Here is a 144179-nt window from a genome sequence, read left to right as displayed (position 1 = left end):
CACCAAAGCAGAGGAGGCACGCTGCCCCGCTGAAACCTCGACCGCGTCGACATCCCTGATACCCGCCGGTGACGGCCGCGTTCGCACCGAAGCAGCGCAGGCACGCTGCCCCGTGGAAATCCCGACCGCGTCGGAGTCGGCTCGACGGAAGAGATGCGCCATCCTTTCTTGTCGCCGAAAGACCTACCCGGGGAACCGTAAATGTCCGGTACGCTACCGACATTTCGAATCCCGATAATCCAGACCCGGGTAGAATGATGCATCCTCACCGAAATCCTAGTCCTAGTCTGTAAGAATCCGCGTGCACCAGGTCCACGCGAGATACCGTGAATAGCTTCTCCGCGATCTCCGTTATTCCCGACACCGCGATCTCCGTTATTTCCGTCATCGCGATCTCCGTTATGCCCGACACCGCGATCTCCGATATTTCCGACACCGCGATTCACTAGCTCCGCGGAAGAAACACAGCGAGGTTTTATCCAAATACACCACGAGTCATTATTTCACTCCGTGCACCACGTCTTCCGATTCCGATCCCGTCCTCGTTCATAATTCGACCCTGGCACGACGAGCTACAACGGCCGAGGACGATACGTCGCCAATTACTCGCGATCTGAACGAGAACCGTTACAACTGTGAATTTCAATAAACAGTTTTCTGACAGCACGTGTTCATTTCAACCTTGTTCTCTGAAATAGTTGTTTATATTTACATTAGGGATGTTGAGTCGAGTGAAGTCGGACGGAATTGGGTGGTTACCGACACGTTTGGTCACTGCAAATTCCGCTACAGTTTAAATATAGACATTAATGTATGTTAGTCAGACAATAGTGACTGATGACTAAAGATTGATGACTGATCATTTAAACTAACTAATGACTAATCATAACTAATAAGAAATAACTAACTATTACTTAGAGTTGTGACTAACTAGTGCCATGTAGTTATGACTAACTAATCAAAAAGTTTTAACTAACTCTTTTTAAGTTTTGACTAACAATCAATCAGACTATTAATCATTTTCAATTATTAGTTGGTTTTTGCCCAACTCTGCTATTAATCAGTTTTCATTGACCAAATTATTAAATGATAATTTTAACTATTTAGTTTTTCGCAAACGATACAATTCATCGTTAGACCGGTTTGCACTATTGATCTTTGTTTTTTTCGATACTGCTAATTCAAATTGTCCCAAAATATATAAACCGCGCTCAATTTTGAAACTCTGCTCAGTGCTACATACAAAATTTGTAAAGTTCGTCTTTCTGATTTTTTAAAATCCAAACATACTTTCTCGTATGTTTGTCCCTGACTTTTATGAATCGTAATCGCTTCAGCAGGAACCACTGGAAATTGACTACGTGTGATTTGATATTTTTCCTCACTCGACATATTTACTTGATTCGATATTTTTATTATTGGTGTTAAATTTTGATCAATATTTTCAGTTTTCATATAATCACGATAACGAGTTCTTACTTTCACTCCTACTCTAGGCAATTGAAAATCTAACCACAATATAGACAGAATTTTAGTATTTTCTTGAAAAGTAATAAATTTTAATATTCCGCATGCTCCATTAATCAATCCGTCTTCAACATCATTGTTATTAATTATCATATATTTTATATTAATTTTCAATTTAATCTGAGTTAATAATTCGTTTTGAACTGAGTGTTTTTATAAAGATTGTAATATCAATTTTTTGTACTTTCATCGATATTCTTTGAAAATGTATTCTCGTGAGTAGAGATGATTCTCACTCTTACATTGGGATAATTTTCGATTATTGTAAGCGGCAACATTAGCATTAGTTGCGTAATTAAAAAAAAATTTTTTTAATTAAAAAAAATTAAAAAGAAAAATAAAAAAATTTTTTTAAATAAAAATAAAATATATATGATTACGTTTGTTTCTTCGGTGGAAAATTTCCGTCCTCTCGTATAAATTGCATTGTTGAATCAACTTCTTTCGAAAAAACTAAAAAACTACTGGACCAAAATGGACCAAAATCTAATCATCTCTAAGTTACAGCGGGACACATCGATTGCATCATTCATCATTCTGACCGCGTTGTTACTTTTTCAGAAAACGTTAACGAAAAATTTGATAACACACACACACACACACACACACTCATACGAACATTTTGCTGAAAATAGTCTAAAATGACTGCAATGTCCATGAAACGTGAAGATCTGCTAAAAAATCGATTTTCGATTTTCGGGTCATTACAATAACTTCCCCATAAAATCGGGAAGTTAAAAATATGGTTATATTCCTTGAAGTTTCCCCTTTAAAATGAGCCCTTGAACAAGATGGTATCTTTAAAATTGGCGTCACAATGAGCTGGTAAAGGACGCCGTGTACCTCCGTTTCAGGTAGAGGCGAGTCGAGCGCGCCGCTATTATGGTCCGTTGTCTATACCGCTGATCTCGAGAAAATACCAGCGGACTCTAGACGACTAAATAACCCTATTTATACCTCGAGAACGATATTAGTAAAGATTATCCTTTTATTACATAGCGGAAAAAGGTCATTAGTACAAAAAACCCCTTCCTAAGCAAACCAGCTGACACTAAGCGTTCGTTTTGGTTGGCTTTTGAAGAAGCGAAGTTACTGTACTCTAAATGAAGGTAGCACAAGTTTTTTGGGGATGCGACCGTGGGGTCTTTTACGATATAGCGGGTTTTTCCTCCGGGCCCGCGAGGTTGCCTTGTGTTGGCCCATAGGACCTCGGTCGGGCCGACCCTTCGGAAGCTCGGGGTTTATGATTGAGCACTTGCTATTGAGGCCGGAATCAAGGATTCTAAGCAACGAGACATGAATTGTCTAAAACATCTAAATTGCACGCGCTAAAAACGACTTTCTGAAAAATGTCTTCATTGTCGCTTGCCTCGTAAACCGACCTAACCATTTGTACACCAAATGTTTTATTGTACGTGCCGATGGCCCCGCTACAGTTTTAAGTTTATTTTGTCGCCTATCCTTTTTCTACTGACCTCACGGAATCTGAACAGTAAATAGATGGTTTGAGGGGGTGGGGTTTCTTATATATTCGGGTAATCCTTTTCTCAATGTTCAGTGCACGTGAAATATTCGTGTAGTACACTTCGTACTATATAAGAGTGAGTGAAATATCGGAAATGGTGTAAAAGTGCTGTAATCCTTTTAAGCTACCGGGTCATGAACGTTTCGTGAAAGGACTTCGTAATGTCACATCGAGGATGCGTCAAGTAATTCTAGCCCTTCCCACTAAGGGATTGATTTGTACTTCTTGTCGTATTAAAATAAGTCTTGAAGAAAAAAAACAGCAAGCGGAAGTTTTATTAGCTGAACCAGGGCCATCTGGATTATCGCACGGAGAAGTACCTAATAGTAGCGACAGTTCCAGCAACGTGTTAACGTCAGTAGATCCGGCCATTATTGTAAGCTCTACAAATATTTTAACGTCATCCTTGGGTGACCCATTGAATCCCATTAGACCTGAAATTTTAAGGTCCAGTAAACGGACAACTGAAAAAATAAATAGGATTTCTAAAAGATTAAAGTCTCACTTAATAAATGTAGAAAGTAGCTCACCTGATACTGTCGAAGATAATGAAATAGTTAAACAGTTGAAAGATAAATTTAATTCAGAACATTGTTACGAGCCAGGGCCGCGAGCAGCACGAGTGGCCGGCGAAGGGTTGTTACCCCAGGAATATGATATAAATTTATTAGTTAATGAACGCGGACGAACCCAATGCGAAATTGGGGAGCCGCTAGGATTATAGACAGCGAGGACGAACCTGACGCGAAGTCAGGGAGCCTCTAGGAATGGAGTCAAACGCAGACGAACCCGATGCAAAACCGAGGAGCTGCTAGGAGGTTGTATAATAGCACAGACGAACCTGATGCGAAATCAGGGAGCTGTTAGGATGCGGACGAACCCAATGCAAAACTGGGGAGCCGCTAGGTTGGATAAATCTCTGTTTGGACAATTGGAATGTCGCGAAAGAACCTGATGGTTAATCAGGGAATTGCTAGGATAATTAGTAAGCCTCGTAACTAGTATAATTTAATTGATACAATCCGAGCGGTAAGATTGTATTATGTGGGGACGTTCAATTACTTGGTTAGGATATTGGACGATAATTATGGGTTTAATGAATTTGAGTTAATTATCAAAGAAGACAAATATATTCTTACTATAGAATTTCGTATTACAAGTGTGTTTGTGTCGCGAATGGACTGAATTTAGAATATAAAGAAATTGAAATGTGATATTACCTAAGCTAAGATGCACGGTGTTGACGCACTGGCAATGCGGGGGACTCGGAGAAACCTTGTCACTGCCTAACAGATTTTACACCGAACTCACGGAATCTGTATGGTCAAACTTTGATTCAAAAGGAACGAACGTCCGATCTCACTGGTAGTTGACTTCCGAGATGCAGCACGACGCGACACTATTTGTGATTATGACAGTACTAGCCTCCGAGAGTACAAATGCAAGGGCTTATATAGCCCTGCAATGACGGGTGAACATTGAGCGTCTAGCGAGTACCGATAGAGCCTTTGTGAGATTCAATAAACTGTTCATTTTTACTTTTGTTACTGTTATCCAAACAGAGTTTTGTTTTTACCCTTTTCCACGGCAACACGTGGGCTTTTAACAAATTAATCCTACAAATTGGGGGCTCGTCCGGGATCTTATGCGTGAAGTCCGTGGTAATACCTGTGACGAACAGTATCAGTGAGAGTCAGCGAGTTCAGCGAGTTCAGAGAGTCCAGTGAGAGTCAGCGAGTTCAGTGAGAGTCCGTGAGTCTGTGAGTCCGTGAGTCCAGTGAGTACAGCGAGAAGCGAGAACATTAAATATGAACGCGGGAGACTACAGTGTGCTTGGTGTGTACCAGCTGAAGGAAAAATTGAAAATGCTGGGGCTGAATACCACCGGTACCAAGGCAGAATTAGTGGCACGATTGCTGATTGCCGATCCGGAGGGCACGTGCTTAAAGAAAACGAGGGAATCAGACGATGATGATGATGATCCTCTGCCACCACCGAAAAAACAAGACGATGTTGGCCGACAGGAGGTAATACTGGCATAGAAGGAGGCGGAGCTCGCTCGGAAAGAGTTAGAGCTGGCCCGTCGCGAGATCGAACTTCTCAAGCGGATGCGGAACATGAATATGACTGCTGAATTACCCAAAAGCGATGAGGGCAATAATTCCTTCTTAGAACCGGTCGCCGCAACATCGGCTATGCGGCCAAGAACCAGTGTCGCGCTAGTGGCAGAGCTTGTTAGCTATTTTGATGGGGATGCCATATTGTTTGGGCAGTGGGAACGGCAATTGCGACTGATGAGAAAATCCTAACTGTTGACGGAAAACGAAGTGAGGATACTCCTTTGCTCCCGACTAAAGGGGAGGGCGTTAGAATGGTTTCATTCGAGACCAGAATACATTATTATGGCAGTGGATGCGTTATTGGAGGAGATGCGCCGTATGTTCGGAACCCAACCGAATAAAACACTACGGCGAAAAGAATTTGAGAAGCGGCGCTGGATAGGAATTGAGCGGTTCTGTGATTATTACCATGACAAACTGATACTAGCTAATCGAGTGCCGATGGACGAGGAAGAACTTCTGGAAGGCCTAATCGAGGGGATGGCGGATCCAGTCCTACAAAATCAGGCGCGGATACAGGGATTTTCATCAAAATTGGCCCTGTTTTCCGCATTCGAGAGGGTAACTCCCCAGCGAGGGATGGACACGGGTCACGCAGTGGGGAACGCGAACAGGTACGCGGAGAGACAGGTACCTGCCAGATATGGAACCTACCAGGAAACCGCGAAGAGAGGGGGCGGCATGGAGGCGAGGCCCATCAGGTGCTACAATTGCGGACGAAGGGAACACCGAGCAGCTGATTGCCCGAGCAAGGACAGGGGAACGAAATGTTTCAAATGCAGGGAATATGGACACGTTTCCCTGCATTGTCCAAAGAAGGAAGTAGCTGCCACGGAGGAGACACTGGAACCACGTGTCGAGAGAGAAAAATACGTCAAGTCGGTATTAATTAATAATAGAGATATAAGCGCGTTAATTGATACAGGTAGTGATGTTACCCTAATGCGTTCCGACGTTTATGCTCAATTAGGTGCGCCGTTTGTTGTACGGCCGAACCGGATTCGTTTTAGCGGCATCGGATCTTGCACGAATTCCACGTTGGGAGAATTTGATACGACAATCCACATCGATGACAACGCGTATCCAATAAAAATCCATTTAGTTGCGGATTCGCTCATGAAGTATAACCTTTTATTGGGAACAGACTTTCTAAATACAGTCGAATTAGTTATTAAACACGGGAATATTAATATTCGTAAAGTTGATCTCTCAGACAATGATCTCCCACATGTATTCCAGATAGAGAATTTTGACAGAGTAAATGAAATTGATGTTTCACACATAAACAATAAAGAAATGAAACAACATATATTGTGTCTCTCGTAGAAAACTATACTCCCAATAAGACTCGCGACATCGGAAGTGAAATGAACATCATTCTGAAAGATGAAGAACCGGTCTATCAGCGAGCGAGGCGTTTATCGTTGTCGGAACGGGAAGAAGTGAATGGACATTGTATACGTGAATGGTTGCGCGACGGCATAATTCAACCATCGCTTTCTGATTTTGCGAGCCCCGTGGTGCTAGTAAGAAAGAATAACGGTTCATCGAGACTTTGCATAGACTACCGCCAATTAAATAGAAAGATAGTTCGAGATCGTTACCCGCTCCCATTGATAGACGATCAAATAGATTATATGCAAGATGCGGCGGTATACAGTACATTAGATCTAAAAAACGGGTTCTTCCACGTCCCCATAAGAAAAGAGACTCAGAAATATACCGCGTTTATAGTTCCCGATGGTCACTTCGAGTTTTTAAAAGTACCGTTTGGCTTGTGTAACTCTCCGTCCGTGTTCCAGAAATACGTGAATGCAGTTTTCCGAGACTTAATAGATAGGAAGACGGTTTTAGTGTATCTGGACGATTTGATAGTCCCGTCCATGGATTACGAAACGGGAATCGTAAAGCTAGAGGAAGTCTTACGCACCGCCAGCGAGAGCGGTTTGATTATCAATTGGACAAAATGTCAGTTCTTGAAAACGAGGGTAGAATTTTTAGGATACATAATCGAAAATCGAACAATAAGACCCTCGGAGCGGAAGACTGAAGCCGTAGCTAAATTCTCTAAACCAACCACCATCAAGCAGGTACAAAGTTTTCTGGGGCTTACCGGTTATTTTAGGAAATTCGTGCCCAACTATTCCATTATAGCCAGACCCTTGACCGATCTGCTAAAGCAGTGGTCGGCACGGAGGAGACTCTGCAGGCCGCTCTCGGCTCGCGCCGCCTCCTTTTCCCACCGCACGTCTCGCTCTCCGTAACGGCCCTAGTCCTCAGGCCCGTACATATCCCAGACTGTATGAACTGCGCGTGGCGCATTAGGGCGACACCCGTATCAATAGGTTTCCACATTACTGTTGAGGTACTATTGTCAATGCGTTTTTTTTATGTGGTTTCCCCTGTAGGTCTATTCCACTCTGCTGCATGACAATTTCTGAAACTAACTTTGAACAATAAATGCGGAAGAGAGAGAGAGAGAGAGAGAGAACTACTTCTTAATTCCATTGCCAAAATTTTAAACAGTCATTCAGACAAACTTCTTCGTGGACGTTTAGATGTACTCGGAATATCAGATATATCAAATGAAAGATTAGATGTCGCGGCTCGCATCGCAGACAATAAAGAAGCGTCATTCAACCGGGTGCGCTTTTCCGATTTAATATTCCGCATTTTATGAAACGAACATACGCACAGATATGTCGATCCGAACATTGAAAAAATTCTCAGTGCGAAATGTCTGAGGAGAGGATATCTTGATTCATTTAATATTTTAAAAAATTCGACACTGTTTTCTTCCCTAGTCTTCAGAGGAACTTTTTGATGAAAATCGCGAAGTTCTTCTTGATACTCGGAAGCTTGTTCTTCGATTATGGCCGCGAGGGGGTTCTGAAATAGTCTGAAATCATTTTTAAGGGAATCGAAATCAGTGAAACGGTTATCGAAGTATTTGTCAAAGTTATATATATATATATCTCTCTCTTTTCCGTGTTTATTCGTTCAAAGTTAGTTTCAGAAATTGTCATGCAACAGAGTGGAATAGGCCTACAGGGGAAACCACATAAAAAAACGCATTTACAATAGTACCTCAATGGTAATGTGGAAACCTATTGATACGGGTGTCGCCCTAATGCGCCACACGCAGTTCATACGGTCTGGGATAGGTACGGGCCTGAGCTGACTCGAGGACTAGGGCCGTTACGGGGAACGGGACGTGCGGTCGGTGAAAAGAGGCGGCGCGATCCGAAAACGGCCTGCAGAGTCTCCTCCGTGCCGACCACTGTGCTAAAGACTGAGGAGAGGTTCCGTATCGAAGCAGAGCAGGTAACTGCTTTCCAGACGTTGAAAAAAGCGCTCATAAACAGACCTGTTTTGAGATTGTACAGAATAGGAGCAGACACGGAGTTATATACGGACGCGTCGAGTTACGGTTTCGGTAGCATTTTGCTTCAGCGGGACAGCAATGACGGTGGGTTACACCCTATACATTATGCGAGCGGCAAAACGAATCCGGCGGAAGCCAAATATGCTAGTTATGAACTGGAGGTACTAGCCGTAATTAAATCTTTAAGAAAATTCCGCGTTTATTTATTAGGTATCCCATTTAAAATTGTAACCGACTGTCGCGCTTTTGCGCTTACAATGAACAAAAAAGACTTGTGCGTGCGTGTTGCCCGTTGGGCACTCTTGTTAGAGGAATTCGAATACGTTATCGAACACCGACCGGGGAAAAGCATGTTACATGTGGATGCTTTAAGCCGTTATCCGTTCCCGGAAAGCATGCTACTTTGCGAGAGCGAGAATAGTTAAACAGCGCGTTTAAAGAATGCACAAAGGGAGGATGGAGATATCTAGGTGCACGGTAGTGCACCAGCCAAGTTCTTGCACTACCACCTTTTACACGAAACAATTTAGCCGTTTTTTAGAGGCTTATAACTCGGCACTGGAGGCAGATGGAGAGATGTAATTTCGTACAGTTGTTAAATGCTATCATGTCTCAATATTGACAAAACATTAATCTTCCAACATTAGTAGTTTCCGAGATATAGGACCTCAAAAATCGTTAAATTTGTCACTGACTGACTGACTGACAGATCATCAAAACCTTTTCGGTACTTCCCATTGACCTACAAGCTTGAAATTTGGCACACAGGTCTACCATAACAAACCATTGAAGGAATAATTGTCAAAGTTTGAAATTTTACACCTTAAAGGGGTGGTATTGAAAAAAAACATTACGAAATAGGTACGTAGGATAGAACATATAGAAAATGGCTGTATCTCGGGAACGGTGCGTCCTACCGCAAAAATAACGAAATTTTCAAAAGGCTTAACCTAAAGCATATATGTATGCCCAACCACATGACGTATGTAGCCCTTTGTTTTTTTTTTAAATTAAAAAATGGCTGCATCTCGGGAAGGGTGCATCCTATAGCAAAAATAACGAAATTTTCAAAAGACCATACGCGAGACATACAGGGTGTCCCAAGACCCCTTCGACTCCGGGAAATGGGAGGTTCCTTAGGTCATTTGAAGCAACATTTTCCTTTGCACCAATGTCAGCCGGGGCTTTGTTTAGGAGTTATTAACGAAAAACACGGACCAATCAGAGCGCGACCTAGACGCGCGATGGCACGTTCAGCCCGGCGCGCCGGGAGACGAGCGCGGTGTAACGCCGCGATGCCGCAACGAACAAGAGTTTCTCGAGATTATGTGAATCTTCCCCGATTTGGATGAGCTTTGGATATGTTGTCAAGGCCATGATTCTGAACAACATTTCCCTTTACAGTTTTTGTCGGCCGGCTTTAGTTTACGCGATAAATGTAAAAACTTGTAATTGTAAATCGATCGATTGTACTATCTTCTACCCGATTTGGATGAGCTTTGGATATGTTGTCAAGACCATGATTCTGAACAACATTTCCCTTTACAGTTTTTGTCGGCCGGCTTTAGTTTACGCGATAAGTAACTTGTAATTGTAAATCGATCGATGTACTATCTGAACTATCTCCTCTCCGATTTCGATGAGCTTTGGATATGTTGTCAAGACCATGATTCTGAACAACATTACCCTTTACAGTTTTTGTCGGTCGGAAGAACTTTACTTGTCAATTCATATGGGTGGATCTCTTTACCCGACTTACGGCAACTTTACCCGAACGAGGGAAAAAGCAGAAACTGATTGTATTAAAACCTCACTTATTCAGCCGTAAATCCATTTGCTGCTTCGAAATGTGTGTCACTGGGTCACTCGGTGACGAACTGGACAGATGTCTTCAGGTATACGACAGTACCGAAAGCTAAGGGACGTACGGTCAGGTCGACGAACTGCACAGCCGGTGGTAAAAGGCCTAAGGGATGCGCGGTCAAGTCGACGATCCAGAATTTCACTTTCACTTTCGAATCGATAAATAATTCGTATGTTTATTTCACACAGATGCCTTGAAATTTTTCCACACTCACAATCACTGTTCACATTTGTCAACACATAGTTATGCACTAATAATAATTGCCATATCCCTTGTCCTGCTGCACAAATCACAACAATCAGGTAATGCAATCACTAGACTGCGGATTTCATGCATTTGTAGCAAACATGAGTAGGTGCATTTTAAGACACTAGAGAGATTAAAGTAATTTCAGAACACCAATGTATTATTTTCAACTTCTTAAAATGATCACAGTAAGAATCAAATATCTGTCTGGCTCCTGTCCCTTGTAATAGCGGCAGCCAACTTTCATTTTACATAAAGATCCGCAGTCTAGTGATTAGATTAAATAATCGTTTAATTAGTTTAATAATTATTATTAGTGCATAACTATGTGTTGACAAATGTGAACAGTGATTGTGAGTGTGGAAAAATTTCAAGGCATCTGTGTGAAATAAACATACGAATTATTTATCGATTCGAAAGTGAAACTGAAATTCTGGATCGTCGACTTGACCGCGCATCCCTTAGGCCTTCTACCACCGGCTGTGCAGTTCGTCGACCTGGCCGTACGTCCCTTAGCTTTCGGTACTGTCGTATACCTGAAGACATCTGTACAGTTCGTCACCGAGTGACCCAGTGACACACATTTCGAAGCAGCAAATGGATTTACGGCTGAATAAGTGAGTTTTCAATACAATCAGTTTCTGCTTCTTCTCTCGTTCGGGTAACGTTGCCGTAAGTCGGGTAAAAAGATCCACCCATATGAATTGACAAGTAAAGTTCTTCCGCGACCGACAAAAAGTCTAAAGGAAATGTTGTTCAGAATCATGGTCTTGACAACATATCCAAAGCTCATCCAAATCGGGTAAAAGATAGTACAATCGATCGATTTGCAATTAAAAGTTTTTACATTTATCGCATAAACTAAAGCCGGCCGACAAAAACTGTAAAGGGAAATGTTGTTCAGAATCATGGTCTTGACAACATATCCAAAGCTCATCCAAATCGGGGAGGATTCACATAATCTCGAGAAACTCTTGTTCGTTACGGCATCGCGGCGTTACACCACGCTCGTCTCCCGGCGCGCCGGGCTGAACGTGCCATCGCGCGTCTAGGTCGCGCTCTGATTGGTCCGTGTTTTTCGTTAATAACTCCTAAACAAAGCCGCTGCTGACATTGGTGCAAAGGAAAATGTTGCTTCAAATGACCTAAGGAACCTCCCATTTCCCGGAGTCGAAGGTGTCTTGGGACACCCTGTATAGGGTATGCCCAACCACATGACGTATGTGGTCTTTCGATTTTTCGTAAAAAGAAAAAAAACATTAAAAAATGGCTGTATCTCGAAAACGGTGCGTCCTACCGCCAAAATAACGAAATTTTCAAAAGGCTTAACCTAAAGCATATCAGGGTTAAGAGTAAAAATAACCATAAACTTGATAATTGATGAAATTTCAACAAAAAGTGATGAAATCCCAACAAAAACATTCTGTATACAGGAGCCAAGTTCTTATGTGGCCGTAAAAAGTTGTGAGATCAAACAAAATACGGCCAAGTTCGTTAGCTTAGAAATACCTCTTGCAATACTGAAAAAAGCGTTTGTAAAAATTAGTTTAAAAGAACGCTATTCAATTTTTAATGAATTACATGGAGGGCGAAATTTTCAAACTTGGCCGCTACCTAACACCTTTTATGGTCATTGGTTTAAAAAGTAACGGCCAAGTTTGAATAATTTAGCCCACCATGTGACTCTATAAAAATTATATAATGTTCTTTTTAACTAATTTTGCAAACGCTTTTTTCAATATTGCAATATGTATTTCTAAGCTAACGAACTTGGCCGTTACTTTTTAAACCAATGACCATAAAAGGTCTTAGGTAGCGGCCAAGTTTGAATAATTTAGCCCTCCATGTAATTCATTAAAAATTGAATAGCGTTCTTTTAAACTAATTTTTACAAACGCTTTTTTCAGTATTGCAAAAGGTATTTCTAAGCTAAAGAACTTGGCCGTATTTTGTTTGATCTCACAACTTTTTACGGCCACATAAGAACTTGGCTCCTGTTTACAGAATGTTTCTGTTGGGATATTAAAGCTTCTGCAAGCGATAGAGAACAAACTTGTGTCAGGATATAGGTTAAGGGGCGACATTTTATTCAAAGACGTAGAGGACGACCTAAAAATTATTGTTCCGCGTGCGATGCAAACCGAGATAATAAAACGAGCACATGAGGTTGGGCATTTTGCAGCCGGTAAGACGGAATCTTTGATCAAACGAGATTATTGGTTTTCAAACATGAGGTCGGGGGTAGAAAGGGTCGTTCGAAATTGTGTCAGTTGCATTTTGGCCGAGCATAAAAGTGGGAAATCAGAGGGGTTCTTGCATTCCATAGAGAAAGGTGAGAAATGTTCGGGGTAGAAATGAAGCTGCAAAATGATGCCCAGCTAAAAGAACTCTTAGAGAATGAATGGGTCACTTTGTTTGATGAGAGTCGGAGAGAATTGCGAACCCAAGCCCGCGAGAGAATCGAACATATTCAGCAGGAAAATAGAAATACATTCAACAAAAGTCGCAAGAAAGCCAGGAATTATAAAGAAGAAGATCTCGTAGCAATTAAGCGAACACAACACGGGCCAGGTTTAAAATAGCGTTCAAATTTTTCGGCCCCTATAAAATCAACAGAATTTTGCGGAATGACCGTTACGTTGTACAAAAGGTTGGGGAATGCGAAGGCCCACAACAAACATGCGTTGCGTCAGAGAACTTGAAACCATGGTTTGATAAGGGCGACTTAGAATGTAGCGAGGAAGAAGAAATTGCTACGGATATCTGAGGTCAGATATCTGGTCAGGATGGCCGAGTCTGTAAGGTTTTTCCCAGACGAGTGAAAGAGCGGATGTTATAAATCACGGCATGGATGAGGACGGATGCCTGCGATACGGTTTAAGTAAACGTTCGGTGCAAATGAAGAGTGTTTGGGACAGAGTGGACGGTTTCAAGTGACCTGAGTTTATTGCTTAGGTTTCGGGGAACTCTGCGTGGCTGAAGGCAATGAATGAGTGAGTGACTGAGTGAGAAAGAAAAAAGGAAAACGCGTCACCGAGGGTGAAGATGAAGGAAAAAGTCAGTCTTGAGCTGACACTGCGAGCGTGAACATTGAGCGTCTAGCGAGTACCGATAGAGCCTTTGTGAGATTCAATAAACTGTTCATTTTTACTTCTGTTAGTGTTATCCAAACTGAGAGTTTTGTTTTTACCCTTTTCCACGGCAACACGTGGGATTTTAACAAATTAATCCTACAGTTGTTATACATATCTAATCGTTATGGCTCATCTCGTCGGATTGAGCGAAAACGAATTAGTTAAGAAACGAGCGGTCATAAAGCGAAATCTAACATCATTCCGTAAGTTTGTAACTGAAAGCGAGATCCAAAAATTATGCGTAAACCAGTGGAAAACGCGAATTGCGAAAATACACGACCATTTTAAGACGTTTGAGGCCGTGCAGGATTGGCTGGAAATGATCGCCGACGAAGATACGTTCGAGACGCGAGAGAGTTATTACGAAGTAGTAGGAAAGGCACAAACGATCATCGACAACGCGTCGCAGGCGGCAGAAAAACCTATAGCCGAACCGATAGCCAGAACCTCAATCGGAATCTCAGCCGAACCCGTAGCCGGAACATCAGCCGAACCCTCAGTCAATAGCGCAGAGAAACGGACATCCGATCTGTTGTCCCAATTATTCGATATTGATACAGTTAACGCTATAGAAGCAAATGTAAAATTACGTATGTTACACCTTCCGAAATTTCATGGTTCATATGCAGCATGGCCAACTTTTAGCGATGCCTTTAAAACATCGGTACACGACAACCCTCGATTTCGGGACGGGCAAAAATTATCGTACCTGCGTTTGTGCCTGACGGGAAAGGCAGCAGAAAAGATAGAATCATTAGAAACAACCGCAGCTTATTACTCGGTTGCGTGGAACGTCTTAGAAAGTCATTATAACAATCCCACCGCGATCGTGAATAACAGAATCTAGGCGTTATTTGAGCTAAATCAATGCGTGCGTTCGAATCCAAATTCTGTAGGCGATCTCATAGACGAAGCAACAAAACACTACCGAGCATTAGAAGCAATGAAGCTTCTTGGAAGCCTTCCCGGTGTACGCGATAACTTCCAAATTAGACGAACAGGCGAAACAAAGGTGGAAGGAACACACCCAAGGGAAAGCATTTCCGTCAGTCAACGAACTCTTAGAATTTTTGCAAAACAGGTTTAAGGTATTAGAAGATCCGCAACCCAATATACACAAAAAATCCCAACAGCCAATGCACAGAACGTTAGCACCGCAGAATTCATATAACCAACGACCAACACAGCATTGGTTCAATCAGCCGAAACCAACAATCGCGTACCCAAGTAAAGTATCAGCTGTATGCAATTTATGTCGGGGAGCTCATTATACACAGTATTGTTCAAAGCTTGTTGACACGGATGTAAGCCATCGAATTGAAATAGTACGAAAGGACTCTGCCACAATTGCCTTAGGTCAAATCATGTCACGAAAGATTGCAACACAACTACATGCAAAAAATGCAGTGGAAAACACCACACAATATTACACATAGACACGCAGAATTCGAATCACGCCATACAATCTCCAAAAACGTCATTAAACTCGATTAATAGTCCTTCGGAAGTATTGTTATCGACCGCATTGGTTAAGATTGCTGATAGTCAGGGCACATTATCACACAACGTTGTTTCAGTAAAAAGAATTGGATGTAGGGAGCATTTGCAAAAACGATTAGTGTTAGGAAATCTTAGAGAAATTTATACATTTTTTATGGAGAAGCATTCCACAGATGTAGGTTTTAGTACGTTTGCAGGTTTGGGACCGAAAGAGTGTGTTTTAGCTGGTGCCAGTGGAACACACTCTGTTTGCGTTTGTGTTATTCATCAGAACGTGAAATTAATGTTGCAAGCGATTAAAACAGCAGTGGCTGCACGTGGCACAGATTCAAACATTGTTACTATAACAGATTATAAATTCATTTTAAAATCTTTAATGTGTGAGCAACCGACTTCATCTTGCCATTTACGGAAATGTACTTCTTGTCCCGGTTTTAATAGTATCCGTTCTGAATTCGAAAATTTTTTTGATGATAATTACATCACAGATATCACTTTTAAATGTTGGACAAATACCGATAGATCTTCCTTGGAGACACTTACATGTTCTGCTGATGACTTCATAGATCGTCTCGCAGATAAAATTCCGATTTTGCAGATACATGATTATATCGCTGGAGCGCAGAGTTCGTACTTAGCACAAACAAAAGACTTACTAGATCACGGAGAATTTGTTGTCATAGGCGACTTTTCGGAGAACTACAGTTTTGTTATACAGGATGAAGTTCAAAATTACCATTGGAGTAACAAGCAAGTCACTCTTCATCATTTCGTTATACAGGGTGTCCCAAACTAAGTGTAAGTCCCGGAAATGGGAGGTTCCTGAGACCATTCTAAGAGACATTTTCCTTTGCACCAATGTCAGCTGCGGCTTTGTTTAGGAGTTATTAACGAAAAACACGGACCAATCAGAGCGCGTCCTGGGCCGCCGCGCCGCGCCACGCCGGCAAGCGAGTGTCGGTGGTACGCCGTGACATCGCAACGAACAAGAGTTTCTCGATTATGTGAATGCTCTCCGATTTCAATGAGCTTTGGATATGTGGTCAAGATCATTATTCTGAACAACATTTCTCTTTAGATTTTTTGGCGATCGGCTTTAGTTTACGAGATTATCGCGAGAAACTTTACTTGTAAATCCATGGGATCGATGTACTACTAGCTTCCATCCGATTTCTATGAGCTTTGGATATGTGGTCAAGACCATTATTCTGAACAACATTTCTGTTTACTCTATTTGGCGGTTGGCTTTGGTTTACGAGATAATCGTAAAAAAAGAGAAGAAACAGAAACTGATTGTATTAAAAACTCACGTATTCAGCCGTAAAACCATTTGCTGCTTCGAAATGTGTGTCACTGGGTCACTCGGTGACGAACTGCACAGATGTCTTCAGGTATACGGCAGTACCGAAAGCCAAGGGACGTACGCCCAGGTCGACGAACTGCACTGCCGGTGGTAGAAGGCCTAAGGGATGCGCGGTCAAGTCGACGATCCAGAATTTAACTTTCACTTTCGAATCGATAAATAATTCGTATGTTTATTTCACACAGATGCCTTGAAATTTCTCCACACTCACAATCACTGTTCACATTTGTCAACACATAGTTATGCACTAATAATAATTGCCATATCCCTTGTACTGCTGCACAAATCACAACAATCAGGTAATGCAATCACTAGACTGCGGATTTCATGCATTTGTAGCAAACATGAGTAGGTGCATTTTAATACAGTAGAGAGATTAAAATAATTTCAAAACACCATGGTATTATTTTCAACATCTTAAAATGATCACAGTGAGAATCAAATATCTGTCTGGCTCCTGTCCCTTGTAATAGCGGCAGCCAACATTAATTTTGCATAAAGATCCGCAGTCTAGTGATTAGTTTAAATATCAATATCAAAAACACAGCTAATAGAAACCGTTAGCTTTGAATTGACAAGTCTTTGGAGATGTGCTCTCTACCGCGGCTCGAACGACACTGATTTTCCGCAAGATTTTTCTAAAGAATTTTGGAAGGGCATTTAGAGTGTCGAAATTCGAAATGCACGCAGTAGCACGTTTACGAAAACGACGGGACGGTTAGACGAAAAACAGAACGCGAGGAGGACTGCTGTGAGATTTACGGCAATCACATGTTTATTTTTTCCTGCAGATTGGTACGCAGAGTCGATGGGTAACCGTTCGAAAACGTCGTCTGTCCTTCTTTTAGAAAGTTTCTTAAGGAAGGTATAGGACAATAGGAATGGTACGTTGACCTGACATTTTTACCCCTTGCTGGGTAAAAGGACGGATGACGTTTTCGAACGCGCGGTTACCCATCGACTCTGCGTACCAATCTGCAGGAAAAACTAAACATGTGTTTGCCGTAAATCTTACAGCGGTCCTTCTCGCGTTCTGTTTTTCGTCTAACTTTCCCGTCGTTTTCGTAAACGTGCTACTGCGTGCATTTCGAATGTCGACACTCTAAATGCCCTTCCTAAATTCTTTAGAAAAATCTTGCGGAAAATCAGTGTCGTTCGAGCCGCGGTAGAGAGAACATCTCCAAAGACTTGTCAATTCACAGCTAACGGTTGCTATTAGCTGTGTTTTTGATAGTGATATTTAAACTAATCACTAGACTGCGGATCATTATGCAAAATTAATGTTGGCTGCCGCTATTACAAGGGACAGGAGCCAGACAGATATTTGATTCTCACTGTGATCATTTTAAGATGTTGAAAATAATACTATGGTGTTTTGAAATTATTTTAATCTCTCTACTGTATTAAAATGCACCTACTCATGTTTGCTACAAATGCATGAAATCCGCAGTCTAGTGATTGCATTACCTGATTGTTGTGATTTGTGCAGCAGTACAAGGGATATGGCAATTATTATTAGTGCATAACTATGTGTTGACAAATGTGAACAGTGATTGTGAGTGTGGAGAAATTTCAAGACACACATTTCGAAGCAGCAAATGGATTTACGGCTGAATGCGTGAGTTTTTAATACAATCAGTTTCTGCTTCTTCTCTTTTTTTACGATAACCTCGTAAACTAAAGCCAACCGCCAAATAGTCTAAAGAGAAATGTTGTTCAGAATAATGATCTTGACCATGTATCCAAAGCTCATCGACATCGGATAGAAGCTAGTAGTACATCGATCCCATGGATTTACAAGTAAAGTTTCTCGCGATAATCTCGTAAACTAAAGCCGATCGCCAAAAAGTCTAAAGAGAAATGTTGTTCAGAATAATGATCTTGACCACATATCCAAAGCTCATTGAAATCGGAGAGCATTCACATAATCGAGAAACTCTTGTTCGTTGCGATGTCACGGCGTACCACCGACACTCGCTTGCCGGCAAGGCGCGACACGGCGCGGCGGCCCAGGGCGCGCTCTGATTGGTCCGTGTTTTTCGTTAATAACTTCTAAACAAAGCCGAAGTTGACATTGGTGCAAAGGAAAATGTCTCTTAGAATGGTCTCAGGAACCTCCCATTTCCGGGACTTACACTTAGTTTGGGACACCCTGTATATACAAAAGAACATAGCCATAATTTTGTTGTAATTTCTGAAAGTTTAGAACATAATACAGCTGCCGTTCATATTTAAAAAAAAAAGTTGATGGAATATCTAAAACATATTGTCACGTCGCTTTTCTAATTTTCGAGAAGATGTTAGTTCGAAGGTTTGCGACACCGGGATTTTATAAGCCGAAGGCCGGGCCACGCTCGACCGTACGATACGTGGTCCTCCCGGGACAAAACACGTCCGCAGGCTCACGAGATTTTCCGCAATTAACACGAATCATCGGGCGCCAGACACTCGGAAGTGTCACGCGAAATAATCCAGTACTTCGAATCCAAGATTACGTTCAACTCGCGAGCCTACGACGCGGACACAAATCCCAAATAGCTCACTAAAGGTACAGGGTTCTACGCCGGGAGAACACGAGGCATTCCCCACGGCGGGAAGGTCTCACACAAGGAATGAACAAAGTTTCGGCTAACAATTCGTTTATTGAACGAGGTTGGTGAGCTGCCGACGAGCTTGGCAGCGATTACAGAAGTAGCCGGCGCGTAATATCACGACAGATGGAAATCGCACGCGCAGTTTCTCTCGTACTTTATTATTTCGCGGAGAATTCGGTAGCGGTAAGAACTTCGCGACGCGGAAGACCTCGAAGGCCGTTTTCCGACCGAACTCAGATGGAATTCGCGATTCTTCTCGGACTTGCGTCGATCGAACAGATTTTACGACCGCGAATCGAACACGCGACGGCTTCACACCGTGGAACGAGTGCAGGTTAATAAGAATTAACGGCGGCAGCGATTTTTATCACGAATCCGCGACTTCGCGTTTAAACTGGCGTCGTACAACCGTCGCAATGCGGCCACGCGGCCCCCGCTATCCGACCGGATTCGTATCACCAAAACGATATCCCTCACAATACGAGGGATTCGTATCACCAAAACGATATCCTTCACCATACGAAGGATTCTTACTCTGACACAAATCGTGTCCACTAATATCGACAGCCTTTTCTGCCGTTAATTCTCGCGACGCGAATACATAAAATCGCCGCGCTACCCGAGCCAACACGAAGTTCACAAATAATTATTATCGAAAGCCTGATCGGCGCTTACCACTGGTAATTCGGCAGCAGATGACCGGCAGCAAACCTCTAACTATTTCCCTCGGTCTCAGCAGGCGCAAAATACAATAATGATTAGCAATACTTCGAAGGGATGACTTGTCGCTAATGATTCCAAAGACGCAGTGATCGTTCACGCGGTAGCTCGGGTACGCGGAAGCAGAGCGTCCCCCACTTTCTTATTCTACTTCCTTCGCACAACGTCTCGGCCTATCGCTAATACGGAATTTCGCGTTGACGAATACTAGGCGCCGGCGTTCGGCTTCCGGCGTCTCACGGCGTATCCGGCAGCGCTGTCTTTCGATTGGCCGCTTCCTGAGGAGACGATCGGCGTCTGCCAATCCGGTTGCGGTTCAGCTTCTTCCCGGACGAGGCGACGACAGGGTAGAGTGGTTAATCGTCTCTGCACCGGATGCCCTCGTCGGCGCCTCCAGGTTGACAGTCCTGGGCCTTGACGATCTCTCGTTGTCTTCTTTCGGGATCCTGCCTTTTGCCCTCCTCGAGATGCTTACTCTCGAGGGTTCGTTGCAATTGCGTGGAAAGTAGAATTCCGGATCCCGCCTCGGACCCGGATACGGTCCTGTAAACTTTCGTCGCGCAATTTGGCGCGACATTCAAAACATTAGAATACGCCTTTTTGGGTCTCACTCGTGCCCAGGGAGAGCGCTCGCAGCGGCCCTTATCGCGATGCTTGACCAGAGGGTGGCCCGGTCTTCCGTTAGGGAGGTTCGAGTGACGTAGGCAATCTTGCCACGTCACAATATAAATGCGGAAAAAATAAAAAAGATTATATACTTTTCAGTCGGGGCAGCTGCGCAATATAAAAACAAGAAAAATTTCATTAATTTAACGCATCATTTTAACGATTTTGGTGTTCCTGCAAAAAGGCATTTTTTTGCAACGGCTCATGGTAAGGGACCATGTGATGGTCTTGGAGGAACCATCAAAAGACTTGCAATGCGCACTAGCTTACAAAGACCATTAGATAATCAAATTCTCACCCCTAAAAATTTATTTGAATGGGCAGAAACATCTTTTCCAAATATAATATTTAATTACGTCACCCAAGATGAACATAATAAACATGCTGATTGTTTACAAGCTCGCTTTGCAACAGCATTACCAATTACAGGCACTAGAAGCTTTCATAGCTTTACCCCATTATCGAATAAAGAACTGTTATGCAAAACATGTTCGTGCGATAATGATGTGGCTCTGTTTTCGGTGTAATGAAATAATTTTTCTTATATTTTTTGCCACAATCCTTAAGTGCACCCTGCACAATAATTCTATCCATACTTCTTACCATAAACCCTGCTTATCACTTCCCGATGGGAGAAAACCACCACCTTCTCGTGATTTCCATTGAGCAACGACACCTTTTTTGTAGAACATATATACAATTCGTATAAAAACTAATCTCTAAATGAACTCATGATTAAAAAGGTGTCGTTGGCCAAGAGTGGTTACTAATATTGTTCTCAAGGTATAAATAGGGTTATTTAGTCGTGTAGAGTCTGCTGGTATTTTCTCGAGATCAGCGGTATAGACAACGGACCATAATAGCGGCGCGCTCGACTCGCCTCTACCTGAAACGGAGGTACACGGCGTCCTTTACCAGCTCATTGTGACGCCAATTTTAAAGATATCATCTTGTTCAAAGGCTCATTTTAAAGGGGAAACTTCAAGGAATATAACCATATTTTTTTCAAAATTTAAATCACTCCGCCCCATCATCGAAAAAAACGCAAAAGAAGAATTTGTTTAAATTTTTCGACATTATAAAGTTGATTGTCGAGGTTGAAAAACTTATTTTGTAATAGCCCAATCCTTTCCGAATAAAACAAAAAAAAATTTAGCTCAATCGGACAAACCGTTCTTGAGATAAAAATTCGTAAGTGAGGCCTATTTTCGCCGAAATGGGCAAAAATTGAAAACTTTGAAGGCCTGCCATTTCTAAAAAAAATTCGAAACCGACAAAATGATGACTTAAACCCCCCCCCTAATTTCGCATGGACTACAACATATTTCAGTTAGAACAAAATCGGCGGTGGTGCCTGCAAAAAGTGATCGATTCGGCATGGAATGACCCAATGTTAATTGTACATATATTCTCAGACCCTGTTTTCTAGATCCCGTGTCTAGACCCCGTTTTTTTCTGTCTCAATTGTATATATATATAATTTTATTTATTTATTTATTGTACATAGTTCTCAAATGCCCGGGCGTAGTAATGCCTAATAGGCGGTGTCCACCCGGACATTTGATAAGACCGTGAGTCATAGGAGGAGGGGTTTTTAGGGGGTATACAACATCTGAGCCCCTCACTACGTGCGTAATGCATTTTCCCCTCCTCGTTAAAAAAAAGCCCCTCGAAGAAGAAGTTGTACCCCTGCAACAAGAGGACTCTGACTCGCTAAACTCTTCCGAGAGTGACGACGACAAAATGGATTGGACATCGACAGGGCCGGTTCCAATGAAGCGGAAAAAATCTTTGAAAATTCGAAAGGAAGCAAGATCCTGGAGTACATTTTCAAGACTGCTGAGGAATGTCAATAAAAACATGGGAAGAGTATTCAGCCTTTTTAGACCATGTGGAAGGTCTTGTGGATTTGGGAATTTTGGGTCAACGTGACGCGAAAGCACGTTACGTCTTCGTCTTTTGTGGATACAGCATTAATGCTGAAAATAAGTGGAGGCAGCCACTAGCGTATTTCCTGTCAGGAACAGGAGGATTAAAAGCAGAAGACGTAATAAAACTTCTACATATATTTTTGCGACGGCTGAAAGAGTGTGGAGCACATGTAAAGATACTAACCTGTGATCAGTGCTCCACCAATCAGAAAGTATATAGTCAATTGGGAGTAACGGACTTCCGTTTCCGGTTGTGTGAGAGGCTGCGGTGAGTTACTAGCTGAGCGTGATTTTTGTGTGAAAGAGAGCAGGTAAATAAGTGAGAGGAGAAAGTGGTAGTGAGGGGTTAGTGGGGTGTAGGGATAGGAGTGGGATATAGGGCTAAGGGTGAGGGAGCGAGGGAAGGAGCAGTAGGGAAGGGCTAAGTAAGTGGAGGTTAGGTTAGCGTGGCGGTTGACAGGCGGGCGCGGGTAAAGGAAGGAGGGAGGTGGCGCTAACTAGTGGGAGAAAGAGTGACTGGGAGATAGATAGAGTAAGAAGCGGGAATTTTTGAAAAGGGTCTTATTAATTTTGGGAAGAAGAAGTATAGGGAAAATGAGCGAGAGAGTAGAGGCAGACAAGGGGATGGGAAAGGAGGAGGGGAAAGAAGGGAAGGGAAGATTGGAGTTGATTCTGAAGGATAGCACTATAGAGAGGTGGTTCAGCACTGAAAGTGTGGACAGTGTGGGGAGAAAAAGGGGAATAGGGGAAGTAGAGGGAGAGGTGGGAGTTGAAAATATAATCTTTAAGAAATGTGACACGACGAGAAGATCACCGCAAAAATCTAAAAGTGAGGGGGGAGGAGTATTTAAAGAAATGGAGGAAATGTTCAGAGGGTTAATGGGGGAAGTGAAGAGGATGAGGGAAGAGATTAGGGGGGAAAGGGAGGAAGGAAAAAAGATATTAGAGGAGTGGAGGCAGGAAAGGTAAAAGTGGAGGGAAGAGAGGAGGGAGGAAGAGTTAAATAGGGAAAGGATGAAGAAATGGATAGAAAGAGTAGAGGGAAGGGTAATAAATATAGAAGGGAGACTAGAGGAAATAGGGAGGGAGGAGAGAGACGAGGGTAGGTGGGAGAATACAGACAAGAGGATAGATAGAGTAGAGGGAAAATTGGGGAAGGTGGAGGACTGGATAGGAAAAAAGGGGGAGGGTAATGAAATAAGGAGAGAAGAGGCTTTAGATGAGAATAGGAGAAGACTTAGGATATTGGAAATTAGGCAGGACAAGCGAGAAAGAGAGGAAAAGAAGAACAACGTTATAATTAGGAGAATAAAGGTGGAGGGAAAAGATTTAAAAGTTGAGATTAGGCGTCTGTGGGAAAAGATGGAACTGAATGAAGAGGGAATTAAGGAGATTAGGAAAATAGGGAAGGTCGATAAAGGCGGAAGGGGTATGGTACTCGTGAAATTGACCGACAGAGAAAACAAAAGAAGGGTAATGGAGGGCAAGAAAAAGCTTAGGGGGCAAGAAGAATTGATAGCTGACGATCTTACAGAAGAGGAGAAGAGGGCAAGGTGGAAAATAGATAGAGAGGCAGAAAAAGAAAGGATGAATGGTAAAAATGTACAGGTAGGGTATATGAAAATATGGGTAAATGGAAAAATGAGAAAATGGGATGAAATAGAAGAAAAATGGGAGCAGGGAAACGAATAAGGGAGGAATCAGGGGGGGTACGTTGGGAAAATAGGAATAATTCAGGTTATAGGATAGGATTCTGGAATGTGGTAGGACTGACTAATAAGGGGGAGGATTTTTGGAGAGGGATAGAAGAGTGGGAGGTGATTATATTACTGGAGACGTGGCTAGAGGAAAAGGGATGGAATAGAATAAGATATAGGCTTCCAAAGAGGTACAAGTGGGAGGTGCAGTGGGCGAAGAGGGAGGAAAGTAAGGGAAGGGCTAAGGGGGGGATGCTAATGGGAGTGAGGAAGGAGTTGGAGAGGGAAAAAGGGGAAATAAGAATGAAGGAGGGAATGATAGGGACGAAAGTGAAGTTGGAGGGGGGATGGTGGTGGGTGGTTGGGGTATATGTAAATGGAGACCTAGATGCTAAGTTAGACGAATTAGGAGAGTGGACGGACCGGAGAGAAGAAGGGGTAAGGGTGTTAATAGGGGGGGATTTTAACGCGAGAACGGGAAGGGAAGGAGGAGAGATAGAAGAAGGGGAGGAGGAGGGGGGTAGGGGATACAGAAACTCAAAGGATACGAAGGTAAACGGGGATGGGAAGAAATTGTGTAGTTACCTGGGAGAGAAAGGATGGGGAATTATGAATGGGAACAAAAAGGGAGACGAAGAAAGGGAATGGACATATGTTGGGGCAAGAGGAAACTCGGTGATAGATTACATATTGGGGAACGAGGAAACGAGAGAAGGAGTAGAAAAGATGGAAATAGGGGACAAAATAGATTCTGATCATCTTCCCATAACAGTGTGGCTAAAAGGGGAAGCGGGGGAGAAAAGAGGGAGGGAGGGGAAAGGGAAAAAGAAGGGTAGGGGTTGCTGGTCGGAAGAGGGAATACAGGACTTTAGGGAAAAGTTTGGGAAAAGGGCAAACATAGGGGAGGGAAGTCAGACTGATTGGAAGGAATTGAAAGATAAAATAAAGGAAGTACTGGGGAAGGTAGGGATAAAGGATAAAGTAAAGAGGAAAGGATGGTGGGATGAAGAATGTAAAGTAGAGAAAAGGAAAGTGAGGGGGGAATTAAGAAATTGGAGAAGGAAGGGAGGGGAGGGATTAGAGTTTAAGAAGTTGAAAAGAGCATACCAGAGATTATGTGAGGAGAGAAAGAATAAGGAGAGGGAAAAATGGGAAAAGGAGGTGGGGGAAATAAAATCGGAAAGTCAGGTCTGGAAGCTTGTGAATAGGGAAAGAAAGAGGGGAACAAGGGTTGACGAAAACATAGGGATGGAAGAATGGGAGGAGCATTTTAGGAAGGTATTGGGAGGGGTGGGATGGAGAGTTAGAAGGGGAGAAATAACGGGAAGAAGAAAGAACGCGGAAAGGGATATAGAGATAGAGGAAATTAGAAGGGTAATTAAGGGACTGAAAGATGGGAAAGCCGTGGGAGGGGACGGAATCCCGAATGAAGTGTGGAAATATGGAGGTTGCGAGATAGAGGAGTGGTTAATGAGGGTGTGCAATAAGGTTTGGAGGGGGGAGGGATGGCCGGAGGATTGGTCAGAGGGGGTAGTGATACCAGTAGCAAAAAAAGGGGACAGTAGTGTTGTAGAGAATTACAGGAGGATAACTCTGACACAAACTGCTTACAAAATTTACGCGGCGGTGTTAGCGGAAAGGTTAAGACAAGAGGCGGAAGGAAAGAGTTTGTTGCCGGCAAGCCAAACCGGTTTTAGAAAACGATTAGGATGTATTGATAACATTTACGTGCTTAATTATTTAATAAATAGACAGGTGAAGAGAAAGGTAAGGAAGTTAGTTATATTGTTTGTGGACTTAATGGCGGCGTTTGACACTGTGGACAGGGAGGTACTAATAAGGGCAATGAGGATAAGAGGGGTGAGGGAAGGGTTGGAGGAGAGGTGTGAGGAGGTATTAAGGGAAACGAAAAGTAGGGTGAAAGTGGGGGAGGAAGAAGGTGACAATTTTTGGACTACAAGGGGGGTAAGGCAGGGGTGCCCGTTAAGCCCGCTACTATTTACCTTGCTACTAGCGGACTTGGATGAGGAGTTAGAGAAGGGGTGTTGGGGTGGGGTAAAGCTGGGTGATAGAAAAGTTTTCACACTGGCATACGCTGATGACGTGGCCATGTTAGCGGAAAGCGAAGATGATATGAGGGGCATGATCGGGGTATTAGAGAGATATCTGGAAGGGAAGAGACTAGAACTCAACACAGAGAAATCCAAGGTGATGAGATGCAGAAGAGGAGGGGGGAGGTGGAAAAAAATTTCTTGGAGGTGGAAAGGGAAAGTGTTAGAAGAGGTAAAAGAATACAGGTATCTGGGTTACACGATTACAAGAGATGGGGGTCAAAGAGCTCATGTAGAGGAGAGGTTAAGGAAAGGGGCGGCAGCTATGGGACAAATATGGGCGATAGGAAAAAGGAGATTTGCCAAAGATTGGGGTAGGAGATTATGGTTATTCGACAGATTAATATGGGCTGTAATAAGCTATGGGGTAGAAATATAGGGCTGGAAGGAGAGGGCAGGTCTAGAGAGACTTCAAGAAAGATATTTGCGATGGCTGCTAGGAGTGGGTAAATTTACGCCGGGGTACATGGTAAGGGAGGAATTACAAAGGGAACTACTTATAGGGAGGGCAGGCATAAGGGCATGGGGGTATGAGAGTAAATTGGGGCAAGGTAAGGGAGGGGAGTTAGCGCGCCTATGCTGGGAGGAATTGAGAAGAAGAGATAGAAAGGGAGGGCAGAGGGACGGATGGGAAAAAGAGAGATGGGATTTCTTTAGGGAGAGGGGGTGGACGGAAGAGGAGATTTCGAAACTGATAGAGGAAAGGCAAAAGTCCATAAGCGAAGAAATAATAAGAAGGGAAAAGATAAAACAGAGAGAAGAAAGATGGGAAAGAATTAGGAACGCGAATTTTAATAGTTGGTATGGGAGGGTAAAGGGTGAGGGGCTGCCGGGATATCTAAAGAAAGGGTGGGGGGAGAATAGATGGAAGAGAATGGCGAAATTTAGATTAGGCAATGGAATGAGGGGGGAGAAGTACTGGGAGGATGAAGAGGAGAAAAAATGTAGAATGTGTGGTTGGGAGAGGGAAACATGGGAACATGTATGGGAGGTCTGTATGAGAGTGGATGAAGACAAAGGCTGGCAGGAGTGGATAGGGAAAGTGTTAGAAGATGAAGGGGGTGGGGAAGAGTGGCTGAGGAAATTAGAGGAATGAAGAGAAAGAATGGATGGTATGAATGGTAAGAATGGAATGAATGATAAGCAACCGGAAGAGGAGGTCCGTTTTAGCATGTAAGATTAGTATATAAGATTTAAAGCATAAGTGATAGGTTAAGGTATGTAAATTATTGTAAATAGTGTACATAGCGCCTTTTGTATATAGTATGCTTCTCTCTCTCTCTCTCTCTCTCTCTCTCTATATATATATATATATATATATATAATTTAGCTATAAGCATAGATATAAGGTAGGATATAAGTTAGTTTAGGAAGACGGGAAACGGGAAAAGTAGGGAATATGGTTGAGGTGGAAATGTAAGAAAATTGTAACCCTAAGGGGAATCAATAAAGTACATACGTACATACAAAAAAAAATTGGGAGTAACGGAAGACAATCGGTCTTTCAATTATGAGGGAAGAACGTACCATGCAACGTTTGATTTCCCGCATTTAATTAAGCGGCTGGTGTCACAATTGAGGAAACATGGACGTACATACGTTGGAAAAGAAAGCATAATTTCATTTTCCGATATGTGCGAAACATGGAATTATGATAGGACCATGAACTCCTCGAGATTGCTGTTCCACATTACGGATACGCATATCAATCCAAATGCGTTCCAATCGATGAACGTGAAGCGGGCGTTTCAAATGTTTGGCTGAAGATTTGCGACAGCAGTACAACTTGCGGGCCAAGATGCAAGAGGCTTGAAAGAATGCAGTACAACGTGGAAGAATACGGCAGAATTTATCAAGAGGATCGACAAATTGATAGATTTTTGCAATTGTTACTATATTAACAGCAAATGCAAAAAGAAGCCTCTTTGCAAGCAGAATGACGTTGTGCATAAACACCTCCAATAAACAATGGATTGGACAAAAACATGGAGCCTGAGACCATATGAACAAGGATGTGAACATACAAGTATGAAGAGACCGGCCTGCATTATCGGTGTAACGCAGACTATACGACCGAGATTGGGTAGACTATAATCATCTAAATTTTAAAAAATACTGGTGGCTTTCATATAATTGTACACACCTTAAAGAACTATATAATCGCAGAATCTCTAATAGGCTGTAACAGACCTGTCATATGCAGGCCTGTTACTAGTCCGCGCACCGTATATAGCCGGGCGAGTCCGACCGAAGCCGAATCGCGTCGGCAACACACCGAGTAGCGAACCGCCGGCTCCCCGCTTCCGAATAGAGTCGCCCCTCACCGCGATACCCCGCGCCAACAATCCGCCGAGCCCAAACCGACACCTCCGCGCGTTCCCCCATCTAGAAACGACATTTGGCGGGAACCGGATACCGAATTACGGTAAATCTGGCGGGAAACGGAAACCGTACGTCACTCCGAACACCCTGCCGCACTTCACCTCCTCACCACCCACTTAGGCCTATAAAAGGCGCAACGTCCACGAGTCGGTCTCTCATTCCGTCCGCGACGATTGCTTGAGTACCACCTGCTGAAAGCTTATGACTTCGTAAGTATATCCAAGGTGAACACCGTCCTAATCCTTGGCCGACGACGACGAGTTTGTATCGCTGCGCGAACTCCTCCTTGTCGAGAGGCACTCCGTTTTCCGCCGGTGACGACTGCGTCAGCACCGAAGCAGAGGAGGCACGCTGCCCCGCTGAAACCTCGACCGCGTCGACATCCCTGATTCCCGCCGGTGACGGCCGCGTTCGCACCGAAGCAGCGGAGGCACGCTGCCCCGTGAAATCCCGACCGCGTCGGAGTCGGCTCGACGGAAGAGATGCGCCATCCTTCCTTGTCACCGAAAGACCTACCCGGGGAACCGTAAATGTCCGGTACGCTACCGACATTCCGAATCCCGATAATCCAGACCCGGGTAGAATGATGCATCCTTGCCAAGATCCTAGTCATAGCCTGTAAGAATCCGCGTGCACCAGGTCCACGCGAAACACCGCGAAACTAAGACGCGACTAATGTCACCGCGATCTATGATGTTCCTGACACCGCGATCACCGTGACGCTTGACACCGCGATCTCCGATATTCCCGACACCGCGATCTCCGTTATTTTCGTCCTCGCGATCTCCGATATGCCCAACACCGCGATCTCCATCATTTCCGACACCGCGATCTCCGTTATCTCCGACACCGCGATTCACTAGCTCCGCGGAACAAGTACAGCGAGGTTTTATCGTAATACACCACGAGTCATTATTTCACCCCGTGCACCACGTCTTCCGATTCCGATCCCGTCCTCGTTCATAATTCGACCCTGGCACGACGAGCTACAACGGCCGAGGACGATACGTCGCGAATTACTCGGGATCCGAACGAGAACCGTTACAAGGCTGCATTTGAAATAATTTATATACATTTAGCATTTAGTATTCTTTAATGAAAAATTGACGGATAAGCCCTTTGTATATATATTCTTTGTACATAATTCTAGTTTATAAGTTATTTATTTTCCTTTTTTTTTAGTAGTTATCAAAAATGTCTTTGAGGTTTTTCGCATTGCATTCAGAGAGCATGCTTTTTCCACAAAACTCATATACTATAGAACTAACCTAATCCTGCTATAAATATTCATTGATTAATCCAATACTTATGTAATAATATTGTTTATCTTGGAGTATTGTATGCGTACAATCAACTAGATACTAAACACAATAGCGAATGGTCTTTTTTCAGTATGTTTATTAAGGTACCAATTAATTATGTAATATAATGTACAATTATAAACCAATAAACATATTTCTAAAAAAAAACGCAGACTATACGCGCATTTTTACAAGTGTATGATTCCATAACGGAAAATGAAATCACATGTGACTTCCAGTTTGCTATAGGGCTTGCAAATCAGGATTCCGTGGAACACTTAGGGTGCGTTTATGCTTAGTTTCCCGCGGGCCGTTTACCGCGGGTTTAAGCACGCGGGCTCGAAATCGGGTCATAAATTTCGAGCGGGTTGACGGGCCCGCTGTGTGTGGCACAAAAAAAGGTCTCCGAAGATATCCTACCGCCTTAAAGGAAAGCTATCGGTAGTTTACCTAAACGAACCGTGAAGCCGTAGAGACCTTTTTTTTGTGCCACGCACAGCGGGCCCGTCAACCCGCTCGAAATTTATGACCCGATTTCGAGCCCGCGTGCTTAAACCCGCGGTAAACGGCCCGTGGGAAACTAAGCATAAACGCACCCTTATTATCCAAAATGCGACAACGAGGCGGATTCAATTTTAATCCAACGACGCGTATGGTACGACTGGGTATGCGGCAAATTATGTGTTCGAGAATGGTGAAAATTGGAGATCGAACCAAGACTCGCGATGAAGGCGAGGAATCACAACCGATGATTGCAGTTGAAAGGTCTCTTCCCGCGGAATGCAATTTCACGACAAGTGAGAATTGCTTGGAAGATGAAGAGGACGAAGGAGCGTTGGAATGAGCAATTGATTTTCATAACAACACGTAAGGGACTAGTGTTGATATGACAGAAGAAAGATCTCTGTACGAAGCATCGTCCATCACGTACTTCGTGGGCTACGTCGTGCATCATGTGATGAAGAAATTTAACTGCACTAAATGTCGCGATACTATGATGAAGACTCCGTTGAACTGCATGCGACCTGAAGAAGAATACGTTGCAAGCAGAGAATATTCAGACGACGATGACGATAAATATTCACCTGATGTAACGAAACTCTCACGCCCTACAGAGGCATTCGTGAACATCATAACAAAGCAATTGCAAATTTTCAATAACAAGTGGGAGATATTTTTATTTATTTATTTATTTATTTATTTATTTCTCATGGTTTATTTTAATGTGGTCGCATTAACAGCTAGGTCATTAGCGACCACATGGTTTACAATCAGATATGTCTTACATTTTACTTGTGGAGATAGTTACAGTTATTGTGTACATTGATGGTGGACAGCAAAATTTATAACAGTTTATATAAATCTATAGATTTAAAAAAGAGAAGTACGTTTACAATGTTATCCTCGCTTAGATTTGTCATGGGGTCATTTTTGATGGAAAATCTGGATCTTTGTACAGAGAATCTGGGACATTCGAGTAGAATATGTTGAATGCTATTGATCACGGTGCATATTGGGCACTCCGGTTGATTTTCTTTAGTTATCAGGAATTCATGGGTGTATCTCGTGTGTCCTGTTCGGATGCGGGTAATTGCGACCTGATCATTCCTAGATAATTGAGAGTCACTTAGGGTTTCGTAGACATTTGATTTTATTTTATGTAATTTGGTTTGTTTGTCGTTAGTCCAATTTGTATTCCAAAGATTTACGATGGCTTTTTTAACATATGATTTTGCATCAATTAAGCTGATTTTACAGTTTTCGTCCCAAGATGGAAGATTGCACGCTTCGTTTGCGGCTTTGCCAGCGGCTTCGTTACCAATGAGGCCAACATGTCCAGGGAGATCCATTCTAAGTTAATATATTTATTATCGTTTTGGATTTCTGTTATAACTTTTTGGATATTTTGAATAATAGGGTGTTGTGTTGGGTTACCAATGGCATCAAGAGCGGATTTAGAGTCAGTAAATAAGGAAAATCTACTATTATTTGAATTTTGAATGTATAATAGAGCATGTAGTATGGCATGGGTTTCACAAGACCAGGAGGAAAAACTGTTAGGGAGTTTTTTGGTGAAAACGTAATTTTCTGTGATAAAGGCTGTGACGTTGCAAATCGTGCGACGTCACTTTTCCGTAAATTACGGTTACAAAAGTAACATATAAACGGTACTGAGCCGCCCTCTCACGAGTCACGACACGGAATCACAGGATTCGAGAGCGTTCCTCGAGGAGATCCCGTACTTATCGATCACCGATGATTGACATCTGTCGTACGTGCCGAGAACGGCCAAGTTTACAGGGCCGTATTACGGGCACGAGAAAGGTGCCCCGACCGACCGAAGTTTTCCGAGGAACCGATACAGCACCAGACGAACCCACAGAAAAAGAACTGGCCAATATTGCGGAAGCCCCGTGCACGGGCAATAACGATTTGGACCGAGAGCACCCGGGGAATCAACCCGGAGGCGTCGAAGAGACAGGAGCTTACAACGAACAGCTGGTTATCAGGACCTTTCGTGATCCCGGCGTCGCCTCATCGCGCTGAAGCTCCGGCGTGGGTGGTGCGATCGCAGCCAAAAGGAGGAAAACCTCCGATACGATTATTCGCGTTAGGGTCTGGGGCCCAAGGACCTTAGTAGGGACGATCCTGGTCGCTAGGAGGTCGCGTACGCGTCACGCGCCAATCGGGAAAATTCGGCAACGAGTCGAGAGGGGGAAAAAGGATCGAGCCGCCGCGCGATCGAAAATCAATGCGACACTGTCGCGCTGGCTCACGTTGCATCCGCACGTTCGATTCACACCGTTTCCAATCACGCGCAATATAACGCCGCTAGTACATCTCCGCGATTCCGGTCACCTAAGATCAAAAGTGCTCGTGAGAGTTTCCCGCTGGGATTAACCGAGAAGTCGACGGAACCGACCTGCCCCGCAGCCGGCTAGGGCCGCTTCCCGGAAGCAATACCAGCAATAAAGAAAAAGGCGAAACGGTAAGTCAGCCAGTGATCAATCCGGTGTTTCTTTGCGAGGTGGTTCGACCTTAATCGCGCGAGGGCGAACGCTTCTCGTCTCGTCCTCGAATATTCGCGTGTGCCGAGGCGCAAAACGCCTCGTGCCAACGTCTCACGCCCGTTTCGGGGGCGTTTTGAGGTTAGGTTTCGGAGAGTTTTCCCCAGGTATTGCGAGTACGGAAGTTTCCTCGGAGGAGTCGCGTTTCGTGAGAATAATCTCTAAGTGTCTCGAATCCTGTGTCGCGCCGATGATCGAAACGCAGCTACGAGTACCGTGCGTGTAACATCGAACCGCGAGCGACGGCCGCCGCGACGGTCCCTTACTGCGCCGTTCACCTGCGCCACGCGCGATCTCGTCGACCGCGGTTTTCTCAACTCGCGGTCCTGTACGACAATTCCGACGTGCGTTAAAATCCGATACGACAACCGCGCAGCGAACCTACATCTGTCGCAATCTTGTAAAGGAGCGCGGGTTCTTGGGTCGCGGCCACGTGGCCGTAATTTTGTAACCACTAACGACCGATTAAACATCTCGAGCCTATATCGTCGTGAGTTATTTCGATATTCCTGTGAGATCCGTCCTGCCGTGAGGATTGTCCGAACGTTCCTGTGTCCGAATCCTGTGGCCCGTTTCGTGGCGTAATTCCCGTCCGTGTATTTCGAGGGTTCGAGTTTCGGACTTGGCTTCTCTGAGTCCGAGAACGGAATCGCGTCTCGCGTGGCACTCTAAAAGTGCCTGGCGCCCGAACAAATCGTTAAAATTGATTCGTCGAATTCTCGAATTCCGTTGTCCCGGGCGGACCGCGCGTACTCGGCTAAACGCGGCCCGGCCTCCGAGCCTGTAAAGCCCGAAATTGATCCTTTTCACGGGCCTTCCAGCTCCGCGGAAAAGATCAACGTGACAAGGCACAACCACAGGAGGTAGCATTTTTGGAGCCGTCAGTATATATGGGCGTGAAGTTGTTTTGGTGGATGAAATCTTGGAGTATAGTGTTTAATACTATACTGTGTTAGTGTCACTGTATTGGTCCTTGGATTCATTAAATAAAAATGTTGAAGGGATGTTAAAAGAAGACCATGGGGGAAGAAAGAATGGAACTCGATCTTCAATATTTGGAAGAGTCATATCGAGTTCTTTTAAGATTTCGTGTACTCTCAATGAAATGGGTTTGGGATAGTACTTTTTTTTTAAATTGTTCGGTAGATTATTTGGAAGGAAGAATTTTCTGACTGGGTTACTAGGGACAGATGAGACTGAGAGAGCCTAGAAAATATCTAGTGATTTGCGTCTAATGCTTAGTGGGGGTTCATTTAGTTCACTTTCCAAACTGGTTACAGGTGTGGTGCAGAATGCACCCAGAATAATTCTTAGGCAGGAAGATTGGATAGGATTTAGTATGTTCAAGATGCTTTTGTTTGCTGAACCGTATATTATTGATCCATAGTCTGATTTCGACCGAATCAAAGCTCTGTAAGTAGTTAGTAAAGTGTTTCTGTCGGCCCCCAACTCTTACAAGCCAGGCTTTTCAAGATGTTTAGTCTTCTTAGGCAATTATTTTTAAGGTTTTTGACATGGTGAATCCAAGACATTCGTTTGTCAAATACGAGTTCAAGTATTTTAATTTTCTCTACAGGAGAGATTGGGTCGGAATTTATATTAAGGTTTATGGCGGGAAGTGTTCTTCTACCTCTCCAAAAGGTAATATGTTCGCATTTAGATTTAGAAAAAATGCGGTCGGCCCATGAGGATAGGTTATCAAGAGCTTTTTGGAGGATATTTTGGGTGGTATTTATGTTTTTGCCGCGACAAAAAATGGTGAAATCGTCCGCGAAAAGACAGACTTGGATTGGGGGATATAGGTTAGTGGAAATTTCGTCAATAGCAATGATAAATAGAATGACACTAATTACAGAGCCTTGGGGTAATCCGTTTTGTATAAATGGTTTGTTTGAAATTGCGTTTTGTACTTTTACCTGGATGTATCTATCTGTAAGAAAATTAAGTATAAAGGCAAACATATTGTTTCCAACTTCAAATTTCTTAAGAATGTGTAAGACTCTTGATCTCCAAACCATATCATACGCCTTTTCAATGTCAAGGCTGATGGCTGTCAGGTGTTCGTTGTTGGCAAATGTACTGCAAATAGATGAGTGGTTAGGTGATCCATCGAGGATCGTAGTTTTCTAAATCCAAACTGTAGGTTCGAAAGTAAGTTTCTTGATTCAAGACTCCAAATTAGCGCGCCTCGCATTAATCATTCTTTCAAAGATTTTACAGATATTGTTGGTTAGGGCAATTGGTCTATATGAAGCACAGTCGAGTTTATTTTTATTACGTTTTAAAATTGGGATTACTGTAGCTAGTCTCCATGCAGTTCGGAAAGTTTTCTGATCCCAGATTCGGTTGTATAGGTTAAGTAGAGCAAATTTTCCTGATTCAGGTAGATGTTTCAGGAGGGTGTTAGGAACACCATCAGGACCAGGACTAGACATTTTGGTGGACCTCAGGACTGCATGAAGTTCAGATATAGTGAAAGGGTCGTCAATGGGGGATATATGGGAGAGTAGGATATCTGAAAGGGACAGATCTTTGAAACTAGATTTTATGTTTCTGAATCTGGAGCTGTAGTTGTCGTCACTTGAGTTTTTTGCAAAAGTTTCAGCTTAACAGTTTGCTATATCTTGTGAATTGGTTAATATTTGATTATCTGGGGATATTATTGCTGTTACATCTGTTCGTCTGTAGTTTCCATTAATTCTCTGTATCTTGGACCAGGCAAGTTTGGAGTCGGATTTTAGACAAAGTCAATCCAGGAGTTTTTCCTACTAGTCTTCATAGTTTTGCGGAAAATTGCTCGTAGTTTCTTGAAGTTAATTTTATTTTCCATGGTAGGATGTTTTTTGAGAGCATTTAGGGCGTGTTTGAAGGCTCTTCTAGCTAAATAGCATTCCCCATTCCACCAAGGTATTTTCATTTTTTTAATATTAGGGCTGGTGTTTGGGGAAGCGTTATCTGCAGCTTCAGTTATAATCTGGATGAGTTTTTCTAGGTGGTGGTTGATATCGGCTTCTTCATTAAGTTGATAGTCGGAAGTTAATTTGTTGTGAACCACTTCTTCATACAGGGACCAATTCATTTTTTTTAAATTCCATTTAATTCGATTATAATTTATTGGTTGAGTCGAATTTGGAGAAACAATATGGATTCTAATAGGATAATGATCACTGTCCCACGAGGAGTCCAAAACTTGCCAGTTACTCAAGTGAGCAATGTCATCACTACAAAAGGTAAGATCGATAGCTGAGAGGGAATTTGAAGATAGGTTGTAGTGTGTGTTTATTTTCGTATTCAGAAGTATTGAGTCATTGAGTTCAATGAATTTTCCGATAACTTTTCCCCTGGAGTCTAGGTGCGAGGATCCCCATAACGGGTTGTGGCTATTAAAATCTCCGCATAGTATGTAGGGTTTTGGTATTTGGGACAATAGGTCCGATAGATCATCGCTGGTGAAGCCTTGCGAATTTGGTAGGTATATATTGGCTATGTGGAGTTTATGAGGAATATAGGCCTTAACAGCAATAGCTTCGAGGTTTGTTGATAGTGGGATCTCTGCGCAGTGGAAATTGGTTTCACATACACAGCAATGCCTCCACTTGCATGGGAGCATTGAGTTCTATTTTTGTGAAAAAGCGTGAAATTTGTTAGTTCTGTCTTGTTATTGTTCTTAAAGTTGGTTCCCTGGACACAAAGAACTGCGGGATTTAAATCGTTGAGAAGCAATTTAATGGATTCAAAGCGTGGGCGAAAACCATTGACATTCCACTGGATGATGTCAAACATGGTATATGAAGGTAAATATGAATTCAGAAAGAAGAAATAAATGGAGCGAGACAGGTTATGAGGTATCAATGTCAGATTCGAAGTCAGATGAAGCAGGAGTTGACAAGTAATCTATAGAGAGTGGTTCGTCTTGGTGGACATTAGGTAGATCTTTACTTAGTTTTTTGCAGATTCTGTGTGGTCTGTTCTCAATGCTACGGTCTTTTAGTGTCGGGTATATTTTTTTAATCATTTGATCTAATGCCTGTGTATCGTGAGTGTATACTTGGGCAACAGCTATTGTATTTTCAACACCGAAAACGTTTTCTAGGAAGCTTCGAAATTAAATAAAATCTAGTGGGAAATTATTAGTAACGTCTTCGATGATACTTTTGGCAGGTTCCAGCATTTCGCCAACTTTTTTAATTGCGGTATCCGTCGATTGTGAGCGTTTGGGTTTTTTTTGTTAGGGTTGCAGGTAGGAGATTTCGGCTTATTGAAGTTATCGGTATTATTTCTTTGTAGGGAACTGTTGTCAGATGTTGATAGTGGCCTCTTGTTAGAAGAAGGTGACGGTTCGACGTAGTGTTTGTCTATTGCTTCGACATTTACAGATTGAGGGATGTGTGTCCTTGTTGGGATGATTACAGTTTTCGGTGTTGTGTCTTCCTTGCTGCTTGATCCATCCTTATTCAGTTGGGTGTTGTCATTTCTAGGACACTGTTTGGCAATATGTCCTTCGAGGCCACAGAGAAAGCATTTTAATTTATCTGCACTTGCAAAGATTCTGTATTGCGTGTTATCGTGTGAGATTAGGAAAGATTGGGGAATCTTGGCAACGTCTTCCGAGTTTACATAGATTGAACGTCTAAAACTAGTAATATGTGCAAATTCGGGTTCTTTGAAGCCCGTTTTGATGAAGGCAAGTCTTGAGGTAGTACGGATGTTATTTTGTTTGAAGACAAGTTCAATGACATCATGTGGTATTGAGGTGTAGACGTTTGATAATATGATTTTCTGAGAAGGGGTTATTAGAGGTCTCAGGTGGATCTTGTGGTCGTTAATTGTTAGCTCTTTGTATTTTGAAGTTATTTGTGATACTGTTTGTAAAGAGTCCAGATATATACATACTCTACCATTTGATATTCGTGAGATGGAAATAATTTGATTCGGTTGAGTTATTTTAGAGACAGCATTCAAGTAGTCTTTGATAGGTATTCCTTCAATTGATTCTAATATTATTGCTTGATCGTTTCGGAGGAACGGGTTTGTCGTTGCTGCTGTTGCGTATGATTGCATTTTCGGTTGGTTTTTATCTGTTTGTTGTTCTTTACTGTGAAACTTTACTAGGGGATCCCTGTACTCAGAAATCCCCTTATGTGGGTTTGTATCGTTCATAAACACTCTCACTTATTCACTCACTTAGTAAGGTTCATGCACGACTGTAAACAGAGACTGGATATAATGGCACTCGCGATTATACACGTCCGCTCCGTTTGGCTGTCGACACGCAACTCGGGAGATATTTTGGCACGGGAAAAGGTATTACAAAACGTGAGTACAACGGCAATCAGAGAAATGAAGGCACAACATCCGACTTGGTTTCAAGATGAAAATAGCTGCTACTAAATGCTAAATTGCATGCCCAAGCACGGAGAAGAAATCAAGACGAAAAGAAACTTGAAGCAGCGAACAGATCACAAAATTAAAAACAACATTGCATCAATAATAAGCTCCCACCAATCTGTTCATGTCCATCTGAACTCGCGTTGAGGTGGACCGAGTAGCCGAGACGCGAGGAAGGAGAAGCTGCAACACTTGATCGAGATGGCGAAGAAGATGATCGAAATCTGCCGCTGCCAAATTTTGAAGAGGAACACGTCCACCGTCACCGCTAAGCTCTCAGCCCATTCGAACCCGCGTCTCAACGATTGATTTTCATTTGAAGTGTTTGAAAACAGTTATGCTCCTTACTGTATACAGAGTGTCCCACATAACAGTTTTCACGATTTTTCAAGTAGTTGCGATAATCTGAAAAAAATAATTTCAACAAAAGTTGATCAGTCTTCGATTGGCTATACATTGCAATTGTTACGTGCTATGGCTTCCTTTTGGGGAGAGCCTGTAACTTAAGGTTGAGAACAGACGAGCGGCAACCTGTTCCCGAGGTGGGTAACGATAAATATCGTGGAGGATGGAAAAAATGGTGGTGGTAAAGTGAGAAGAAACTGAATTTCTGGTATAACAATTATTTATTCAAGACTAACTGAATTTACATATGCGAGAACAATTTGTAACAGACCTACATAACGTAGGCCTGTTACGAACAAACCCCTATCACACCTCCACCGGTTATACACGACGACGCCAATCTAGTAACGTACCACCGGCCTCCTGTCATAACAACAACACCGCCTGTACCGCACGTACCCCGCACCCAGGCCCGTATTCCAACGGGAATCCAAATCAAACTTCCAAAATACTGTTCAGAAGAAGGTATACGTCACCATCAAAATACCGCACCGCACCACCGTCCCTTACCACCGAACCGTTCCTATAAAAGCCGTCGCGAACAGACCAAAATGACCTGAGTCTACCAGTAGCCATCCGGGAATCACCTCGTGCGATATTCCAGTGCTCTGAGTATTCTACCTATAACCGTTGTCCACGTCTCCGCCGTTATCGGCATCCTGGTTCCGCTGGTACGAGCCGTGCTCTACCTCGAACACCCGGTGCGTCACCGGTCTCTTTCGCTAGGCGCGTCGCCTCCGAGAGTCGACAAACAAGAAGTGGTGTGTCACCCCTTCGGCTTCGTCGAAGAAATCCTGTTGTCCTGTCCGTCCGCTGGTGCGAGCCGTGCTCCACCTCGAACACCCGGTGCGTCACCGGTCACTTTCGTTAGGCGCGTCGCCTCCGAGAGCCAGCGAACAAGAAGTGGTGCGTCACCCCTTTGACTTCGTTGGAGAACCTCCTGTCCAGTTATCCTGTACTTCCGCTGGTGCGAGCTGTGCTCCACCTCGAACACCCGGTGCGTCACCGGTCACTTTCGCCAGGCGCGTCGCCTCCGAGAGCCGACGAACAAGAAGCGGTGCGTCACCCTTTGACTTCGTCAGAGAACCTCCTGTCCAGTTATCCTGTCGCTCCGCTGGTGCGAGTTGTACTCCACCTCGAACATACCCGGTGCGTCACCGGTATATTTCGTGAGACGCGTCGTCCACGAAATCGGCCGAACTAGAAGTGGTGCGTCACCCTTCGACGTCGCCTAAGAACCGCCTAGAAAGTCACCCTCGTGAGGCGAGTCGCCCACGAGGCCAGTCGAGCCAGACAAGGTGCGTTACCTTGACCGAACTCCCTGAACGACTGTCCGGAGGAACTTCGATGACCCGTGCGTCACGGACATCGAAGGACCACTACAACCCGGCCTAGGTAGGGAGATCACGACGACAGTCGCGATCTAACCCTACTCCTGTCCATCCTGCCTGCACCCTACGCCTCTTACAGGTAGTACTCTCACGGTCACACGTCTTAAACTCACGGGCACCGTAGCACAATCACCGTGCACTATATCCTGAGGAACCGTATCCTGAGGCACCGTAGCTTACGCGTCCGAAAGGCAGCGAGTATAATTTATTTACCCGCAACCGACTCGTCTCAGTTATTTCACCCGTACCGACTCCGTTCCTCGCGTCGTCACTCCACTTGTCGTTTAGAACCCTGGGTCGGCGAGCTGTTCAACACCAAGGAGCCCGAACGCGAGGAAGCCGAACGACGACGAAACACACCTGTTTCAAATTTATCCGCGTAGTATTGATCCCAAAAAAACGTTCTGTAAACAGGAGGCAAGTTCTTATGGCCGTAAAAAGTTGTGAGATGAAACAAAATACGGCCAAGTTCGTTAGCTTAGAAATACCTCTTGCAATACTGAAAAAAGCGTTTGTAAAAATTAGTTAAAAAGAACGCTATTTAATATTTAAAGAGTCACATGGAGGGCTAAATTATTCAAACTTGGCCGCCACCTAACACCTTTTATGGTCATTGGTTTAAAGAGAAACCATTTTTTAATTTTTATTTTTTTTCTTTTTTTTCGAAAAATCAAAAGACCACATACATCATGTGGTTGGGCATACCCGATGTGCCTCCCGTACGGACTTTCGAAAATTTCGTTATTTTTGCGATAGGACTCACCGTTCCCGAGATACAGCCATTTTTTAATTTTCAATTTTTTGTTTTTTTTCGAAAAATGAAAAGACCACATACGTCATGTGGTTGGGAATACCTTATATGCTCTGGGTTAAGCCTTTTGAAAATTTCGTTATTTTTGCGGTAGGACGCACTGTTTCCGAGATACAGCCATTTTTTATTTTTATTTTTTTTCTTTTTTTTCGAAAAATCAAAAGACCACATACGTCATGTGGTTGGGCATACCCGATATGCCTCCCGTACAGTCTTTCAAAAATTTCGTTATTTTTGCGATAGGACGCACCGTTCCCGAGATGCAGCCATTTTTTAATTTAAAAAAAAAAACAAAAGGCTACATACGTCATGTGGTTGGGCATACCCTATATGCCTCCTGTACGGTCTTTCGAAAATTTCGTTATTTTTGCGGTAGGACGCACCGTTCCCGAGAGACAGCCATTTTTTCTACATGTTCTATCCTACGTACCTATTTCGTAATGTTTTTTTTCAATACCACCCCTTTAAAGTGTAAAATTTCAAACTTTGACAATTATTCCTTCGATGGTTTGTTATGGTAGACCTGTGTGCCAAATTTCAAGCTTGTAGGTCAATGGGAAGTACCCAAAAGGTTTTGATGATCTGTCAGTCAGTCAGTCAGTCAATCAGTCAGTCAGTGACAAATTTAACGATTTTTGAGGTCCTATATCTCGGAACCTACTAATGTTGGAAGATTAATGTTTTGTCAGTATTGAGACATGATAGCATTTAACAACTGTACGAAATTACATCTCTCCATCTGCCTCCAGTGCCGAGTTATAAGCCTCTAAAAAACGGCTAAATTGTTTCGTGTAAAAGGTGGTAGTGCAAGAACTTGGCTGGTGCACTACCGTGCACCTAGATATCTCGGGTCTGAGGTGGGGACTCTAAGTATATCGGGGAAGTTCCGCGAAGTGAACGATATGGGGGTGAGTTTCCAAGCAGACTGGGACTGGGGGAGTGACGGGGCAGCTGCTTCAATCCTGATAAGGCTGGAGCTGACTTCCTTCTTTTTGGGATAAATTCCCCTGGTTGGTCCTCCTTGTGGCCGTTCAAAAATATGTAAAATATTGTTTAGGACTACCTACGTGCCCAGGAAACGCACAGTAGATACATCGAAAACAACTGGATGAAAAAGAACTTGGCTCGAACTCCCGACTTGTATTCTGCTTGTCTAACTTGTATTCTGCGTGTCTCTTGTATTCTGCTTGTCTCTAACTCTGGAACCTGTCTAGCCATCTCTCGTGCTGCCTTTTATGTGGGTGGTGGTCAGTTTTTCCTGCGAGAAATGGTATCCACCTTGCGGGGGTTTGAAGGAACCCCTGCGGTGCATTTTCTGCAGCGAGAAACTGTTTTAGCGAAAAACCCCCTGGCTACCTGCTATAGTATTAGCGGCCAGGTCTAGGGTATGCATGCGGAGCGTGGAGGAGAGGAGCGCAGTGGCGGCGAGAAGTACCGTTAGGCGCGGCGCGTCATGGGCCCGCTCAGGGGACAGACGCGTTCCATGCTATTCTTGCACGAGAACGTGACACAATAAAAAGACTTCGAAATTTTTCTTTTGTTTTAGCATTGTCAAGGTCACCTTCATTTTTTAAATAGAATGAGGTATTTTTTAATACACCAATCGATGTAGCTGAACATTCGTTATAGGAAAGTACTTACCTATGTATATCGAAAAGTTAGTAGTTCAGGAGATATTTCAATTTCAATAACTCTAAAACACCATTACTGTCGTACTAAGACGTTAGCGTTTACTTACTTGTGTAACGTCTTACAATTAGTAGGACAGTTATGGTGTTTTAGAATTATTGAATTTGAAATTGAAATAGCTCCTGAACTACTAACTTTTCGACATACATAGGTTAGTAGTTTCTTATAACGAATGTCCAGCTGCATCGATTAATGTGTTAAAAAATACCCTATTCCGTTTTTTAAAAAAAATTCAATACAGTACTAGCGATAGTTTTTTGCGAATATCTCGAAAACTAAAATCGAGCGGCGGTAACATGTGTAGGAAAAAATTGTTCAAAACGTAGAAATCTATAACATATTTAAATTTCCTCAAAATCTGAGAGGAAACCCTCTTTCTAAATAATTACTGTAACAGACCTGCACCGAGCAGGCCTGACACCAACGGTTCTTTTCGAATACAACCCCAAAACAACGGCGGACGCGACCGAAACGTACCAAAAACAGTACAAACCCTCTACCGCACCACCAACCCTCACCACAATGCTAATGATATATAAACCGAGGCAAAGAAGACAAATGACCGCATTCCGTCTAGAAGTACTCTAGACTCCAGTCCTGTATTCCCGCCTGAGACGAGCCGTCACAGCGACCACCAGGAAGCCGACACATCCCCTATCCAGGGTGAGTATCCTCACCGAAATCCGTTTCGCCGAGCCGTCGAAACATCCTCACCGAAATCCGTTTCGCCGAGCCGTCGAAACATCCACACCGAAATCCGTTTCGCCGAGCCGTCGAAACATCCACACCGAAATCCATTTCGCCGAGCCGCCGAAACATCCATACCGAAATCCGTTTCGCCGAGCCGTCGAAACCTCCACACCGAAAGCCATTCCGCCGAGCCGTCGGAACCTCCGCTCCAAACCCCGTTTCGTCGAGCCGTCGAAACCTCCACACCGAAGTCCGTCTCGCCGAGCCGTCGAGAACCTGCACCCCGACCTCTGTTTTCGCCGAGCCGCCGAAACCGTCCCTCCGAAACCCGTTCGCCGAGCCGTCGAACCCTCCGCACTGACCTTCACTTCGCCGAGCCATCGAAGACTCCGCCGTTACACGCTTCCGATCCACCGCACCACCGAGTCACCCACCGATTCCGCCGAAACACCGAAATCTCCGACGACCACCACCGGTCCCGCCGACCCACCGAACTCCCCGCCGCTACCGTCGAAACCACCGAGCTCCGATACACCGTTACGCTCCGCCGACTCGCAGGAATCCGCGCCGCTAACACTTGTTCGCCGTCCGAACTATCCTGCCGCGATACCGATGCCCGTCGTATACCGCCCCGGTTCATGCATGCACGCTGCAACCCTGCACCTACGCCGCGCCTAAGAAGCAGCACTGTTCACTCGTTTGTACTCATTTACGTTCACTAAATACAATACGTCATTTAACGTAACTGTTGTTTCCGAATTCTTTCCGAATCTTCGCACCTCGTCTTCCCGCACCGGCCGATTCCCCTCGTCAGCTAACGAACCTTGGTCCGACGATCTATCCGAACACTGAGGGGTCAGCACCGCGAAGATTCCGATTACCGCCGGAATCGACAACCGTTACATTACCAAAATTTGTTTTACATAGTTCTTTCCACAAGTTTTATACTAAATATATTTATTGGTTAATAATGCCACGATGTTGCTGTGTCCCCAATTGTAAGGGAAATTACGATAGTACGCTGAAAGCAAATAATTATATTTCTATATTTAAATTCACCAAAGATGAGCAATTGCGGAAAAAATGGATGGCTGCTATTCCCCGTAAAAATTGGACACCGATAAAATATTCTGCAGTTTGTAGTCTGCATTATGCAGAAACTGATATCCAAAGGTATCAGAATATTCTATCTCCTAACGGTGTACTGGAGAATGTTTTGTTCAGATGTCCAAAACGTATGGAAAATGCAATACCTTCCATTTTTTCCAATTCGCCATCAAAACGTCTAGTACCACAAAGAAAAGATCCTATAGAGCGCAGGGAAAGAATAATTGAAAACCATGAAAATTTAGTTAGAGTTTATTGATTCTGATCTAATTAGTGGTTTTGTTACGAGCCAGGGCCGCGAGCAGCACGAGTGGCCGGCGAAGGGTTATTACCCTAGGAATATGATATAAATTTGTTAGTTAAGGAACGCGGACGAACCCAATGCGAAATTGGGGAGCCGCTAGGATTATTGACAGCGAGGACGAACCTGACGCGAAGTCAGGGAGCCTCTAGGAATGGAGTCAAACGCAGACGAACCCGATGCAAAACCGGGGAGCTGCTAGGAGGTTGTATAATAGCACAGACGAACCTGATGCGAAATCAGGGAGCTGTTAGGATGCGGACGAACCCAATGCAAAACTGGGGAGCCGCTAGGTTGGATAAATCTCGGTTCGGACAGTTGGAATGTCGCGAAAGAACCTGATGGTTAATCAGGGAATTGCTAGGATAATTAGTAAGCCTCGTAACTAGTATAATTTAACTGATACAATCCGAGCGGTAAGATTGTATCATGTGGGGACGTTCAATTACTTGGTTAGGATATTGGACGATAATTATGGGTTTAATGAATTTGAGTTAATTATCAAAGAAGACAAATATATTCTTACTATAGAGTTTCGTTCTACAAGTGTATTTGTGTCGCGAATGAACTGTATTTAGAATAGGAAAGAAATTGAAAGGTGATATTACCTAAGCTAAGACGCACGGTGTTGACGCACTGGCAATGCGGGGGACTCGGAGCAACCTTGTCACTGCCTAACAGATTTTAGACCGAACTCGCGGAATCTGTACGGTTAAACTTTGATTCAAAAGGAACGAACGTCCGATCTCACTGGTAGTTGACTTCCGAGATGCAGCACGACGCGACACTATTCGTGATTACGACAGTACTAGCCCACGAGAGTAGAAATGTAAGGGCTTATATAGCCCTGCAATGACGGGTGGTACTTGTCAGTACCCTTCAAGTGAAAATTCGTATTTTGTCAACGACCAGTTGGTCGTGCGTACGTTTGGGCCCTAAACTAACCTAAACAATTATGTAGATTTATCTAGGGTAGCTCTGTTCGTTTATCTAGGACGGTTTCTGCCAGAGATGATATTGAACACCTGTTCGTCATCCGTAACAGTTTCTTAAATTTGATAAACAATTATAAAGAAAAGCTTGTAATTTCGAACCATTGGAGTATAAAAATAACAAATTCAAAAATTTATTTTTGCATGCTTCTATGTAGTGATACATCTGATTTCTTGGTACTTAAAACACAGATTGTGATTAATGATGACATGAAATTACAAGTTTTTCAAGATGGTAATGAATTATTATTGTTGAAACTAGAGGGGTGTTGTTGCTCGCTCGCTTCGCGAGCTTCGCAAGTAGGGTTGTCGTAGCTCGCTCACTTTGCGAGCTCGCGAGAGGGTTAGTGGTACGGATGTTATTTGGTGTGTGACTCTCCACGAGCCAAACAAAGAACTTCCCGATTCGTTAGTTGCAGTATATTATTATCATTATTAAGTGTACGTTTTAAGAAGATTATACGTTTTCAGGGAAATTCAATAGTTTTCTACTTATCAAAATGTTTGCTATATGGCGTCGCATTAAACCAACATCGTAGGCTCGTTGCTCGCTTGGTTCCTTGTTATAGCATACTAATGTTGCAAAATAAATTGTCTTAATTAGTTTTTCGCAAACGATACAACTCCCCATTATCCGGGTTTGCAGTATTGATCTTGGTTTTCTTCGATACTGTTAATTTAAATTGTCCCAAGATATATAAACCGCGCTCAATTTTGAAACTCTGCTCAGTGCTACATACAAAATTTGTAAAGTTCGCCTTTCTGATTTTTTAAAATCCAAACATACTTTCTCGTATGTTTGTCCCTGACTTTTATGAATCGTAATCGCTTCAGCAGGAACCACTGGAAATTGACTACGTGTGATTTGATATTTTTCCTCTCTCGACATATTTACTTGATTCGATATTTTTATGATTGGTGCTAAATGATCAATATTGGCATTTTTCATATAATCACGATAACGATTTCTTACTTTCACTCCTACTCTGGCCAATTGAAAATCTAACCAAAATATAGACGGAATTTTAGTATTTTCTTGAAAAGTAATAAATTTTAATATTCCGCATGTGTGCTCCATTAACCAATCCGTTTTCAACATCAATGTTATTAATAATTATCATATAGTTTATATTAATTTTCAATTTAATCTCAGTTAATAATTCGTTTTGAACTGATTGTGTTTTTAAAGATTGTAATATACATTTTTTTTGTACTTTCATCGATATTCTTCGAAAATGTATTCTCGGCAGTAGAGATGATTAACTCACTCTTGCATTGGGATAATTTTCGATTATTGTAAGCGTAAAATTCGTCGTAAGACAAAAAAAATTGAAAAAAAAATTTTTTGTATAATTACGTTTGTTTCTTCGGTGGAAACTTTCCGTTCTCTCGTATAAATTGCATTGTTGAATGAACTTCTTTCGAAAAAAACTAAAAAAACTAAAAAACTACTCGACCGAAATGGACCAAAATCTAATCAGCTCTAAGTTACAGCGGGGCACATCGATTGCATCATTCATCATCCTGATCGCGTTGTTACTTTTTCTGAAAACGTTAACGAAAAATTTGATTACATAGAAACGGCCATACGCACGCGCGCGCACACACACACACACACACACACACACACACACACACACATACGAACATTTTGCTGAAAATAGTCTAATATGTCTGCAATGACCTTGAAACGTGTAGATCTGCTAAAAAATCGATTTTCGATTTTCGGGGTCATTACAATAACTTCCCTATAAAATCGGGAAGTTAATAAAACAGAAATGAAAACTCAGGATCCAAGAATGCCGTTACAATGTATGGTGGTGTGTGTCACATCGAAGTGACGATCGGCGTCGAAATGACGATCAGCAGCCGAAGCGACGATCGAGTCGCGAGACGCGACTTTGTTAGTTCGACACGAGAGTCGGTATAGGCAGGACATACCTGGTATAGTTATACATAGCCGTTTTAAATAAAGTATTTAGTTACCTATGTCACTAGACTGTGTTAAAGAGTTTGATTCCACTCAATCCTATACCTTAACAGGTTATGGGCCCAGTGTAATCTAGTGAAAAAGGGGTGTTAAAAGCAAGTGATATAACTGTTTTAGTGCAGAGTGCAGAATGTGTGAGGAAAAATGGAAGCTACACATCTGAAAATCGAGAAGCTGAGGGACAAGGATAATTGGCAGCAATGGCGTTTTATCATACGTACATTGTTGGAGGAGGATGACAATATGCTTGACGTATGCGAAGAAAGGCTAGTTCGTCCGGCGCTAAATGCTGAAGGTTACGCAGCAAAACTGAAGAGTATTTTGAAGGCAGACAAGGCTGCAAGAAAATTAATTGTCACGACAGTGGAGAAGAAACCATTGGATTTGCTGTTAAGCTGCACAACTGCCAGCGAAATGTGGAAGAAGCTGAACGCTGTGTACGACATGAAGTCGGAGGAAAATCTGTCATTGGTACAAAAACAGTTTTTCGATTTTAAGTGGGAAGAAAGTGAGAACGTTACGCACAATTTGTCAAAAGTCGAACAGTTAGCGTAAAAAATGAAGAGTTTAGGTAGTCAAGTGCCAGATTCAATGCTTGTGACACGCATTTTATGTACATTGCCGAAGAGATTTAGCCATTTTCATAGTGCGTGGGATTCTGTTGAGGAAGGAAAGAAAAATCTTGAAAATCTAACAGCGAGATTGATGTCTGAAGAGATGAGGATAGAAGAACAATCTGCTGAGAAAGAAACGGTAGCGTTAGTAACAAAATCAAGATTTGAAAAGAAGCCGTTTAAATCGAGTGAAAATAATCATACGAACAAAAATGCAGATATGATTTGCTATGGTTGTGGAAGGAAAGGACACAAGAAACAAGATTGTGTTGGCTGTTTTACGTGTGGTTCAAGAAATCATCTAAGCAGAAATTGCTTTAAAAGGAGAGATAACTTCAGAGAGCGGCCAAATATGCAGAGGATGAATTCGAATCAGGGACGGCGCAATTCAACAGAAAGACAGGCGTTTTTGGGGAGCTGCAACACGGAGCAGGACAATGATTTTTGGCTGATCGACTCAGAAGCAACGGACCATATGACGTATCAACGAGAATTGTTTTGTGAATTGGAGGAATTCGAGGTACCGTTAAAAGTACGAATAGGCAATGGCGAAAATATTTCTGCGCATGGTAAAGGTAAGATAGAGATTGAAACGTATGTGAATGGTGAATGGATCGAAGGTGTGATGCATGAGGTATTGTTTGTACCGGAATTAAAGCAAAATTTGTTTTCTGTTAAAGTTGTTGCGAAAAAAGGCGTTAATTTCTCTATTACTAATTGCGGAAAGAATTGTTTGTTCACGCGTGATGGAACAGTCATAGCGACAGGCACTGATAGTGGTAATTTATATAAAATTAATTTGCGCGTAGTATTGCCGAAAAAATGTAATTTAATTGAAAAGGTCAACAAAAATTTAAAGTTGGATAAGTCAGGTTCATTGCAATTATGGCATGAGCGTTTGTGTCATCAAAATAAAAGGCACGTGAAAAGTTTTTTGCAAAACGTGGGTATAAATGTGAATGATTTCAATGAGAATGATGTGTGTGAAGGCTGTGCTTACGGGAAGCAACATAGATTAAGTTTTCATGAGAATGTTGAACGCGCTAAAAAGCCTCGCGAAATTATACACGCTGATGTATGTGGGCCTATGGAACAAGAATCTATGGGTAGAAAATTATATTTTGTGATTTTCAAGGACGATTTTTCGAGATTTAGAACAATCTATTTCATTCGATATAAATCGGAAGTAATTGATAAATTAAAAATATTTTGTAACGAAATTGAAAATCAATTTAATGAAAATATAAAAGTGTTTCACACAGACGGTGGACGAGAATTTAAGAATAGAGAGGTCAAAGATTCTTTGGACAGTAAAGGCATAAAACATACGATAAATGTTCCATATACACCTGAGCAGAATGGTATCGCGGAGCGCGAAAACCGTATTATAGTAGAAGCAGCGAGATCAATGATTTACTCTAAGTCGGGAATTTCTTTGTCTTTGTGGGCGGAAGCAATGAACACCGCCGTGTTTGTAATTAATCGAACAGGTCCGACTAAAGAAGGGAATAAAACTCCTTACGAGTTATGGTATGGGAAAGTCGCGAACATTAACAATTTTAAAGTTTTTGGGACTGAGTGCTATGTTCATGTACCTGTGGAAAAAAGGAGAAAGTTGGATAAGAAGGCGTTAAAAGGGTTTCTTGTTGGATACATTGAGAACTGCAAAGGTTATCGTATTTTTGTTCCGGGATTGAGGAATGTAATTCTAAGTCGTGATGTTATATTTAGATCAGAAAAGGTATGCCCAAATGAAGTGATTGTTACTAATTCAAAAGAAAATAATGAGGCTAGTAATTCAGTTGAAGTCAATCACGAAATAACAGATAGTAATACTGACAATGAGCAAAAAAATGTAAGAGAACTACGCGATAGACGACATATTAAACGTACTGATTTTTATGGGTGCCCGATTACATTTATGGCAGAAGTGTTACCTAAAAATTATAATGATGCAATTAACTCTAATGAAAAAGATAAATGGATGAAAGCTATGCAGGATGATATTAACTCCTTGCATGAAAATAAAACGTGGATACTTGTAGAAAAACCGGAGAAGCAGAAGGTTATTAGTTGTAGGTGGGTTTACGTAAAGAAATTTAATGAAGATAGTACAATACGTTTCAAAGCGCGATTAGTTATTAAAGGCTATTCACAAAAGGAAGGGATAGATTATAAAGAGACATTTAGCCCTGTTGCTCGTTTTGATACGGTTAGATTTTTGTTAAGCATTGCAGCTCATGATGGATTATATCTCGGACAGTTTGATATAAAAACGGCATTTTTATATGGAGATTTAGAAGAAAATATCTATATGATGCAACCGGAAGGGTTTAATGATGGGATAGTGCGGGTTTGTAAACTATTAAAGAGTCTTTACGGGTTAAAACAAGCTCCAAGGTGTTGGACTGAACACTTCTCAAGTTTTCTCAAAAAGTTCGGGTTTCATCAGAGCTCAGCTGATCCTTGTTTTTATATTTACAAAGAAGGTGACCGGAAAATGTATTTGGTTATTTATGTAGATGATGGGCTTTTAGCAACTTCGCAGGATTACTTAATAGATCAATTCTTTACTGAATTAGCTAAAGAATTTAAAATAACTAGTACGACGGAAGTAACGAATTTCTTAGGCGGAGAAATAATTAGATTAAAGGATGGTTCTATTTTTATACATCAGGCAAAATATATTGAAAGTATTTTACGAAAATTTAATTTATGGCAAGCAAATAGTGTCTGTACTCCAATAGAGGCAAGTTGGGATGCTGGTAATTTAGAAGGGAACAATTGTAAAGCGCCCTATAGGGAGGCCGTAGGTAGCCTTATGTATCTTCAGGTATTTAGCCGGCCCGATATAAGCTATGCCGTAAATATTGCTTCGAGAGCACTATAAAAACCAAACGAAGGGCATTGGCTACTCGTTAAGCGAATACTAAGATACCTTAAAGGGACTGTAGAATTAGGATTATTTTATACAAAAAGCGGTAATTTTAAGGCATATAGTGATGCAGATTATGCGGGAGACAAAGAGACACGTAAATCAACGTCGGGTATCGTGTGTCAATACGCGAATGCAGCCATCTCATGGCAAAGTAAGAGGCAACAATGTATATCATTGTCTACAACAGAAGCTGAGTATGTTAGTGCAGCATCAGCTGCTAAAGAGACTGTCTGGTTAAAGAAATTGTTCAGTGAATGCGAAATTAATGTACATTATACATTATTGGTAGACAATATGAGTGCGATCAAATTAATAAAAAATCCGGAGTTTCACCAGAGAAGCAAACATATCGATGTGAAATATCATTTCATACGTGATCTGTATAATAAAAGCGAAATTGATATAAAATATGTTAAGACTGATGAGCAGTTAGCTGATATTTTTACGAAAGCACTATGTAAACCGCGTTTTGTATATTTGGTAAAGAAATTAGGAATTATAAGTAGGAGGGACATTGAGAACTAATGTTAATCTAATGTAAATCTTTTTGGATGTTGAGTTTTAGGGAGAGTGTTGAAATAAAGCTCAAACCCAAAAATGTTAGGGTGTCGCCTTTGCTGTTATGTACAAGCAAAACGATTTGGGGAAAAACCCAGGAACTGCGGGAGCGGTAAATTTTTGGATTTTGAGTTTTAGGGAGAGTGTTGAAATAAAACAGAAATGAAAACTCAGAATGTATGGTTGTGTGTCACATCGAAGTGACGATCGGCGTCGAAATGACGATCGGCGTCGAAAAAACGATCAGCAGCCGAAGCGACGATGGAGTCGCGAGACGCGACTTTGTTAGTTCGACACGAGAGTCGGTATAGGCAGGACATACCTGGTATAGTTATACATAGCCGTTTTAAATAAAGTATTTAGTTACCTATTTCACTAGACGGTGTTAAAGAGTTTGATTCCACTCAATCTTATACCTTAACAATTATATTATTTCATGATTTATAAAGTGGGTATTACCTATTGACCAAAAACTATCTCGATGGTCACAAATTCAGAATTAGTAACTAGACATGATATTATCTCCTGTACACCTTCTAGCACTGATATATATGCCTTATTGAGAAACATCTTGAGAGGTCTCTAGAAGAACTCAATAAGGCATATATTATTGCAGAATCAGCTGAATTTGCTTATACGAAAAATTTTGAAATAATAATAGACCAGATAAGACAAATAAAAAAAAATAGATATAGTTCATGCACAATTATTATGGCCTTTTCATTATATAGCCAATCTTCGGCTGCATACAATTTATTAAGAAGTTTTTTTATATTACCTTATAAACGGTATTTGCAACAACTTTCATCGAGCATGAACGTAACACCCGATAATGATAAAAAACCCAACATTATCTCATTAATATATCTTCAAATTTAACAGCAAGAGAAAAAGTAGTGATTTTATTAATTGATGAAATTTACATAGCTTCAAAATTACAATATAGATCAAATAAACTTGCAGGTTGTGTTTCGAATTCTAATGAATTAGCAAAAACCATTTTAGCTTTCATGATTACTACCCGTTTTTAACATTACCGGAGATGAAATGTTATCGATTGTTCGTGAAATTATATTATCTATTCCAAATTGTGGTTTCGAGGTCATATGTATAGTAACAGACAATCATAGAATAAATAGAAATATGTTTAATAAATTATCGGATAATAGTATCAGTTTTCCTAATCCTGCACAATCACATAAAACTATCTTTTTATGTTTTGATTTTGTTCATATACTGAAAAATATTAGAAATAATTGGTTGAATTTAAAGAATTTAAATAAAACTTTCACTTTCCCAGATTTCGAATCGAAAGAACTAAAGTTGGCTAAATTTGATGATGTACGTTTACTTTACGATTATGAAAAAAATTTAATAGTTAAGAAAGCTTATAAATTAAATTATAAATCATTATATCCTAACAATTTTGATCGCCAAAAGGTTTTTCTTGTAGATAACTTATTTCATCATTCTACAATAGCAGCTATGAAAGATTTCGGTTATCTAAATACAGCACATTTTTTAGAAATTTTTCGCAACTGGTGGGACATTGTGAACAATACTAGTAATGTAAAAGGCAACAGGAAAAGAAACGAATTTTGTAAACCGATTTTAGATGTCATTTTTAAAAAAATTTCTAACATGGTTAAATTCTTGGAAAAATTTAGAGACAAATGGTCATTTAACGTTAGATACTTTTAAAGCTTTACAACAAAGTATTACGGTTCTTTTGCTACTTACAGTGTACTGTTTTAAAAATTTTGACATATCTTATTGTTTGAGATCAGACGGGACAAAAAACTTCACTTAGTTTTTACGAGCACACTTTATTCCCGTCTTGCGGTAGTCACAACAAAAACTTTATACAAAAAATATGTACAACGTTCAGCACAATTGTATGGTTGAAGCAAATAAAGAGTTGAATAAAGTAATTCCGAAAGAACGTGATTGTTCACAGCAACGTTGCTGAGAACGTAGATAGAATGAATGCTTTTAACCGAAAAAGACTGGTCTGACGACGCGCGACTTTCGTAACGAAGCTAATCAGCGATTGATTCGAAGATCGATCAGAAGAGCGCCCTGATAACCAGGCCTGCCGTGGGTAGATCCTACCTAGAGCTGAGAATTGGCCCGTTCCGAGCTGCGTTACGCTTCGAGTTGCTCAAGGTGGGATTAACTCGATTTTTGCCTGGGATTCTCCGCGCGTATTAGTAGTTATTTTTGCCGTCTAATAGCGGAGGGCAATAGCCGAAGGCAAATTGAAGGGAGCCGGCCGGCCGAAGCTGCATTTGTTTAAGAGGGCAGTACCGTCGCGTCATACTGATGTGATGATGTGATTGGCGAATATAATAACAGATCTGGGCGACGCTGGCTCGAAAAACACATGTTGCTGCAAGTTGCAGCCATTTGCAGCCTGTTGCAGCCTGCAACTCCTTTGTCGGAGTGGATGACGTGGGGACTGGAACTGTCTTACTGAGTGTAATTGAGTGTTACTGAGCAAGAGAAGGTGAGAAGCAAAGAGGATTAGTCAGGATTAGTCCTCTTCAGTCCTCTTTGGTGAGAAGCAGCAACAGCAACATGTATTTTTCGAGCCAGCGTCGCCCAGGTCTGTGCAGGTCTGTATAATAAGACAATCCTCTTTTCAACCATTTTCAACCAAGAAGAAATGCGGTGAGAGCAGCACTGTACTCGAGCGATTCACGGGAGGAGTTACGAAGAAAAGCTGATCTTCCAGAACCTGTTTATCAGATTTGTCCTGCAAATCATCTTCTGTGTTCGCGCAAGTCAAGGTTTGTAAAAAGGGCATAGCCGGATAAGATAGTCAAAAATGCCCTTGAGCCGAATTTTATCGACGATGTGCCATTCGATAGAGCACCAAGAAAAAACATACTGTGCAAAATTTCAACCCTGTATCTCGATCGGGAGGGTAGTTATGGGGTAAAAACGAAAAATCAGTTTTTGGCCTATTTTACCTAGTTAATGACGCTTAAAAATTCTGAAAAAAATCTGACACATGTCAAAAACCCAAATACATACTTTGCAATTGGTTTCAGATTTTTAAAATAGAAATCCTGCTTGTAAAAAATCAAAAACCTCAAAAAAATCGAAAAAATGCAGATGTTTAGGATTAAGCACATAGAAAATAAGGTAGTTTAAGATATCGATGTCGAGCGATACGGCCCTCAGCCGACCCCCCGCGTTACCCGTACCTCGGATTCGCGTCCTGCGAATCCGATGTACACAACGCCCGTGTTTTGGCGATTCCCGGTACCGCGTTCGTGATGCGCGATCACGTGACTCCCGAGAACGACCGTTAATCGCTCGCATTACCAGCTCAAGAGAATCGTTCTAACCGCCATCCGATCTACTTGCTTGCTATCGCGCCCACTTCTTGTAAAGTTTCGTCCAGCCAGTCTGGATACATGTCAATATCGACTTGACTGCGCGCCCGCTCTAGTTCACGCGATTCGAGCCAAATAAATCACGGTTTGTTAACAACGTGGGACGTCTCTCTATATCATTTTCCTTCGTCTACCTCTTCCCGCTCACGCTTACCACATCCTTCCCCAATCCGGACTCCCTTCTGTGTGTTTGTACCCGATCCTTTCGTCTTCCATACAGTCCACTCCTAAACCTAAATTAGTCCCGGGTTCCCAAACATATTGGTCCTTCGAGCCGGATTCAGTGAAACTCGTGAATACGTAACGTGAGCACGTTTTGACGAAGAAAAGATGGCCGCCAAATTTGAAGACGTGATGTTGGAGCAGGAAGCCGCCATGAGATCTCTCGTTCGTGTCCTTCCCAATGTGAAGAAGATGGGACAAAACAACTTCACCGTGGCCAAACTCCAACAACGCATGGAGTTCCTGAAGGATGCCTATGCCCAATGTCGGGAAATTGATCGGCGCCTCCAAGCCTTTCGACGACTCGAAGGAGCCGAAAAGGTCGCCTATTTCAAAGACGAGCAGTTCAGCCTCTGCGAGGATGAGTACCACGTAGCCGCGGATTTCATTGCCGACCACATCGACAAGCTGCAAAAGTCCGGTCCAGCCTCGTCGGCTCCAACGATGCCTGCCGCAGCCCAGTCACGCAGCGATCTTCCCCGCATCGGCCTACCTACGTTCTCCGGAGAACCCACCAAGTGGGAAAGTTTCCGAGATAAGTTCACGTCCCTTATCATTAATGATGAATCGTTGTCCGACGTTAAACGACTTCATCATCTTAATTCGTGCGTGAAAGGCGAAGCGGAAAACCTAATCTGTAACCTCCCGGTTACGGACGCCAATTTTAAGATCGCGTGGGATACATTAGTTCAGCGTTTCGATAATAAACGCGATTTAATTCAAGAGCAGTTGAAAACGCTCTATTCTCTTCCGCACGCTTCGGACGCGAGCGAGCTCAGATCCCTTCGAGATAACGCCCACAAAACGCTTCAAGCTTTACGGAATTTAGAACGCCCTGTCGATACGTGGGACGATATGATCGTGTATTTGTTAGTATCGCGATTAGATAGATCATCTCGCAAGGCGTGGGAATTAAAGTTGGGCGAATCCACCGAATATCCGACATATGCCGAGCTCGATAATTTCATCGCGACGCGAATTCGCGCGCTCGGCGCTCTCCAGTCGATTCCAAAACAATCGAAGCGAGTTGTTCAAACTCGCGATCCCACGACGCTCAATCGATTAGCGCTCGATCGTGTCACGTGGCACTTCACTCCACCTTCCGCCCCTCATTTTGGAGGATTGTGGGAGGCCGGCGCGCGTAGCGTGAAGTACCACCTTAAACGAGTTGTTGGAGCCCACACACTCACTTTCGAAGAATTCGCGACATTGCTTTGCCAGGTCGAAGCTTGTCTGAATTCGCGTCCACTAGCTGCAGTATCGGAAAACTTCGACGACTATTGTGCTCTGACGCCTGGGCACTTTCTGATTGGGGCAGCCCTCACTGCTGTTCCTAATCCATCGTTGCTCGATTTAAACGAAGCACGTCTCTCGCGTTGGCAATTATGCCAACAAATGACGGAAAGTTTTTGGCGACGATGGTCGCAAGAGTATATGCGAGGTCTCCAACAACGCGTTAAGTGGCAAACCCAAAAGCCCAATATTGTTGTCGGGCAATTAGTTTTATTACGGCAGTCTAATCTCCCCCCGTGTAAATGGGAGCTCGGCCGCGTCATCGATTGTCATCCCGGCGATGATGGCATCGTGCGTGTTGTGACGGTGAAAACCGCGCAATCCCAATACAAGAGGCCCATCGTAAAATTGTGTATTTTGCCGATCGACCTTCCGTCCGAGCCGCCTTGTCCGCCGCGCGGCAAGGCGCGACCAGTTGATACCGTACCGTAGACCGTACCGAGGTTCAACGGTAAACAGATGCAATAGATGTATATAGTGTATATAATTAGATATAAGCAACGACGCATCTGTCTAGCCCGCGACTCGCGAGACACCCGTGTTTTGACAACAGCTGTGTACATACAGTCGATCTTGCCTCGCCGACCGTTCACGGCGGGCGGCAATCGATCTTTACGTTCTTTTCTTTGATTTCGGATTTCTCCAGAAATCCAAGGCGGGCGGTATGTTTAGGATTAAGCACATAGAAAATAAGGTAGTTTAAGATATCGATGTCGAGCGATACGGCCCTCAGCCGACCCCCCGCGTTACCCGTACCTCGGATTCGCGTCCTGCGAATCCGATGTACACAACGCCCGTGTTTTGGCGATTCCCGGTACCGCGTTCGTGATGCGCGATCACGTGACTCCCGAGAACGACCGTTAATCGCTCGCATTACCAGCTCAAGAGAATCGTTCTAACCGCCATCCGATCTACTTGCTTGCTATCGCGCCCACTTCTTGTAAAGTTTCGTCCAGCCAGTCTGGATACATGTCAATATCGACTTGACTGCGCGCCCGCTCTAGTTCACGCGATTCGAGCCAAATAAATCACGGTTTGTTAACAACGTGGGACGTCTCTCTATATCATTTTCCTTCGTCTACCTCTTCCCGCTCACGCTTACCACATCCTTCCCCAATCCGGACTCCCTTCTGTGTGTTTGTACCCGATCCTTTCGTCTTCCATACAGTCCACTCCTAAACCTAAATTAGTCCCGGGTTCCCAAACATATTGGTCCTTCGAGCCGGATTCAGTGAAACTCGTGAATACGTAACGTGAGCACGTTTTGACGAAGAAAAGATGGCCGCCAAATTTGAAGACGTGATGTTGGAGCAGGAAGCCGCCATGAGATCTCTCGTTCGTGTCCTTCCCAATGTGAAGAAGATGGGACAAAACAACTTCACCGTGGCCAAACTCCAACAACGCATGGAGTTCCTGAAGGATGCCTATGCCCAATGTCGGGAAATTGATCGGCGCCTCCAAGCCTTTCGACGACTCGAAGGAGCCGAAAAGGTCGCCTATTTCAAAGACGAGCAGTTCAGCCTCTGCGAGGATGAGTACCACGTAGCCGCGGATTTCATTGCCGACCACATCGACAAGCTGCAAAAGTCCGGTCCAGCCTCGTCGGCTCCAACGATGCCTGCCGCAGCCCAGTCACGCAGCGATCTTCCCCGCATCGGCCTACCTACGTTCTCCGGAGAACCCACCAAGTGGGAAAGTTTCCGAGATAAGTTCACGTCCCTTATCATTAATGATGAATCGTTGTCCGACGTTAAACGACTTCATCATCTTAATTCGTGCGTGAAAGGCGAAGCGGAAAACCTAATCTGTAACCTCCCGGTTACGGACGCCAATTTTAAGATCGCGTGGGATACATTAGTTCAGCGTTTCGATAATAAACGCGATTTAATTCAAGAGCAGTTGAAAACGCTCTATTCTCTTCCGCACGCTTCGGACGCGAGCGAGCTCAGATCCCTTCGAGATAACGCCCACAAAACGCTTCAAGCTTTACGGAATTTAGAACGCCCTGTCGATACGTGGGACGATATGATCGTGTATTTGTTAGTATCGCGATTAGATAGATCATCTCGCAAGGCGTGGGAATTAAAGTTGGGCGAATCCACCGAATATCCGACATATGCCGAGCTCGATAATTTCATCGCGACGCGAATTCGCGCGCTCGGCGCTCTCCAGTCGATTCCAAAACAATCGAAGCGAGTTGTTCAAACTCGCGATCCCACGACGCTCAATCGATTAGCGCTCGATCGTGTCACGTGGCACTTCACTCCACCTTCCGCCCCTCATTTTGGAGGATTGTGGGAGGCCGGCGCGCGTAGCGTGAAGTACCACCTTAAACGAGTTGTTGGAGCCCACACACTCACTTTCGAAGAATTCGCGACATTGCTTTGCCAGGTCGAAGCTTGTCTGAATTCGCGTCCACTAGCTGCAGTATCGGAAAACTTCGACGACTATTGTGCTCTGACGCCTGGGCACTTTCTGATTGGGGCAGCCCTCACTGCTGTTCCTAATCCATCGTTGCTCGATTTAAACGAAGCACGTCTCTCGCGTTGGCAATTATGCCAACAAATGACGGAAAGTTTTTGGCGACGATGGTCGCAAGAGTATATGCGAGGTCTCCAACAACGCGTTAAGTGGCAAACCCAAAAGCCCAATATTGTTGTCGGGCAATTAGTTTTATTACGGCAGTCTAATCTCCCCCCGTGTAAATGGGAGCTCGGCCGCGTCATCGATTGTCATCCCGGCGATGATGGCATCGTGCGTGTTGTGACGGTGAAAACCGCGCAATCCCAATACAAGAGGCCCATCGTAAAATTGTGTATTTTGCCGATCGACCTTCCGTCCGAGCCGCCTTGTCCGCCGCGCGGCAAGGCGCGACCAGTTGATACCGTACCGTAGACCGTACCGAGGTTCAACGGTAAACAGATGCAATAGATGTATATAGTGTATATAATTAGATATAAGCAACGACGCATCTGTCTAGCCCGCGACTCGCGAGACACCCGTGTTTTGACAACAGCTGTGTACATACAGTCGATCTTGCCTCGCCGACCGTTCACGGCGGGCGGCAATCGATCTTTACGTTCTTTTCTTTGATTTCGGATTTCTCCAGAAATCCAAGGCGGGCGGTATGTTTAGGATTAAGCACATAGAAAATAAGGTAGTTTAAGATATCGATGTCGAGCGATACGGCCCTCAGCCGACCCCCCGCGTTACCCGTACCTCGGATTCGCGTCCTGCGAATCCGATGTACACAACGCCCGTGTTTTGGCGATTCCCGGTACCGCGTTCGTGATGCGCGATCACGTGACTCCCGAGAACGACCGTTAATCGCTCGCATTACCAGCTCAAGAGAATCGTTCTAACCGCCATCCGATCTACTTGCTTGCTATCGCGCCCACTTCTTGTAAAGTTTCGTCCAGCCAGTCTGGATACATGTCAATATCGACTTGACTGCGCGCCCGCTCTAGTTCACGCGATTCGAGCCAAATAAATCACGGTTTGTTAACAACGTGGGACGTCTCTCTATATCATTTTCCTTCGTCTACCTCTTCCCGCTCACGCTTACCACATCCTTCCCCAATCCGGACTCCCTTCTGTGTTTGTACCCGATCCTTTCGTCTTCCATACAGTCCACTCCTAAACCTAAATTAGTCCCGGGTTCCCAAACAGCAGATTTCACATGGAAGTTTTAGAGTGACAATATTTTTACAGTAGCAGTATATTGTTATAAGTATTGTTCATGAATTTTTTCAGATTTTTCGGTTTGGTGCGCCGTTGTTAAAAAAAATAAAAACCGATTTTCTCGACGTTTTTTCCGCGAAGAACTAAGCTAACCTTAAAATTGTTACGTTCTATTTATTCTGTAAGTCTATCTGGCTCTGATAAACCTTGAGCATCCTACTGAAGTAATTAAAAAATGAAATCAACTTAATTAATATTTCTACAGTATGAACATTACATCTAGAAATATCACTCACGTTTCCAACAGTTCAGTTGGCTCAGTGCGTTAGGCATTCGATTGTGGACCGGCCTATACTAGGTTCGCGCCCGTCGTAGGTCTATTTTTTTTATTTCATCAATTCTCTTCCTTTTTTATTTCTAACTTCACACTAGTCAAGGATATTTTTGTAGAATTCTTTTAAAAGCAATATTGAAATATTTAAAAAGTATTTTAAGGTAAAATACACCAAATACAGTAGTTGTGTCTAACAGAGTCGTAAGGCGAGTAAAGAAATGAAAAGGTAAACGTATAAAGGTAAACAAAGGTAAAAATTAATGAAACATCAAAAGTTTGTCATTCTAAATATGCTTTTATAGATTCGTTAGTTTACTTTGACAAGTATCGGAACATCTGCTTTCACTGTGAAATATTTCATTTGCAACCCTGAGTAGTACATACACAACAATTGCTGTTCCGCATAAGAGACGAGGTACCAAATTGAATGCCTCAAAAGAAGTAAACAACTTTCTTTTCTCTATAACAAAGTATTTAAAACTCGAAGACACATAAATGGAATTACTCCTGAAAATGTCGAGTACTGCCAGAAGTTCCTCCAATTTTCAACATAAATAAATCCTTCAATTCATCGATAAAATAAAATATGCTTTACAGAAAACACGATAAAATGAAACTGAGATAATTAAGATCCGCACAACCAATGTATTATAATTTTTTTGCGAATTTCACCTTGAAATATTTTTTGAATATGTAGATATTGCTTCTAAAAGAAATCTACAAACACACCATTGATTATTATATAGTTAGACATAAAAAAAAGAATTAATCAAGTAAAAAAAATGTATACCTATGCCGGGAGCGAACCTAGTACAAGCAGATCAACAGTCGAACGCCTAACACGCTGAGCCATTTGAGCTGTTGGAAACGTGAGTGATATTTCTAGATGTAATGTTTATACTGTAGAAATATTAATTGAGTTGATTTCATTTTTTAATTACTTCTGTAGAATGCTCAAGGTTTACCAGAGCCTGATAGACTTACAGAATAAATAGAACGTAACAATTTTAAGGTTAGCTTAGTTCTTCGCGGAAAAAACGTCGAGAAAATCGGTTTTTATTTTTTTTAACAACGGCGCACCAAACCGAAAAATCTGAAAAAATTCATGAACAATACTTATAACAATATACTGCTACTGTAAAAATATAAATATTGTCACTCTAAAACTTCCATGTGAAATCTGCATTTTTTCGATTTTTTTGAGGTTTTTGATTTTTTACAAGCAGGATTTCTATTTTAAAAATCTGAAACCAATTGCAAAGTATGTATTTGGGTTTTTGACATGTGTCAGATTTTTTTCAGAATTTTTAAGCGTCATTAACTAGGTAAAATAGGCCAAAAACTGATTTTTCGTTTTACCCCATAACTACCCTCCCGATCGAGATACAGGGTTGAAATTTTGCACAGTATGTTTTTTCTTGGTGCTCTATCGAATGGCACATCGTCGATAAAATTCGGCTCAAGGGCATTTTTGACTACCTTATCCGGCTATGCCCTTTGACTAATAGTTGACTAATAAAGAAAAATAATCAAACTAAATGAAAAAATATAATATTTATTATTTCCTACTTCATTCATTTATTATCCCTTCTGATATTGAGTAGTCTGAATTTAAAATTATTAATTTTAAATTGTCAGTAAAAAGGACGAGTTCTGTGGTGTATATATATGTATTTGGTACAATAGAAATTTGTAGGGGCTCTGTTCTCCCACTCTCTTCGGTGCTGACATCTGCCACATTAGTGCGAACTACCCTCACCGACGATGCGGCCCTGTAAAACGACATTAGCCAATCACATCAGTAGACGCGACGGTACTGCCCTCTTAAACAAATGCAGCTTCGGCCGGCCGGCTGCCTTCAATTTGCCTTCGGCTATTGCCCTCCGCTATTAGACGGCAAAAATAGCTACTAATACGCGCGGAGAATCCCAGACAGAAATCGAGAATTTGGTTATCAGGGCGGATTTCTCTCTCCGTCGGAACGATGACTTGCTAATCGAACATCTCGACCAATGGAATTCCATTAGGCAAGTCGATAATCGATCCGACGGCGACAGCCTATAGCGCGGCGCGCTGCTGATCGATCATCGATCTCGCGACGACGAGCGGAGCAGCCAATCACCGGGCTGCGTGGTGGATCGTGCGTCACGATCTTACGACACGCGCAGCCAATCCCAAACACTTATCTCCTAGCTGACATATCTATAACCGTAATTATTTATTTCTCTATTTATGATGGATTGAATTTAATAGAACTTATCTTCATCAATAATTAATGATAATTATTGACTAAGATAAGATATAACTAGTTCGTGCCTCCAGGCACTGGAAGCGGAGAGGTTTGGATTATTTGATAAATAAGTTGAGAACCAGTTAGGAGGTAAAAGTAGGGTATATTGTACCAGTCTTTTATATACAATGTTTTTCTATACAGTGTGACGTTGCAACCTTTGCGACGTCCCTTCTCCGTTAATTCCGCGCATATTTGAGAGCGATAAAGGACCGGACCGCCCTCTAACGGGACACGTTACCGATACAGGATTCGAGAGCGCTCCTCTAAGAGATTCCGATATTATCGAGAACCTCCTAATGACATCTGTCGCGCGTGCCGAGAACGGCAAGTTTCAGGGCCGTATATGGAACGCGCAGAAGGAACCACCGATCCTCCGAATTGCCACGGGAACGTAATAGCATCCCGCAGCCAAGAAGCTCCCGACGGAAAAGCAAATGGCCGTTTCGAGAAATTAGAGCTTGATGCGAGAACACTCGGCAAACAAACCGGAGGCGCCGCCAGGACAGTAGCTCTCTTAAACATCTCGTCCAAGGTGACGGACTGGAAGACCTGACGCCGTCTCGCCCCGTCAAGGGAGAGCTACCCCGGGGTCGGTGCCCTCGTAGCCAAGAAGAGGAAGCCCCTCCGCCGGTCAAGAGAGCGATAGGCTCCTTGACTAATTTCGTGACTGTCCGGGGCCCTAGGACGCGAAGAGGGTACGCTCCTGTGCCATAGAGTTCACGCCGTGGAAACACGCCATAGGCAATTCGGAAAAGCGGTCGAGTGGGGGGGAACCGAGTTCGATCCGCTAGATTGCCGAAAATCGATGGATCACTGTCGCGCTGGCTCTCGTTATCACAGGACGTGCGCTCTGCACTCGCGTTGCGAACTAATTGTAATTTAGCGTCGGGAAACCGAGAAGTGCCCGTTGGAGGTTTTCGTGGCGTCTAGGATGAAGTCCACCTACGTTCCGGCCGTGCCTCACGCTCTATCGAGAGCAGTTCCGAAAAAGGGCATCGAAAACGAGAAACGCTAAGCCGCACTTGTAATCCATTCGGTATTTCGTTGCGCGACGGCTCGACCTTCGTCGCGAGAGGACGAATGCTTCCCATTCTGTCCTCGATAATTCGCTCGCATTCGTTTCGGGAGTGTTTTGAGATTTCGAGATTATTTTGAGAGTTTTCGTCTTTAAATTACGTGCGAAAGAGTGTCCTAAGAGGAGTCGCGTTTCGTGAGAGTGATCTTTTCGGTATCTTCGCGTTTCTCGAATCCTGTGTCTCTCGCCGAACCTCGTAGGGTTTTCGTCGGCGTTCGATCGCGTAATCGTTAGCGTACGCGTCGGGGCGAATCCCGGGCGGAAGTCATCGCGGCAGTCTCGCAGTTCGCCGATCATCTGCGCCTCGCGTTTCCGAAGTTCGTTGCGAACGAAACAACGGTAATTGTCAGCGGTATCGTGCGAGCAAAATCGGTAAGACAACCGCGCGGCGAACGACCACCTTCTCGCTATCTTGTACGAAGAGCGCGGGCTCTCGGGTCGCGGTCACGTGGCCGCAGATTTTGTAATTTACCGACTGCTACAATAAATAGCTCGAGACCATATCGTAGTCGAATTATTCGATTCCCTGTGAGATCCGTCCTGCCGAGAGGGCTGTCCTAGTCATCCCGTGTTCGAACCATCTGGCCTAGTCGCGACGTCGTTTTCGATCCGCGTATCTCGAAGATTCGACTCTCGATCTCGGCGTCTCCGAGTTCGAGCCTTGTTCCGCGTTTCGTGTGGCATCCTTGCGGTGCCTGGCGCCCGAACCTTTCGCTTTTCGTGAGGAAATCGTCGAATCCTCGAGTCTCGTTTGTCTCGGGCGGACCGCGTGTACTCGGCTTGCACGCGGCCTGGTCTCAGCGCCTGCAAGGCCCGAAGTTAACCGGCTTCCGCGAGTCAAACCGCTCGTCGGAAAAAGGTTAACGTGACAACAGAGATAATCCGTCAGGATTATTGGCTCTCGGCGTCAACACGCTGGCATGCTTCACATTCTCATGTCCCAATAATATACTCTGCGTTGTAACTCATTACTGTTAAATAACCCTACCTCTCCGAAGTACCAAAATTTCTCAGAACAACTGCTCTATATAATTTATAATAAGAATTTGTAGACCGTGACGAATACGGTTTCGAACGCGAATATCAAAAAGGATCTTGCACACAGGCAAGATATTAAATGTTTTACCGAAAACTCCTACTGCAAATACGGTCGCCAAACGCGATACACATCAAATTGGGATTCGCAGCCCAATCAAAGTTTATTACTACAAACTTTGAGAAATACGTTCGCTAAACGCGATACTTCAAATGTAAAAACACGCTACCCAGTATACCCACGAGACGCTACGTCTGGATTCGTTTCAACAATCGTAATTGATCTGGATTTAGATGTTAAAGCTTATGATATATTCGATCAATATAACACGAACGTACCCTGCCGACTTCTCGGAGAGGTATCGCCCCTGATCACACGCACAATATTTGTCACCTTCGCCTCACCAAAAGAGTACACCCTTTCTGCACCAGGCGGTGAGCCCGGCTGTACTCCGGTTCAGTGTCTAGTCACTCGTATTGTGCTAATCGATTCCTCAGTTTATTAATACCCGGACAACTAGTGACCGTTGAAACATACAAATACTCTGCCGATTACTCGGAGAAGTATGCTGTGTGCCAACACGTACTAAAGCGTCTCTTTACTATGCAACACCAAAAGAGTGAATTCTTCTGCGCTATTAAGCGAGCCTGATTCCACTCCGGTTCTAGAATAGTAAATCAACACGGTACATAATCACTTTTGTCATTTAAGCGCGTAAACCCCGACAGATGACGACCGTCGTAGCATGCATGTACTCTGCCGATTTCTCGGAGAAGTACACGTATGCCGACACGTACAAAAGTCCTTTTGCTAGTGTTAGCACGGGGAACTTTATAAGAAAGAACCGTGCTAGCGGAATTAAACAGGGTGGATGCAGAACGCTTAGAATCGGGAACCGGAATCGTTGGAATGTTAGGCAAATGAATCGTACTCAAATGTTCACTTCACAAACCGATGGTCTACGGCTTTTCCACATTTATTTTAATACTAAATGTATGTAACGCACTACAGTACTTGAAACAATTATAATTTTACGGAAGCACCCGAGCTACGAAGCTTCTACCGACAGGTATAACGTCCTCTTAATTTTGAAAATCGCTGATGTAGAACTCTCGCGGTGTTTACGCTTGAGGAATCGAATTCCGACAGACGGCTTGACGACGAAAAGTCGGTTTGATCGATCGGATCGATACGCATGGGTGAATCGCATCTCCACTTCTCCCGCCCAGGAGCCCGGTTTACCCTAAATCTCGCGCTAGCGAAAGACAATCATGTTGAACGGCGGGGTATCGCTCGCTGCCGCGACTTACAATGTATACGCGTTAAACAGCTAGGCTTCACCTAAAGAGTGTCTTCTTCGGCGCTTTTCAGCGAACCTGATTCCACTCCGGTTCTAGAATCGCAAATAAGAATCGTACTAAATCTTTCTGTCGTTCAATTATGATTTTAAATATAATCACTCGACTCTATCTATCGAAACATCCTATTAGATTGCCGTCTTCTCGTACGTTACCTTTACACTTAACTCTACGCCGATATGATCGTTACACACGTTAATAGATGTTAATCTCGGATGTGCCACAGTACGGTTTGTACTTGTGACTCCTCGGTTTGAGGCGCGTACAAGACGAAGGCAATCTAGGCGGTTTGACTAGAAATGCGAAGTCGGTTTGACTTCACGAACAAGTACCGGTTTTCGCCGGATCTATTAGAGTCGCGTGTTATTAGACCCGCTTCCAGACGTAGAGTGACGAATTTGCTTCGCGCATCGACCTCCTTCGATCTGTATCGAGTGGGAATCGGTGCGCGCGCATCCTGATTAGCGGTAATGATCTGCGGTCCTTTACTTTGACAAGGATCGCTGATCTTGCCGCGGCTCCTGTGGTAGGGATTCCCGATAGTCCCTCTCGCTCTCACTCGATATGTAACTGGTACGGTTACATATCTTATCCTCTAAATTCACAACTGAGAAATTAGAAAAGCGGTTCGGAAATTATAGACTTTTGTCTGGTTGTAATTACCACGTATCATATGATAAAGCAATTCATGCCGAGAAAAAGATTAGATTCAAACGTGTTTCGGCTTCGACTGTTGGTCGGCAATGCCGGGGCGCCGGGATCGCCCAGATTTGAGCGCGCGGAGACAAGAGAACGAGAAAGATATACAGACGAGGAAACTTGCGAGAGTAGACTGGTTTATTGGAATGTAACAAATCACTTTATTGTCGTTCGAGTAAGGCGCGATAATACAGAAGAGAAAACTTGGATGTCGCGAGGTATGAATCCTCCGACGCAGGAGGATCCTTAAATAGCCATCGCTTTGGCCGATGTGGTGTCACGCGATTGGCGTGGATCGCTTACCGAATCGATTGTTTCGGGATTCAAAGCAAGGTGATTTACGGTCGATGCGAGACGTTACGAACGCGACGTCGAAACAATAACAGCGGGCTTTACGCACCGCTGAATCGATGTAAAACCAAATGTCGCACGGTGTTTATCCGTGTCTCGCATCGACCGGTAAACTCCTTACTTTGAATCCCGAACAAAACGTATATTTACAAAATCCGCAAGTTCGTTTTCTTTTGCTGATATCAAAAATAAATTCCAAATTTGCTATGTTGATAGTAATGATCTTCATAATGCTCCTGTTGATGTCAGCGGTTTTTCAGAAATTTTTGACACTGATTATTTATCCACTTGTATTGTTGATGATTCGTGTACTTCCTTGAAATGGGAGGTTCCTGAGACCATTCTAAGAGACATTTTCCTTTGCACCAATGTCAACTGCGGCTTCGTTTAGGAGTTATTAACGAAAAACACGGACCAATCAGAGCGCGCCCTGGGCCGCCGCGCCGTGCCGCGCCGGCAAGCGAGTGTCGGTGGTACGCCGTGACAGCGCAACGAACAAGAGTTTCTCGATTATGTGAATGCTCTCCGATTTCAATGAGCTTTGGATATGTGGTCAAGATCATTATTCTGAACAACATTTCTCTTTAGACTTTTTGGCGATCGGCTTTAGTTTACGAGATTATCGCGAGAAAGTTTACTTGTAAATCCATGGGATCGACGTACTACTAGCTTCTATCCGATTTCAATGAGCTTTGGATATGTGGTCAAGACCATTATTCTGAACAACATTTCTCTTTAGACTATTTGGCGGTTGGCTTTGATTTACGAGATAATCGTAAAAAAAGAGAAGAAGCAGAAACTGATTGTATTAAAAACTCACGTATTCAGCCGTAAATCCATTTGCTGCTTCGAAATGTGTGTCTTGAAATTTCTCCACACTCACAATCACTGTTCACATTTGTCAACACATAGTTATGTACTAATAATAATTGCCATATCCCTTGTACTGCTGCACAAATCACAACAATCAGGTAATGCAATCACTAGATCGCGGATTTCATGCATTTGTAGCAAACATGAGTAGGTGCATTTTAATACAGTAGAGAGATTAAAATAATTTCAAAACATCATAGTATTATTTTCAACTTCTTAAAATGATCACAGTGAGAATCAAATATCTGTCTGGCTCCTGTCCCTTGTAATAGCGGCAGCCAATATTAATTTTGCATAGAGATCCGCAGTCTAGTGATTAGTTTAAATATCACTATCAAAAACACAGCTAATAGCAACCGTTAGCTTTGAATTGACAAGTCTTTGGAGATGTTCTCTCTACCGCGGCTCGAACGACACTCATTTTCCGCAAGATTTTTCTAAAGAATTTAGGAAGGGCATTTAGAGTGTCGAAATTCGAAATGCACGCTGTAGCACGTTTACGAAAACGACGGGACGGTTAGACGAAAACACATGTTTAGTTTTTCCTGCAGATTGGTACGCAGAGTCGATGGGTAACCGCGCGATCGAAAACGCCATCCGTCCTTTTACCCAGCAAGGGGTAAAAATGTCAGGTCAGCGTAGAGAGCATCCCTATTGTCCTATACCTTCCTTAAGAAACTTTCTAAAAGAAGGACAGACGACTTTTTCGAATGGTCACCCATCGACTCTGCGTACCAATCTGCAGGAAAAACTAAACATGTGTTTGCCGTAAATCTTACAGAGGTCCTTCTCGCGTCCTGTTTTTCGTCTAACCGTACCGTCGTTTTCGTAAACGTGCTACAGCGTGCATTTCGAATTTCGACACTCTAAATGCCCTTCCTAAATTCTTTAGAAAAATCTTGTGGAAAATGAGTGTCGTTCGAGCCGCGGTAGAGAGAACATCTCCAAAGACTTGTCCATTCAAAACTAACGGTTGCTATTAGCTGTGTTTTTGATAGTGATATTTAAACTAATCACTAGACTGCGGATCTTTATGCAAAATTAATATTGGCTGCCGCTATTACAAGGGACAGGAGCCAGACAGATATTTGATTCTCACTGTGATCATTTTAAGAAGTTGAAAATAATACTATGGTGTTTTGAAATTATTTTAATCTCTCTACTGTATTAAAATGCACCTACTCATGTTTGCTACAAATGCATGAAATCCGCGATCTAGTGATTGCATTACCTGATTGTTGTGATTTGTGCAGCAGTACAAGGGATATGGCAATTATTATTAGTACATAACTATGTGTTGACAAATGTGAACAGTGATTGTGAGTGTGGAGAAATTTCAAGACACACATTTCGAAGCAGCAAATGGATTTACGGCTGAATATGTGAGTTTTTAATACAATCAGTTTCTGCTTCTTCTCTTTTTTACGGTTATCTCGTAAACCAAAGCCAACCGCCAAATAGTCTAAAGAGAAATGTTGTTCAGAATAATGGTCTTGACCACATATCCAAAGCTCATTGAAATCGGATAGAAGGTAATAGTACGTCGATCCCATGGATTTACAAGTAAACTTTCTCGCGATAATCTCGTAAACTAAAGCCGATCGCCAAAAAGTCTAAAGAGAAATGTTGTTCAGAATAATGATCTTGACCACATATCCATAATCGAGAAACTCTTGTTCGTTGCGCTGTCACGGCGTACCACCGACACTCTCTTGCCGGCGCGGCACGGCGCGGCGGCCCAGGGCGCGCTCTGATTGGTCCGTGTTTTTCGTTAATAAGTCCTAAACGAAGCCGCAGTTGACATTGGTGCAAACGAAAATGTCTCTTAGAATGGTCTCAGGAACCTCCCATTTCAAGGAAGTACACGAATTTTGGGACACCTTGTATAACCGGTTATGGCTCCCATTCTGTTGCAAAAAAAATTAAATTGTGATATATGCAAATTATTGATTGTGGAGGATGAAGGTACAACTGTAAAAAATGTATATTTTGATCATTTACAATGGGGTGGCCCCCCCCCCCCAATACTACAGAAAATGTAACAAATGTTTTTACTCACATGTGTGCAATAATGGAAGCCATAATAAATGTTCCTAAATTAGAATCAGATTTTCTAAAATCTGAAAATCATAAACATATTTTATGTAAACTATATATATAAAAACGAAGTCCTGACTCGCTCACCTATCAACGCCCAGGCTAAACCCTTGGCCCTAGAAAGCTGAAATTTTGCACAGTGGTTTCTTTTATGATCTGTACAAGAGATAAGAAAGGGTATTTCGAAATTCAACCCCTAAGGGGGTGAAAAACGGTTGCAACGTTTGTATGAGGAATATTTTATTTGTGGTCGGATTTGCTTGATACTTGGTCTGAATGTTCTTTGATATAATTAATCAAACACCTGTTTGGACATAATTGATCCCTGTTAGGAAATAATTTTGTTTACGTTGGTACAAATCATAACCGGCGTACGATGTGAAGAGGAATGATTGATGTGCGTGTGCGTGTGCGTGAGAGAGAGAGAGAGAGAGAGAGAGAGAGAGAGAGAGAGAGAGAGAGAGAGAGAGAGAGAGAGAGAGAGAGAGAGAGAGAGAGAGAGAGACGGTTTTACCTTTCTATGTTTAGTCGTTCTCAATTGATCCTTTTAGAAACATACAGACTGGCACGATCTTATGAAAGTAATAGTTTGAAACGTTGATATACATGTCATAAAATTTAATTAAAGCCTTAACCTACTGCAATGCTTCTTGATACACGACATTCTTGACGGTCATATTGGAAGTGCAAATGAATAGGTGAGAAGGGCTGGTAACTCGAGAACAGGCGACGTAAAATTGTCCGTGAGAGAAACAATCCGACCTAACATCTATCCCGGCAATCTGCAACGTCTGTCCCTGAGCTTTATTAATGGTCATTGCGAAGCAAACGCTAATCGGAAACTGAATTCTTTTAAATTGAAACGGGAAGTTGATTGGGATGATTGGGATCCTAGAAATAAAGACCATTTCACCCTTGCCACTACCTGTCAGGATCATAGCATGAATGACATGGCGGTGAAGGGCCTTAATTAACAATCTCGTGCCGTTACAAAGCTTGGGGGGGTTCAAGTTCCTCATCAATATTACAGGGACACCAATTTTAACTTTAAGAATATGAGCGGGAAGCCCGGGTACAGCTATTGACTCTAGGAACTCTGTAGGGTATTGAACAGACTCATCTGCAGTTACTGTACTGTTCAAAGACCTGTAGTGCATTTCTTCAGCTTCAAACATATCGAGCACTGCCGAGTTGATCGAGTTGGCCTGATCATTCGTTAGTGTTAGGATGGCTCTGTTACAGAGCCACTGCTCAGACTGATTAGATATGTTAGCAGCATCAGGGTACACTCGGGAGATCAGGTCTTCAATTGTTGACACAACATTACAGAGCTGGGGTGACAGTGTCACATTGTCATCGCTTCCGATAGTGCCATCTCCTATTCTGAGTAGGAGAGAAGAGAAGCTGGCACTCTCCTCGCTGCCGCCAAGTTGAACACTCATGTTGGTGGTGAGAGTCACTTTTTCGATGGCAGGCCAAATAGTGGACTGTTCCAAGCATGCATTAACTTCGTCGGCGCGGGTACCTCGGTAAACGACTGGCAAGATTTGTCGGAAATCTCCAGAAAACAAAGTGGTGATACTTCCCATGACAGTATTCGTAGATCTAATGTCCCTAATAGTGCGGTCCACAGCCTCGATTGCCTTCTTATTGGCCATGGTACACTCGTCCCAGACAATTAGATGGCAGTCTTGAATCACCTTAGCCAGGTCACTGTTTCTGGAGATATTACAGATTGGGGTCTCGCTCCTATCTAAGTCTATAGGGATTTTAAAAGTCGAGTGGGCTGTCCGACCTCCAGGAAGTAGAGTAGCTGCAATCCCAGAGGATGCTACAGCTAACGCTATCTTTCCTGAACTCCTAACTTTAGCCAGGAGGACACGAATCAAAAATGATTTCCCGGTACCTCCTGGAGCATCCAGGAAAATTATTTTGCCGCGAGAATTATCTACACTATCACAAACAAAATTGAATATTGTTTTCTGGTTGACAGTGAGTTGGTTTTCACGGGTCAGGTCACTTGCCAGTTCTACAGGGTCGTGGTTGGCCTCTCTATAGTATTGAATGTTTGGTTCGATACTTAAATTTTGAGGAGATGGCATGGAGTAATGAGAGAGAGGCTGGCCTCCATTGGATTGGACAGCCTCTTCTAACAGTGCTAAGCCCCTATCATAGCACTGTTCCTCAACATCATGGGAAGACGTGTCTATAGACCTCCTTCGCCAGTCTCTAAACACATCCTCACAAAGACTTCTTTTAAATTGATGCCAGAGTTCAAGAGGGTCTGAGGGACTACAGAAAATTAAAATGATGGCAAACAGTTCTCTCAGCTTTCTGGGGCTATCAGAGACTGCTGCCTCTGTCAGAGTTTGATGCCATTGCTCATCATCCTCTAACAGGCCTAGACTTCGACAGGCAGCCTGATAGGTTGGCTGGACCACGCCATTAATTGTCTTTAGGCTGGCGAATGAAGTGGGGCCTCGGATATTGTACAATAGCATCCTAAGGTGGAAACACTCTGTGTTATTGGGGTGGATGGTGAAAACTCGCCCAATAACATGCTCTTTCTTTACTCCTGGATGTCCTTCCACGGGTGTGCCCTGCTTTCTACGACAGAACTCTCCTCTTTGTCGGTTGAAAGTGTAGTACGAAGGAACTTCCTCGTACAGGAGTGTACTGGCAAAGGCGTCCTTTGTACACACCTTAAAGAAGGCCAGCAATGTGGTGTTTTTAGGGTTTTCCAGCCTTTCCTGAAGGTTTTCAGGCTGGAAGTAAACCCTCTGGCCACTCTCCAAGTGAATATCCAAGCGGATCACTGGAGGAAATCTCTCGTGGATGTGAAATGAGAGAATACGCCACACAGCCTCGGAGGTGCTAATGTATCTTCCGCTCTGATAAGTCGTGATCTCGTCCCTATTGTTCCTAACACCAAAGGTAGCCTGGTCACTACCTTTGTTCACATATTTGCAAATGTATTTTATGGACTGGACGCTGCTACAAAACTCTACATTAATATGGGCTTTTAAAGTTCTCGAAAGGACAGGGGAATAGGGAACTACCCAGGAATTGTCTACGATAATATCACGGCCACCGTACCTAAGTGTCGCAATAAACCCGCCCTGAGCGGGAGACCTTCGCTTGTAGGTAGGATAGCCATCATCTCCAGTGATGGTTTCCCTCACGAATGCTCTGGGGTACTTCTTGCTACACCGACCTTCTCTCATACACGGTGACAGCAAGTTGAGAAAACCACAGGGCCCATGAACCATGTGGTTTTTAACAACACTGTAGAGTTCTGGGTCCTGTGCAGGGTCGGGAAACTCAGCTCGGATCACGTCATCGATCTGAGCTGGCCTGATCTTTTCTCTCAGCCAGAGAAGAATGTGGGCATGGGGGAGGCCTCTCTTCTGCCACTCAACCGAGTACATGTAGCAGGAAGCAGCTCCAAATAACTGATTTTTTGTTAGTAAATTAATCAGGACTTTGAGTTTCAGGTTAAAGACCCGAGATACTACATCATGTCGATCTTGGGGGCCTTGACCTGGCAGAAGTTCCCTTACTATTTCACCCCACCGTGGATTGGTAGTAAAAGTAATAAATAGATCAGGTCTCCCGTATTTGCGCACGTAGCAGAAGGCGTCCTGGGTACGTTGGTGCATGTACCTAGGGCCTCCTGTGAAGGTAGAAGGCAAGATTACCAACTGGCCCATATTTTGCGGGTCCTCATCCGTGCCCAAGGCATCTCGGAGGTGAATATAACTTTCCATCCTCAGTCTTGTCTGATTAGTTCTAAGATACGTCAGTCGCTCGGTCTCTATCTTGGCATACATATCTACCCAAAACTGATTAGTGAGTTGCCTATAATAGATTAGGGGATTAAACTCATTTTGACGGATCATCATCCTATACGCATAAAATTGGAGGGCCGATGTTTTCTTGAGGTCGTTTTCCTCGCCAGTGGTGGGGTCAACTTGGAAAATCAAGAAGTTGTAGCCGTCCTCCCCTCTGGGAAACATAAGAGGGTACTGGAGAGCGTCATAGGAGCGGTGGGTCTCTGATATTCTCCTCAGCTCACCACCCCTGCCACTGATGATAATATCACGACAGCTACACTCCTGGTTGACCAGCAACACCGCTACCTCGTTAGTAGTGGGTTCGTTATACCGACCCCTGTGTTCCCCCCGAGGACGTCTATCAGCTTGAATAACTAATTGCAAATCCGGAATTGCTCCGGCAGGGAGGGTATCAACGGCGGACTTAAAACTCTGAACATAAGAATTGCTGTTGTGTAGCATTTCTTGAAGTTCCCTGAGCAAGGCAATGTTCATATTGGTAAAATTACCTGCTCGTTGCTCAGCCTGAGAGAGATAATCTGCAATGAAGTACAATTGCAGAAATTTCGGTTGAATTTCATTTTCGGAAGGCAAGAGGAATCCGATTAAATGATAAACTTGCCCTTGGACTTTAAAAGTAGGCATGAAGTTACCCTCGGATATAACATTTGCTCCAAATGAGGTCATTTGAAATGCAGAGTTATATGAATGTACTTTTTTGAAGAAATGACGCGATTCAGGCCTATCACCGGTCAATAAAGAATTAAGTGGCTCTGGAGGCGACTGAATTAGGGGCAATCTGACCTTGCCAGAACTACAACACATTCCAACAGTCTCTCCCTTCCACTTCAAAGCATTGCAAAAGACACACACGCGTTCCATTCGTCCAATATCAGACTCCACGTGATAATTAATTAATGGATTATATTGAAATCCACCCATGTCTTTTCTTATCCACGGCAGCAGAGCAAGTCCCTCCGGTTGTTGTCCAGCGCCCAATAGACCAGGTTGGTGTCCTTCATTTGGTCTTCTTTCTTGCACCAACACTGCCTCATCACTTCTTCGAGTCGTATGTCTGAGGCGGTCTAACTCCAGACGAACTTCCCTTTGTGTAGAACTTTCTCTACTCCGTGAAGCCGAATGCCGCGCTCTATCAGAGGTGAAACGTAGCTCACGCTCAGCCTCCGATTCAGTAGCTCGCGATCTTGAAAGTCGAGCTCTATTAGAAGCTAAGCGTTCGTTACGTTGAGTTTCTGATTCTCGGAACCTGAGAGTAGATTGTATTTCTCTCGTATCTCTCCGGCGTTGTTGACGTTGGAGATCGGTCTCGTTTTCTCGAACACACCTGACTTTAGCGGCATTGTGCGATCTCCTTCCAAGATTCGGTCGCTTGCGAGATGGCATAGTGCAAACGATTAAAGATAAAAAAGGATAACAAAGGAAAAAAGATGTAATAAAGAAATAAAAAAGAGATAAAAAAGAGGTAAAGAAGGGGTAGAATGAGTAGAAAGGGAAAAAAGGGTAGAAAAGGGTTAAAAAGGGTAATAAGGGAAAAAAAGTAAAAGGGGCAAAAAGGGGTAAGAAATAAAAATTAAATATTGAATGCGGTTGAATACAGTCAATAAGCAAAGCGGTATTCCAAAAAGGCAGACTTTTCTTCACGAAATGCGCAGAAGAAAATTTGTTTTTAATCTTCCAAGCTACCCATATTAATACCACCCAATGCAACACTTCGCTTGCGAGAAACTCGGCCATCTGGCGGTGGCCGCGGTAGCTGGCGCCGCGTGGTCTCTCTCTCTCTCTCTCTCTCTCTGGAAGGTTTTAGAGCAAACCGCATACGAAAAAGTCCATTCGATCAAAAGTTATAAGCAGAAATGTGCCGAAAAGATAATAAAATCGTGTCTGTCTGTATGTTTGTAACGGCATCACTTGAGAACGGCTCAACGTAGAAAGCTGGGGTTTGGACCGTTAAACGCGGCTTTGCCACGGGAAGGTTTAAGAGCAAAGAGCATTCGAAAAAGTCCATTCGATCAAAAGTTATAAGCAGAAATGTGCCGAAAAGAGAGCGAAAAAGTTGACTTTTTTCACTAATGACGTCACAACTTTTGAACCAATAGACTTTTTTGAATGTGGTTTGTTCCTAAACCTTCCCGAAGAAACGCCGCGTTTAACGGTCCAAACCCCAGCTTTCTACATTGAGCCGTTCTCAAGTGTTGCCGTTACAAACATACAGACAGACACGATTTTATTATATATAGAGAAGAGATAGAGATAGAGATAGAGACAGGAAAATAAGAAAGTTTTACGTCATGACAATTTTTCAGCAGTATTTTGAACTTCGTGCCCACGCCGTTCAGTACCCTCACTGAGTACCCTAGGGTACGTCTGATTCCCTCTCTTCGTCACGCGACTCGAGTAGTGGGGGTGACTGCGTCGGCCAATAGAACGCTCTAGTCGAAACTGCGCGTGAGCCTAGACGCCCCCCCCCAAGCCAACCAATCGGCCGCGCATGCTTGCCTACGTCACCGCATTCCTGCCAGGGATCTTCTTGTCAGCTCTCAGCAATACGTGCCACGTGGCGTACTTCGTAATTTGAGGTTAGCTATCGGCGTATGTAGTCCGTATTGTACGTACGCATCCTTTCCAGGCTATTCCATCTTATCCCATCCTCGTCGCCATTCTTCTTGTTACGTATGAGTCAAGTTTACACTCGTTCACAATTTAGATAGAGATGGATATAATTTATTTCAATATATGTTCGTCTAACTTGTTACATCGTTCGCACGTCCATTCATAATTAAAGGCGAAGCACGAAAAAGAACGATATCGCTTCGATCCCGCGGTCGTACCGGTTTACATACATATGTTCCGTCGCGCAGGAACAGTACTCGTGGGTTTCCTTCGGACAGGATTTATGGTATGTTCGTGTCTAAATATCTTCTTCGAGGATTAAACAAACTAGGGTCATTCGGCGACCATTTAAGGCATCTGTTCAACGTTTAATTTTATACACCCTTGAAAATACAAGGTGCCATAAATCTAGTCCCTCCGTAGGACCGTCCTAATTACCGAGACCCGTCGCATCGTCGACCAAGTAAGATATCGCCCCACTCCTCCTTCCCAGGGCCTCATTCAGAGCTACGGGAAGGAGGACCTAGTAGTCAAAAGTGTACTGATTGGGAAATGCAACTTTCTGCAGGAACCAATCAGTGCATCTTATTTCCTCTTCGAGAACCCAACGAGCATCGCGTTAGGACTGGAAGACGAAGTCGCTCTGTTGAGTTCTACGCTCTAACGCCGTGACATTCTCCAGTCCACGAGTAGACAAGTACAACGCACGAGCCATTGTCTTGTCAATCTTTCATAATACCTGTAAAGTTAGCATCACGGTATTTCGTGTCCAGCGGTCAGGACACCCGACAAACCGGGATCGCATCTGTCAAGATCCCTCACGTACCGGATCACGTCAGTCAGGATTCCTCGTGTGCGTTCGAATCACAAACGCGAATCATTATATCATCATCTGCACGCGTATAATGCAGGACCTGCTAGATTTAGCCTTACTGACGAGTCCACTAGCAGGTCCAGGACGAAACGCTTCTTTTAACGTTTTCATGCGTGTTCATTTTCATGCGAACCAATCATTGTTTTTGCGATCATCTTATCATTGAACTAGCTGGCCAAGATTAACTTGGCGGGCAGTGATTCGGAACAATTCGCGAACATACAGTTCCGCGACAAAACAACATAGATTCGCTCCCTCGTACAGTCGGTAACGCCGCACAGTGGGGAAACTTGACCTAACTCGATTCGAAAAGAAATAACTTTCGATAGAAATGAGGTAGAGTGATGAATTTTTTTTAGATTAGAAAATTCGTTAAACTTTCACCATTTCAAGAAAATGTGGTTTCTCCGTTACCACGGGCGGAAAATTTTTTTTAATTTTTGCTGTATATCATTTCCCGTAGATTTTCTCACACTGATTTCAAATCTGGTTTCAAAATTTGTCTACGACCTCTGGTTTTTTCAAGACATCGAGTTTTGTGAACAGAACTAATGTAATCATTTTTCGTTGAAATGATTTGATAACCCACTAGTTAACTTCCCGATTTTATAGTGAAGTTATTGTAATGACCCCGAAAATCGAAAATCGATTTTTTAGCAGATCTTCACGTTTCATGGTCATTGCAGTCATTTTAGACTATTTTCAGCAAAATGTTCGTATGTGTGTGTGTGTGTGTGTGTGTGTGTGTGTGTGTGTGCGCGTATGGCCGTTTCTATGTAATCAAATTTTTCGTTAACGTTTTCAGAAAAAGTAACAACGCGATCAGGATGATGAATGATGCAATCGATGTGCCCCGCTGTAACTTAGAGCTGATTAGATTTTGGTCCATTTTGGTCAAGTAGTTTCTTAGTTTTTTTAGTTTTTTCGAAAGAAGTTCATTCAACAATGCAATTTATACGAGAGAACGGAAAGTTTCCACCCAAGAAACAAACGTAATTACACAAAAAATTTGTTTTTCGATTTTTTTAAAATTAAAAAAAAATTTTTTTTAAAAATTTTTTTTGTACCTTACGATGATGTTTCCGCTTACAATAATCGAAAATTATCCCAATGCAAGAGTGAGTTAATCATCTCTACTCCCGAGAATACATTTTCAAAGAATATCGATGAAAGTACAAAAAAAAATTTATATTACAATCTTTAAAAAAACAATCAGTTCAAAACGAATTATTAACTGAGATTAAATTGAAAATTAATATAAACTATATGATAATTATTAATAACATTGATGTTGAAAACGGATTGGTTAATGGAGCACACATGCGGAATATTAAAATGTATTACTTTTCAAGAAAATGCTAAAATTCCGTCTATATTGTGGTTAGATTTTCAATTGGCCAGAGTAGGAGTGAAAGTAAGAACTCGTTATCGTAATTATATGAAAAATGCAAATATTGATCAAAATTTTACACCAATAATAAAAATATCGAATCAAGTAAATATGTCGAGTGAGGAAAAATATCAAATCACATGTAGTCAATTTCCAGTGGTTCCTGCTGAAGCGATTACGATTCATAAAAGTCAGGGACAAACATACGAGAAAGTATGTTTGGATTTTAAAAAATCAGAAAGGCGAACTTTACAAATGTTGTATGTAGCACTGAGCAGAGTTTCAAAATTGAGCGCGGTTTACATATTTTGGAACAATTTAAATTAACAGTATCGAAGAAAACCAGGATTAATACTGCAAACCCGGATAATGAGGAGTTGTATCGTTTGCGAAAAACTAATTAAGACAATTCATTTTGCAACATTAGTATGCTATAACAAGGAACCAAGCGAGCAACGAGCATACGATGTTGGTTTAATGCGACGCCATATAGCAAACATTTTGATAAGTAGAAAACTATTGAATTTCCCTGAAAACGTATGATCTTCTTAAAACGTACACTTAATAATGATAATAATATACTGCAACTAACGAATCGGGAAGTTCATTGTGTGGCTCGTGGAGAGTCACACACCAAATGAAAAAAAACATTAATAGCTATAGGTACTACTAGCCATGCGTACCACTAACCCTTTCGCAAGAGCAGTCCTATCCGCGATCTCGCAAAGCGAGCGAGCAAAAACAACCCTACTCGCGAGCGAGCGAAGCGAGCGAGCAACAATAACCCTCTAGTTTGAAGGTATATTGTATTCTCATATATAAAACACAATAAAATTAAACATAATGAATCACCCGACGTATCGCTGTGACTGTAATGTAATTTAAATTAGATATCTATTTTCCATAATTATATTTTCATTTACACAGTAAGTAAGGTAAGTATCTAATCTTTTTAACTTACTTCTCATTGTAACGGACCGACTTCGCGATGCCCTGTTGCTCAAGAGTTACCAGGGTTCGTTAGGATGGAGGTAATGAATGTTGTGCGACGTCTGGTAAAGACTACGGTTTATTCAATATGAATTGAACGGTGCCTGGACGAGTTTCTGGCGGCGGCGGTCTCTGGCGCGACGGCGGAGATTCTCGGTCCGGCGAAAACTACATTCATAACGCGACGGCGAAAAGTCAGCCTGGTCGGTCAAGGCTCGGTCGGCACACTTACGGCTATCACTACACTATCGGCGCACTTACAACTAACACTACCCTAACTTACGGACTACGGACGCGGGTTAAAAGACGGACCGGGTGCGGTCCGGACAAGCGAGACCATGCAACGCGGACACGGTGCGTTGGCGCGATTCCGGACTATACTACCGCGGCTGGATTCTGGACGCGGATCAAACGGTGATTTCGTCGCCCAGCGGTATCTGGTGCGACGCAAGTCTGGTACGGTGCGCGAATCTGCTCGCGGCTTACAGGAACATCTTTTTGGAGACGGTGATACGGACACGCGGATACTTCGCGGATTCCGGTACGTCGCGATTTCGACGGGGAGCGTCTCCTGGAGCGGTTGTCTGAATCTGCGAACTGGACGGCCTTGTCGTCCAGCAGGAACGTCTGTACGCTCGAACGGAAGCACCCGATCTAAGAGTACCGAAGCGCTCGCGTTCTGGACGCACCCAGGAGTATTCGAGCTCGTTCACTGACTGACGAGGATGAGAATGCCTCCAGGTGAACTCCGGTGAGAATTTTTTTTTAGAGATTTCCCTTGGGTTGAGTTTTTTACAGTACCTGAGGATGGGATCCTTTTAACCTGTATAACACATGAAAAATAATGTTTATTAGTGGCAGCTTGTTAAGTTGTTTTAGGTCGTTTCACCCTCTTGAGTAAGTAATAGGGGAAAGTTTCAAAAATCTATATGTATGTTAGGGGGGTGGGGGGTTTAGGGGTGAGTAGGTTTTGTTTTTGTAAGGTATTGAGGAGCATTCTGGGGGTGTAACTATTTCTTCTGTGACGTGAGAGTATTTCGTCTGGGTTATAGTTTCCTACTTTGGCTATAATGGGGTTTTGGTTATTATGTATTTATGAATAGTCGGTAGTTTGAGTGTTTCGTAGAGAGTGTCTGTTGAGTGTCGTTATCGGCTGCTAGAATGATTCTAAGGAATTTATTTTGTATTCTTTGGATGTTTTGGAGGTGGGTTTTGGCTGCGGTTGCCCAGATTTGGTGTCCGTATAGGAGTGCTGATCTGGCACAGGCTAGGTATAATGTTCTTTTAATTTGATCCGTTAGTGGATTACTGGGTAGGTTTTTTTTATTCTGTTTTCTGTTGCTTTTGCCCAGTTTAGTCTGTTGTCGAGGGTGAGTCCCAGGTAAATAACGTGTTTGGACCAAGGGATTTGAGTGAAGTTGATATAGATTGGGGGAGGGAGAGGTTTTTTGGGGGAGGGAGAGGGTTTTTGGGGGAGGTGTGGAAGATTATGGTTTGGGTTTTGTTTTCTGTTAGATAAACAACAACCGCATCTAGATCGCGCTCTGGTCGGCGTCACCGAAAAGTAGGAGCGTGTACGAATCTATACAATTAGGAACACCGGGATCCGAAACGCGTTTGTAGTCAGTTTACGCATTAGCTCCCAATACGAACGACATACAAATGTGCGTGCGAAATACAAGCAGTGTAAATGTAAAGACGAACAATAATTGTGAAATATATGTCAGTTATTCCGTTACCAAAGAAGTGTCTTGTTCTATACATAACAAGAAGAATGGCGACGAGGATGGGATAGACGGAATATCCTGGAAAGAATACGTACGTACCATACAGACTACGCAGTAGCTAAATCGCGCACGCCACGTGGCCTACAGGCACGTTGAAATCTTACGATACGCTACATAGAGAAATAGATTTACATTACTACACACGCCACACCGCAAAGATTTTCGTTGAAAGTACATTTCAACGAGAATATCCATTACATACATTACATACATACTGAATTATTACGTATTTAAAATGGCGAAACCATGTGTACAAGCCGCGCCTCTAGTGTGTCCAAGCGTACAAGCCACGTTCAACATTGAACCGGATGGACCATCGATAAATTGGAAAAGATGGGTAAAACGCCTGGAAGGGGCTTTCAAAGTCTTCAAAATACAAAAAGAAGACGAAGTTCCCTATTTATTACACTACATTGGCGCCACAGCTTTCGATATGATCAGCAACAAATGTGCGCCCAGTGATCCGTACGAGTCCACATACGAAAGCTTAATTCAGAAGCTAGGAGAATTCTACGCTCCGGCGCCACTAGAAGTCGCCGAAAATTTCCGGTTTCACCAACGGCGGCAAAGAGAGGGTGAAAGTTGTGACGTTGCAAGACTGCGACGTCACTTCTCCGTTTAATAAACGGTCATAGAACCGTATCGGGAGTGAACCGGACCGACCGTTAGTGAATGCAAGAACCACCCGCAGCTTGGAGCACTCCTTGAGGAAGAGATCGAAATCGAAGATCGCTTCTAATGCCATCTGTTGCACGCACCGAGAGCAACTACTCTCGGGAGCGTGCCTAGGAAGCAACAAATACCGACAAGGCGCCCCGCACCAGAGGATCACCCGACGACGAAATATTGGCCGCCAACAAGAACCATTCCGGATCCGGAGAAGTGGCAAAAGGCACCGATGCACACGAGCCCGTCAACTCGGAGACGACGTGCCAGGACGATGGGGCTGCAACGACATAACATCGGCATATTGGTGGTCCAGCCGGCGTCTCACCCTCCTACAGTCGGCCCCGGCAAGGGTGGTGCGGAGGAGCGCCTCAGAGGACTCATCCTCGCCGATCGTCTTCGACGATCGGTCATTGGCGATTTGATAGGTCGTGGGTCCAACGACCCGTTCTGATAGGTCGATCCTGCGACTAGGGTAGTCGCGTTGCGGGTGCGCCCATAGGGAATTTCGGCAAGACGAAAGGAGTGGGGAGATCGAGAATCGAAGCGCTCCGTCGATGCGACGCAGGATCACTGTCGCGCTGGTCATTGAACAGTAAAGTCGAGTTTCCGCAATTTCGCTGCTGCGCATATTTTCCGAGTTCCGTCGAAGAGAACTTAGTACGCGTCGCGGGTGGTTCTTCGCGACTAATTCCGAGGACGATTCCCGAGCGAAGGCCCAGAGTTCCGGCCCAGTGCAGAACTACGAGTAACTGAACACAGCACGGTAAGTCGACTAAGTGATCCTCGTTCGCATTTCGGGTTGGCTCGATATTTAGTGCGAGGACGAGGCGAGTGCGCATCGTCCTCGAACCATTGGTGATAGCCGAGGCCCTGGGCCTCGTGCTTTGGTGCTCGCGTACTCTCTGAGACGCTTTGAGCCTTCGTGAACAGTCTTTCCCCTTCGAGTAGTCGGAAGTCTTCCTCTAGGAGCCGCGTCGAGAAAGGATAATTTCGGGAACAGCGAATTCGGTAAAGTAGCGTCCATCGCGCTCGGCAATCGCGCGCCGGTCCGTCGAGACTACGCCGAACATCAGCGTTTCGCGAATCCCGTCTCCGTTGAGACGTGCATTGTACCGTCGTACCGTACTTTCTAGAATCGAGAAGTCTCGAATCACGCGCTCCGCGATCGACGAACCATCGCACAAATGTACAAGGGGCGCGGGCTCCCGGGTTGCGGCCACGTGGCCGCCCTTCTGTAATTTATCCTCTGACAACGAATAAATTCATTCGAGCCCTAATTGTTTCGAGTCATTTCCGACCTGCGAGATCCGTCCTGCCGCGAGGGCTGTACCCATTATTCCCTGTGTCCGAACTCCTGGCAGTCCGTGTCGTCGAAGTCCGTTCGTGATCGCGAGAAGAGTCGCAGCTCGTGTTCGACGTCCTCGAACACGAGACTTTCGTGTTTCTTAGTGCGGTACTTCCGAGTACCTGGCGCCCGAACAATCCTTAGCGTCCGATTCGACTCTTCTCGTCAATAACCTTTGTCCCGAGAGGACCGTGTCCGCGCGGCAGCGCACGGCCCGTCCTCAGCGGCTGTAAATTCTCGGGGTTGACCGTTTCCGCCGGTCAACAAGCCGGTCGAATACGGGCAACGTTACAAAGTATATTGCAGTATGTGGCGGATCGGCAAAAATTAAGCATAAATTGCAACTTTGGTGCTTACTTAAAGACAGCACTACGAAACCAGGTGGTTTTCGGACTTACGAGCACGAGGATACAATCAAGGTTACTCGAAACAAAAGATCTAACCTTCGACAAGGCCATAGTGTTAGCAACGAGTATGGAAATGTCTGAAAAAGACACAGACCAACTACGTGGATCGACGGCAACGATACAAGTTGCCGATACAGCAAGGAAATTCCAGAAGCGTCCTTCAACTAACCAATCAAAACAGACGGCGAGGACGACGCACAACACACGTTCTATACATCAAACTACACAGTCAAATAACCAAAATAATAATAAGAATACAAAACCGTTCGAGAGTAAAAATATCTATTGTTTCAGATGCGGCAAAGGACATTTAGCAACTAAATGTACTATAAACCGAAAAGTGAGATGTACTGCTTGCGGGATTCGGGGCCATATTCAATCAGTATGCTTTAAAAGCAAAGGTTATACAAACTACATAGAGGAAATCCTGCATACAGAAGTCAGTAAAGAAGCATCACAGCGAGAACAAGCGGAATACCGCGAAAAATTTTTTACGAAACTGCAGGTAAACGATAAGTCAATAACATTCGAAGTAGACAGTGGTGCAGCGGTTACAATCGCTAGTAAATCACAAATGTCAGTTATTCCATTACCAAAGAAGTTTCCAGTCTTGGAAGTATTTTGATAGGATATTGAGGTGGTTTTGGAGGTGTAGTGCTGCATGCGTAGATTCCAGGAGGAGGAGTATATTGCAGTGTCATCTGCATATATGGCCAGGTTTGTTTTGGGGTGTTTTGGGATGTCGTTGATATATATGTTGAAGAGTAGGGGTGCTATTTGAGAGCCTTGGGGAACTCCGGCTTTGACTTCTTTGGGTTGAGAGGAGGTGCCGTTGACTGCAACTTGGAATGTTCTGTCTGTGAGGTAACTGTGGATTATGGCTATGAGGTTGGGAGGGAGTTTGATTTGGTCTGGTTTGTACAGGAGGCCGTATTGCCAAACTGAGTCGAATGCTTTCGGTAGGTCAAGGAGCACCATGCCTGTCGGTCTGTTTTTGTTGTATTTGTTCGAGCTGGTTGTTCATTTGTATGAGGATTATCTTTTCTAGTATTTTTCCTAGGAGACTGAGTAGGCTGATTGGTCTGTAACTGGAAGGGTCTGTTTTGTTTTTGTTAGGTTTTTTGATGGGGATTACTTTTGCTGATTTCCAAGTTATGGGGGAACAGTTTAATTGTAGGGATTGTCTGTAAATATAGTATAGTTGGAGGATGATCTTTTTGGGACTGTTTTTGATTTTCGGGGAGGTAATTTGGTCAGAGCCTGGGGTTTTGTTGGGGAGTTTTTGAATGATGTCCCTGACTAGGAATGGGGTTAGGTTATTTTGCTGGTTTGATGGAGATAGATAGGATAGATGGATAGAGGATGGATATCTCTTTAGGAGATAGTTGTCAATCTGGGGTTGGAGATTGGAGGTGAGGGAAGCTGAGTTGTTATGAACTTCTTGGAATGTGTCGGCTAGAAGTTCTGCTTTTTGATAGTCTGTGGTAGCTTCGTTTTTATGTGTGTCTAGTAGGGGTGGGATTTTGGGGTTTTTAGGTTTTAGGGTTTGATAGGTTTTCCAGAAGGAGTTGTCTTCGATTTTTAAGGATTGTAATTTCTTTTTCCATAGGAGGTTTTTGGAGTTTGCTATTTCCTGGTTAATTTTTCCAGTGAGGAGATTTCTAAGGAGTTTGTACTAGGGGTTTTTGGTTTTTTTTTGGTATTTTCTGCGGATTTTGTTTCTTTCTTGGATTAGAGAGATGATGGTGTTGTTTTGGATTTTTGGATCGGGGGTTTGGTGGTGCCAGGTAGTGGCTTTTCTGTAGGCATGGTTCATGGTATTGGTGAGGAGTTGGATTTGTTGGTCTATTTGTTTAGGGGAGGTGAGGGAGGATTGGAGTGGGTGTTTGTTACAGAGGGTTCTGTATTTTTCCCAATCTGTTGAAGGGGTTATTGCGTAGTGGTTTTTGGGATTTTTTAGGTTGATTTCCAGGATGACTGGTAGGTGGTTGGAGGGGAGGTCTTGAGTAGTGTAGCATTTGGAGGTATATGGGAGGTTAGTGAGGAAGATATCAATGGTGGAGGGTTTACATTTTGGTTGATGGTGAGTGTGGGATTTGGGGTGAATAATGTAGGTTTGGGAATTTTCGATATGGTTTTTGAGAGCTACTCCTTTTTGGTTTCTGGAGGAGTTGTTGCAGAGCTGATGTTTGACGTTGAGGTCACCGCCTAGAAGGTAGTGGAAGTTTGAACGTAGGAGAGCGGAGAGGTCGTGGGGTAGGATCTTTTTGTTTGGAGGTGAGTAAAGGGAGCCTATTGTTATTGGAGGGTTTGTTTTTGTTTTTAGGAGAATCGCTTCGATATCCTGGAGTTGAGGTTGAGTGGTGCTTTCAAATTCATTTTGAGTCGAGGGTTTGGACGATAAGGATTATGGCTTTTACTTTATCTATTGTGTTTGTGCAGGGAAGGTAGTGTTTTTGGATTAAATCTAGTATGTTGAGGATAGTGTGTAGTTCCTCTGAGGCATTGAGGGAGTGTATTGTATCGGTGACTGAGTCTTGTTGGGGTGGGGTAGGAGAGGGGGTGATAGTCTTGGTGGCTTGAGCATATGTGAGTTGTGGCAGAGGATGGGAGAATGTGTTGGATAGTGGGGAGTTCCTAGGGGGTAGAGTGGGGAATGAGGTTGGTGTTAAATTTTTATTTTCTTGGAGGTGTGGAGTGTTGGTAATTTTGTTGGAGGAAGAGAGGTGTTGTAGTTTTCTGTTTTCCTTTTTGGATAGGAAATTGATGAGCGGTGGGCACTGGCTGTAATTTGCTGGGTGATTTCCTTTGCAGTTGGCACAGGTTGCGGGGGTGTCCCTGGTTTTGGAGCAGGTGCGGGTGTCGTGGTCCTGGCTGCACTTCAGGCATCGGTATGGCCTGGTTTGCTAAGGTGTGTCTGTGTGCTTGGCAGTGGAAGCATTGAATTATTGGCTTCTTGGAGTCGTATTTTTCCCAGTAGGCTCTTACCGAGTTAATAAATCTAATGGATTTTACTTGAGTTAGGGTAGTTCCGGGAAGGAAGGTGATTTTATAGATTGGGTATTTAGCAGGAGTGGGAATTTCTTTGCAATGAGCGGGATGAAAACCTTGTTTGGTTATTTCATTGAGTATTTCTTGTGCGGAGAAGTGTGGGATTCCTTTTAGGACAACTGCGAGGGTTTTTTCGGTGGGAAGGGAGTAAGTGTGGATGTGTAGGTTGTTTTGAAAGCAGTCTTGTTTGAATTGCGTGAAGTGTTCTAAGAGGTTGAATTGGATTTTTAATTTTCCATTAGAGTATTTGGTGTGAACATTATTGGAGTATATGGTTTGGAGCATGGAGAGGAAGGAGGGGTAGTTTACGTTGGAGTTGTGGTGGTAGATGGGGGGAGGTTTTATAGTTTTTGGGGCAGTATTGTTTGGAGTTGAATTTGAATTTGTATTTGATTGGGCAGGTGGGGTGTAGGAGTTGGTTTGGTTGGATATTGGGGGTGGGTCTTCATCCTGAATGAATCGTTGGAAGATTCCATATCTATTGGAGGTGGGAATTTGAGGATTGATTTTTGTTATATTGTTTTGAGGTATTGGGTTGGACATGATTTTTATTGATTTAGAGTCGGAAAGGATGTCTGGTTTTCCGTGGTTTTTCAGGTGATATGGTTTCCCATCATCTCTTGGGTTCTTTTTAGTGGACCAGGGTCCGAGTGAGGATGGGGGTTTTCGGACCCCAGGATGAGGAGTGGAGAGCTTGAAGTTAATATTAGGCTGAGTGAGTGATTGTACGCGATAGGAATAAATACACTACGCGGGCGACTTTAATGGGTTCCTGTCCGAGGATTTGCGGATACGCGCGCGGAGGCGACACCGTGTGACTTACGGACGACGTGTTTCCGATTTGTTCCCGTAACAGGGGTATGTACGAGGTTCCGGCCGCTTGACTCCACTATATTCTTCGATCCGCACTGTACCGTGGTTGTACATCTATCTGATCTGCTCTCCGGTGAGAATTTTTTTTTTTTAAACAGGCGAGCCTGTGGTTTGATCATGAAAGGGCATTTGAGGGCTCCTGGAGCAGAGTGCTCCCTATCCTTCAGACATGATAAGTGATTTGATTAAACATTTTGAGAGGGTGGGGTTAGCGATAGCTAAGTGTAAGAGATAAGAAAATTTTCAAAAAACTTATTGACATTATTGCTGGGCAACATGAGGTTTGGCGATTATGATCGCCTTTGGTGTGAAATTCAGTTAGTTGAGTTGGATGTAAAAAGTTGTTTTCTGCACTCCGTCAACACTCCCTCAGCACTCGCAGGTGGGGGAGAACCCTGCAAGATGATTTACAGGTGGTCCAGGTGGTCGATGAGCTGGAGAAGTCCTCCAGTTGGGTGGCGAAGAGCTGGCGCAGGTGCGGTTGTCGAGGTACCAGGGGTATCGTTAGATATATTCTCAGAAGGGTCAGACCGGAGGTCAAGTGGGAAGCGAATTTTTGGATTGTAGGGAAGGAGATACCTACTAAAGGTTAAAGTATTCCGAATCAGAGGGTTGTGATGGTTCACTGGCCCGTAGTTAGAGACGAGCGTGTGAAAAACCTTTTCAAGCAGAGGCATGTTCGATTTCACGTGAATGTCAGAAGTGGAATGGTCCATTGGAAGATCAAGAATTATTTTAATGGCCTTGCTTTGGATGCGTTGCAAGGAAAGGAGGTGAGTCTTGGCAGCTGTGTGCCAGAGATGAACTCCATACGTAATTACTTAACGAATACAGGTATTGTAAATAAGCAGTTTTGGTGCGTTTTTAGTTTCGATTTGTTTCCAATGCGAACAGTGGATGCTGCCAGGGCTGCTATAGCCTTTTTTCTGTCTAACACAGCAGGACCCCAGGTTAGTTTGGAGTCTAGCTTGACCCCTAGATATTGAACCTCCTTTTGCCATTCGATTCTATCGTTGTTAATTGTTACGGGGAGAAGATCACTCTTCAGATGTTTCCGCTTTCTGGTAAATAGAATTGCTTGCATCTTGTCGCTGTTGAGTTTAAGTTTCCAGTTTTGGAAGAAGAAATTCAATGTGTCAAGATGGTGTTGAAGTATCTTGATAAGATGGTGAAGACGAAGCGAAGCAGCAAGAATTGCGGTGTCATCAGCAGATAAAGCTAGAGTGGTACTTGGAGATTGTGGAATATCATTGATATACAACAAGAAGAGTAAGGGGGCTAGCCCCGAACCCTGAGGAACTCCTGCTTTGATAACGGATGGATTGGATTTCTTATTTCCAATTTGGACGAAAAATGTTCGTCCTTCAAGATAAAGATGGAGTAATTTGATCAATCTCGGATGGAAATTGAGGTCGATCATTGTAGCTATTAGTCTGTTGTGCGGCACAACTTGTGCCAGACAGAATCAAAGGCCTTATTGAGGTCTAGGAGAATCATGCCAGAAAAGCGATTGATATTTATGTGATGAACGTGAAACTGCTTAGTGCGGACCAACTGATGGATAGTTGAGTGTTTGTTGTGAAAGCCAAACTGAGAGTCGATGATGATGTTGTTCTCAACAATGTGGGCGTTGAGCAATTGATAGACAATTTTTTCAAATAATTTGGATAATATGGGCAGTAAACTGATAGGCCTGAAGCTGGCAGGAAATTTGTGATTTTTACCTGGTTTTGGAATGGGAATGACTTTCGCTGTTTTCCAAGCGGTTGGAAAGTAAGCTAGTTGAATGCAAGCTTTGAAAATATAATACAGTTGCACAAAAGCATTACGAGGAGCCTTAATTATTAGGCTAGGAGTGAATCCGTCGTATCCACATGCCTTACGGCGTTTTAGGCTCTTGGCTACTCCCTGGATTTTCGAGAGAGAAATGAGGTTGACATTGTCAGAGCAAGAGGAGGGAGAGAGATGCTCCTTGAGATGGAAGTCCCGTACTTTGCAGTTGACGAGGTGTTGGAGCGGAAATTTCATATTGTAAGCCTCATTGTGGACTTGGTTAGAGGGCGTGCATGAGTGTGAAAGGAATGTGAGATAGGTCGAAAATTCGGCAAGCAAAGTAAGAACAAATCTTGTCTGGATAGGTAGGTGTTAGGTCGGGCGTGTTTCAGAGGGTGATTCGCCACTATGAGAAAGAAGGGACAAGTGTAATAGGCAGGGAAGCGAATTTAGAGCGATAGTAAATTGGAGAAGGGAAGTGAGGTTAAGTCACGAGAAAGCGGGAGTGGGCTGGCCGGTAAAGAAGGCAGCGACAGGTGAGGATAAGGTAGAAATCTGTTTTGTTACTAGATTTGCGAACTTCTGTGGAAGTAAAGCGGTAAAAGAAAAGAGAGAGAAAGAAGAGATGGAAGTTATGGTAGGAGAGGTAAAGAAAGATGGGGAAAGGGGGGAGGTGCCAGAAAGGGAAAAGAGGTTAGGAGACAAGATAGAGGAGAAGCAGAAAACAGAGAAAAGGAAAATAGATAGTCTTAATGACAGAAAGATAACGGATTTATGGGGGAGCGAAAAACAAGAAGAGACAGAAAAGGAAGTTAGCGGGGAGAGACAGGCACCAAAAAAGACAGACTTGAAGAAAACACCACAGAAGGAAGTAGGAAAATGGGAGGGGGAACAGATGCAAGGATTGGTGGATATATTAGTGACAAGAATGGAGAGCCTAAAAAGTGAAATAATAAAAGGAAGAGAAGGACTGGAAAAAGAAATCAAGAAGGAGATAAAGGGCTTGGCCGATAGAATAGAAACAATGGAAGACCGTTGGAGAAAGAAGGAAGAGGAAATATGTTTGACAATGGAGGAAATGAGGAGGAAATGGGAGGAACAGGAGAGAGAGGAAAGACAGAGAAGGGAGAAAGAAAAGATAGAATTCATGGGGGAAGTCCTACAAAAGGTTGAAGAGAGAATAGAGAAAAGGGCAAAGCAGGGAGAGGGAGGTAAAGCAGAAAATGAGAACGGCGCAACATGGAAAGTAATAAAGAAAATTAGGAGGAAAATGGCGGAACAAGATAGGAGGGATAGGAAAAACAAGGTAGTTATAAGAGGGTTGAGAGTAGGGAAGGAGGAACCAAAGAGAGGGGTTGAAGCATATTTAAAAGAGATAATGCATACATCCTGCAGCACGTAGTGGAGAGGGAGCTTAAAGAGAAGAAAGGTAAGGTTTACGCCATGTTCGTGGACCTTAAAGCAGCCTTCGATACGGTGAAAAGGAGAAAGATGTGGGAAACTATGGAGGAGCGCGGGGTAAGAAAAGGACTAATTGAAAGAGTAAAAGAGATATATGAGGAAACGTTGAAGGTGGTCAGGACGGAGGAGGGGCTTAGACAGGGTTGCCCGCTCAGTCCGACCCTGTTCACTATATATCTGGCAGACATGGAGGAAGAGTTTAGGAAAGGACTGGTTGGAGGAATAAGAGTAGGAAAGGTAAGATTCTGGTCATTAGCCTATGCAGACGACGTAGTAGCGGTGACAAGTAACGAAGAAGACCTGAAATGTATGATGAAGAGACTGGAAAGGTACCTGGACAGAAAGGAGTTGACGTTAAACGCGGAGAAGTCGAAGATAATGATTTTAAAAGGGGGAGAGGAAAAGTGAAAAAAGCTGGATGGGAGTGGAAGGGGGAAGCAGTGGAGGAAGTCAAAGAATTCGTATATTTAGGAATAAAGTTTGAAAGCAACGGAAAGATAGCAGGACATATAAAGGAAAGGATAAAGAGAGCGAGTGTGGTCTTAGCTCAAGTATGGGGAATCGGTGAAAGAAAATTCAAGAACGATTTTCGAATGAGAATGTTTTTGTTTGACAGGTTGGTATTGGGGGTACTACTATACGGGGTGGAACTATGGGGCTTTAAGGAAAGAGTAGAAGTAGAAAGGATACAGCTGAAGTATCTGAAGTGGGCTCTAGGTCTGGACGTACGTACCCCAGGATATTTGGTGCTGGAAAAGACAAATAGAGCAATGCTCAGAATAGAGACTGGAATGAGGGCCTGGAAGTAGATAGAAGGAGTAAGAAAAAACGGCGGGAGAAAGTTAGTCAACGAATGTCTGAAGGAAAAGGAATCTGGTATTGTGCAGGGCGAAAGCGGAAAAGAAAGGGAGGAATATCTAAAGAGAAACGGTTGGAGTCAAGCAGGGGTGGAAGAGTTGAGAAGGCAAGAGAGAGAGATAACGGAGAGGTTAAAGGGTAGAGACAGAGAAATACAACTGCAAGAACAGTATACAAGGATAGAGCAGTCCAAATACAATGGAAGATATAAACACATAAAAATAGGAATGTTGCCAGATTATCTGAGCAGGGAGGGTAGAGGGGACAGTCATAAGCTCATAGCGCGAGTAAGATGCGGGAATTCAGAGAATTGGAACAGATACTGGCTGGAGGAAGACGCAAGAGGATGAGACATATGTGGAGACAGGTATGAAACCTAGAGCATTTGACAAGGGATTGCAGGATAATGGGGGTAAAGATCAGGCTCGAGGATGTAATGAGCGGGAAAAAAGACAGAAAGGTTGAAGAGTGGTTAGAGAAGTTGAGGAAAAAAAGAGAAAAGTAGTGCACAAATAAACCAAAGAGAATAAACCAAAAATGAAAAAGTTATGGAATAGGGAATGGGGAGAGAGGCAATAAGTAAGGTTAGTGTTAATTAGTATACTAAAAGAGTAGGACAGGGTAGGAATGTGTGCGACATAGAAATGAATGGGAGAAGGTATGGATCGCATGTGTGAAATAAGATAGTTTTGTACAGATAGGTTATAGTAAACCAAGTCGCATTTCTTAGCTGTAAGGCTGAAATAAAGCAAATTATTATTATTATCATCATCGTCGTCGTCGTCGTCGTCGACATTATCGTCGTCGTCGTCATTATCGTCGTCGTCGTCATTATCGTCGTCGTCGTCGTCGTCGTCGTCGTCGTCGTCTCTATCTATATATATATATATATAATAAAATCGTGTCTGTCTGTATGTATGTAACGGCATCACTTGAGAATGGCTCAACGTAGAAAGCTGGGGTTTGGACCGTTAGACGCGGCGTTTCTTCGGGAAGGTTTAGGAACAAACCGCATTCAAAAAAGTCTATTGGTTCAAAAGTTGTGACGTAATTAGTGAAAAAAGTCAACTTTTTCGCTCTCTTTTGGGCACGTTTCTGCTTATAACTTTTGATCAAATGGACTTTTTCGAATACTCTTTGCTCTTAAACCTTCCCGTGGCAAAGCCGCGTTTAACGGTCCAAACCCCAGCTTTCTACGTTGAGCCGTTCTCAAGTGATGCCGTTACAAACATACAGACAGACACGATTTTATTATCATTTCGGCACATTTCTGCTTATAACTTTTGATCGAATGGAGTTTTTCGAATGCGGTTTGCTCTAAAACCTTCCAGAGACGGAGACAAAGATAGAGAGAGAGAGTCAGAGAGGGAGATAGAGAGAGGGAGATAAAGAGAGAGAGAGGGCACGTTTCTTCTTATAACTTTTGATCGAATGGACATTTTCGAATGCGGTATGCTCTGCAACCTTCCAGAGACAGAGAGAGATAGAGTGAGAGTCAGAGAGAGGGATAGTAAGAGAGAGTGTCGGAGAGAGAGAGTGAGAGAGAGAGTCGGAGAGAGGGAGAGAGAGTGAGAGGGAGACAGAGTTAGACCGAAAAAAAAATAGATTATCACAAACACGTTCAGCAAGTATGTACATGCTTTTAAAAAATACTCTGCCACAGCAACGCGTGGCGGGGGAAAGCTAGTATATAATAAAATCGTGTCTGTCTGTATGTTTGTAACGGCAACACTTGAGAACGGCTCAACGTAGAAAGCTGGGGTTTGGACCGTTAAACGCGGCGTTTCTTCGGGAAGGTTTAGGAACAAACCGCATTCAAAAAAGTCTATTGGTTCAAAAGTTGTGACGTAATTAGTGAAAAAAGTCAACTTTTTCGCTCTCTTTTCGGCACATTTCTGCTTATAGCTTTTGATCGAATGGACTTTTTCGAATGCTCTTTGCTCTTAAACCTTCCCGTGGCAAAGCCGCGTTTAACGGTCCAAACCCCAGCTTTCTACTTTGAGCCGTTCTCAAGTGATGCCGTTACAAACATGCAGACAGACACGATTTTATTATCTTTTCGGCACATTTCTGCTTATAACTTTTGATCGAATGGACTTTTTCGAATGCGGTTTGCTCTAAAACCTTCCAGAGAGAGAGAGAGAGAGAGAGAGAGAGAGAGAGAGAGAGAGAGAGAGAGAGAGAGAGAGACCACGCGGCGCCAGCTACCGCGGCCACCGCCAGATGGCCGAGTTTCTCGCAAGCAAAGTGTTGCATTGGGTGGTATTAATATGGGTAGCTTGGAAGATTAAAAACAAATTTTCTTCTGCGCATTTCGTGAAGAAAAGTCTACCTTTTTGGAATACCGCTTTGCTTATTGACTGTATTCAACTGCATTCAATATTTAATTTTTGTTTCTTACCCCTTTTTGCCCCTTTTACTTTTTTTACCCTTATTACCCTTTTTAACCCTTTTCTACCCTTTTTTCCCTTTCTACTCATTCTACCCCATCTTTACCTATTTTTTATCTCTTTTTTATTTCTTTATTGCATCTTTTTTCCTTTTTTATCCTTTTTTATCTTTAATCGTTTGCACTATGCCATCTCGCAAGCGACCGAATCTTGGAAGGAGATCGCACAATGCCGCTAAAGTTAGGTGTGTTCGAGAAAACGAGACCGATCTCGAACGTCAACAACGCCGGAGAGATACGAGAGAAATACAATCTACTCTCAGGTTCCGAGAATCAGAAACTCAACGTAACGAACGCATGCCATCTCGCAAGCGACCGAATCTTGGAAGGAGATCGCACAATGCCGCTAAAGTCAGGTGTGTTCGAGAAAACGAGACCGATCTCCAACGTCAACAACGCCGGAGAGATACGAGAGAAATACAATCTACTCTCAGGTTCCGAGAATCAGAAACTCAACGTAACGAACGCTTAGCTTCTAATAGAGCTCGACTTTCAAGATCGCGAGCTACTGAATCGGAGGCTGAGCGTGAGCTACGTTTCACCTCTGATAGAGCGCGGCATTCGGCTTCACGGAGTAGAGAAAGTTCTACACAAAGGGAAGTTCGTCTGGAGTTAGACCGCCTCAGACATACGACTCGAAGAAGTGATGAGGCAGTGTTGGTGCAAGAAAGAAGACCAAATGAAGGACACCAACCTGGTCTATTGGGCGCTGGACAACAACCGGAGGGACTTGCTCTGCTGCCGTGGATAAGAAAAGACATGGGTGGATTTCAATATAATCCATTAATTAATTATCACGTGGAGTCTGATATTGGACGAATGGAACGCGTGTGTGTCTTTTGCAATGCTTTGAAGTGGAAGGGAGAGACTGTTGGAATGTGTTGTAGTTCTGGCAAGGTCAGATTGCCCCTAATTCAGTCGCCTCCAGAGCCACTTAATTCTTTATTGACCGGTGATAGGCCTGAATCGCGTCATTTCTTCAAAAAAGTACATTCATATAACTCTGCATTTCAAATGACCTCATTTGGAGCAAATGTTATATCCGAGGGTAACTTCATGCCTACTTTTAAAGTCCAAGGGCAAGTTTATCATTTAATCGGATTCCTCTTGCCTTCCGAAAATGAAATTCAACCGAAATGTCTGCAATTGTACTTCATTGCAGATTATCTCTCTCAGGCTGAGCAACGAGCAGGTAATTTTACCAATATGAACATTGCCTTGCTCAGGGAACTTCAAGAAATGCTACACAACAGCAATTCTTATGTTCAGAGTTTTAAGTCCGCCGTTGATACCCTCCCTGCCGGAGCAATTCCGGATTTGCAATTAGTTATTCAAGCTGATAGACGTCCTCGGGGGGAACACAGGGGTCGGTATAACGAACCCACTACTAACGAGGTAGCGGTGTTGCTGGTCAACCAGGAGTGTAGCTGTCGTGATATTATCATCAGTGGCAGGGGTGGTGAGCTGAGGAGAATATCAGAGACCCACCGCTCCTATGACGCTCTCCAGTACCCTCTTATGTTTCCCAGAGGGGAGGACGGCTACAACTTCTTGATTTTCCAAGTTGACCCCACCACTGGCGAGGAAAACGACCGCAAGAAAACATCGGCCCTCCAATTTTATGCGTATAGGATGATGATCCGTCAAAATGAGTTTAATCCCCTAATCTATTATAGGCAACTCACTAATCAGTTTTGGGTAGATATGTATGCCAAGATAGAGACCGAGCGACTGACGTATCTTAGAACTAATCAGACAAGACTGAGGATGGAAAGTTATATTCACCTCCGAGATGCCTTGGGCACGGATGAGGACCCGCAAAATATGGGCCAGTTGGTAATCTTGCCTTCTACCTTCACAGGAGGCCCTAGGTACATGCACCAACGTACCCAGGACGCCTTCTGCTACGTGCGCAAATACGGGAGACCTGATCTATTTATTACTTTTACTACCAATCCACGGTGGGGTGAAATAGTAAGAGAACTTCTGCCAGGTCAAGGCCCCCAAGATCGACATGATGTAGTATCTCGGGTCTTTAACCTGAAACTCAAAGTCCTGATTAATTTACTAACAAAAAATCAGTTATTTGGAGCTGCTTCCTGCTACATGTACTCGGTTGAGTGGCAGAAGAGAGGCCTCCCCCATGCCCACATTCTTCTCTGGCTGAGAGAAAAGATCAGGCCAGCTCAGATCGATGACGTGATCCGAGCTGAGTTTCCCGACCCTGCACAGGACCCAGAACTCTACAGTGTTGTTAAAAACCACATGGTTCATGGGCCCTGTGGTTTTCTCAACTTGCTGTCACCGTGTATGAGAGAAGGTCGGTGTAGCAAGAAGTACCCCAGAGCATTCGTGAGGGAAACCATCACTGGAGATGATGGCTATCCTACCTACAAGCGAAGGTCTCCCGCTCAGGGCGGGTTTATTGCGACACTTAGGTACGGTGGCCGTGATATTATCGTAGACAATTCCTGGGTAGTTCCCTATTCCCCTGTCCTTTCGAGAACTTTAAAAGCCCATATTAATGTAGAGTTTTGTAGCAGCGTCCAGTCCATAAAATACATTTGCAAATATGTGAACAAAGGTAGTGACCAGGCTACCTTTGGTGTTAGGAACAATAGGGACGAGATCACGACTTATCAGAGCGGAAGATACATTAGCACCTCCGAGGCTGTGTGGCGTATTCTCTCATTTCACATCCACGAGAGATTTCCTCCAGTGATCCGCTTGGATATTCACTTGGAGAGTGGCCAGAGGGTTTACTTCCAGCCTGAAAACCTTCAGGAAAGGCTGGAAAACCCTAAAAACACCACATTGCTGGCCTTCTTTAAGGTGTGTACAAAGGACGCCTTTGCCAGTACACTCCTGTACGAGGAAGTTCCTTCGTACTACACTTTCAACCGACAAAGAGGAGAGTTCTGTCGTAGAAAGCAGGGCACACCCGTGGAAGGACATCCAGGAGTAAAGAAAGAGCATGTTATTGGGCGAGTTTTCACCATCCACCCCAATAACACAGAGTGTTTCCACCTTAGGATGCTATTGTACAATATCCGAGGCCCCACTTCATTCGCCAGCCTAAAGACAATTAATGGCGTGGTCCAGCCAACCTATCAGGCTGCCTGTCGAAGTCTAGGCCTGTTAGAGGATGATGAGCAATGGCATCAAACTCTGACAGAGGCAGCAGTCTCTGATAGCCCCAGAAAGCTGAGAGAACTGTTTGCCATCATTTTAATTTTCTGTAGTCCCTCAGACCCTCTTGAACTCTGGCACCAATTTAAAAGAAGTCTTTGTGAGGATGTGTTTAGGGACTGGCGAAGGAGGTCTGTAGACACGTCTTCCCATGATGTTGAGGAACACTGCTATGATAGGGGCTTAGCACTGTTAGAAGAGGCTGTCCAATCCAATGGAGGCCAGCCTCTCTCTCATTACTCCATGCCATCTCCTGAAAATTTAAGTATCGAACCAAACCTTCAATACTATAGAGAGGCCAACCACGACCCTGTAGAACTGGCAAGTGACCTGACCCGTGAAAACCAACTCACTGTCAACCAGAAAACAATATTCAATTTTGTTTGTGATAGTGTAGATAATTCTCGCGGCAAAATAATTTTCCTGGATGCTCCAGGAGGTACCGGGAAATCATTTTTGATTCGTGTCCTCCTGGCTAAAGTTAGGAGTTCAGGAAAGATAGCGTTAGCTGTAGCATCCTCTGGGATTGCAGCTACTCTACTTCCTGGAGGTCGGACAGCCCACTCGACTTTTAAAATCCCTATAGACTTAGATAGGAGCGAGACCCCAATCTGTAATATCTCCAGAAACAGTGACCTGGCTAAGGTGATTCAAGACTGCCATCTAATTGTCTGGGACGAGTGTACCATGGCCAATAAGAAGGCAATCGAGGCTGTGGACCGCACTATTAGGGACATTAGATCTACGAATACTGTCATGGGAAGTATCACCACTTTGTTTTCTGGAGATTTCCAACAAATCTTGCCAGTCGTTTACCGAGGTACCCGCGCCGACGAAGTTAATGCATGTTTGAAACAGTCCACCCTTTGGCCTGCCATCGAAAAAGTAACTCTCACCACCAACATGAGAGTTCAACTTGGCGGCAGCGAGGAGAGTGCCAGCTTCTCTTCTCTCCTACTCAGAATAGGAGATGGCACTATCGGCAGCGATGACAATGTGACACTGTCACCCCAGCTCTGTAATGTTGTGTCAACAATTGAAGACCTGATCTCCCGAGTGTACCCTGATGCTGCTAACATATCTAATCAGTCTGAGCAGTGGCTCTGTAACAGAGCCATCCTAACACTAACGAATGATCAGGCCACCTCGATCACCTCGGCAGTGCTCGATATGTTTGAAGCTGAAGAAATGCACTACAGGTCTTTGAACAGTACAGTAACTGCAGATGAGTCTGTTCAATACCCTACAGAGTTCCTAGAGTCAATAGCTGTTCCCGGGCTTCCCGCTCATATTCTTAAAGTTAAAATTGGTGTCCCTGTAATGTTGATGAGGAACTTGAACCCCCCCAAGCTTTGTAACGGCACGAGATTGTTAATTAAGGCCCTTCACCGCCATGTCATTCATGCTATGATTCTGACAGGTAGTGGCAAGGGTGAAATGGTCTTTATTCCTAGGATCCCAATCATCCCAACCAACTTCCCCTTTCAATTTAAAAGAATTCAGTTTCCGATTAGCGTTTGCTTCGCAATGACCATTAATAAAGCTCAGGGACAGACGTTGCAGATTGCCGGGATAGATGTTAGGTCGGATTGTTTCTCTCACGGACAATTTTACGTCGCCTGTTCTCGAGTTACCAGCCCTTCTCACCTATTCATTTGCACTTCCAATAGGACCGTCAAGAATGTCGTGTATCAAGAAGCATTGCAGTAGGTTAAGGCTTTAATTAAATTTTATGACATGTATATCAACCTTTCAAACTATTACTTTCATAAGATCGTGTCTGTCTGTATGTTTGTAAAAGGATCAATTGAGAACGACTAAACATAGAAAGCTAAAACCGTGTTTGTCTGTCTGTTTGTGACGGCATCAATCGATAACGGTTAAACGTAGAAAGCTGGGGTTTGAACCAGACGTTTATGAGAAATCAGCATACGAAAAAGTCCATTCCTTCAAAAGTTTTGACGACTTTTTCCACTGGACAACTACAACGCTAACTGCTTACTTCAAGTTATGTGAATGTGGCACGTTTGCGAAAACACTGATGTATGAATAATAAAATAATAATAATAAAACATATAAATGTCACATCCGTGACAGGTAAAAACATAAATTAAAAAAATTCTGAGCCACAGCAACGCGTGGCGGGGAAAGCTAGTCCTTATCATTATCATTATCGTTATCATTATCGTTATCGTTATCGTTATCGTTATCGTTATCGTTATCGTTATCGTTATCGTTATCGTTATCGTTATCGTTATCGTTATCGTTATCGTTATCGTTATCGTTATCGTTATCGTTATCGTTATCGTTATCGTTATCGTTATCGTTATCGTTATCGTTATCGTTATCGTTATCGTTATCGTTATCGTTATCGTTATCGTTATCGTTATCGTTATCGTTATCGTTATCGTTATCGTTATCGTTATCGTTATCGTTATCGTTATCGTTATCGTTATCGTTATCGTTATCGTTATCATTATTATTATTATTATTATTATTATTATTATTATTATTATTATTATTATTATTATTATTGGGGTCCTAGGATCTTGGGCGCCTACAGTGGCGATTCAGATCCACTGTCGGTCCGTTCTCTCTATTCGAGGGATGTCCAAGGTCTAAATCCTCTCACTCCACCTCCTCGTGGCGGACCCTGGGACACGTTTCGGCGTGTGCTAACGGAGCGAGGGGTGTACTCCGGAGCGCTGCCTGGTTTACAGTCCCCAGCGTTCCTGGGTACGGTATGAATGTATGTGTGAATGTATGTATAAATGTGGCTGCGGCCGGTTCGCGGTGGATATTCCCCGTAGACTATCCAAGGGAGGAGTAGTAGCCTCCCGACCGGGGCTGAGGGATATGTCTGTACCTGACCTCTGTATGTGGCAACACTTACATGTTTAACGTGGAGAAACCGCTACCCTCAGCTGACTGGAGCCTATTCGGGGGTTGAAGCCGTGAATTCGGGCGCAGGGGTGGAGGATTACCTGGCCAGTATTTCTTCATACCCTGAGCGCTGGGGGGCAAACCAGCGCACCGTCTAGCCTGAAGTTGGGGGAATATCCGGCTCGGATCCGGTGCCTCCCTTCGATAGGGGTGACGTTAAACCTTTAACATCTTATTTTAATTTTTTGTAGAGTCATTTTTTCCACGTCAATAGGCTTGGCCAGCTGATAAACCGCTTCTCGGCTTTGGCGTGGCGTAACTAGGGTAAAAACTCCGGCGGGGATAGCACCCCTACTGCGGTAGGGGTCCCATAGCGGTGCGAACCGTCGTAAGGATTTACACTGATATAGACATGAATAAACGCAAAAACAACTAAAACATGGATGTAGTGGGGGAATCGCAGGTGTTCGCGAAGAGCTCGATGCTCCAAAGGACTCCGCCATCTAACCCGTCCCCGGGGAGATCGCGGCATCTTCCAGATCGGGATACGCCTGGCAAAGATGGAGGAAACTCCGATGTAGGGATCTTGGGTGGGGATGCGCCAACAGGGCTAGGACCCACTGCACAGGATCCCACACGGACTCCCTTAATCGAGGGGACAGAGCGACAGGCAGGTATTAGCGAGGCTGAGCCAACCGACGGCTTTACCGCCGTCTGGCAAGAAATCGCCGAGGCGGAAGAGAAAGCGGAGCAGAGGCACGAGGTGATGATGAGTCTCATACGGGAGATGACGGGAGCACTTACAAAGCAGCCCAACATCTCAAGGACCATTAAAGACGGCCTACCTAAGCTGTTCGAGGTTCTTGACAGCTGCCGATTTTTTAGAAAGAAGAGCCTTTCCGCCATCAGACGCCTAGTACAACTAGGCCAGGCAGCAGCTAGAGGCCCATTAGAGACAACAACCGAGGCGCGACTCGCTCAAGCAAACACGCCACAGGATGGGACGGGAAAAAAAGAGGGGTGCCACTTCCCCTCTCTCCACGACACACCTTGAGTCCAAAAAGAAAAAAGAGGGACCCAGTCCAAAGGAGTGGACTAAGGTAGAGAGGAAGGGAAAGAAGAGGAAGAAAGCGAAGAAAGAAAAGAAGGAAGAAGAACTCTTGAAAAATAGGGCTACTGTACCTTCTAAAGATGATAAGGAGCGGCGGGTTGCTAAGAGAAAACCCCGCCCCGAAGCGATTATCCTTAAACCGACAAGCGGGAAGACGTATGCGGACATACTCGGGAAAGTCCGCCAAACCGTTAAGCCCGAGGAGAGCGGCGTCGACATACGATCCGTACGACGCACGAGGACGGGAGATGTGCTCGTGGAACTAAAAAAGACCACGGTAGGCGCCCGCACGACCTTCTCGGAAGCCTTGAAGAAGACCGTTGGAGCAGACAGCACTGTCCGGGAACTTATCCCCAGAGCTAGCCTGGAGATAAGAGATCTGGACAGTTACACCACAAAAGAGGAGGTACAGGAGGCTCTGACTCGGACCCTGGGCGAATACTCCGGGCACCTGCAGGTGACCCTGACCAGGCCAAACGGGCGGGAGCAGAGAGCGGCAATAGCCTTTGTGGACGAGGTGGCCGCCACGAAGTTGCTGGGCGCCGCGCGTATTAAGATCGGGTGGATTAATTGTCGCATCCGAAGGCGCGTGGTGGTTCCCAGGTGCTTTAGGTGCCTGGGCTTTGGCCACCAGAGCCACAGCTGCAAAGGCCCGGATCGCAGCAAGGCCTGCTTTAAGTGCGGCAAAGAGGGCCATAAGTCGCAGGTCTGCGTTGGCGACCCTCTGTGCTATCTCTGCGATGAGGAACCGGGGAAGCCTGACGCTCGGAGACATATACCTGGCTCGGGGGGCTGCGACGCTTTCCGTAAAGCGCTGGCTGAAGCGAGGCCGTAATCAATGGCGAGATCAATGGTATCGGTTGGAGTGATTCAGTGTAATCTGAACAGGTGCAGGGCAGCGCAGTGCCTCCTAACTCAGATCCGCCTTGAGCTCAATGCAGACATCGTCCTTGTGAGCGAGCAATACCGGGACGAGGTCGGGCCAGGATGGCACGCTGACGCGCTTGGCACGGCCGCAATATGGATCCCGGATTTGCGACGAGTCAATGTCGCATCCCATGGATCCGGCAGCGGTTTCGTTTGGGCGAGGGCCAAGGACGTGACATACGTCAGTGTGTACCTCACCCCAAATGAAAGAATTGGAGACTTCCGGGCCAACCTCCAGGGCCTGGAAGACGCGTGCCGCAACATGGAGGGCGAGCTGATAGTGGCTGGGGATTTCAACGCCAAAGCTCTCGAGTGGGGAGAAGCCTGGCCTGATTCCCGGGGTGGGGATGTCATGGATATGGCGTCCAGACTCGGCCTGGTGGTGTTAAACACTGGGTCGGTCTCTACCTTCCGGAGGCCAGGCTATCGCCAAACCATCATCGATATCTCCCTGGCTACGGAAAACTTGACTGCACGGGTGCAGGACTGGCGGGTGATTGAGGACTACACAGCTAGCGATCACCGTTCCATCACCAGTACATCATGTTCCGTGTGCGGGATGCCGTGCCAGCCAGGGCCCACCAACACCGGGGAAGCTCCTGGAGGGACTAATACGACCTCGACTCCACGCGGCAGTTCAAGCTGCGGGAGATCTCTCCGAAAAGCAATACGGCTTTAGAAGAGGGAGATCCACCATCCACGCCATTCAGGAGGTGGTGAATGCCGCCAGGAGCGCGGAAAGGGGAAATCACTACACCCGCCCCGTGTGTCTGCTGGTCACGCTTGACGTGAAAAATGCTTTTAATTCGGTGAGGTGGAGCGATGTCCTAACTGCCATGGAGCGGGATTTCAAGGTACCCAAGTACCTCCTCAGATTGTTCGACGACTATCTGAGGAACCGCTCCATCACCTATACCACCGAGGACGGCCCGGCAAGAAAGGAGATCACCTCGGGGGCGGCCCAGGGCTCGATCTCCGGACCTGACATATGGAATATTACCTACGATGGTCTCCTGAGGATCCAAATGCCCGAGGGGGTTGACCTGGTTGGATACGCGGACGACGCTGCCATGTTGATCATCGCTCGCAATGTCGAGCGGGCACAATGGCTGCTAAATCAGGCAATGCGACGTATACGCTCTTGGATGAGCGACCATGGGTTGCAGCTGGCATTAGCCAAGACCGAAATCGTGCTGCTTACCAAGAAACGCATCCCCCTGATCAGGAATATGCAGATGGAGCACGTGACGGTCTCGACGAAAAACGCGGTCCGGTACCTGGGGACGATGCTCGATTCTCGGCTCACCTTCTGGGAGGAAATTCGGCGTAGAGCGGACAAGGCGGCGTCAGTGTTACATCTCTGAGTAGGTTGATGGCCAATATCGGTGGGCCGACACCGGCTAGGAGGCGTCTTCTACTCAGAACCGCCGAGTCTGTCATGCTCTACGGCGCAGAGGTTTGGGCCGATGCTTTGCGAAACGAGAAGTATCGCAAGCGCATGGCCGCAGTGCAGCGGAGAGGTGCACTCCGTATCGCGTGCTCCTATTGCACGGTCTCGGAGGCTGCGGTGCTGGTCGTCGCGGGGGTCATTCCTATCGACCTCATCGCCCAAGAACGGAAGTACGTTCACGCCAACAAGCTTGCTCAGGACAAAGATGAAACGGCGAGGAATGCCCGTATCGCCACCATCGAGACCTGGCAAGCCCGATGGGAGGCGACAACAACCGCCAGGTGGACCAGGAGGGTCATCCCCCGACTGGACACCTGGCTTAAACGAGAGCATGGAGAAGTGGGATACCATCTCACCCAACTCCTGACGGGGCACGGGTTGTTCCGTGCCTTCCTACACACCATCGGGAAGGTACCGGACCCCGACTGTAAATATGGCGACTCTCCCCGCGACAACGTCCTCCATACATTCTTCGAATGCCGAAGGTGGTGGGCGGAGCGGCAGAGGGTCACGGAGTTAGTGGGCTGCGACATCACTCCCGACAACATCGTGGAGGTGATGTTGCGCAACCCAAAGAACTGGGCAGGGGTGGCATATTTTGCAGAAACCATCCTCCGCCAAAAACAAAGAGAAGAGGAAGGTAGAGCGCCCACTCCGGCGCTGAGTGACGTTGGTTAGCCCAAAATGGGCTTAAGGAAGGGCGCCCTCCGAAGTAATGCCGAAAGGCGGTTCCGGGGGAGCAAGCGCCTGCTCGACGGAGGTTTGGGTTTTAGTGGGTAGAGTGACAAGCTGCCGAGAGCCCCACACACGGGACGATACCTGTTCCTATGGTGCGTAAACGCATTTCCCCCTCCTCAAAAAAAAAATTATTATTATTATTATTATTATTATTATTATTGTAAGCCTCATTGTATACTTTGCAGAATTGATCTGCCAGTAATTGAGCTTTAGTGGAGTTCGAATCATGAAAATTCCCTGAATAATCGATGAGTGGAGGAATGTAGATCGGCTTTTTCATGATTTTTCTGAAGACAGGCCAGAAGGTAAGAGAATTAACTACTCTTTTGATTTCAGTCTGGATGCGCTGGCTATTGAGAAATCTCACTCGTCGTTGCATGCTTTTTGATAGCTGCTTGTATTGTTCAAATGAAGTCAGATCGGCGGTACGTTGCCAATGCTTTCTGGCAGAGTTGCGTAGACGAATAAGAAACTTGAGTTTCTCGTCAGGTTTGACATGTTTGTCAGGTGTGTTTACAAACGAGGTAGCCTTGAAGAAACAGGATTTAAGTAACCGTTGAAATAGAGTCACCTTGTGATCAATATCATCGGTACAGTTGATGATAGGAGAAATGCTTATTTTGCTCGCATGTTCGCGGTACAAGTCCAAGTCAGTGACTGAGGAAGAGGTCGCAAATGAGTGTTTAATCTCTGGCAACAACAACACTGGACAGTGGTCCGAGGATAGGTCATCAGATGTCTCGCATTGGAGATCATTGAAAGTATCAGCCAAAAAGAAGTCGATTGTGGATGGGGTACAATTTGTTCGAAAGTAAGTGTGGGTAAGTGGAGATCATTGAGTAACTGTGGCTCAACATATGATTTTCCAGTAGCTTACCATTGAGATTGTTAACTTTATTGTTCCAGGACGTATGCTTTGCGTTGAGGTCAACACCTGCCACAAATGGAAGTTTGAAATTGGTAATGGTATTTAATGCAGCAGCATCAAGAAATTGTTTAGGACAGTAGGCTGAGAGTAGAATTAGGTTGAAGTTGATCAGCTTAATGGCAACAGCTTCAAGGTTATTAACAGTAGGGAGTTGAAGGGGGTGAAAGTGGAGGTTTTTATGTATAAAGATGGCAACCCCTCCCCCAATCCTACTAGCGATTCCGTCGTTACGAACAATATTATAGTTGGTAAGTGACAGATATCCATGGAAGGAGACAACCATGTGTAAGAGGTTGCCGCTGGTGGTATGTGTGAGTGTGTGTGAGGTGTGTGTGAGGTGTGTGTGAGTAGTTGCCGATCGGGGCACGTTGTTGATCGGTGCACGTTGCCGCGACGATTGCTCGAGCCGTTTCACTGTTTTTCAGAAATAATAGCGCGTCATGAAGAACACAGTTCAGTTGTCAGACGAATACGAGAAAATATACATCGTTTCTGATTTCCGTATAATTTTCTCTTACACATGTTTCTTGGATCAAGGCGATCAAAACGTTGCTATTGATCATAAATGATTCGAATTCAGTCAAATTGGGGAGAATGGAATCGGCGTTCCATGACATGATTTTATCAGGTAGTTTGCGGTTGAAGGCAACTATGAGAAAAGCAATTGAGCAGCGTCAAATATGACTTCTAGCTTATCGAGTATTGTTGAGCATGAAGCAAGTTTTGGGCGAATTGCTTTAACAACTGAAATGGCTCTCTTGAGGAAGAGGATCGCTTCTTTCAGAAATTCCCCTGTTTCTGTAGAATCGAGGGGAGCGGAGTTGGTATTGATAATTACTGGAGGGGTCAGGCCGCTTACCACCTCGCTAAAAGTTCAATTCCCGTTGGCATTAGCCGTTTCAATATGATTCCGATGCTGTTTCAAATGAGTCAGAACCTGTGAACGACGATTAGGAGTAGCCCGAGGGGCTCGAACTGTAAACCTTTTATCAATATAAGAAATTAGACTGGGACATTGAGCGAAGTTGGCAGTATGATTGCCAGCACAGTTTGCACATTTTGCAGGGACTTCAGCTGCTTTTACACAGTCTTTGGAGAGGTGGTCGAGGCCACACTTAACGCATTTAGGCGTTTTAAAACAATTTGCACTGGCGTGCCCGAAGATTTGACACCTGTAACGTTGTGTGTAATTTTTGGACTTGATAAATTTTTTCCAATAAATTCTGCAGTGGTACAGGAACCCAACAGACTTTACCTGAAACAGCTTTGTTTCAGGGGGAAACGTGACTTTGTAAAGCGGATTGCTTTGAGATGAACGAAAGGAGACAACGCTCAAGGGGTTGAGTTTGAAAGCGTTAAGCTCAGAGGCTATTGACTCTGGGTCAATTTGAGGGAGACCCCTCAATACAGTGGTGAGAGGCTTCTCGCAGGGAAGAGCGAAAGTGTAAAATTTCAAACCGGCTTTTTGAAAAGCCGATTTTGCTTCTGAGAAGAATTTCACGTCGCTAGAGTGCAATCTGACCTGATTGCCAAGGAATTTAATGAAAAAGTTTTTTCCGATTTCAGATTCCAGTTTGTTACTGAATTCAATCACTTCGCTTTTGGCGATTTTGATGTAAATGGGGGGAGGGCGAACAGTAGCAACTGAATTAACAGAATGAATTATTGGGTTGCGATTTGAATTGGTTTTCGAACTTACTTCAATGGTAGGTTTGCCTGTATTGTCTGCAAATTCCTTGTAGGCATCAGTGGAGAAGATGGCGAAACGGTTGGTCGTCGGGATGTTTGAACCGATTTGTCCAGAGTTGCTGGAGTTGGGGTTCGTCATGTCGTCAGTTTTTAGCCTTTTGGGCCCAGAATTATTCGAGAGATCACCCGAGAGACGGACTGGCGTGTTGCCAGTCACGTCGGATGAAAGTTTCTGCTTCAGACCGACCACGCGGCCATCTTGGTCGCTGGTAGCTGGAACGTGGTTCCCGGCTGGATCGTTCACTTTGAGTGAAATTAGGTGAAATGGACGGTGTTTCAGATGTCTTGAAAAAGACAGGTTAGGCTGCCAAAGGCAGGAGGAAGAACACTAACACCGTTTTATTTCCGAAATCGATTCCGTAATAGAGATCGATACAAGAATTCAATTCGAATTCATTTCGAAGAACGAACGTTTCAAAGAAACAATAGAGCTCTGGAGAGAGCGAAACTCACAATGAGCACGCGACCGAGGCCAATAATGGAAATGAACACTATGGATAGCAATCTACACGGTTGACGCGACCGCAGTCAACGAGCGAATGAGCATGAATGATGATCTGCTCTCCGGTGAGAATTCGTCTCGTTCTGCCTTATATAGACAGAAGACGAAAGCACGGACCACGAAGAGTGCCAGTTTCGGCAAAGTCTACAAATATGACTCCCGTTCGGTCGCTCTTACTCTTAGGCCTAGACGCGACTCGCGACGAGTCGTTGTCTCGTCGCATCCCCCCCTTTCTTCGGAGACTAGTGACGAGGTTTAACTTCTGGTGATATAAAAATAAACTTTTAAAAAAAAATTAAACCGACTTCGGAGAAACTTCAAAAAGCATAAAGAAGTGTGAAATAAAAAAAAACTTTTTAAGAAGAAAAAACGCACTAAAAAGTATAAAATAATTTCCGTTTAATTTATGTGAATACACACGAACTTAAATACAATACAATCTTTTCGCAGGCGGAGCAAATATATTACTTAAATACATATAAATATATTAGTATTTACAAGAATTTAAGGATTTTCGTAATTTCCAGTGTCGACAATTTTCAATTTTGCGCAGCCTCCGAAAAGATTGTATTGTATTTAAGTTCGTGTGTATTCACATAAATTAAATGGAAATTATTTTATACTTTTTAGTGCGTTTTTTCTTTTTAAAAAGTTTTTTTTATTTCACACTTTTTTATACTTTTTGAAATTTTTTCGAAGTCGGTTTAATTTTTTTTTTAAAGTTTTTTTTTTATTTCACACTTTTTTTATCTCTGTCAGCCGTCACATTCCAATCGTAATTTATACATATCTGAAAGTCTGAAAGCCGCAATCGATAACTGTTCCTAATGTCTAACATTCAGCGGAGTTCACAACGGTACCACCACCCTACATTTTCCGCAAATAAATTCGTAATTAATAAAAAAATGTAAAATTTTTTTGCACGGGGCCATCCCGGGAACATACCCTACAAGATGCAAAAGGTTTCGTTCCGATTGGTCCATCCATCTCGGCGTAATCGGTGAACATACATAGAAAAAAAAGCGAAAAAAAGGCACATACAGATCGAATTGAGTAACCTCCTCCTTTTTCGAAGTCGGTTAAAAAATAAGAATAAGGTATCACTAGAAGTTAAAGAATTCGTTGATGAGAAGTAAGTTAAAAAGATTAAATACTGTAAGAATGTTTATACCACCGTTTAGATGACTTGAGTGTTTCATATGTTTATTTGTTATATATAATTTTATTTATTTATGTTTGTTCGGCGTCGACCGACGGTCGGAGGCGCCTGACGCTGGAACCGCTCAGCTATGAGCGCGCTAGGACGGCAATTACAAGGATCGTGAGAATGAGGGAGAGAGATTAATTCCAGATTGGTTAACACTGCACTTTATTCAAACTTGTTGATCTATAGAATCGCCGAAGTCTCGAAATGCGGATATCTTGCTCGTGCGAGATTCTGCCTTATCCTTTGCTCGACGGAACCCTTGTGCTTCCCTTGACGAGGGCCGCCGCGAACGGAGATCTTCAACGCGCCGTCGGAAATCTTGACGCGGGCAGACGCACTGATCGCGACGCGGAAGAATGAGGATCGGTGGCAACTCGAAAGAAACTTCGAATTAGGATTGCGAGAAATAAAGCGCAGTGATTTTCGCGAACAAACAAAAGATTAGAACGTGCGAAATGAATAATCGGGTGGTCTCGAATGACTGAACTGAAAAGAGACTCGCTCCGCCAAGGGAGGGCCTTTAAATATTCTCCGAAACGGCAGGCGGGGTCGCACGCGATTGATTCCGGATCGATCGCATGATCCGGGAAGACGCAACGTTCGAGATTCAAACTATGGGATTTACCGGTGATGGGCGCTTACAAACACCTCGCGGCCGTACGCAACGGTAACGAGCGATCGCTACGCGACTCTAAACATTATGAAAAACAGCCAGAGCAAGTGTAGTTCAACGGTTGGCGTAACGGCCGGCAAATCCCATAATTCGAATCCCGAACAATGCTGTTATATATAATTTTATTGATTTATGCGTTGCGTTAGTGCTTTTGTTAACAAATGTATGTTACGTTCAGATTTTGTTAAATAAACAGTTCCCTGCGAGCGAGCAACAAATCACGACGTGTCGTGTCGAGTCTCCGAGCCTCCTTACAATACTTACCTTACTTACTGTGTAAATGAAAATATAATCATGGAAAATAGATATCTAATTTAAATTACATTACAGTCACACATAGCCTACAAGGAGTGCTAGCGGCAATCGCAGCGATACGTCGCGTCGGGTGATCGTTCGTCAAGTGATATACGTCAAATAAACGTTCAAATACTTCATTATGTTTAATATTATTGTGTTTTTTATGATATATGAGAATACAATATACCTTCAAACTAGTGGGTTATCAAATCATTTCAACGAAAAATGATTGCATTAGTTCTGTTCACAAAAATCGATTTCTTGAGAAAACCAGAGGTCGTAGACAATTTTGAGACCAGATTTGAAATCAGCGTGAAAAAATCTACGGGAAATGATATATAGCAAAAATTTTAAAAATTTTCTGCCCGTGGTAACGGAGAAACCACATTTTCTTGAAATTGTGAAAGTTTAACGAATTTTCTCAAGGTTAAATAGTGTTGTGAAAATGAGCTCTGAGTCCTGAGCTTTGAAGGCTCGAGTCGCGACTTCAGTCGTAAACGCTGGAGCCTTCCAGGTTTGAACCTTGAGCTGTGAGAACTGGTGTCCTCAACGCTTGAGCTTGAAACTTAAAGACTCGAGTCTTCTGTACTGCCTGGATGTGTTTGAATATTCCGACGTAATAGAATATGTATACACAGCCTAGATGCAGCTGTGCCCTCTGTGACAAATATCATAACATAAGCGAATGTTTCAATACAAATCTCTCCTCTAGTTAGTTTCAATCGAAACATTGAAGAAGAATCTCGAAAAGCGTATCGATCCTTTAAACTTTCTTTAAAAGTAATAATGGTGGAAGAAATTAACAGTTCATTTAGTGAAAAGTCGTCTGATACCGAAACAGAAACTAATGCATTAACACAACCGCGTAGAAAGTGTTGGAAGTGGGATAGTTTTGAACAAAAAGACACAAATAGATTACGCTGTCGTAGATGTGATCATACTTTCTCTTCTAAAACATCTCATACTATTTTGAAAAAACATTATGAGAGGCATGAAGGAATAATATTACAAAGAAAACAAGAAGATACTGAAAGATTGGAAACTAAAAAGGATCTTCATAAATTATTAATAAATTTCATAATTCGTGGAACCCAGTCAATACGAATAGTAGAGGAAAAAACGTTCATTACATTTGTCAGTGCACTCAAACATGATTATAAACTCCCTAGCAGGTATAGCATAAATCAAACAATTCAACGTACATTCAAAGAAAAAAAGAATGAAATTATTCAACATTTAAAAAAATTGGAATATAAAGTTTCCTTAACATTTGACTTTTGGACGTCAGTAACAAATAAACCATATATCGTTATTACAAGTCATTTTGTTGTGAAAAATATGTTGTACTCAATAATACTCGATTTTTATATTATTCCTTATCCTCACAAAGGCGAAGATATTGTACAGAAGATTAAATCTGTTATTGAAGAATTTGGACTTAGAGACAAACTTATAGCTCTCACAACAGATAATGAAGCAGCGAATTATAAATGCATACAGTTGTTGAAAAGAAATGAAGAGTATAAATGCGTTACGCATATACCGTGTATTGCTCACGTTTTAAATATCGTTGTAAAAACTGGTTTGCAGAAAATTGAAAATGAATGTAAAAAAGTATCTGAACTAGTACATTTTATAACATTTTCTGCAAAGCGAAAACAGATATTTGAAGAATGTTGAATATTTAGCTCTTATTAAGGACATGCCAGTTCGTTGGAACTCAACATATCTAATGTTAGAACGAGCTATCCATATGAAAGAAGTTTTAAATTATCTCTGTGATGAAAGGCCAGAGTTTATCCAATATTCAATTGATTCATGGAGTAATATCGAAGATATTGCAAAATACCTTGAGGTTTTCAATCAAGCAACTGTTATTTTATCAAAATCGAGATATCCCAGTATATGTTATGTACAAGTAATTGTTCAGGTATTACTACATCTGTCAAATTTTTAAAATGATATTGTACTTTTTTCAAGGAATGTGCTACATATATGCAGACGCAGTTACATGAATATTTGTATAATTTTAGGTATTATTACAACACCTATCTGCCTTTGAAAATGATACTCTTCTCAAACAATCTGCTACAGCTATGCAAACGAAGATAAACAAGTATCTAAGTCGCCTATTGAATAATTTGAGTGAATTCGCTGTCATCTTAGATCCTCGCTTAAACAACGCTTACTTTATCCAGAGAGGAAATGCGATTGCTTTAGAAAAATTGAAGAACTATTTTTACGTTAATTATTGCTCAGCAGAAAATACAGCAGAACAAACACACCAGAAAACGTCAAAAGAACTTTATACATCAAACAATCCTACCACTTCTTTATTTTCTAACATTTATAAAAAATCAGAAATAAATAATTCCAATGAAATTGATACATATATAAATATGTCGCAAGAATCTGAAGATACAGATCCACTCGTTTGGTGGGACACTCGAAAAACATCGTTCCCGAGTTTAAGTCAAATGGCATTAGATATTTTGTCAATTCCTGCTACAAGTGTTCCAAGCGAAGAATCTTTTTCAAAAGCAGGAAATTTAATTACGAAAAGAAGAAACAGGCTAAACCGATCCACAATTCAAGCTTCCATGTGTTTAAATTCATGGCTAAACTTTTTAGAAAATAAATAACATATACATAGAATTGTTGTCCATTTCTTTTTCCTATTGGTCAAGAACGCTGAGAGCTGAGCGTTGAAGCTTTGAGTCTTAAAGCTTTGAAAGCTTAAGCTTTATATAATTGTAGCCTTAGAAACTTAGTCTTTAAGACTGAGCTCTGGAGCTTCGAAGACTCGAGCTTTATACAACACTAGTGTCGGTGATTTCCATGGGACCCAGTTTACTTATAGTAGTATACTTTATTATATTCTTTAAGCTTGAAGTAAGTACATACAATCATTTCGTTACTGCTTTGATTATATGTTGCTTCTTTTTCTTGTAAAAATTTGAAATTCGCACCAATTGGTGTTTTAAAACTATTAAGCTAATTAAACTAATATGTATGTCGGAGAAGGCCAGAGAATTTGTTTACATCGAGAACTTTTATTTCTTTTTCTAATAATTTGCCAACATGTGGCAAATTCTTTTGTTTCTTTTGTTTCTCTCGCGCCTGAGAACCTTTGGGCCACCTTGGAAGGATCCTCGCCCTTTTACCTGGATTGGTCGGAAAAAGGATCGGCGGACGGATGTGACCACACACTTTGTTGGGTGCTTTCGGCGAAAGCAGTTCGTTTGTTAGCGTTCATAATAAAAATCTTTTCATGAGAAGTTTGTGAGTGCATAATTTCTTCGATTCCCCGTCACTATGGATAACTCAGGAGACGAAGGAAATTCCGGAATCCATAATGAGTGTCCGGAATGCTAGCACACCCGACCAACAGTCATTGTCACGATTAGTTCTTAATTCCGTTTCACTTTAACTTCCAAACCGTGCTTAAACCCAAGTTTTACAATTTGTCACGCACCCCCATAGTTTTAAGGACTTTCTCCATCATAAATAACTCCGAGCGACTGCCCTAATCCTTCACATCCTTCACATCTGGTTTTTCTCCAACTCACCAATCCTCAGGTTATCCTTGTCCCTGCATTTTCTTTCTTTATTGTAATTTCCAGCCTTCCCTCTCTTCTGTAGTTTTCCCTTTCCTTAAACACTGTCTCCCACCACTCATTTCTTGTACCCCAAAAGGACATCTAGTCAACAGCAAAGCGTTTTTCAAAAGATCAGCTTCTTCTCAACCACCGAACGAACATCATCTTACGTTGTTACACCAAACTTGTACATAGTAGTTGATTATTAAAGGAGAGTTCTACTTAGATAAGTGAACTGTAAATTAAAGTGTTGTACTTCACTATCAACATCATCATCAACCACAACATTCAACCAGCCCTCACGAGATTAATTTTTCGTCGAGCGCAGCGGGGTTACGATTGAACCATTAATCGAATCCAATCCCGTACAATGAGGAAATCTCTTTATCTCCGACATGTATATTACTATATTGTACATATTACACTGACATATTTGGTAAAAGCACCTTTCATAACTTCAGTACTTACCGGTGGCATACAGCGTGAGCATCACAGCAAACACAACAAAAGCAAGACGAGACATGTTTTGCCTCTATTTTATTTTTCAAGTAGAGCGTGCACAGTTCCCGGTAGTTCTGATGTCACCTTGCCGGCTACCACCTTTATATCCACGCCGTGTGTAAATTTGTCTCAAGAATAACAAACATTAATATGTTATCGGTTACGTAAAAAGAAGAGTAAAAACAATTCTTGGCGATGATTGCATTTAAGTACTACGATTGTGGTCTACCTGTTGCATATGGTAATCAGATAATATTACTGCTAATACGACTAGTTGTGAAAGAAAACAGCATATTGCATCATTGTTGCATCGTATTTTTCCGTTTACCGTATCCTTTAGAAATAGTAGATACATAATAGCCATGCAAATATGTTGAGGTGGAATATACACTATTGGAAAAAAGTAATCGGATTCCCTTTAAAGACGAATAACTTTCTTAAAATTGGACCAACTGACTTAAGTTTTTTAGTGATTTTGGGAGGGCTAGACTCTGTAATGTACAATAATGAATAATTTTAAAATGACCGTTACTCGAAATTGCGAAGAGAATATAAAAGTCGCTGATATATTCTAACTTTTTTTAACCGGTCACTGTGATGAAAATTTAATTAAATTATACACATACACAAAGTTCCATCGAAATCGATTAAAGTTGCTACGAACCATATATAATTAAAGGCAGTTTATGAGTCAGGGCCGTAAGCAACGCGACAGGCTGGCGAAGGGTTGTTACACTTGGAATATGGTTTCAATTTGTTAGTTAGGTACGTGAACTACCCTGATTCGTAATCAGGAAGCCACTAGAATTATAGACGGTGAGGGCGAACCTGACGCGTAGTTTCAGCAGCTCTAGGAATGGAGTCAAGCGCAAACGAATCTGATACAAAATGAGGAGTCGCACGGTGGGCAGGATCGAGTGATATTTTACTATAACTCTTGAACCATAAGAGATATCGGGATGTGCTAACACTGTCCAACAAAGGGTATAGCCGGATAAGCATGGGCCAGCGGCCCCGCTCCGATTTTCCTGATTCCTGTCTTAAAACATCGTTTTATGTCTAAAAAAACATTGTGTCAAATTTCAAATGTCTACCCGCACCGATAGGGGTGATATTGAGGTACATTCCCCCGCACTTAAATGCAATTTGCTCTAAACGAGAAAAGATATCGACATGGAATAAACGGCAAACAAAAGATATAGATACACTCTATATTTGAGATTTTTTCAGAATTTTTTGCTAATTATTTATAGTTGAAAATAATTGATTAATTTTTGGGGAATTTTTTTCACTATCTTCCCTTGGGTTGACACCTACCAAAAAATTCTAAAATATTGCTATAATTCTAACCTATTTTGTAAAAAAATCTCAGAAGTGTCCGTTTGGTGGAACAGTGTCAAAAAAAATAAAGTATGCCGGCGAACGCTCGGTTTGATCAGTAATGGCGCACAGGTGCGGACGGGGAAAAAATCAATTTTTCGAATGTTAGGTACATAGATTTTTCATTGCAATTTCGTTTACTAGATAGTTCGAGTATTTAAACCAATAAAAATTTTTTATAAATATCACTTATTTCTTGGAATGATATCACATGAAAGTTTGGTAACAGGAAACCTGCGATTTTGGCTTATAAATGCGTCTACATATAAACGCAGCCACAAGAATCTAAAACATTAAAACACTTGAACAATATTATAATTTGATTATGTTTATGATAGATGATTTATTTAACGTAGCTTTAATTAATGTAAGTGTCATTTATTTATCTAAAACACAAATTGAAAAAGAGGTATTTTGAATAGTAGAATTAAAGTTTAATTTGACATAACTTGTTTGCGCCAAAACTCGCCAAGATAAAACTTGTTGCAAATCATGCAACACACTTTAAAGTATATATCCAACCAGGTTTTGGCTGCGAACTCCTGCGAACCTGGCTCTGCGACCAATTTTTTCTAACCATAGTCAGTCGCATGTATCCGTGTACGCCTTTTAAAATGGAATAACTTTTCTACACTTTTACCAAACGGCCTGATTTTTTGTGATCAATTAGATGCAGTTGTTTACTAAATAACGTGCAAAAAATTTTTTGAAAAAAATAGCAATAACATAAAAAAGGAACTTTAAAAATTTTTTTATTTGTCGCCGTAAAGAAAATTTAAAATATATGTTTAGCATATCAATGTTAGTTACATATATACTGAAAATTTCATCGAAATCGATTAACATACACACGAGGTATAAGCGGTTAGAAGTTAGAAGTGGTAAAAATCTTGGTATGTACAGCTTCTGGTCAGTTCCTGCTCAAAATTCACAGATTCGTACATCTTTCGATGCGTGTCGTTCTTTCCACCGTCAACCGATTTCGATGAAATATTCAGCACATATTTAACTAACGTAGATCTACAAAAGGCATATTTTGAACTTTCATTACGAGTCCAAATAAATAAACTTTAAAAGAAGCATTTAGATTAGACGTGTATTTTAATAAATTTTAAATGTGAGTGGGTCACAGTTGAGAATTTTTTATTACGCAATGCAAATTTTTATTACTCAAATTTTTATTATTTCAGAATGCGCAGTGTTGGCACAATAACAGTTGAAATATGCTAAAATAAATGATAAACTAGAGGGGAGTTGTTGCTCGCTCGCTTCGCGAGCTCGCGAGAGGGTTAGTGGTACGAATGTTATTTGGTGTGTGACTCTCCACGAGCCACACAAAGAACTTCCCGATTCATTAGTTGCAGTATATTATTATCATTATTAGGTGTACGTTTTAATAAGATTATACTTTTCAGGGAAATTCAATAGTTTTCTACTTATCAAAATGTTTGCTATATGGCGTCGCATTAAACCAACATCGTATGCTCGTTGCTCGCTTGGTTCCTTGTTTAGTATACTAATGTTGCAAAATAAATTGTCTTAATTAGTTTTTCGCAAACGATACAACTCCTCATTATCCGGGTTTGCAGTATTGATCTTGGTTTTCTTCGATACTGTTAATTTAAATTGTCCCAAAATATATAAACCGCGCTCAATTTTGAAACTCTGCTCAGTGCTACATACAACATTTGTAAAGTTCGCCTTTCTGATTTTTTAAAATCCAAACATACTTTCTCGTATGTTTGTCCCTGACTTTTATGGATCGTAATCGCTTCAGCAGGAACCACTGGAAATTGACTACGTGTGATTTGATATTTTTCCTCACTCGACATATGTATTTACTTGATTCGATATTTTTATTATTGGTGTTAAATTTTGATCAATATTTGCATTCTTCATATAATCACGATAACGAGCTCTTACTTTCACTCCTACTCTGGCCAATTGAAAATCTAACCACAATATAGACGGAATTTTAGTATTTTCTTGAAAAGTAATAAATTTTAATATTCCGCATGTGTGTGTGTGCTCCATTAACCAAGCCGTTTTCAACATCAATGTTATTAATAATATTATCATATAGTTTATATTAATTTTCAATTTAATCTCAGTTAATAATTCGTTTTGAACTGATTGTTTTTTTAAAGATTGTAATACAAATTTTTTTTGTACTTTCATCGATATTCTTTGAAAATGTATTCTCGGGAGTAGAGATGATTAACTCACTCTTGCATTGGGATAATTTTCGATTATTGTAAGCGGAAACATCATCATAAGGTACAAAAAAAAATTTTTTTAATTTTTTTTTTAATTTTTAAAAAATTGAAAAAAAATTTTTTTGTGTAATTACGTTTGTTTCTTCGGTGGAAACTTTCCGTTCTCTCGTATAAATTGCATTGTTGAATGAACTTCTTTCGAAAGAAACTAAAAAAACTAAAAAACTACTTGACCAAAATGGACCAAAATCTAATCAGCTCTAAGTTACAGCGGGGCACATCGATTGCATCATTCATCATCCTGATCGCGTTGTTACTTTTTCTGAAAACGTTAACGAAAAATTTGATAACATACAAACGGACATACGCGCGCGCGCGCGCTCACACACACACACACACACACACATATATATACACACACACATACCCATACACACATACGAACATTTTGCTGAAAGTAGTCTAAAATGACTGCAATGACCATGAAACGTGAAGATCTGCTAAAAAATCGATTTTCGATTTTCGGGGTCATTACAATAACTTCCCTATAAAATCGGGAAGTTAATCAAATAAATTGTGCTGTTATTGTGCCAACGCTCCGTAGTTCGGAATATTTGTTACCAAAACGACGGGCAAAACACTCGGAAGTTTGTCCGAGTCTTCTATGGTCATTTTAATAAACAAATGACGGGCATCGGCAAATTAAATTTAGTATTTCATTACATGATCGTCACATCGATCATCACAATTCAAAGTATAGTCAGGTTAATGTGCTGAAGAGTGTTGCATAGTATTGTTTAAGGTGTAGTGTAGCGTTGCTTATTTTACATAATGGAAACCTTCAACATCAGTAATGAAGAATTGGTGGAGATTGTACTTACAAGCAATCGTAACGTACATAAATGTACCGTGGCTCTGAGAATTAAATATCCGGATATCACAGCAAATATAATGGAAAAAATTAGTTGTCACTTGAGGCAAACTTTTTTGCCACATTTCACTAGAAGATGGAATTCTGCATCACGAAATAAAGCTTCGTTATTAAAAATGAATCAGGACTGGCTGAAGAGTAATATTTCTATTTCTACGGATCTCACGGAACGTGTCGCAGGTAATGAAGTAGAACCGCGACGATCTCAACGGCTACGAAGGGGACGACCAAAGAAAGGCTTCAATGAGTGCTGCAATCGAGCAAAACGATATAAAGTGCAACAATTCCGTGAAAATTATTCCGAGGAATTGATTATGAGAGCTGCCCGTACACCGACTGCTCCAGCAGCTGTATTCAGTGCAGAAAAGGCATTGGCCTTAGTTTTGGATTGCTCATTATCGAAGTAATAGTATGAAATGCTTCGGAAGGCGGCTCAGGAAATTGGCTGTGATATTTTTCCGCCCTATTGGCAATTACTAAATGTGAAGAAGGAGTGTTATCCTTCGGATGTAAAGGTGACGGAAAGCTCTGGGAGTGTCAGCCTACAAGGATTGCTAGATCACACCACGACAAGGATTTTTAAAAGTATAGCGAATTATCTGGAAGAAATTGGAAGTGATTTGACCCTAGTGACCAAATGGGGATGTGATAGTTCGTCTGGGCACAGCGAATACAAACAAGCGTTCAATGAAGAAAACCTTACCGATTCGCATATGTTTTTATTATCTATCGTGCCGATTTATTTGGAAGAACAGGAAAAAGCCACAGCTGTTTGGAAGAATACAAGGCCTTCGTCAACTCGATTTTGTAGGCCCATCCAATTTAAATTTACCGCGGAAACACCGGAAGTAATAAACAATGAAGTAGAAAGAATAGAGACAGAGATAAAAAATCTGAATGATACTGTCCTAGACATGAATGGAAAAACCTTCAGGATAAAGCATAGGCTTTTATTTACGATGATTGATGGGAAAATTGCGAATACTGTCACAAATACATCGTCAATGGCAGTGTGCTATACAGGGTGTCCCAGAACAAGTGTCGTTCCTTGAAACGGGAGGTTCCTGAGACCATTCTAAGAGACATTTTCCTTTGCACCAATGTCAACTGCGGCTTTGTTTAGGAGTTATTAACGAAAAACACGGACCAATCAGAGCGCGCCCTGGGCCGCCGCGCTGTCACGATGCGATGTCACGGCGTACCGCGACATTCGCTTGCCGGCGCGGCTTGGCGCGCCGGGCCAGGGCGTCCTCTGATTGGTCCGTGTTTTTCGTTAATAACTCCTAAACAAAGCCGCAGTTGACATTGGTGCAAAGGAAAATGTCTCTTAGAATGGTCTCAGGAACCTCCCATTTCAAGGAACGACACTTGTTCTGGGACACCCTGTATATGCAAAGCAAAACCATCAGAAATGAACAAATTGAATATTGTGCGAAATAAACCACATTCTGAAGATGCCCTTGCCATGGGCTTATCACCTCTGCACGCAAGGATTAAATTTATGGAATGCATTCTGCATATTGCTTACAATAGTTCCTTCAAAAGTTGGAGAGCGAATGCGCAAACAAAAATCGAGCAAAGTGAAAGGAAAAAAAGCATTCAACAAGAGTTCGTCCGGAGAATGGGACTTAAAGTGGATTTTGTAAAACAAGGCATGGGCACTAGCAATGATGGCAACACGTCAAGAAAATTTTTTAGGAATCCAACATTGACAGCGGAAATAACAGGAGTAGACGAACAATTGATTCATCGCTTCTCCATCATTTTGCAAGTACTAAACTGTGGACAAGTAATAGATTCAGGAAAGTTTAGTACATATTGCAAAGAGACTGCCGACTTGTATGTGACAATGTATGAGTGGTACAATATGCCAAATACAGTGCACAAAGTGCTTTTACATGGCAGTGACATAATAACAGCGGTTATGTTGCCTATTGGAATGTTAACTGAGGAAGCCCAAGAAGCCAGGAACAAAGATTATAGAAAATATCGGCTAAGACATTCGCGAAAATGTTCTCGCATATTTACAAACGAGGATACAATGAATATGCTTCTTGCATCCTCGGATCCGTACATTAATTGCTTACGAATAGAGCCGAAGAAAAAAGTTATGGAATTACACGACGATGTAATAGCATTACTTGTTGAAAATAATGAACCGTTATAACAAAAATGTTGCATCGATAACTCAAATAAAAAATATAATTCAGGTATAATATTTTTTTTCACGTATGTTTAAATTTGCAATGCGTTTTCTAAGTCACAAAAAATTACTATTTATTATATTTATTTCTAGATTTGGCCAGCTCAGACTCCAGACCATTATGACGGATTAAGGGAAGTTATCGCTCCAATTGCAGCGAAGATTGACCGAAGGTGGTCGAGATTTGTTAAACACTAATAAAGAAATAAAATAAAGAATTTGTTGTATGCTTCAAGAAATAAGGGGTGTACTTCCGAAAAGCCCATACCTCCGATTTTTTTTATACTCTGGATTCTTACGTATTTTGATGTGCTGATTACGAATATGATAGTGAAAATTGGCACAAATAAAAATAATAGTTTTTTTATTTACTTCCGTAAATAATGGGAATTTTGAAAAATACTTCACATAAAAGTTGTAGACCTCATCAAAATACACATTTTATGTCCTATTGATTTTTGTCATAAATATAATACTTCCTGAGAAAAATGATAGGTCCGGGTTAGGTCTGGGTTATTTACGGAAGTAAATAAAAAAACGCAAATTGCGCCAAATTTCACTATCATATTCGTAATCAACACGTCAAAATACGTAAGAATCCAGAGTATAAAAAAATCGGAGGTATGGGCTTTTCGTAAGTTTATCCAATAAAGGATGTGCGTAATGCAAAGCTTTTCAATTAGCCCATTTTAGTTAATAATTAATACAATTTTTTAATTTTAATTGTTGCCACATAACCGCTGTACCTGTGGCATGCTTTCTACAAATTTTCAAGCAGATTTGTTGGGTAGTTTGGTTTTTATAGATTTTTTTCCGCTCTATGGCCATTTCGCACCACTGTGCGCCGTGGCGCGGCTGTGCGGTCTACTGTGTAAAGACCTTTATATCAGGAGTGGCCAACCTTCTGCATACCATGCGTAAATTTTTTCACATACGAGTTCAGATGTGCCATACAACTCAAGCACATTTTCTACCTTCTTACGTTCATTGTTGCGGTTGGAAAATAGGAATAGGGGTAGGATCTGCTTCGGTTAGGGGAGGAAAAGGGATAACTCAATCACGCAACTAACTTAATTAACTTAAGCCAGTTGAAAAGACACACGTTCATTGGAGCACCAATCTACTATAGTGAGAAATGATCTTTTGGACGAGAGGCCGATCACTGTCATGAACACTCCAATTCCCATCGTATAATTGTAAACTTTCAAAACATTGCGACGAATTGATGAGTAAGAAGGCTGTCTAAATTCAACTGAGAGCTCTCAGGTGTTGAAATATGAAGATGGATTCAGTTATGGCGCCTATTTCAGAAGAATAAGTATAGGATCCAATGCGCCACTTGTAATCATCCAATGCGCCACGTTTGGCGCATGCGCCACAGGTTGGCCACCCCTGCTTTATATCCACATGCCGTGCCACGTCATGCATGAATTTGTCTCAAGAGTCTCAAGGTAGCAAGCATTAATGTGTTATAGATTAGATAAGAACTGTAAAAGACATTTCCTAGCGATTATTGCAAGTAATTGCTATGATTGTAGTCTAGCTGCTGCATATGGATATCAGTAAATATTACTGCTAATATGACCAGTTGCGTCGTATTTTTCCACTAATCGTATCGTTTAGAAGTAAATAATAGTCAGGCAAATGTTTTGATGTGGAATATAAAGTATCGATAAAAACATTTGGACAGCCCTTAAAGATGAATAACCTTTTTATAATTGGTTCAAACGATTTGATATTTTTGAGGTGTTAAGACTAGTTTACGAGGTGATGTATATAAAAAAACAATTCAAAAACGACTATAGTTCAAAATTCCAAAGAGAGTCAAAAGAGGTCCCTGAGTTTTAACTTATTTCACCGATGACTGTAATGAAAAAATTAAGTAAATTATACACATACACAAAATTTCAGGTTGCTAAGTATCATGAATTATTAAACACGACAAAAATTCTGAGAAACTACGAGTTAGATAAATCGCAAGCACGAAATCCAAAGATATAGGTATCGTTTAATGTCTGTAGCTTTTTTATGCGTCAATCGAATTCAATGAATCTTTGTACATATATAAATAGTTAAGGGTAGAGAAAACACCAGAGTACCTGAAGAGAGGATGCAAAGAAGAAGGTTTCATAGATGCAAAGGGTTGTGATTTCATAACAACACTAAAATTAAAATATCTCCTTAACTAATGGTTTTTCGATATTAATAGGTTAGCACTTTTTTGTAGAAAATATGAACCTTCATCGATTGGTGCAGGAAAAAAGATACGATCCCATTTAAAAGATACTGATGACCTTCATATTTCTTCTACGCGTCCATCTACAAAAATCGTGTGCGTGGAGGCCACGCGCGACCGAAGTGAAACTTCTTGCTTATTGGGTGTAGATAGAGATAAATTATTAGTATGCATATTATTAGTGCAACGGTTCTTTCGCGATGAATGCGAAATTGTGATAAAAAAAATAACGTCTTAAACGAATAACCGAAAAATTCTGTCGCTGCAGCATTTTATTCTTTGCTGAAAGATTTATAAACAATTATCCAAACCCATGTTCTAAACTAACCTGAAAACATACGCGTGGAACACCACGCGCGGTAGAAGTAAAACTTCTTGCAGTCTAGTAATGTTTAGAAGTAAATTAAGATGGGAAATGGTAAATAATCCTAATGAAGCGACAACAAGATCCAGGAACAACTCTCGATGCAGTATTTGCAAGACATTTAGACGAAATTGAATCAAGAATATTTATATCATATTTCAGCTGTCACAAGTCAATTATTTCAATGACAGAATCATAGAAAATCATAGAACATAGAAGAAAATAATGAACGATCAATTTGCGACGCAAAGAAGGAGAGCATATGCGAAATGCTATGAACTATGTCTCTTTCTTTCCCATATGCTCTCCCTCTTTTCGTAGCAAAGCGACGAAAATTACAAAAGCGGCGGCCACGTGGCCGCAACCCGAGAGCCCGCGCTCTTCATACAAGATAGCGAGAAGGTGTTCGTTCGCCGCGCGGTTGTCTTACCGATTTCGCTCGCAACAATACCGCTGACAATTACCGTTGTTTTGTTCGCAACGAACTTCGGAAACGCGAGGCGCAGATGACCGGCGAACTGCGAGACTGTCGCGACGACTTCCGTACGTGATTTGCCCCGACGCGTACGTTATCGATTACGCGATCGAACGCCGACGGAAAGAATACGCTATTATAGAATTATTCTGCGTGAAATCGAATTGATTGAAATTAATAACATACACATACATCGAGGTAAATGTTCCATAAATAAAAAATGAAGTAAAATTTTAAAAAAAATCGAATCACATGACAAGATTTGAACTCTGGTCTTCCGCGTGAGAACTTGACACGCTACCGTCACGCCACGCCGTCTCATGCTGTGATTTATAAAGAATACTATATTTAAGGGGAGCAATGAAACTTTAATCGTCAATATCTTAAAAACTATTGAGCGTCTGCCCCTATAATGGTATATATTCGTAAACAGGAGAACGAAATCTATAAGTGTGCGAAGCAGGGGTAGAAACGGTTCTGAAAATAACTGTTTGAAACAGTTATACAGGGTGTCCCAAAATTCGTGTACTTAATTGAAATGGGAGGTTCCTGAGACCATTCTAAGAGACATTTTCCTTTGCACCAATGTCAACTGCGGCTTTGTTTAGGAGTTATTAACGAAAAACACGGACCAATCAGAGCGCGCCCTGGCCCGGCGCGCCACGCCGCGCCGGCAAGCGAGTGTCGGTGGTACGCCGCGACATCGCAACGAACAAGAGTTTCTCGATAATGTGAACCCTCTCCGATTTCGATGAGTTTTGGATATGTTGTCAAGACCATGATTCTGAACAACATTTCTCTTTAGACTTTTTGGCGATCGGCTTTAGTTTACGAGATAAGTAACTTGTAATTGTAAATCAATCGATGTACTATCTGAACTATCTCCTCTCCGATTTCGATGAGCTTTGGATACGTTGTCAAGACCATGATTCTGAACAACATTTCTCTTTAGACTTTTTGGCGATCGGCTTTAGTTTACGAGATAATCGTAAAAAAGAGAATAAGCAGAAACTGATTGAATTAAAAACTCACGTATTCAGCCGTAAATCCATTTGCTGCTTCGAAATGTGTGTCACTGGGTCACTCGGTGACGAACTGCACAGATGTCTTCAGGTATACGGCAGTACCGAAAGTCAAGGGACGTACGGCCAGGTCGACGAACTGCACAGCCGGTGGTAGAAGGCCTAAGGGATGCGCGGTCAAGTCGACGATCCAGAATTTCACTTTCACTTTCGAATCGATAAATAATTCGTATGTTTATTTCACACAGATGCCTTGAAATTTTTCCACACTCACAATCACTGTTCACATTTGTCAACACATAGTTATGCACTAATAATAATTGCCATATCCCTTGTACTGCTGCACAAATCACAACAATCAGGTAATGCAATCACTAGACTGCGGATTTCATGCATTTGCAGCATACATGAGTAGGTGCATTTTAAGACAGTAGAGAGATTAAAATAATTTCAAAACACCATGGTATTATTTTCAACTTCTTAAAATGATCACAGTGAGAATCAAATATCTGTCTGGCTCCTGTCCCTTGTAATAGCGGCAACCAACATTAATGTTGCATAAAGATCCGTAGTCTAGTGATTAGTTTAAATATTACTGTCAAAAACACAGCTAATAGCAACCGTTACCTTTGAATTGACAAAGTCTTTGGAGATGTTCTCTCTATCGCGGCTCGAACGACACTGATTTTCCGCAAGATTTTCCTAAAGAATTTAGGAAGGGCATTTAGAGTGTCGAAATTCGAAATGTGCACGCTGTAGCACGAGAACGACGGGACGGTTATACGAAAAACAGAATGCGAGAAGGACCGCTGTAAGTTTTGTGGCAAACACATGTTTAGTTTTTCCTGCAGGTTGGTACGCAGAGTCGATGGATAACTGTTCGAAAACGTCATCCGTCCTTTTACCCAGCAAGGGGTAAAAATGTCAGGTCAGCGTAGAGCATCCCTATTGTCCTATACCTTCCTTAAGAAACTGTCTAAAAGAAGGACAGACGACGTTTTCGAACGGTTACCCATCGACTCTGCGTACCAATCTACAGGAAAAACTAAACATGTGATTGCCATAAGTCTTAAAGCGGTCCTTCTCGTATCCTGTTTTTCGTCCAACCGTCCCGTCGTTCTCGTGGTACAGCGTGCATTTCGAATTTCGACACTCTAAATGCCCTCCCTAAATTTTTTAGAATAATCTTGCGGAAAATCAGTGTCGTTCGAGCCGCGGTAGAGAGAACATCTCCAAAGACTTGTCAATTCAAAGCTAACGGTTGCTATTAGCTGTGTTTTTGATAGTAATATTTAAACTAATCACTAGACTACGGATCTTTATGCAACATTAATGTTGGCTGCCGCTATTACAAGGAACAGGAGCCAGACAGATATTTGATTCTCACTGTGATCATTTTAAGAAGTTGAAAATAATACTATGGTGTTTTGAAATTTTTTTAATCTCTCTACTGTATTAAAATGCAACTACTCATGTTTGCTACAAATACATGAAATCCGCGGTCTAGTGATTGCATTACCTGATTGTTGTGATTTGTGCAGCAGTACAAGGGATATGGCAATTATTATTAGTGCATAACTATGTGTTGACAAATGTGAACAATGATTGTGAGTGTGGAGAAATTTCAAGACACACATTTCGAAGCAGCAAATGGATTTACGGCTGGATACGAGAGTTTTTAATACAATCAGTTTCTGTGCTTCTTCTCTTTTTTTACGATAATCTCGTAAACTAAAGCCAACCGCCAAATAGTCTAAAGAGAAATGTTATTCAGAATAATGGTGACCACATATCCAAAGCTCATTGAAATCGGATAGAAGCTAGTAGTACATCGATCCCATGGATTTACAAGTAAAGTTTCTCGCGATAATCTCGTAAACTAAAGCCGATCGCCAAAAAGTCTAAAGAGAAATGTTGTTCAGAAAATGATCTTGACCACATATCCAAAGCTCATTGAAATCGGAGAGCATTCACATAATCGAGAAACTCTTGTTCGTTGCGATGTCACGGCGTACCACCGACACTCGCTTGCCGGCGCGGCGTGGCGCGCCGGGCCAGGGCGCGCTCTGATTGGTCCGTGTTTTTCGTTAATAACTCCTAAACAAAGCCGCAGTTGACATTGGTGCAAAGGAAAATGTCTCTTAGAATGGTCTCAGGAACCTCCCATTTCAATTAAGTACACGAATTTTGGGACACCCTGTATATTGTGACGTGGCAAAATCGCGTACGCCACTCTGAACCAACTAGCGAAAGACCGGGCCACCCTTTGGTCAAGCAGAACACGATAAGGACCGCTGCGAGCGCTCTCCCAGGGCACGTGCGAGCCCCAGGGACGAATTTCTTATATTTTTGAACGTCGCGCCATTTGCGCGACGCAGAATTTCAGAGCCGTATCCGGGTCCCGGGGGGACCCGGAACTCTTGTTCAACCACCGACGCAACGGTACTATAGGAGGAAGACAGCTAGAAGCTGGCCAGGACGTATTCTCGCACCAGGAGACAGCAGAATCGAAAGGGCCCAGGACAACCAACCTGGAGGCGCCGACGAGGGCACGCGGTAACAAGACGTCCATCCACTTTACCCTGTCGTCGCCTCGCCCGGGAAGAAGCTTGTACCGCAACCGGATTGGCCTACGTCGATCGTCTCAGCGAGAAGCGACCAATAAGAGAGATCGATGCCGGATACGTCGCTGGACATCAGGAGCCAGCCGTCGCAGCGTAGGATTCGTTGACGCGGAAATCCTAATTGGCGATAGGCCGAAGCGTCGCGCGAGAAAGAAAGACTAAGAGAAGTGGGGGACGCCCGGCTTACGCGTTTCCGAGCCACCGCGTTCCAAAATCACTGCTTCGTTGAATCGTGTAGAGACTAGACCACTTAACGATTGCTTAAGATTAAAGTAATTTTGCGACTGCGACCAGAGAAAGGGGCATCTAAATTCGCTGCCGAGATCTACCAGCGTCGCTGCCACGGTAAGCGCCGATCAGGCTTTCCTAATCATAAAATAACAGTGATTTATCGTGTTGGCTCAGGTAGCGCGTCGTAGGACTCTGTATTCGCGTCGCGAGAATCAACGACATTCCAGACGACCGATATTCGTGAGAAATCTCATTAGGGAAACGTACGTCCCTCGTACTTGATTGTACTTTCGTTGCCGAACAGTAAGAATCCGGTCGGACAGCGGGGGCCGCGTGGCCGCCTCGTGGCGGTTGTACGACGCCGGAATAAACGCGAAGTCGCGGGTTCGAGAAAGATCGGCGTCGTCGTTGATTCTTGTCAACCTCGGTTCGTTCCTCGGTGTGAGGCCGCCGCGTGCTCGAGTCGTGTTAGCAAGTTTAGTTCGATCGAAGCAAGTCAATTATTAAACGCTCGTTACATCGTAATTCGACTATTTCGCTGCCGTTTAGGCCTCTCGCGACCATTTGTTCTCGTTGCCGTCGAATTAGAAGCGTCGACAGAAAGAACGGGAGAAACGCGCATGCGAACAACACCTTTCGCCAAAATTATATGTGACGTGCCGGCTACTATATTGTTCGCTGCCGAGTTCCTCGGCAATTCAAGATCGTCGTTCAATAAACGAATTTCTAGCCAAACTACGTTGTTCACTTCTTGTGCGAAACCTTCCCGCCGCGGGGAACGCCTCGTGTTCTCTCGGCGTAGATCCTGGACCCCTTTTCGATCGCTATTCAAGGTTTAGATAGAACGTGGTAGACTCGGGGCTTGAGCAACGTAAAGTACAGACAGAGTTTGATCGTTTCGCGTGACACCCTGAGGTGTCTGGCGCCCGAATTTTGAAAGTGTTCGACATAACGTTGTGTCTACGTATGTTGTTTTGTCCCGAGAGGACCACGTATCGTGCGGCCGAGCGTGGCCCGGCCTTCTGCCTATATAATCTCGGTGTCGCTAGAGTTCGCGTTACCATCTGTCTGAGAATCTAGAAAAGCGACGTGACAAATTTGGCGCCCGAACAGGGACCATCTCGCCGTAAAGGTGACCTGTGAAAGGGCTTTTCACATCAGAGATACGCCAGAGACGCGAGGCTCACACAAGAGAATTTCTTTCATTTGCTGCCGGACGAAAATTATCTTTTCCGAGTGTACTTGCTTTCGACCGAACGAGCTGCAAGCGCGATCGTAGCCGCGACGGCGAACACGTTCCGAAAAACTTGTTTGCGACGGGAACCGGTCTCGCGACCTACAACGAGCCAACGAAGCAGGTTTTGTTATTGTCTTATATTATGAAATGACCATTTCCATTGATTACAGTAAATTGTATAATATTTCCGACGACACTGGTTGAATGGTCTTTCCGATCAGTGATTCGGAAGAAATATTATTGCTGTCGATGATCTGTTATTGAACGATTTTTTTTTCCACGAGCCACTACGGCATATCTCTGACGACATCGATTGAATTGTCTTTCCGAACGGTGTTTCCGATGAGATTTCCTTGATCAAAGTAATAAATAATATTGAATTATCCCATCTGATATTTTTCTATAATAGTAATTTCGAGTGGCTCTCTTAAAATTTGGATACAGTATTACATTTGTTGCATATTTCTTTTGAAATTGTTGCCGGTGTTTATTTATTTATTGAATTGTTGCCAATATTATATTTTTTTTGTTTAGGATATTGATGATATTTTTGATATTTATGAATTGTTTCTAAAATAATGTTTTGATGCCATGTTTCTACTTTGTTCTGTTTTGGTTGTCGTATCTGATTTTTCTGCTCTTTCCTATATTCTGTCTTAATGTTCTGTCCTAATTTAAATTGATAACACCTGTCACCTATTTATTTTTCTAGTCAATCGTTAATAGTTAATTTCCTTGAGTGTTTGTTTTATTTATTTTTTTTGTAGAATTTTGTTTGTCGATTCCACGTGAGTTTTGTCTTCCTGGATACTTTTCGTAATTTGCCTCAGTTATTAAATGGTTTTTATTGTTTAGTTTCACTTCACCGTTAATGAATTCTTCTTCAACGTTCGTCACTACAGATTCAATTGTATTATTTGCCCAAAAATTTTTTTTTTGCTTATTGATAACAGTAAACTCTTAGAATTATCTTTTCTTCTCTTCGTTTGCATTTACTCTGTTCCTTTCCTTTCTTTCACGCTTGTTACTCTCTTTCACAACCAAAACTTTTTTTTATTGAAATTTATTTGTTGCCGTTTTTGTATATTTTTTTAAAATGATATTGTATTATGCTGTGTGTTGTTTACTGTGACGGGTTCACTGCGTTCGATCGCGGACTCGTATCACAGGAAACTCAATATTCTATGTGAACATTTTCGGTGTTACTGTATTCAACAATTGGTGATGGAAGGTACCCTATAGTCCGTGTGCTGTCATACCTTATGTCGCGAGTTTCCCTCATGTAACCTGTTGCCTTGCTGCCAGATTTCGTTTTGCGGAAAAATATATGTCCCGTAACTGAATTAATAATACCGAATCTTGCGTGCGGACACCCAAATCAGCGCGGATTCATTTGCGGATTTTGAAACATGGTTAGCGAATCGCGAAGGGACAAATCTGTTACCTTTCGAGTACCGTCGTTGTTAGTTTCGGGATTATAAGATAAATTACGCCGAGGTAATAAATCTTCGATTGTACAAAAATCTTGGGGACGGTCGTAAAGAGAGGAAGGATAGGTTTTGTTGCCGACAGGGAAGGTCCGATAAAGGGCCACTGGTTAGAGAGAGAACGCTCTGCTTCCGCGTACCCGGGCCACCGCGTGAAAGATCATTGCGTCGTTAGAACTCTTCGAACTAAGTAGTCGCTCTAAACTATTGCTAGAGAATAAAGTATTTTGCGTCGGCTGACCAGAGGCATAGTATATCGCTGCCGAACATCCGCTGCCGTGCAATAAAGGGTAAGTGCCGATCAGGCTTTCGTAATATATTATTGAGACTTCGTGTTGGCTTGGGTAGTGTGTCGTAAAGGTTCGGTATTCGCTTCGCGGGAAATAACGGCACGAAAGACGAACGGAAGTCCTCTATATTATTTGCGAGGGGTACGGATCCTTCGGATTGTGAAGGATTTCGTCCTCCTAATTAGAATCCGGTCGGATAGTTGGGACCGCGTGGCCGCATTGTGACGGTTGTACGACGCCAGTAGAGACGCGAAGTCGCGGATTCATTATTTAGTGTTGCTGTCGTGATTTCTAAATATCCTACACTCGTTCCACGGTGTAACGCCGTCGCGTGCTCGATTCGCGTTCGCGAATTTAGTTCGAATCAGGCCAGTTCTAGCAGTTTCGTATTGAACATCGGAATTCGGTCGGAAAGCGACCTGTAAGGTCTTCCACGTGGTTAACATTGTATCGCTGCCGAACTCTCAACGAAGAGAATCGATTATAACCGCAATCAGCGCGTGCGAATAACATCTCTCGCGATATTTACGAAAACGCGCCGGCTATTGTTGTATTTGCTGTTGATCGAATCGACAGTCTAACATCCTCGTGTAATAAACGAATTAATAGCCGAAACGTTGTACTTTTCTTGTGTGAAAACCTTCCCGCCGCGCCGTGGGGAACGTCTCGTGATCTCCCGGCGTAGAACCCTGTACCATTCGTGTTAGCTATCCAAGCTTAGTTTACTACGCCACAGTCTCACGAATTAGATCGTGTTAATTTGTCGTAGATCAAGATTCTTTCGCGTGACACCTTCGGGTGTCTGGCGCTCGAAATTTCTTAGAGTTCGATTACCGAATCGCGAGGCCGTGAGCGTATTTTGTCCCGAGAGGACCACGCATCGTACGGCCGAGCGTGGCCCGGCGTTCCGCCTATAAAATCTCGGTGCCGCTAAAATTCGTGACCACCTCTTTTCGAAAAATTAAAGAAGCAACGCACAGTGGTCGGAAGCAGGAAAAAACCCTAAATTATAAAAGTCGTTATTTCAAATATTGACCACTATTTCCTGATAGGCCATACACCAATGTATCTTGCTATGAAAATGGATCTATGTTTTTCTCTTTAATAACGGAGAAAAATAGATCTAAAGTAGACCTCTCAGATTCTAGTTGGATTCTTATAGATTTCTAACTACACGCTCGACGTTATTCATTCATTTTTGGGGACATTTATAACCATATATGCTATTGTTACGTCCCGGGTCGGAAATGGTCCGACAGAATGAAGCGGGCCCGGCGGGGACGTAACCGAGTAATTTATTAGGACGATCTTAGATCCACGTGGCGCGTAACGTCTACGTCTGATCAGGGACCCGATACCGGTGTCTGTTGTTGAAAAGGCGAAGAGGGGAATAAATGCGAACCGAGACGGACGTCGTCCGTCGTGAACACCGCGTAGAAATAACACACGACGCGGTGGTAGTGGCGGTTCCCAGTGGTCGAAGTGTCACTATGTGGGTGTGTGCAACTCGTCCGAACGCGTGGGTTTGCTCGATTCGTGGCAGGAGATTTCGATCGAAGGGAATTAGTGTTCTCTCGGTACCGAGCACCCTCTGGGCTCAGACGTACACGATTGAAACACAAAGGGCATAGCTGGATAAGGTAGTCAAAAATGCCCTTGAGCCGAATTTTATCGACGATGTGCCATTCGATAGAGCACCAAGAAAAAACATACTGTGCAAAATTTCAACCCTGTATCTCGATCGGGAGGGTAGTTATGGGGTAAAAACGAAAAATCAGTTTTTGGCCTATTTTCCCTAGTTAATGACGTTTAAAAATTCTGAAAAAAATCTGACACATGTCAAAAACCCAAATACATACTTTGCAATTGGTTTCAGATTTTTAAAATGGAAATCCTGCTTGTAAAAAATCAAAAACCTCAAAAAAATCGAAAAAATGCAGATTTCACATGGAAGTTTTAGAGTGACAACATTTATATTTTTACAGTAGCAGTATATTGTTATAAGTATTGTTCATGAATTTTTTCAGATTTTTTGGTTTGGTGCGCCGTTGTTAAAAAAAATAAAAACCGATTTTTTCAACGTTTTTTCCGCGAAGAACTAAGCTAACCTTAAAATTATTACGTTTTATTTATTCTGTAAGTCTATCAGGCACTGATAAACCTTGAACATTAAAAAAAAAAATTAAACAATGAAATCGGCATGATTAGTATTTTTACTATGTCAGCGTATTACATCTGAAAGTATTAACCACATTTCCAACAGCTCGGTTGGCTCAGCGCGTGAGGCGTTCGACTGTTGATCTGCTTATACTAGGTTCGCTCCCGGCATACGTATACATTTTTTTTTTTACTTGATTAATTCTTTTTTTATGTCTAACTATATAATAATCAATGGTATGTTTGTAGATTTCTTTTAGAAGCAATATCTAAATATTAAAAAAATATTTTAAGGGAAAATTCGCAAAAAAAATTTTGGAGCAATTATTAACATCATCAATTTTTAGTTACACATCTTAATTCTGGTAGTATTAAATATTTTCTGCAGTAAATATGTACGTGTCTTCGAGTTTTTCGAAGCACTCGTTTTTGGTATCTCGTCTTTCATGCAGAACAGCAGTTATTGTGTATGAACCACCGTCGTGTAAAAAGCGAACGGACAAAGTGTCCGTGTTTTATTATCTTGTTCCTTTAGCCCGTCCGTTTACCTTCACCTTTACCTTTACCTGTACGTTTATGTTCACCTTTTCTTTTCTCCACTCGCTTTTTGACTTTATTGATCATCACTACCAGGTAGCGGATTACTAGGGTTGTCGTTACCTGTTAATCGTTTATCGGTCGCGGGTGTAGTTGAGGGCAATGGTACGGTCTTAAAACTGTACTTTCCCCCTCCAGACCCGTGTAGGGGAAAAGAATACCCCGAAATGTGAAAATTGTTACTCCAAGCAATTCTGGTCAGTCTTGGACCGAGCTCCAAACGGTGAAGATCGTAGTCAGTGAATTATTTCAGAGTTCTTTAGTTGTTTTCTGAGTGTTATCAGCATGGAAAGTGAAAGGATAGAAGTCGTTGATACCAAAACCTCGCATGTTAGGTGTATTAAATGTAACATTCTAGTTCGGAAATTGCGCGGTACAAAAAAACAGATAAATACAGTTATAGAATCAATAAGGTGGTCTAGAATTTTACATAAAGAGGTGATTGTTGGTGATATTCTCTGCAATAGGTGCCGCCTTTTTACATATAGAAAGAATACACCTCATGAATTTCAAGAAACCACTGTTGAGACTTCCTCGAGTATATTTCCCATAGCTGGAACTTCATCCACCGCGGTATCTCTTTCGTCTATAGCTTCGGTTGAAATATCTCCCATCGGCCCATCTCTAACGGTAACACCTACGGCTGGTACTTCATCTACCGAAACTCCTCATAGGACAACACCCATTTTAGAATTGTGCTCTAATGAATCGTCATTTGTTACTCCTTTATTGTCAGTGGAAAGATCTTCAGGCGGAGCATCATTAAGTGAAGCGTCTGCCATTGACATAACAGCATCACCTGATATGTCATCGTCAAGCTTAGGAAATATATCTTCAATCCGAAATTCTTCATCTTATGATCCATCGTCTTTGTCGGTTGAGGATTCATCATTTGCATTGAATTTGAGTATTCCCGTAGATCCAAATCTTTCATATATTGAATTGCCATTTTCAAGAGTTGTTTCAACTCACGGGTATTGTTTCATATGTAGATCAACAACTGATATTCATATTGTCCCCCCTGAAGCGAGAAAACAGGCGTTTGTCATGCGAAGGATATATGTTCCGAAAGGAAATCGGTGCTGCCGCGATCACTTAATATTAGGTAACCTTTTTTACGAAGATGTTATCGAGAGTTTACGTATTTATTCAAATACTAGTATAATTGATTCCGAGGAAGTTAAAAATTATTTCGAATATCTTGCGATTAATAACGATTCTAGCATTAAAGATAAAGTGGGTGATTTTACATTGTCGGAAGAACGCCTTAAAGTATTTACGGGATTAACTTGGGAAAATCTAATAGAACTTCGACAAATGATGACGTCCATGCGAAGTTCACAGCAACGAGATGTTACTCAAGCTATTGTTGTGTTTTTATTCAAATTCCGTACGGGGAATTCTAATAATTTAATAGCTGCAGTTCTCGGATTAGAGCGAGAGCAGCAAGTATCTGATTTTTGTAATTCTGTTCTAAACTCTTTCGAAAAAGATATTTTACCTTATCATTTCGGTGTTAAAGCTTTTTCTCGCGAGCACTTAATTGAAAACGAGACATCTCTCATCGCGAAACAGTTATATAATATTCAAGGTCAGTTAGCACTGATCTTCGACGGTACATATATCCGGCATGAGAAAAGCTCAAACAACGCGTATCAGAGAAAGTCATACTCGGGTCAGAAAAAGGTGCCACTGTGCAAACCTTTTACAGTGTGCACAACAACTGGTTATATTGTCGACGTGTTAGGACCTTTTTACGCAAACCAGAATGATGCGGAAATAATGCGGATCGTTCTTCAAGATCCAAATGGTTTGCAATCTCTTATGAGACCGAAAGATATATGTATTGTAGATAGAGGTTTTCGAGATGTCCAATCTTACCTGCAAGAACTCGGTTTCGAAGTTCTCATGCCAGCATTAAAGGGCAACCGTAGTCAACTGACTACGGAAGAATCTAATGCTTCCCGCAAAGTAACTAAAGTTCGTTGGGTAATTGAGGCAGTTCACGGCATTATAGGACAGAAAAATCAGCTTCTTAGCCACAAGTTAGATAACAAGCTTCTCCCCAAAGTTAGGTCATATGTAAGAATTGCCTGCTTTTTGCATAACAAGTTTGGTAAACGTTTAAATTCCGACGTAGCCTTATCCGCGGAAATAATTGATAGAATGTCAACTCAAGCACACGTGCAGAATACGCTAGCAGCAGAAGTCGAAACAGGTCATTGGAACAGACGTACACGTCCTTTTAAATCTATAGTATCTTCCGAATTACGCGATTTTCCACGGTTGACGGAAAACGATTTGAAAATTCTATTTACAGGAACATATCAGTTATCTCAGGCAATTTCATATTTAGCAGAAATAATGGATGCAGATGATAATATTAATATACGTTCTCTCATAGAAGACAATAGCATAGTTAAATTCCAAGTACAATCTCGCCATATCAATAGTAGAACCTATCGATGTTACATTCAATATGCACCTAACACAAGCGGATGTTCAGGGATTAAACGATATTGTTGTGACTGTGCGAATGGCAATCGTACCGTCGGTTGTTGCTCGCATGTAGCAGCAATTATCTATTACCTTTCTCATGCTCGATACCTCTCAAAAATTATAAGACCTGCTGAAATATTGAGCAAGATATTCAATCAAGAAGAAGTGACACCGGTCATTAATGAGGACAGTGACGAAGACTAAGGACATCACATGATGAGATATTTATTTCCATCGGTCAACAATTTTGACGATAAGTATTTTTAAAATTAATGATTCATATGTATGTATTTATCGTCAGAAAAGACAAATAATTCTATATTCTATTACAGGGCACGCGCAAAAAAGGGAGAACAAATAGTTCTGACGTCAACAATACTGACGATAAGTATTTTTAAAATTAATGATTCATATGTATGTATTTATCGTCAGAAAAGACAAATAATTCTATATTCTATTACAGGGCACGCGCAAAAAAGGGAGAACAAATAGTTCTGACGTCAACAATACTGACGATAAGTATTTTTAAAATTAATGATTCATATGTATGTATTTATCGTCAGAAAAGACAAATAATTCTATATTCTATTACAGGGCACGCGCAAAAAAGGGAGAACAAATAGTTCTGACGTCAACAATACTGACGATAAGTATTTTTAAAATTAATGATTCATATGTATGTATTTATCGTCAGAAAAGACAAATAATTCTATATTCTATTACAGGGCACGCAAAAAAGGAAGAACATATAACAAAAAGAAGGACAAGCATATAACAAGTGGTATTCTTTTCCCCTACACGGGTCTGGAGGGGGAAAGTACAGTTTTAAGACCGTACCATTGCCCTCAACTACACCCGCGACCGATAAACGATTAACAGGTAACGACAACCCTAGTAATCCGCTACCTGGTAGTGATGATCAATAAAGTCAAAAAGCGAGTGGAGAAAAGAAAAGGTGAACATAAACGTACAGGTAAAGGTAAAGGTGAAGGTAAACGGACGGGCTAAAGGAACAAGATAATAAAACACGGACACTTTGTCCGTTCGCTTTTTACACGACGGTGGTTCATACACAATAACTGCTGTTCTGCATGAAAGACGAGATACCAAAAACGAGTGCTTCGAAAAACTCGAAGACACGTACATATTTACTGCAGAAAATATTTAACACTACCAGAATTAAGATGTGTAACTAAAAATTGATGATGTTAATAATTGCTCCAAAATTTTTTTTGCGAATTTTCCCTTAAAATATTTTTTTAATATTTAGATATTGCTTCTAAAAGAAATCTACAAACATACCATTGATTATTATATAGTTAGACATAAAAAAAAGAATTAATCAAGTAAAAAAAAAAATGTATACGTATGCCGGGAGCGAACCTAGTATAAGCAGATCAACAGTCGAACGCCTAATTTTTTTTTTAAAAGCTTTATTCAGGAAACAATGATAAACAAGATTGCACATTGTTACATGTAGAGAATATACTACAACACTTATCGGAGACAAAAAAAATATATAAACGAGTTGAATGGTCAATATAATTTAACGCTCACAACCACTTTAACTTATTCTATGTCTTAAAGGCTGGTCTTATACATAACTATAACTATTTTTTAGCATTATCCATAATTCTGGATTCTTTTTTTTGCGCATTCTAATTCTTCCGTAAAAAAAAAGATAACAGGAAAAAGACGGAATTTTAATTTCTTAACCTCTATGTATCGGGTTGCGGGATATACAGGGTGTCCCAAAATTCGTGAAAATCCCGAAAGGGGATGATTCCTGAGACCATTTCAAGCGACATTTTCCTTTGCAAAAATGTTATCCGCGGCTTTGTTTAGGAGTTATTAACGAAAAACACGGACCAATCAGAGCGCGATCTAGACGCGAGTTGCCACAATCGGCCCGGCGCGCAAACTGTCTATTGGCCGACTGTGGCAACTCGCGTCTAGGTCGCGCTCTGATTGGTCCGTGTTTTTCGTTAATAACTCCTAAACAAAGCCGCGGATAACATTTTTGCAAAGGAAAATGTCGCTTGAAATGGTTTCAGGAACCACCCCCTTTCGGGATTTTCACGAATTTTGGGACACCCTGTATACATATATACAGAACAATGCGGATAACTTATCTGACTACCACTTGCACACTATTATTTACATACTCATTCATTCATTCATTAAATCTTGTACTTTTTGATATCTATATATGGTATACTAAAGATGTTGCTATCTAGATCTAGATTATCTTATTTATATATATTTAGTAACAAACTTTAGCTGTCGCAGCCTGCATCAGTCTTATTGTTTACTCGCTTTTTAGCCACCAATATATTTTGGTGTTTTTGTAGTATTTATCTTCGATATCTCTCTTAGGGAGAGACATATTATAGACTAGTTTTGATCTGAGAGAAAGGTCATTGGTGTTAGGATTATGTGGATATAGGATCCTTTTATCACTAGATTTCCTCTCTATATGGTATATAATAGGTATATTATTTGAATCTGTGATTCTACCCGTTTTGTCTAATAATAGGAAAGCTTCTGGAGGGATATTTCCAGTATTGCACGTTCTTGTGTAATATTCGTCATTTGGGTATAGCGAACTAGAAATTAAATTGTTGTTTCTTATATGTCTAATTTTTGCGAAATAATCTCTATTTAATTTTATCATAAAGCTATCTATCCTTGGTATATTTGCCGTGTCATATAGTTTTTTACATGTTTCGAATTTTTTGAAATTCGATTCTCTACTCCTATATACACGCGTACACGCTCTTAGACATTTACGTTCGAATTTTCTAATAGATTGTATTATATGTGGGCTCGTGTTAAACCAAATAGGGCAACCATATGAGATTATAGGTCTGATCAAGAGCATGTAACATAATTTTTTAATTTGCGGATTTAGGTAATCGGAATGGAATATTTTGCTGTTAGCCATGAATGCTTTTCTAGCTTTTTCCATTTGTATTTTTATGTGTCCGTTTAGTATTATTCGGTTATCTAAGTAAATTCCGAGGTATCGTACTAGATTTTTGTGCGGAACTGTTGTATCGTCAATTTTTATCTGGAATGATTTGTAGGAGTTTCTAAAAGTTTTGCTCTGTTTGTCTATTTTTGGCCTGAATAAAATAGTTTCGCATTTTGTTGGGTTTATTTTTAACTTCCAGGTTTTGTAGTATTCATTTATTTTGTTAACTATTGATTGCATTTTGGCTTGGAGATTTTTGACGTTTTTTCCTGTAATGTATATTATTAAGTCATCTGCGAAAAATATGACTTTTATGTCTGTTGAATCCGGTATATCAAATAGGTTCGGAATTTCTGCATTGAAAAAGTTAAAAAGAATCGGAGCTGTAACTGTTCCTTGTTGCAGGCCATCTTCCATTTCGAATAGAATATCTTCGTGTGTGTTTGTGTAAAATTTTTTGTTCAGTAACATGCTCGTTAGTATTTTTAACAGGTGTGATTCGCAGCCTTTTTTTCATTTTGTATAAGAGACCTTTGACCCACACTGTGTCAAAGGCCTTTTCTAGATCTATAAGGCAGGCTGCCACATTCTCTTTATTAAAAATAGCTGCGTGCATATCGGATGTTAGTTTATGTATTGCATGTATTGTACTTAGTTGATGTTTGAACCCGAATTGTGTGTCCGGAATTAAGTTGTTATCATCGTAAAATTTTTCTAGAGCTCTTTTTATTAGGATTTCGAATACTTTAGAGATATTGGGGAGAAGGCTGATTGGTCTGTAGCTAAGAGGAGAAGAAGGGTCTTTACCTTTCTTGGCAATCGGGATTACTTTTGCCGTTTTCCAATTTGTTGGGAAATAACAGTTGTTTAAGCAGTTATTGAAAATTGTGTTATAGTCGTATATGATGTGGAGTGGAAGATTTTTGAGTATTATATTTGGTATTTCGTCTGGCCCTGAGGAGCATTTATTGTTAAGTTTTTTAAAGAGGCTGGTTGTTAGTGCTATGTTTGTGAAGTAGCTTGGGTCCTCTTCCCATTCTGGGTTTCTCGCTTGATTGTTATCGTCGAACTGTATTAGGTATTTGTTATTGGCCAAATCCTCTTCTATGTTCTGCATGAGATTATTGTGGTGTTTATCGATAATTTCAGATAATCTATTTTTTCCCAGATTTTTGTTTTGAGTGTAGACTTTTGTGAAGTTAGCCCCTATTAGATTTAGTTTGTCCCTATTATTAGTTATTATATATTTTCCCGTGCTGTTTGTTTGTGTTGAATTTATGTCTATTTTCGCGTCTTTTAAAATATCATAGTTGTTATCGGTTTCTAGATTTGGGATATTCTCAGTTGTTTTTTTTCTAAAAATTGAGTTTAGTTTCGGGAACATTTTTGTTGAATTTATGGGTATGTTTTTTATTTTGTTTTCCCAGAACGTATTGACCGATTTCTTGAATTCATTTTTTATTTCTGCTTTACATTTTTTGATCAATTCTTTGGATTCTGTAATTATGACCATAGCTTGTGGAGAGGGGTGTCTGTATTCATTATTTAGTATGGTTATTAGTTTGCTTTTTTGTGCGAGCAAGTTTTTAATGGTTCTGTTTATATACATGTCGGATGAATTGTAGTCTACTTGTCTAGGAACATGTTTTTTTATTGCGTCTACTATGGCTGTATTTATTTCTTCTAGAAAGTTATTTATTTCTTGGTTGGTTAAATTTCTATTTTGCGGAATATGCGTAGTGTATTTAGCCGCTAGGTATTTTTTGAATTTAGTCCAGTCTGTTTTTTTGTAGAGTAATGGATATTTATGGTTTTTAAAAACAATTATGTCGTCTTTTTTTGGTAGTGAGAATTGTATGTTGATAGCTCTGTGGTCACTATCGATGTCTGTGGTCTGTATGGTACCATCCTGATTTAGGTTTTCTAATTTTATTCTGCTGTCGATCAGACCTATATCTAAATATGAATTGCTCCTTACAAAGGTTGGTATATTTGTGTGTTTTAAAACTATTTTATAGTCTATTTCGTGTTTTTGTATCCAGTTAGCCAAAGCTCGCCCTCTAGCATTCTGATAATGGTTGTTCCATTTTTGGTGTTTAGCGTTCAGGTCGCCCGCTATTACAAAATAATTATTAGTCTTATGTAGTTCTAAAAAGTAAAAAATGTAGTCCAAATCAGCTATTACATCGGTTGCTTCCGTACTAGGGGCATAGACTGCTATGATGAACAGATTATTGTTATTTTCTAGTTTGAGTTTTAAGATAACCGTTTCTATTATGTTCAGTCGAACGCCTAACGCGCTGAGCCAACCGAACTGTTGGAAATGTGGTTAATACTTTCAGATGTAATACGCTGACATAGTAAAAATACTAATCAAGCCGATTTCATTGTTTAATTTTTTTTTTAATGTTCAAGGTTTATCAGTGCCTGATAGACTTACAGAATAAATAAAACGTAATAATTTTAAGGTTAGCTTAGTTCTTCGCGGAAAAAACGTCGAAAAAATCGGTTTTTATTTTTTTTAACAACGGCGCACCAAACCAAAAAATCTGAAAAAATTCATGAACAATACTTATAACAATATACTGCTACTGTAAAAATATAAATGTTGTCACTCTAAAACTTCCATGTGAAATCTGCATTTTTTCGATTTTTTTGAGGTTTTTGATTTTTTACAAGCAGGATTTCCATTTTAAAAATCTGAAACCAATTGCAAAGTATGTATTTGGGTTTTTGACATGTGTCAGATTTTTTTCAGAATTTTTAAACGTCATTAACTAGGGAAAATAGGCCAAAAACTGATTTTTCGTTTTTACCCCATAACTACCCTCCCGATCGAGATACAGGGTTGAAATTTTGCACAGTATGTTTTTTCTTGGTGCTCTATCGAATGGCACATCGTCGATAAAATTCGGCTCAAGGGCATTTTTGACTACCTTATCCAGCTATGCCCTTTTTGTTCACTACTGTATATCGAAATGTAATAAAAAAACTATAAAAACGAACACATTAGGATGGCGTAAAAAATAACATCAAAAGAAAAGACAAACAAAGAAAAGAAGCATCACGTATGTTTGTCCCCGTCGAATCATATTAAATACACGTAATGCGAATGGAGTATAAAATTTTTTCTTCGTGCTAATAAATGTTCAATAATTGTGGTTTATCGGTAATATTGGGTGTTGACACTGAATGGTAACGGGGCGTTAGCACACCGATACCGACGGGAACGGAGCGTTAGCGCACCGATGCCGACGGACACCAAAATGCATTATGTGTCAGGTCTATTCCTATATCTCGTCTGTGGTTTAACATAATAAAAGTTGCATTGACATTGTATGTGTCCCTGAATAGGTGCTCTGGTCCATTTTTTTCTATAGAAACCCTAAATCTCTCGATATTTAAGAAAATGTATGTGTCTTGACTGTGGCAGCACTGTCGCGCCGCCCAATATTTGTCGAACTCCGCTACATGCTGCCGAATAATGAAAATTACGCCTTGAAAACGCAAAAGTAGGCCATTTTTGGAGCTGACCGCAATTGGTGGGTCTTTTATCTATCGATTGTGACTACGTAGGGGCCCCAAATGTTCGAAAAGTACGGAACCCTTGCAACCTCGTGTACGTATACAATGTCTAGCGTTGTGTGAGGGTACCACCACACTGGCGCTCGACCAAGGTCAAATTCGGACCCACACCCTTAATGCCACCTCTACTTAGACTCTAGATTGACATTAAAATAGTAAAAAAAATTTGTCGGTAAAGTAGGTGATTGAAATTGAAATGGTAAAAATTTTTTTTCGAGTTGCCAAAAATCTTTCTGACAATCATCATTCTAGTCAAAAAAGAACCCATTGAATTTGTTATAAAGAATATAAATACAAAGTGAAGTGGATCGGAAAGATACAGAGACGATACAGAATCGATTATCTCCGGGAAGTTTTTCACACAGACTGCTCCATCATCCATCCATGCATTACCGTGTGGGGTCGCGCTTACCACTCCGCATCTTTTGCGTAGTGGGGACCTGCCGCGCCTGCGCACGACGTTACTCATTATGTTCAACGACGCGCTGATCGAGTCGATCGATCTCTTTCTTTTCGAACGCTCGAACGAGCTAGTCGTGTTCTGTAGTATTGATTCTTTGATCCGCCATTGTGGCTATCTAGCTTTACCACGTTTTACTCTACAGTCGTATGCTCACTTGTGGCATATTCGTGTACGCCTCGTGTATAGTCCAAGTACAAATAAATTGTCGTACATTTTTACTCTGTCAATCGCGAGTGTACCCAACTTATTCCACGTGATGAGAGTAGGCTCACCACGTGTAGATTAATACCCTTATTGTCCCTTTTCGGACATAACCTACAACCGTGTAGGGGCTCTGTTCCC

General features: G+C 42.4%; 4 protein-coding genes across 5 annotated transcripts; 3 read left to right on the top strand and 1 right to left on the bottom strand.

Moving 5' to 3' along the window:
* The first annotated feature begins 44478 nt into the window (after positions 1–44478).
* Positions 44479–46223, top strand: LOC143218546 (uncharacterized). Its single transcript, XM_076443775.1, has 2 exons — positions 44479–44796; positions 45975–46223. The coding sequence occupies exons 1-2, from the start codon at positions 44479–44481 to the stop codon at positions 46221–46223; spliced, it is 567 nt and encodes a 188-aa protein (XP_076299890.1).
* A 24996-nt stretch (positions 46224–71219) lies between these two features.
* Positions 71220–114957, bottom strand: LOC143218516 (uncharacterized). Of its 2 annotated transcripts, XM_076443739.1 has the most exons (3): positions 114834–114931; positions 114336–114467; positions 71220–81262 (listed from the first exon to the last, which is right to left on the bottom strand). In XM_076443739.1, exon 3 carries the CDS (start codon positions 76307–76309, stop codon positions 71357–71359), a length of 4953 nt encoding a protein of 1650 aa, XP_076299854.1. In that variant the 5' UTR covers positions 76310–81262; positions 114336–114467; positions 114834–114931; the 3' UTR covers positions 71220–71356. The 2 variants fall into 2 exon arrangements, with proteins under 2 accessions (XP_076299854.1, XP_076299853.1); XM_076443738.1 differs by lacking the exon at positions 114336–114467 and having other exon boundaries at positions 114834–114957.
* LOC143218521 (uncharacterized) lies at positions 81927–82991 on the top strand. The gene has a single exon (XM_076443745.1). It carries the CDS (start codon positions 82462–82464, stop codon positions 82846–82848), a length of 387 nt encoding a protein of 128 aa, XP_076299860.1. The 5' UTR covers positions 81927–82461; the 3' UTR covers positions 82849–82991.
* LOC143218545 (uncharacterized) lies at positions 95282–101507 on the top strand. Its single transcript, XM_076443774.1, has 6 exons — positions 95282–95546; positions 95595–95723; positions 95768–100007; positions 100192–100344; positions 100847–101042; positions 101436–101507. Exons 1-6 carry the CDS (start codon positions 95282–95284, stop codon positions 101505–101507), a joined length of 5055 nt encoding a protein of 1684 aa, XP_076299889.1.
* Positions 114958–144179: the final 29222 nt, after the last annotated feature.

Source organism: Lasioglossum baleicum, chromosome 19 (assembly GCF_051020765.1).
Source record: "Lasioglossum baleicum chromosome 19, iyLasBale1, whole genome shotgun sequence".
NCBI classification, from domain to species: Eukaryota; Metazoa; Arthropoda; class Insecta; order Hymenoptera; family Halictidae; genus Lasioglossum; species Lasioglossum baleicum.
The sequence above is the reverse complement of the archived record's forward strand: the minus strand, read 5'-3'. Positions and strand labels throughout refer to the sequence as shown.

What these genes read in the sequence shown, in the direction of transcription:
- LOC143218545 (XM_076443774.1), top strand. Translation starts at nt 95,282, where the DNA reads ATGCCGCTAAAGTTAGGTGTGTTCGAGAAAACGAGACCGATCTCGAAC. An exon ending in GTGTATCAAGAAGCATTGCA is followed by an intron (nt 100,008 to 100,191) that starts GTAGGTTAAGGC and finishes GGTTAAACGTAG; the next exon opens with AAAGCTGGGGTTTGAACCAG. An exon ending in CCCCAGCGTTCCTGGGTACG is followed by an intron (nt 101,043 to 101,435) that starts GTATGAATGTAT and finishes AATTTTTTGTAG; the next exon opens with AGTCATTTTTTCCACGTCAA.
- LOC143218521 (XM_076443745.1), top strand. Translation starts at nt 82,462, where the DNA reads ATGGCGAAACCATGTGTACAAGCCGCGCCTCTAGTGTGTCCAAGCGTA.
- LOC143218546 (XM_076443775.1), top strand. Translation starts at nt 44,479, where the DNA reads ATGCCACGATGTTGCTGTGTCCCCAATTGTAAGGGAAATTACGATAGT. An exon ending in ATTCGCCATCAAAACGTCTA is followed by an intron (nt 44,797 to 45,974) that starts GTACCACAAAGA and finishes TTCTTAAATTTG; the next exon opens with ATAAACAATTATAAAGAAAA.
- LOC143218516 (XM_076443738.1), bottom strand. Translation starts at nt 76,309, where the DNA reads ATGGCCGAGTTTCTCGCAAGCGAAGTGTTGCATTGGGTGGTATTAATA.